We start from the raw sequence: 132,507 nt of genomic DNA on the forward strand, positions 1-132,507 counted from the left end.
TATATATATATATATATGTATATATATATGTATATGTATATGTATATATATACAGGGCCGTTTTTAGATATGTGGGTATATATTTTGTGGAGGCCCACTCTACCTTAAAAACACAAAAAGTTAGCATTCGCAACAAGCAAATAGTTAAACACAATTAACACGCAAAGTCGAAGATATCTGGAGAAGGGAAACTATAATTACAAACCCGGCACTTTACGAGACTTCATCTTTGCCCACAATGCCTACCCCTAATTCCGGCCCTGTATATATACATATATGTATATATATATATATATATATATATATATATATATATATATATATATATGTTCTTATCTATTGCACCCTAACTGCCAAAATTTACTAAGTATTTAAGAAGTATTGGGCCTGTTTCATGTCTCATTTTTCAATAATAAAGGAATATAGGAATTAAGGGTCTGCGTATCGCTTCATTTCCGTATCGTTATCTTTCCGATATGATAACAGAAAAAAAGCATCGTCGGATAGACGAGAGTTTCGGTATATAACGAGATTTAAACTAACTACAATACCGGATAAATTTTTTTTACCGATTTTCTGTCGTAATCATTCCGATGACACTTTTTTTCGCTATCATATAGGAATGATAGCAATTTCGTAAGATTTGTAGTCAAAATGGAACATTTTTCTAATGTATGTGTTACGCGTTCATTCCCATACAAATATTTTAAAAACCTTAACATAACAAGTCCAAAATATTGAAATAAAAATATTGCCAGATGGCTTTTAAAATCAATGCCATTTAATTTTAAATTCGTCATTTTTGTTAAATAAAATGTCACATTTTTTTTTTTAGTTCCTTCGACTGACATACTGAAATTTATTTGAACATTCAATGCACAAACCTACGTATTTTAAACCGCATAAAACTGAATTAATTTTCAGTGTAACATGCGCTATTTAAACAATCAAAGCAACTCTTTAAAATGTCATTACTCTAAATATTCTTCACAGTTGTGGCTTTTAATAGCTTCCTTTTCTTAAGTTTTTCTTGTGTTAACTTGTATCTACTTGCGTACACTTTATCTACTGGCGTTAACTTGTATCTACTTGTGTTACAGAAAAACATGTCGTAAAGATACTATCATCGTTGTTTATTAAAATATTTTAACAGACATTTAAACAGACAGCAAATATCTTCAATTGTAAAATTACCTAACTGACTAAATATGTATATATATGTATATATGTATATGTATATATATATATATATATATATATATATATATATGTAAATTGTGAAATCATTGTAAACTAGTGTTGACTCACATTCTAAAAAATCTCACTATAAAATAAATTGCTCCTGGTTTAGAAAATTATTCTTGTTATCATTACTATTATTCTGAAATATTAGAATGTTAATATAGTAAAAAGAATGATTCGGATCTAAATAGCTGATCACAATAACGCATTTCAATTTCCTTACAATTCAGTTACGCATAAATCAGTTGTAGGATCCTGAATTGTTGGCCAGGAGTTACTTAGTGCATCTTCATGAAAGTATGATTTCAGCGTTGGTGATGGTACAATTACATTAAGTTCGGGTTTAGATTGACAAAGTTGTCGATGGTCTCTATTTTTATAAGTTTCTTTTTTTTCAATATTTGTAATGTAGTTCCACTCAAAATTTCTAGAAAACTCAACGTCGGGTTTGTTTATATCCGATAACTTTTTCTTTCTATTAGCTAACCTTTCCACACATGTTTTGCCATCATAACGGTATTTGGAAGGTAAAGATTTTGCTCGAACAAGGGAGTTGCAGTTTGAAGTATCCTCTTGGAACGGTATTCCCTCTTCGAATGCGCTTGAAATATGTTTTACTTTTCCAGAAACATGCTCGTACGGGACGTCGTCTTCAATTTTGTCCCCCTTTTTTTTTTGTACAAATTTTTCTTGATTTTTGCTTAACAATTTTTTCCTGTCGTTGAGATCAAAATTCCTCACGCATTCTTCTAATTCTTCACTCGATGCAGGTAACGGCACAATAAATGATCGAGAATTGGAATCTGTATTATCTTTCGATATATGGTTTATATTTTCCTCCTGTTGATGAACTGATACACAAATTTTCTCCTTAGAATTACGCTTCAGAAGGACAGGAAAATATCGAGGTAAACTTCCTCTACGACCCAATGAAGGGGAAAATGTTTTAACCTCATTTGTTGTTTCTTTACTATCCCGCGAAGGACATGACGTATTTCTATTTGATTTAGGCGAGGGTAATTGCATCAATGTTTTTTCGCGGCTTCCTCGTCTTAAATGTAACACAGGAGAGCTTTGCTTTCGACCGAGTCTTGGGGAATCAGTTATACTTATTTTTTGTCCGGTTTCAAAATCATAGCCAGGAACAAATAAAGTTGTTGCTGGAAACATCGGCACATCATAACAGTTCATTGAAGCATCATTGAGTGTTAGTCGATTATTCTTTTTTGAATCACATAGTTTTTTACTTGGACTTTTAGCAGAGTTTGATCGACGAATTTTTAGCTCCTTGACGTCAGAGAACCCTAAGACAGAACCTACTGACTTTTTGCGTGCAGCATCAGACAGGGGAACGCTTTTTTGAATTGACTTGAGGCTTGAGCTGTCAGTTATATTGTTGTTGCAAACTTTAGCTGAGTCTTTTAGGGGTTCGTCAACACGTGATTTGATTGGTTCGTAAACACGAGATTTACTATTGCATTTGTTTTCTATTATTTCAATTGAAGCTGTAACCAGTTGATTAAAGCTGTTGTGAATATTCGGCGAACTTTTAGACCTTAATCTGTTCAAAAAACTGTTTGTATTTTTTTTCTTTTCTTCCTCTTCTGGTTGAACTTTTTTGTTTTGGGCTCTGTAACTATTGGGTCTTCTTAAACTTAACGATGGATTTAACAAACAATTTGAGGTAGGTTGTTGACGATTTTCCGATGGTTGCACTGGCTGCGAAAGTTTAACATTAAGCTGTGTGTTCGCAGGCATAATTATATTCATGCTAAAAATATAAAAATGATTTTAGTATAAACTGTTTCACTTTAAAATATATTAGTGTTTAAAACCTCCTATAACAATATGTTAATGAAACTAAAACACATGCCTGATTCTTATTTTAACTTTCAGTAATTTATTCGTAGCACAATCTCAATAGCTGGGCAGCACAAACTCGATATATGGACCCTCGATAGAAAAACACATTATAAAGCTCTATGAAATGTGACATCATATACTAGTCACTTATTTGTTGTTTTTTTCAACATAACGTTTTTTCTCAGTTTTATTTAAGACTAATTAACAAAAGAAAGAACTTCTCTCAAAATCCCGAAACACGGGGGGGCCACTTTTCTAATATGACTAAGTGCAAAAAAAGAAAACTTTTGTATCAAAATCCTGGAAGGAAATGACTTCTTATGTGAAAAAGATTTTTTTTCCTATAAAGCAAAAACGTCCTATCGAACACCAAACGTTAAAATTAACAAACGAAGTAAAGAGATAGTATACAAAGGTACTATACAATTTCATTTCAGATAAATTTTTTTTGGTTTGTTTTTTAGTGATACGTTCCCAATTTTTATTCTGCAATTACAACAAGTACGTACGAAAAATCATCCGTAATAAAACTCATGTTTGAGTAATCAAATATATCGCAGTGAAATGAAATTTGTTACAAGTAAAACACATTGTATAGTACATATTAGTAAAAAAAAATATTATGTTAGAATTATTTTCGTGTTCTCATACTAAAGTTGCAAAAGCATTAAATTCTTTTATAAGATTTATTTTTGTTAGTTTTGCATCCCCTACTTTTGCTCCTCGATTTTTTAATTTCATTTTTTAATTCTATGCACAGCAATGATCAGCGATTAAACTAAAAAAACAAAGAGTAAAGATCAAACAAAATAAAGCAAAATATTCTGGCATTACCACAGTGGTGATTGAGACATAACTAGGCGAGCTTTAACCATAACGTTAATAGCTAAATTATTTCAAAAATTGCTTTTTTTTTATTTTTAAAATGCACGAAAAGGAAGAGTTAAAAGGTGTAAAGCATGGGGTGATGCATGGAAGTAAGGCGTGAGATTTGACATGCAGTTTGTTGTGATGCAATTACATTTTTATAAATGAATGTGATGTAATTACATTTTTAGAAATTGAAAACCAGCTATTGCGAATATTATGATGTAATGTTGTCAAAATAATTTTATTTTTTAAATCAAATGAGCAGGAAATGTTCAAAGTACTCGTTAGTTCAATAAATGCTAGACTTCACGTGCTTAATAAATATAACATCCGAACAATTTATTAAAATCTTTTGGTACTTACAGAATTATTCAAAAAGCGCTGTACTTTTGACATACGCTGAACGTTTCTTCCAGTTTCCATTTATAAATATTTAACATTCATGGAAATATAGGGAAGTTTGTAACAAACTTTATTTCTAAAGAAAGCTACAAAACAAAGACAAGGTTAACAGATAACAGAGCCAAATAAGGGTTTTTTCATCCGAGGGATTAACTAAGAATAATATCTCGTTATATTATTGATGAGGAAATACCTTCCTCAAATTTACAGTTCTTCAAGTTTATTCGAGTAAAATGCATAAAAAATAACAGTTTCTTACCGAACCGAATATATTCTTTTTTATAATCTCTTTAGTAGCTAGTGCGTAAATTAAAAGTAGCGATCGGAAAAAAAAATTTTTTTTTCGGTTGTAACGGTTTTGTAATTTTGAGTTGTGGACAAATCGTAGGTAAAAAAACAAACATATCTAACAGCACTAATCGTTTAAAATCAACAACAACAACAAAAAAGAGCCAATAACAAAACAAAAAAAAGATTCGTGTCGTTTTATAAAAAATTTCTCAAGCCATATCTACTGATGCAAAATTTGCTCTCCGAAATGCTATTAATGAAATCTAAAAAAGAAGCCACTTCGTAACAGAATACTCAATTTACTAGCAACAAAAGTTAAAACCTTTTTTTACTCATTGTTAAATTTATAAAGAACTTCCGATTGAGGAGTACACTATTTCAACTCTATTTATTTTTAAAATCTCCTAAAATGCTTAAAAATACAGCAATACGTTAGCAAACGTGACTACTGCCAAACCATTTTAATTCTGGCATCCAAAGATTTTAGTGAACCTTTTTTTGAACTCGCTCTCGTTTTCTACTAAACAATCTGTGACAGAGTAAACATTAAGGCCTTGATGTTTACACTAGTATTTTTTGATCTCTTAGACTACACAAACTTGTCAGATCGGATTTAAAAAAAAAAAATGTTTTCAAATTTGATAAATTGAATTAAACTGAATCTCTCTCTTTTTTTTTTTTTTTAAAAAAAAGAAAGTGAAACCTGGTTGCTCACGGGGATGTTCTCCATTAGTGATTAAACCTCCGATTTATTTATATATTTTAAAGTTTTCAAAGGCCATCTTTTATTTTATTAAAGTATGATACTCCCCAAGTTCATCAATCACTCAAGTCAAAGTTTAGTTTAACGTAATTGTAAAATGGCAGCGCGCATTTTTTAACTTTTTAAATCATTTTTAATAAATGTGATTTACGAAATCAAAACTAAGTTGTGTTTAACATTAAAATATTAAAAAGATATTTCACTAAATATTTATGAAAAAATTAACATCTAAAACATTCACGTCTTAAAACAAAGTTCAACATGTTTACGAGGATTTTCTCACTTGAAAGTTTTGAAAGCCGGCTCATTTGAAAGTTTTGCCATAAAACTTGGGGTCAGATTACAACAGTAAGTTATTGTATTATGAGATGTCAATAACACTGTGATTAATTAGACGGTATGTACTGTTAGATATAAATCAATTGTTCCGGAATTAAAAATGCAACCGAAGGATTACGAAACTAGCTGTTAAACGTAAACCTTAGTTTTCAAACAAAGTTTGACATCAATCAAAGAAAAAAGGGTTCTTCTAACCCTTTTCGCAACAAATCACGAAAAATGATTCATGTACCATCTTATTTTTTTGGATTTTTATCTAATATCCAAAAAGATATACAAAAAAAAAAAAAACAAAATGTGGAAACTGGAAGAACAAAAGAATCTTCTTTCATTGAAAGACATGGAGTCTTTTAAAGGATCAAAACAGTGGTCTGCATTAACTTGACAAGCAGTAACTCTAACGTTTAAATAATATTATGTACAATATGAATATCTAAAAATCTATAAAAAAAAAACAAACAATAATACCTTGTAAGTATCCCTTTGCACATGTAAACCAAAGGAGCATGACATGTTATTATAGTTGGTTTATATAAGTGACCAAGAGAAACGCGACGTTTTACTATAAATATTTACTTTAAAGTTGTTGGTCTATCTTTCTTATATTTTATTGTATCTTAAAGTCCTTATCCTAAATATTAAGAACTTCAGGTAAAGCTACGATTTAATTTTGATGTATAGTATTATTCGGTTTTCGGCACAAAGTCGCTTAGATTCTTCCCTTAGCAACGTGCACCATGGTGCGTTTGTTATTTACTATAAGTATATTGTATAATCTCTGTATTGAATAGAAGAATTTTGTGTTAATTTCTTTTTAAAATTTATGACAAGATCAACCATTATTACATTAAAGGAATTGGTTGCGTGAACCTCGTAGTTATCAGTTTTATTTGGCTTTTTAAAATGTCAGCTTATTAAAAAATGCAAACCTAATACCAAAAATGTATTTATACCAATTTTTTTTTTTTTAAAGTTATTCAACCAGAGAACGATTTTTAAATTTACTTAGCAGGTTAGTCCCTTGCTTATGCTAATCAGTTCAGTAAACGAATCTTCTAAACTTTTTTTTTTTAAACAGCTATCTGAACAGAGAAAAATATTTGTTGGTACTAAAAAGTGTAAAATGAAAGTACATTTGGGTAATTCTTACAACGAATGACCCATCTACACTTGCTGATTTTGTATCTATGCATATTTGCGTTTAAAAATCCACATTTTTTAATGCTGCAGCCTTTTTATTCGCAATTTATTATTCTTCCATTAAAAAAAAACCTTGAAAACCAAAAAACTTCACAATTATTCATTGACTGTTCCAAAATTCCAATAAGTTATGCAACTTTGACTTTTGAGTTGAAGTTTACAACTTATTTTGAAGATAATAAAATACGATGTCCGTATAAAACATAATAAAATAGTTTTTCCGATGATGATTACACTGCGCGTGTAAAACAAAAGTAAATGACAATAAATAGCAGCCTGCGTTTGAAGAGCAGATCATAATTTCTGTTATTCAGAGTACTTTGAGAGCTAGGATTTTATTCCGTTTTCTTTGATGACCAAAGTTACAGTTTTACATTTTAATGGGGGCACATGACGTTTTAATGGGGGCACATGACGTTTTACGAAATAAAAGTAGAACTGTTATTACAAACCATCATTTCCAACGAAGTTTTTTAATAATGAGAACTGCCTTACATATCACATTTAAAAGGGTTCAGTAAAAGTCCTCTATTAAACTTGTTTTTCCCAATTGCATTATGAATCCTTCAAAATAAGCTTTCGAAATGTCTAAAAGGTTCAAACCAACCTCTATTTTTGTTACGTGTTATCAACTTAATAATATTTCATTGTCCACAGTTTTCACTACTTTATGTCTTAATTTTTGAACTCTGAAAAAGTTTTTCTTCAGGCCTTTTTTCAATAATTTGGTCAACAAGACAACAAGAACACACTGTAAACGTTAGACTAATTTTATCTCTGAAGAAGTTAAAACAAATAAATCAATTATGTAAATACAATTAAATGTTTTCTTTTTTTAAATTTGGACTCCATTTGGTGGCAATCCTTTTAAAATAACAAAGTTCGTGTTTATATTTGTATACGGATACGTCTGAATCTGAAATATGTAAACCTGGATATATACAATCAATTAAATGCTTTACAGAATATGTAATGTCAATTTTTGTCAGATCTAGTTACAAAGCAGTCTTTCAAATATTCTATGCTCTGCAGTAACAGGGTCGCACAGTGCGCCAGAATTCATTTTTACTCGACAAAATTAATAACTCATCACATACAGAAAATTTATGGACTATTTTTGCTCAATACACTCATATGAGGATTGTTGTTCCAACGGTGACATCAGTTTTGATTTCTGGTTGCTATGGATACTTATGATGCTTAGCAACCAGATATTTTCCTTAATTACATAGGGGGTAAATGAAATTTTTAATAGCTTTTAATCTGCTTTTTAAACCGCCTACTTTGAATAACAATCAGACATTTAAGTAACTTATGTTTATAGCAATAATAAAAAACAAAAAAATAGTGCAAGAAAAAATTTGAAATTACATCAACAGTTTGTAAAACAACAATATTTACCAGGTTCTGAAAAAACTTGTTTATAAATGCTTTAGCCAGTACCAAAGCCAGCCTTACACGTAAGATTCATTATTTTTATTGCTTTGTCTCTCATAATCATGTCCCTCAATACAGAATCTTGAACTGCGCAGATTCTTTGCAAAGAAAGAATCATTAAATCTTTCAAAGGAACTAAAGCTGAATAGTCCTCCAATTGTTATATTTGCAGATCTTCTTTTTTGAACCACTTATGATTTGATCCACTTTTGATGTAAACAAATTTCTTAACAGCATGCTTAACATCAGCATCTTCTTATTCAAAAACTTTTGGCGAAACAAATTTGAATACCTTTTCAATAATATTTTGCTTGAATATACCAAGATTGTTTTCTTTGAGAAAATTATGGATACCCAGGTTTAATAAAACCAAATCTAAAACAAAAATGTTATCTTAGTAACAAATATCTTTTGACAATTTGATACTATAATATATATGCTGCGCGGAATACTAATTCTTTGTATTAAACCATATAAAATCAAAATGGGGACTTATGGGAACAAGCAATCCATGGAAATTCAATTTAAACATCCTATTGCTAAATAAATATTAAACAGCACGTGTCAATGTATGTCATTCATTAATTATAGCCCAGCAAACAATTATTTTCCCATAACTTTTTTTCCTAATATGAGATCTTCAATGCATTACTAACATACTATGATTAATTCATTTAACAATATGCTTTGATTTACCTCTGAATACGCTAAAATAACAATGTAGAAATGTAGCAATTTCGTTTTATGACACCAAAGACCTAAATGAAGTATCATACAATGATTTCACTGAAATATTTATATAATTATAATTTTTTTTTAAATTGCTCCAAGTTTATTCAAATGCTCCGAGTCAACATAACTATGGGATTTACTATAAGTTAACTAACAATAAATATCGCTTGATATATATAGAAACAAAAATTAAGTGAGCTTTAGAAATTAGACTACTAAAATTTTTCCCATTTCCTCCACCTACAATGGAGGTCGGTGCCACCGAATAGGGGAAGGAATGTGGAGATAAATTGGACAAATCACCAACCTACCCCATTTTTTTGCAAACAAATTTTTTTTTTCAAAATCCTTTTTTTTAATACTAGAAAAAGCTTTATTCTTTTGCTTGTGCTCAGTAGAAGTTTTTAAAAATTCGTGAACAGTTGATTGGTTTTTAAAAATTCGTGAACAGTTGATTGGTTTTTAAAAATTCGTGAACAGTTGATTGGTTTTTAAAAATTCGTGAACAGTTGATTGGTTTTTACGACATTCAAAATCTTTAAAGCGATACAAGAGCTGGACTAAAAAAAAAAAAAAACCCTGCACAAGTACAATCATAATTGGAAATAGAGAGAGTGCAATGTTGACACAATCAACATGCTTGGTAAGCACTCTAATGTGGCGAAGCAAGTTTATAAAAATCAATCAAAGGGCCCCAACCAGAGCCTCTTTTCCTATTGCGAAATAATTTTCTTAAAGACTTACTTTTTTAGACCGTTAAGGAAGCCTTTTTTTCTTTCTTGGTTTACATCAAATGGAAAACGCTTTGCCAGTAAAAGTGATTGTTTTTAACTTGCTGCATCATACTTGTTTAAAGAAGGCGAAAGATTTTTCCCATTGTTTTAAAGTCTCTCTTATATCAAAACCGGCAAAAACCTACTAAAAACTACTTTTGTTAGTCAGAAGCTTCAAAGTATGAACTAGTTAAGAATGCTTCCTGATAGATTTACAGCCGATTCGAATTATCCATAAAGTAAGAACATTCTTGATCTAATTGAAGGGGTTAAAGAATTCATTTAATAATTATAATGATAATCGGAGAGTTTCATTAAAAAAATTTATAGAAAGGGATATTTTCTGCTCTATGGTTTTTAGCTTTTTTTCTGTTTTGGTAAATTGTGCTATTATTATTTGGTAAATTGTGTTATTAGTAGGGGCTAGAGGGGTTATGTAAGGGTGAACTAAGAAGTTTTGCCTTTAGCATTGGCTGCAAATCTTTTTCTTTATAAAATTGTTCTATTGTCCCTGCTGTGATAAGAATTTTATGTTCTCATTTAAAAAGTTTTCATCTAGAGGATATTTTGTACGATCTATTGGTATTGATAAAATAAACTGGTCAGTAAATTTGATTGCCCGATCAACGGAATTATTCCATCAAATTTGTCTGATTCGCGCGCTGTTTGAAAAACTTGTTAGCAACTAGTGGTAAACTTTAATTTAAAAAAAGGGTAATCGCAGTAGATTATATATGAAAATTTATATGTAAAAACAGAATAAATTGAAATTAGATATTAAAACTTGCTTAGAATGAAAGATTTTAATTAATAACGTAATTATAATTATATATTGTGTAATATATATATATATATATATATATATATATATATATATATATATATATATATATATATATATATATATATATATATATATATATATATATATATATATATATATATATATATATATATATATATATATATATATATATATATATATATATATATACATATATATACAGTGGTGGCCAAAAGTCTTGGAACAACATATTTTATGTTATGATAAATTTTTATACTAAAAATAATAAACGATAACAGTAAAATAAATAAAAAGATAAATAAGTTCTAAGTATTTTTTTAAACAACATTCTCTTTAAAAATATACCTCAAACCTTCAAAATTTATACTTTAGATCAAAAATAAATTTTTTTGGTATATATATATATATATATATATATATATATATATATATATATATATATATATATATATATATATATATATATATATATATATATATATATATATGTATATATATATATGTATATATATATATTTATATATATATATATATATATATGTATATATATATATATTTATATATATATATATATATATATATATGTATATATATATATATATATATATATATATATATATATATATATATATATATATATATATATATATATATACTCACACACATATTTTTATATATATGTATATGTGCATATGTATTTATATATAAATACATATATATAAAGTTAAAAACAATATATAGTTTGATAAAGTTTCTGAAAGATCAAGTAGATATGATACCGAGGTGAAATGTCAGATATACTTTGTAAATGGTTGAATGAAGATGTTAAGTTGAGTAGAAATGTCTGTAAGTTAAATTGTAAATTTTAATTCATTTGATATTTTTTATTTTAAATAATTACTTTTTTTTTTCTAGTTTTAAATGATTGTTTTGATATTTATAAAAACAGGTCTATATAGTTTAAGACAGCTTAAAATTTTGAGCGGTTTTAATCTGTAAAAATATATTTTGAAAGTTCAGCTCTATTCACAAAGAAGTTTTAAAGAAATCTGATTATAGCCAAATTTTTACAATTTCAAACTCTTTTTTATCAACAATCCTTATCAAAAAGTATAGTTTACCTAGCCAGTCATTTCCTATAACACTAAAATTAAAGAAAAAATTACCAATACAAATTAGGAAAATAATCTTTAAGCTAAGATATACCAGTTACAAAAATTATAGAAAAAATATATAATTATCAAAGAAGATGAAAAAAAAAATTAACCTAATACTAAGAGTTAAGCAGAAAATTGTCAAACGCTCTAAACCTTGCAAACCTGCCCACAAGATGTTGGAAATCATGTTTTTTTTTTAAAATATTTTATAGTAAGTGTTCAAAAAAATGTTTGTTAAATTAGAAAACATAGTAGTTTTATTTTAAAGTAAAGTTTGGTTGTGTATGCAGTGTAACATTTTTATTTTTAATATGTAAGCATATATATTTTTAATGCTTTTGTATATACATATGTATATACACATATATATACATATATATATATGTATACATATATATGTATATATATGTATATATATGTATATATATATATTTATACATACATACATATACATATTGTATATATGTATATATATGTATATATATTATATGTATATTCATATATGCTATAGATATGCATATATATGCATGTATATATATGAATATATATATATTTAAAATATATATAAATATACATACATATACATGTATACATACATATATATATGTATTAATATGTATATATACATACATATATGTGTACATATTTACATATACATATATGTACATATACAAATCCAGGGAGCTTGGTGGCCACTAAGTTTTCTCCCAAATATCTGGCATGTTTTTTCTGAGCCACTCCTAGGTTGTTCTGACTTTTGGTGTGGGAACCCCATCCTGTTGGTACAAAATGTTTTTATCAGGGTCAAAGTTAGAGATAATCCAAGATTTCAATGAACATATTTGATTTAGCCCTGTGAATTAATAAAAATGGGAGGCATCTTCAGGCCATTGGAGGCCACAACTTCAAAAATTATCATACATGCAGAATGAATTGAACTTGAACCTTATAGACTCTGAAACATTTTCTGGCTTTTAGGTGCTAATGTAGCTATCAGTCATGCTATTTGATTCCATTGTAAAATTTTTTTCATCTGAGGACAAAGTTGTTAATTGACATTTCCTAAGGAGAGACAAGAGTTTCTTAATTCTCTTCTCTCATTTGGTCTTGACTTCTTCAGTAATGAGGTTCCTTTTGGATCTAACTCTTGGCTTTAAGGCAATATTTAACAACATTTCTGATTGCGTGCTCACTCACAGAGTTCCTTAGTCATTTTCCTCATGACTAGATTGTGCTGAATTTGGCCTTTGACTGCTCTAATAAGTCTTGATTTCCTCACTGTCTTTATCTTACCACTCCCTGGTTCCGCTCTGCAACTATGCATTATATATATATGTATATGCATACATACACACACATGCTTGTGGTATATATGTATTACACACACACACACACAAACACATACGCACACACACACACATATATATATATTGCATACATTTGTATATATATTGTTTAAATATACATTATATATATATATATTAGACATGTCCAAAAAACAACTTTTTTAAAAAATGTCTGAGCACAGCTGCTAAATGTGTTCTATGTAATAAATTAATACTAAATTTAAAAAATTTTTGAATAAAAAAAATTTTTAGGGGTCGCTCAAGACCCTTAAACATCAGACGAGTCCCTAATATTTTGAAAAAAAAAGTTTTTTAAAACCATATCATGTTGGGTCTCAAAAGAAGTGAAATTTTATAAAAATTTCAAAAATAATAAAAAAAGTTTATAAAAAACACAAATTAAAAAGTTTATTAAAAAAAACTTTAAAAATATGCACTTTTTTATTTTTTGTTAAAAAACGATAGTTTTTAATTTATAAAATTTGAACTGGTAATTTTTATATAAAATAGTTAAATATATATATATATATATATATATATATATATATATATATATATATATATATATATATATATATATATATATATATATAATAGTTATATATATATATATATATATATATATATATATATATATATATATATATATATATATATTAGGGTACGTCACTTAAAAAAAAAATGAGCAAAGAAACTTCTAGCATCAATATTATAGTGCCAATATGTATAATAAATAAAAATTCGAAAAAAAAATTTGAAAAAATTTTTTTTTACCTACCGGGGAACTGGTTCTTTTGTCACCGTAAAATCGTAAATTATCCTTATATCAGAACGTAAAGTTTTCGAATTAAAAAAAATTATATCTCAGTGAACATCTGTGAACTTTTCATTTTATTTATGTATAACACATGAAAAAAACTAGGGAAATGATTGGCATCGAAAAACCAAGTTTAAACTAGGGCCGACGAGCTGGGAGCCCGGGGGGTTACCAGATCTTTTTTATTTTTTAGAAATATCAAGTAATATTAAGTAATAATAAAAAAATTAGAAAGAACAAAAAAATTATCTACCTACCAGGGAATTTGTTTATTTTTAAGATGTCAGATATGAAAAAGAAAAAAACAAATGACATTAATATTAACCATTTGTTTGGCATAGTGACATATTCATATTAAAACATATTTACTGTATATATAATCAAATTCAAGTGTCTGTTAAAAAAATGTTTCTTAGATCTTTTTTAGAGTGCAGCTTAGGCATTAATAGTCTATGAGCCAACCTAGCCCTGACAAATCCATCTCTTCTCTCGAATCCACAAACAGATGCAGATGCATCTGTCACCTCTTTTACCGCTCTTTCGCAAGATTGTGTGTGTAGGGGAAAGTAGGGTGCTTCAAAAGGTATCTCTAAGAAATTGTCAAGATCTTTTGTAGGTATTTGACATGTAAATACAGGTTCTGATTTATCTTCTTTGTCCCAGTTGATCAGTTCTTGTATGGATATAGCTCCCAGATTGAGTTGGACCTTCTTCCTTATCCTGAATCGAGTGTCTCCATACTCCGAACTTTTCCGTATCTCTTTGATGGTTTTAATGGCAAATCTCCTAGATTCTTTATCTGAGCTTGCTATAAGGGAAAGAATCAAAGATTCAGAATGAGCAAAATAAGCTCCATTTTTTATGTAGGGAGTAACAATTTCTTTTATCTCATCCTCCTGTTTTCTTAGCAGCCTTAACAGTGTTACTATGTGTTCCGGGGCCTCAACAATACTGTGTTTCACTTTGATTTTATACCACATGTGAAAATACACTTGAACTACCCATTTTAAAATTAAGTGAAATCTTCTTAGCACATCATCAGTAAAGCCATGGTTACTCATATGGAGAAAAATAATCGCTTCGCCAATAGTAAGCCATCTGCTATGAGACAAATTGCCACATTTAGCCATTTTAAGATTTGGGTCCATCTTGCCTGTAGTCAAACATGTAATCAGTTTATAGCAGAGAGCTGAATCTGTTGACATTGAACTTAGAATTTTTTCAGGGATCTGGATTAATGGTTCCAACTGCGCAATAGGTTCAAATGTATCAAGTCTTTCCATACTGTTTACTTTTAAAAGAGCTTTTCCAATTGGTCCAGTGAAACCAACATTTGAATTGGTAGGTCCATCCAGAGTGACAATAATGTGCCTCAAAGGAAGCTCATTGCAATGTAGCATACAAATAGACCAGAAACACTTTCTACCTAACAATTGTTCAAGATTTGTCAACAAACCTCCATCTTTCCCTGAACCAGTTACAGCGTTTGTTGAATCTCCTCCTATTACTTCTAGAGATTTATGTACTCCCCGAGGAACCATCCAGTTAAATAGTCCAATAGCTGCTTGTTTAGCAGGCTTATTAGGAGGTATTGCCTTCATGGGTGTAAAATGTGTAATATAGTGACCATCAGGTTCAGAAGTAACAGTAATGTGTTCTTCTTTTACAACCCTTTGATGAAATCGTTTTGTTACAGGATTGTGCTTTAAAACTCTGGTAAAATCTTTTCTGCTATCAGCAAATATACCTTTGATAGATTGTAATTGAAACTTCATTTCTTCAGATGTCTTTGCTTTAGTCATTACTGCTTTCCTAGCCCTAAAAACTTTCTTAGGATCTACAGCCAAATAGGACATTTCAGGTGTTAAAAAGTTACCAAGAATAAGGTCTTGAAGAAAAGCTGAAACTACTGCTGATGTTGCAGCTGGTGAAATATCAAATCTCAAAGAAGCTTCAGCAGTATTACTAATGGACAAAAAATTTAGTTTCCATTTATCTGTTGAAGCAGGTTCATCTTCCATTTCTATTCTATTTGAATTATCATCACGTATGAAAGACTCAACATAATCTTTACTTTTTGAAGTTTCTTCCTCTTCTTTTTTTCTAATTTGTTTTTCTAGACTTGACTTTCTTTTCAGCTTCCTCTTTTCTAAAGAAACCTGTCTAGTTGTTTCCTTAGTATCTTTACAAGTCATTTGATATTTTGATAGTGACCCCGTTTTTTCTCTTTCAGCTTTTAACCAAATAAGTTCACTTTTTGGAATCTTATTTTCCCTCGGACAAGTACACTGAATATGTGCAAAATCTAGACAACTATTTAATTTTGAGCATTTTTCATTACATAAAGTGATTTCACATTTACAAGATGTAATGTCAAGCAATTGATCTAATTTAATTTCCCATGTAGAAACAGTTTTTTGGGCTGCTTTTCCTCTAGAAATTTGACTAAACTTATTCCAGGCTAATTCTATTTTTTGTACCAAAGATATCTTGTTTATTACCACAGGAAACTTGAAAAGAGCATTCGATCTTGTCCACTGTTGAAGAACCAAGTCTGCTAATTGTACACTAAGTTCTCTTACAGACATAAGCCTCCTTAAAAATAAAACAAAGTGAATACAAGTAAATACAAACAATATTTCTGCAATCTTTAAATTTAACTTTTCATTACATACTTGTCAATATCTTTTTCAATGAGCATACTTTCTTGTATTAAAAGACCCTTTCTCAGGATATCTCTAATAGTAGGCACTTCTGAAGGATTAAGATCATTACTTCCACCCAAATACAGTGAAAATTTTGACTCTTTTTTATCCAAATTGAATCTAGTAATTTTAGGAGCACTCATTCTTCCTATTAATATTAAATAAATACTAGCAATTAACAAAACTGGAAATCAACCAAACCGGAAGTAAAGTACTTTTGTACCGCATTTTCTTGTATGAGGTACATAAATGCACTTACGGAAGTAATTTATTTCCAGTTTTATTGATTGCTAGTATGAATAAACAAAAACATATGGTTAAAAAAAAATATTTCAGAATGTGATGTATTGTACTTTTTCCAGAGTACATAAAGAATAGTACATTAGTACAGAAGTGTGTATTATGTACATTGTGCGCAAACTACACTTTTGTATTAATGTAATAAACGTAGAAAATAATGCGCACTTCTGTACAATGCAATAAATGTAGAGATAACTGGTGAATACAAGTAAATACAAACAATATTTCTGTACAATGTAATAAATGTAGAAATAAATATTTAAAAATAACCTACAACTTTTCCGAACTTTGCATTTCTAAATATACAGGGCAGACGACACGGTTCTCAAAGTTGGGGGAGTTGTGGGGAGCACAATCATCAACTACTAATAAAGGTCCTCCATATCTAAAAACTTCAAAACCTTTGTAAAAAAAAAAATTTTTATAGAAAAAGTGAGGGGGCTTTATAGAAAAAGTGAGGGGAGGGGGCAGTGACCCCTTGATCCTCTAGCGTCATCAGCCCTGGTATAATCTCAATTTTTCAACGCCAATCATGTTACCTTTTTTTTATTATTTGTTAGACACAGAGAACATCAAAATCGAACTAAACTCACTGAGATATGACTTTTTTAAATTTGTGATTTTTTACAATCTGACATCTTCCTAAAAGAACGAGTTCCCCGGTAGGTAAAAAAAAGTTTTTTCAAATTTTTTTTTCGAATTTTTATTTATTATACATATTGGCACTATAATATTGATGCTAGAAGTTTCTTTGCTCATTTTTTTTTTAAGTGACGTACCCTAATATATATATATATATATATGTTTATATATATACACATATGTGTTTGTATTTGCTATATGTGTGTATATTTAAATATTATTTGTTTAACGTAATTTTCTTTTTAATTTTAAGGTCCTTTGAATTTGGAAGAGTCTTTCGCTAATGGGTTTCTAATTGGCGAGTTACTTTCTCATTATGGGTTGCAGGTAAACTTTTCAAGTTACTATATTAATATTTTTTACTTCATAATTGCTGATTAGTTGATATCTTTGTTTCAAGAACTTAAGAAGAAAAATTTAAACATGTGTAAAAACAGGTCTGAGGGGAAATTACCCAACTTCATTTGCAATTTAGCTATTTAGCAATTGCTACTTACACTCTTAATTTAAAATAAATTTTTATTTAAAGATTATCTTGGGTGTTGTTTTAGCTTCTAAACCTGTGGTTCAATGTATTAAACTATTATATATATGAAATTTTGTGTCAAAAATGAAGTGTAAAATAGTCAAGTTTTTCTTTTCTAATTATACATCTTAAGTAAATTACCTTAAAGTATAGTTTGTCCAGAAAGTTTACATGAGGTTAAATTTTTTATGATATTGGTCTAGTTTTTTGATAATGAAATTGTCAAAACAAAAGGTTTTTTAAAGTTTTTTATTAGGTAATGTTTAGTTAGCTTTAATTAACAAAATAAAAAAGTTTATATATATATATATATATATATATATATATATATATATATATATATATATATATATATATATATATATATATATATATATATATATATATATATATATATATATATATATATAATATATATATATATATATATATATATTAGGGTGGTTCAAAAATAGGTCATGTCAAAAATTTGAAAAGAGCCCTAGCTTATGATCTGCCTTGACCCCAAAATAGTACTTAAAATTTTTTACAAAAATTTTTTTGATCATCGGAAAGGTCCCCACAAAGGGCAAAAAGGTCAATTTTTGCCCCGTTTTAAGAAAAACTTTACCCCGCTTGTGGGACCCTTAAATTTTAACCAATTTTAAAAAAAAATTATCCAATAACATGGTAATGAGTTATACAACTTAAGTTTAAGGGGCTCTTTTCATAAATATTTTTTTAAGTAACTTTCAGAAGAATGATAAAACATTGAAAATCATCAAAACATAAAATGTTTTTTTAAAAAAAATAAGTATTTGTTTGAATACAATAAAAAAAAAACTTTACCAATACAAAACAAAAACCAAACATTTACAAGTGTTTCAAAAATAAAATGGATCAAAAAGTAGATATTAAATAATACTATTGAGTGCAGCTTTGGCATGATCCAACTTTTTTCTACCATTTCGATTTCGCTTGTACACATGAGTAAAAAGAAACGTATCTTGCCTTTTCTCTTCTGAATGTGCTTTATTAACAAGTTGTTGAACTAATTTGACTGTTCTTTCTGAACAATCATTCACAACATCAAGATTCATGATGGCTGTTTCAAATTCTTGATAGAAATCATTTAAAATCCAATACTCTGCAGGAAGCTTCATCCATTGAACCTCAGCTTTTCCATGACCAAGCATGTCAAATATAAGCCAGGACTTCTCTGTAACTAGTGGAACTAAACTGGGAGGCTCATCCTGTGAAAAGTTTAAGTTCTTCAGAATGTCTTTATCCAACACCTGTCTTTCTAAGGAATACTCCTCTATAGAGGGTCGTTTTAGACCAAATAGTCTCTTAGCCATGTTGCTACGTTCTTTACATTTCTGATCTGCAATTGCTATAATGACTAAATATGGGTCAAGGTACCAAGTATGTCGCATTATGGATTCAGAAACAGCTTAAGCTCCAGCTTTATTCAATTCCTCAAACCTTTTCATCTGCCAGTATGCTTTCATATCCTAATAGTTAAGGGTTAGATTTTTCAATGTTTAATTTAAAAATAAATAATATACCTACTTTTTGTATTTATTCAAAATTATATCTTTATTTTAAAACAATTATTCAGACCGTGTACCTGCGTTGGAGCAGCTGAACTTAGCTCCGCTCTAAGAAACCATTCAGTGTAAAAAATGGAAAGAAACTTTGTCATTTCAGTGATTTCATCCTTGCTCTCTTTATTGATTTCAGGGATTTTTTCCATAAGTAGAAACAGTTTTAGGTAAAATAAACTTTTACCCATGAATCTGGCATGATGAACAGCTCCAGGATTGTGAAGTTTAAACCTGTCAGTGTGTGACAGTACCATCAATATAAGTTCAGCCAATTCTTGATAATCTTTACGAAACTTTCCATCCTAAACAAATTTTTTTTCCTAAGTTATAATAACTAAAATTACTTACTACAAATTTGTAAAACTGGAAAATTATATGTGAAGTACTACTTTACTATACTATTTTTTGGAAATAAGAAGAGATAATTAGATTTTAAATTAATTTATAAAGCTATTATTACTCACCTTCTTAAAAACTTTAGTGCTAATTATATATCTGCAAAATTGAATAGCACTCAACCTTTGTTCCTTAATCCAGGAATCAACAGGAGTTGATAATCTTTTTAAATCTTGATTTTCAGTATCTAGATCATTCCAATGGTTCTTAAGAAGTTTAAATAATTTATTTTCTGGTCCTGAAGTATGACTACTTGGATTAAGCTCCCAAAAATGGGTAACATGACGCTCAAAAATATGGTGTCGACATGCAGTTAATAACATAGGGCGCTGTAAGTGCACAATGATTCTGCTACAAGCTCCTTTTGCTTTACCTGTGTTGGCGCTAGTGGTATCAAAGCAAAGACACTGAACTTTATCCTCTAATCCAAAGTTAGAAATAAGTTCTTCTATAGCTTCTTTTTGGTGTTCTCCAGAACCTGAGTCGATTACTGGAATTCCAAGTAACTCGGTTTGTCCTTTAATCCTAGCAAGAACAGCTAACCTATCTTTTGAAAACTATTTTCCTTCAGTAAGTTCTTTCACAATTTTTCCATCAAAATGAATTGTTATCAGAGAATTTGAAGATTTAGAAATGCTTTTTATATGGTCTCTGATTTCATTTGCACCCATTACCACAGCATTCTCTGCTGCTCTGTATGATGAAGATTTAGAGCATACAAACTCAGACATGCATCCTCCAGAATTGACAATAATACTGCTAAGAATTGCTGTATGTTGATGTGGAGTTAAACCCTCTCCAACTGCTGTGTGAGCAGTACGGTGCAAGATATCCTTTGGTAGGTTGACAGAATTGGTAGGATCAATATATGACTCAATTTCAAATTCACTATCACTTGAATTGCTTTTATTGGTATTAAAAGAACTTAATGAATTTTCAGAATCAGTATCTGATACATTGTTTAATTTATTATAACTACATTTAGATTTATACTTTCTTTTTAATGAATATTGAAATCTCTTATCCAATCCCCCTAACTTTCCTTTCCATTCCTCTATTTTTTATTTTATTTAAAATCTTTTTTGTTCTTTATTCAAAACAAAAATTGTTCAGCAAAAAAAGTTATGTTTTCAAATATTAAGTTATACAAAAAAATTGAAATGTAAGATATTTTGAAAATACCCACTAAAAACCCGCTTTTTGCTGAAAAAATGAAATTCTTTGAATGTTTATTTTTGAAAAGAGCCCCTTAAACATAAGTTGTATAACTCATTACCATGTTATTGGATAGTTTTTTTTTTTTAATGGTTGAAGTTTAAGGGTCCCACAAGCGGGGTAAAGTTTTCCTTAAAACGGGGCAAAAATTGACCCTTTTGCGCTCTGTGGGAACCTTTCCAATGATCAAAAAAATTTTTGTAAAAAATTTTAAGTACTATTTTGGGGTCAAGGCAGATCATAAGCTAGGGCTCTTTTTAAATTTTTGACATGACCTATTTTTGAACCACCCTAATATATATATATATATATATATATATATATATATATATATATATATATATATATATATATATATATATATATATATATATATATATATATATATATATATATATATATGTATATATATATGTATATATATGTATATATATATATATATATATATATATATATATATATATATATATATATATATATATATATATATATATATATAGATGAATGAGCAAGATATAACTATTAGATTTGGTTTTACAAAAGGTGGTAATTAAATTTTATAAAATTGAATATACTTGAAAAAACTTTATAAAAGAACAATAAATTTGCATTTATGCATAATTAAACGTAGCAAGGAACAAATTTAATCAGAAGCATGCAACAACTTTTTGCAATTCTGCTTATATCTCTGATAATTGTTGTTTCAGATTTTCAACTGAAGTTGTTTTATATTTAGCAAGTTTTCCATCAATCCAGCTCCATACATGCTTAATAGGATTTAAATCAGTCAATTGAGCACACCAGGGAGTAAATTTTTAACCTTTCTCATTGAACCATTTGAATGCAAAGTATGAAGTGTGGCACTATTTTGCCAGCTGTTTTAAACACTTTTCTAGAGTATCTTTATAGCTATATTGATTGATTCTTCTGGTATATTTATTGGTTAGATATAGGTTTTTGTGAAAAATACATCCCTGTATTATGCCAAGTTCCACCTCCTTGTTTCCTTGGTATAAAGTGAGATGAATGCTTCTTTTTTTTATCTTTAAACATACAGCTTTACTTTGTGACTTAGTACCTCAAAATTAGCCTCATCACTAAAAGCTACCAGAGACCATTCTTCAACAGATCAGTTGATCCTTTTTGACACCATTTCAATTGTTTTAGGTTATCAAAAGTGGTTCTTTAATGACAATATATGATTCTATGCCTTTATTAAGTGCTACCTTTCTCACTGTTTCCTTACCAATTGTAACATTCTTTAAAGAAGCATTGAATTCTCTGATTAAACTACAAATGCTTATACTAGAATTTGATTGAACCTGCAAAAAATGACACTTTTATCTCTTTCAGTTAACTTTGAATACCTACCAGAATTTTTGACAGTCTCAATTTTTTTAAACTTTTTAAACCTATTTTGAATGCAGCCCTCTGAAACAATGACTAATTTTGATTAGTTTCCTTTATTAAAACCAACAATTTGCCATTTAATGCTCTCAGGAATACGTTTCTTGCCTATTTGGCCAAAGTTTTACCAGATCAGATTTGGCATTGATTATTTCAGAAATTATTTAATTCTTCATGAAAATTTTTTTGGTAAGTTTGTAAATAATTAATAAATAAAAAACATTATTTTCAGAGGAAACAGAAATGGTACAGATTATAATAAAAGTAACAAAATTCATTTAAACTTATTGGCCATTTATTCCCAGGAAATTAACTGGTAATTAACTGATTAGTTATCAATGGAAGAGAAGTAAGTTTTGAAAATGCACAAAAAAGGTGTCAATAAATAGAGAAACTCTTACTTTTTTTAACAAAAAAAAGGTATTAAAATTTTTAGGTTTGACAATTTTATCATCAAAAATCTAGACTAGTATCTAAAATTGCCCTCATATAAACTTTCTGGACACACCGTATATTTATTTCAGAGCATTTCAATACAATTAAGAGGTCCCCCAAAAGCTTTGAAGTTTTGAAGAAACAAACAGTTTCATTGAAAGATTGTTTTGATTGACCATTATTAAAAAATAACAATTTTCAAACCAATATTGATCATGTACAATGTGCAGATGTGTGTTCTGAGTTATTCCCATTTAAATGTTAGTAAAGTATTGCCTTAAATAATTTATTTGTAATAAAAATCTAATAAAAGTACCATAAAAATATGAAATTATAAGCAATTGCTAAATTTTACATTATATGAAATGTATATTGAAAGTTAGTGTTTATGTCTAAATATTTAAACAATATGTTATTATCACCAAGAAAATTTATTTCAAAAAATATTCCAGAGGCAAAAAATCTTATTTACTGCCTTAGCTGGATTTAATTGCTATTTTGTAACTGTTAGCAATCATGTGAAAAATGTTGGAGTTGTTAGCTCTGGACCCAAATAATATGAATATCAAAGTACCATCTTCAATCCTATTGTTCAACAAAATATTACTAACTCTGATATCTGATGTAATATAAAACTTTTTATCACTGCAATTTTGCAAAAACTCTATCTTTAATGTATAGGTAACTTTAGCAATCTCATATGCTCTGTGAGTGGCACTAGGCTTCCTGATTGCAGCTTGACTTTCCATTCCCACTATTAACACATTAAACTAAAGTTGGGTATTAGTAAAATCTTTAATAGCATCTAGAACCATAATCAATAGGATTAGTTACATTACTTGTACTTGACTCAATTCTAACCACTTTTCTTTAAATTGTTTTAAGATTAGTGTTTTCTAGTCCAGAAGATGGCCCAAAACAAACATCAAACACTTTTGTTATCTGAATTTCAAACATGGTGTCAGTATGCTACTTACAAAAGATTTTATCCAAGTGCTACTTATATACTAACTAATATATAATAATAATATATAATAACTAATATAGTACAAACACCATTAATATATCCACTATTGAATGCAATAGTTTTAAACCAAATTCCAGGAACTGAAGAATTGCAATTCCATGATTTAAGATGTTTGAAAACTATCAGCTGCTGCATGATACTGGTTGTAATCTTCTCTAGTGATATTTGGTAACAACTTCCCATCCCAATTATCTTTGTAAGCTCAGCAGCTTGTTAACAACAGAGTTTTCTGTGTCAATAAACAGTGCTTTTAGAAAGTATTATACTAGATGTTGGTTTCCCATTTCATTAAGTGATGTAGCTAGAATGATGGTGGATTTATGAATGCCTATGTTTATACTTTAAACACTGGTGCAGCCTTTAAAGATATAAAGTGCGTATGTCTGAATGCAGTAGAGTGATAGCAAATTCTTTATCAGATTTTTCATTTACACTTTCAATGAAATAGTCTTGAACTTCATCTTCTTGATAATTATCTACTGTTATTGTTGATAATGTAGAAAAAAGTGATGTTTCTCTTGACATGTGGCACTTTGTTAATGAATTGCTTAATCCATTTAAACTAATTGATCCAATTTTTGAGTGCCATTGAAACTTCAGAAACTCTGTCTTCATTTTTATCAAAATATCACTGTTTGCATGATTGATTGATTTAAAAAAGACATAGCTTCTCTTTGAATTGTTTTTTGACTTGGCCAAATAAGGGGTCCAGAAATAGATTCAAATCAATACCCTATTAGCTAAATGTTTTTTAGCTTCTAGTATTTTTTTGAATCAATCATCTAGAAAAATAAAAAGATAGAAGGAAGATTTGTATAACTATTCATGTTTAAATCAATATCTAAGCATAGTTATCAGTCTTATACAAATAATATAGTACTAAATTATCAACACTAGAAAATAATTGAATTCAAGCAAAAGATATAATATTAAACATTTTTTATTTATTTATCATAAGTAAATAAATATAAAATATAATAGCAATCTTGAAAGTAACTAAAGTTTTGTAAAAAATCAAATTTAAATATTTAAGAATTTTCATATTGTTGTATGTAATAATCTGAACATGAAAATGTCAACAATTTAAAGCATTTTGGAGACCTGTAGAGTTTTTCCTAATTGGCTACAACTTTGTAAATTTCCTAATTTTACCCCAAAGACACATTTTAGAAGGTGAGGACGAAACTTATAAAAACAAAGAATTTTTCATATTAGTACATTAGGTGATTTAGGGTAATTTAGTTTTAATAACATCTTACTTGTTTCATCTTTGCAGAGAAATTCCTTTTTATATATTTTTTATATATATTTCTAGTACTTTTTTTTTATTTCAAGCTTTGTTAAAAAAAAAAATGTTAAAATACTGATAATATAAAAAGGAAAAAAATAATTATTCAATATTTAATTATGCTTTTTACAAAATTTAAAACTTTTTTAGGAAAATTTTACAGAATTTTCAAAGTCATCGTAAGTTTTTAAATTAAAGTTCTTTTATGTTTGTAAAAATTCTTGATTTTTCAACTTTCATTAAATATTTTTTCTTATATCTCAAAAAAAGAAACATGTTTAATTGCTATAAAAGGAGTTACTATTTATACTGAAAAGTTATTTCTAATGAAATTGTGAAACAATGCTAGTTGTACAGTTTTTTATTGCATGATTTGTGGAGTTTGGCTGGTATTTTTAATTGCATCCAATGTTTAATGTTTCATTGGAGACATTAAGAAATATTTAAGTATTTCCTTCTATAAATATGTCTTCTTTTATATTGAAAATTTAGAGTCCAAATACTAAACACTATGTGAGTATATTCTGGTATAAATGTCTTCTTTTATATCAATTTGTTATTGTGTCAGTGACAAAATGGATCCATGACGCTACATTTTTTTACAATTTTTATAGTTTGAGTTTCAAAATAAAGGGCTATAAATTATATAAAAATAAATATAAAAATACATATAAAGTAATAAAATACAATAATATATTTGAATTATAAAAATCATTAAAAAGGGTAGTTATAAAAAGTAAAAATTATGGCAGTTGTATAGTTGTAGTTATAATATGTTTTTAAAGTTGAAGCAAAAAAAAAGAAGATATACACTTTGAACTGCAAAATTAATGCACCACTTATACATTCTGATTTATTTTACTTATTGTCATATTATCATATATTTTGAAAAACATATTTAGAATAGAACACATAAAGAGAATTATTTTGATATTATAATAAATTTGACTTTGTGCATGATGAAAAAAAACTAAAGCCAAAAGTATGGTTTGTTTAACAAAATAAAGTAAAATAATTATTATTGTTATGCACACAAATACAACTTCTTTTGAAAATTATCAATAACTAATGTTACCACCCCCAGATGTTATTACAGCCTAACAGTGCTGTGGCATACTTTCAATTAGAGATCTAATTGTTTCTTGAGCAATATCTTGCCATATGCAGATTTGACTTTGTTGCAGCTTGTCTAAGCTGTTAGGTGATTGACTTCTAACTTTACATCTCATTATGTCCTGAAGATGGTCTATTGTATTCATATCTGGACTTTAAGCTGGCCATTTCAAAACTTGAATATTAACATCATTTTAGATATTCAGTAACAATAAATGCTGTATGTGGTCTAGCATTATCATGCATAAGAAGGAATCCATCTCCAATGTAAGGTGCAAATGATAGCACAAAATATTCTAAAATGTCTGCTATGTATTGTTGAGAAGTCAGATCACCACCATCAGCAATAAAAAGCTTTGTGAGCTATAAAAAATATCCCGCCTCATACCATCACTGAGCCCCCCTCCATATAAAGTAGTTTCTTAAATGTTATAAGTGAAGTCTCTTTCATTTGGTCTTCTGTTTTTTTTGGTCTTCTTATTTGGTCTTCTTGGTCAGTGATCAAAACTTACAAGACAAAACCTTGTACTCCTGAATTTTTCTGACCTAACCCTAACTTTTTTGACCCAGAGAAATCCTCTTGGGTGGTGATAGTGGACACCTAGTATACTTCAAATATATAAAATTTGAAATGGAACTTTTGTGGCCGCGGAAGAAAGTTGCTCAATTCAGTATTTAATTAAACATCGCTCAAACAATGGTACATGGTTAAAATCAAGCATTTTATCCTGAATTTTATAATTACAAGTACAAATTTAGTAATGAAAATATCTTAATTATATATCAACAACACTGTTAGATTGTCTTTACATATTTTTTTAATTTCATATTATTTTAAAATATGTTTGTTGTTGTAATCAACCAAGCAATTTCTCAAGCATTCTCCATATTGAGGATAATCAACGGAGCATTTGAAGCATTGCCAGTGTAGACTAAAACCATGATGAAGAGCCTCTGTTGATTGTTCACCATAAATTCCAAATGAACAGTTTTTCTTTGAATAAATTGAGTCACATGATCAAAGACGGCGTGGACTTTTGGTGTGACTGTGACACCTTCCAAATCATGACATGAGTCTTTAAACTTTGATATCTTGTCTTCATAGATCCAGACATTTTCCAAAACAAGCTTTGACCACTAGGTCAAACTTTCTGAGTGTTTCAATAAATAATATGATTTGAACAGCTGATTGTTTCTCTGCAAACTGCTACAAAACATCCACATTGCTCAAGAGTTTTTTTACAAATGAAATGAACGGAAAATTTTCAAGCAATAAAGCTCACAAAATTAGACCTTATGCTTTGTATATGACTTTTAAGACTTGTCCATTAAGCTCCTGTATATCAAAATATAACAATAGTAATAATGATAACAAAATGGCTAAAAAAACATATTGAAAGTATTGATAACAATAATAATATTTCAATAATAAATGTAGCAATAAGCAATAATGATCATGTTTAATGAAATCATAAAAATCTTTATCAAAATAAATAGATATGATGCATCTCTAATAAAATAGAGTATTGGTTAATAATGTTAAAGTAATAATGCAGGAGCTCAGTTGCAAGACATGATTCAAGCAGCTATTTACAAAAGTAAGCAATAGATCATTCTTTACGTATTTTTATTCATTTCATACTTTACCATACTAACATACCACATTCTAAAAAGCCAATATTGTTCTTGGCATACATCAACTTTTTTCAAAAAGTTTTGCTTGTCTGAAGGTGTTAATTTATTTTCTCACTAGCCAAATATCAGGTATTTTGCATGAATGAAAGACATTTAATCATATAAGTGTTTGATAATTAATTTCATGCAAGGTATCATCATTATTAATCAATAAAAAGTCATTACCTGGAATGACTGGAAATGGCCTTCATTTGGGCATTACCTGGAATGACTGGAAGTGACCTTCATTTGGGCAATGTTGCAGATGAGGCAAATACAGTTTGATGAACAAAGTACTTTTTGTTGGTTTGGTAGTGGAAAAATCAGAGAGCTGTGGTCATCGAATCTTTTCTCCATTTTCACATCTTTGTATGGCTGTTCTACAGGTCTTAAAAATAACCCAAGGAATCTTTGAATCATCAAAATCAATGGATATTTGAAAAACAGCAATGACTTTTTCTATACTGTTTGTTGTAAGCTTTTTAGAAGCTTTTTCATGCACAGAAAACAAACATGTTTTCTACTTTATTCATGATCTCTTGGTTTATTAGGCATTTAAAATGAACTTGCTGTAAAGTATCATTATTAAAGTTTAAAAGAAATAAAAACAACATTGCAGTCAGATTAACTTGTTAGTTTACAACCAGCTAACATGATATTAGCTTTACTACTCTACCACTCTGGCACCATAAAGTGAAGGGTTTATTGTTAGAAAAAGTTATTTGCATAAATAATAAATTACCTGTTTAAAAAATATGTCATTTAAAATTTGTTATATAGAAATTAATTGTAAAATTTATGAAAATGAAGATAACTTAATTATTAATTTGTTATGACCAATAAACAATAATGATGCAGCAAGCACAAGAGTAGGTATTAAAATAATGATGCTAACAATAATCTGATAAAATTATATAGTAAGACATTTTGAAACCAATTTTCTCCCATGGATGCATTAGTTCCATTTCAAAGTTTATATATTTAAAGTCAAATAGGTGTCCACTATCACAACCCAGGAGGTTTTCTCTGGATCAAAAAGTTAGCATGAGAAAAATTCAGGAGTGCTTGACTCTACTGTAAATAAGGTCTATCCCCAGTAATGGTTTTCCAAATTCATATGCCTGCTTTAGAAAGCCAGTATGCTTATTTGGTGGTCTACAGACAATCTGGAACCAGTAGCTGATACCTAAAGGTGTAAATTTGAAGCACAAAGTCTTCTTCTAATGGTATTTTTACTAATAGCAGTTCCATGAATCTCAGCACGTTGTATTTGGAGATTTCATGCAGTAATGAACTGTTCTCTCAGTTTTCAAAACATTAAAAGTTGGTCCTCCACAACAGTGGTAGCTCATGGTCTGGTGTGATCATTAGTCTCTGCAAACCTTTGTAGAACCCTACCAACTATTGTATTAAAAACTCCAAATCTTCAACCAATTTTGTGATTTGTTAATTCTTCATTGACAAACCAACAATTGCAACACATTCATCATGATTAAAATTTTGTCTAGCACATTTCATTGCAAACAGATGTGTTGCTCAAATGACAGTTATCTTTTGAATTATTAAAAAAATTTAAAACCAAAACATACTTTTCTTTTAGAAGTGATGTTTAATTATAGCAAAAGCATACCACTTATGAAAAGTTGCTATAATTTTGAAATTAGATTAGGGAAATGGACTAAAAGCTACAAAAGGCATAACTATAAACATTATCATTTTTGTAATTGATAGATTGGGAAAAAAAAAAAAAGTTTTTCAAAAGAAATTGGAATGTATAAGTGTTTTACTAATTTTGTGAATAAGTGTATAAAGATTAAAGCAAAATCTTTAAACTTCCTAAATATGTCAAATACAAATCAACTAGCAACCATGATATGACTAAAGAATAAAGATTTACCAAACATGGCAAAACATAGATATTTGCATACTGTATAAACAGTCCACCATTTGGGGTAGTTGCTTAAATGACTGAAACCCTGCCAGTATTAGCTGCAGTATTAAAAGTCTACAGTATACTTAAGATTTACAGTTGCCTAAACAAAAGAAATTTGCATAGTTTTGATGGTATAAAAGCCATCATTTTTATTTTAATAATATTATCTTCAACTGCTTTAATTTGTTACATTTAATAAATTTATTCTTAATTTGAAAAAATGTTCAAGATCATTTTTAAATATTGCATTTCACTAATAGTTTAAGCATAAGATTTTTTTAATAATTTTTTTGATTACACACACAAAAAATTGACCATAAAGGTCTTTTTTTTATCTATGACTGTTGATTCAACAAGTGAAGACGAAGGTGTGTATAATTCATTTATTAGATGGACTTTCTTTAAATTGTAAATATGTAAAATGGAATATGTTGACAAAAAAATCTTATCAACAATTTTGTACAAATACTGAGGGTCATCATTTCAACAATGGATAAAATATATTTCAAGGGTTTAAAACATGCACCAATTGTTCTATATTTCAATTAACTCATGCATATTGCAATTTTATTGAGAGACAACCTGCTTGAATTTGATCCTCCACAACAACCTGTAATGCAAGAACTTTTATATACATCGGAAATGCAACTTTTTCTTTTAATGTATATTACAATTGTTATCTAAATATCTTTTTCCTCATGGACTTTTGCATCATAAATAATCACACAATGTATATGGAACATCTTTTATAATAACTATAGATATTTTTCTCTAATACAAATAACTTTTTTCATTTACAGAAATAAAATATATACTTGAATATATATTTCAAAGTATTACTATAATAGCGTAATATACATTAATTATTGGATCCGGTAACAGTTCAAAAGCTGTAATCTAAATTTCTAATCTAAAGAAAATTACTTCAAGAACGAGTGATCACACTCACTGAATGGAAAAAAGAGGTTTATTTGTTGAGAGCAGAACAAAAACCACAATCTGCGCTAAAGCCTAATCATATCCCTGTAAGAATGTTGATAAAGCAGATAGCAGCAGAATACACCTGAGAATATACCTGAGAATGCAGCACCTGAACCCTTGCTTGCTAAATTTGCAGCCATTAACAGTGAGGCAGTTACAAATGTTCAAAGCAATCAAATGATTGCCAAAAAAGAACTTATCAGTTCTCATAGATCCAGCTACTACAAATGAGCCTATAGAACTTGTTAGAATGAATAAAGCTAATTTTATTAAAGACTACAGTGTAGTTGTCCTACTCAATCTTGAGCTCAAAAAAGAGCCACAGATGTTTATAACTGCAATCATTACAAAAGCTGTTGATATAGTCTACTCATTGATGCAAAATGTAAAGGATGAAATAAAATTTAGTGTTGTTTTATTTAGTTTATCAAATTCGATAAATGAGTTTGTACATCAGTCAGATTAGAAACTTAATTGCTGTATATTGCTTGATCTGTCAACCAGGAAGTATCAACAATCCCAAGAAAGCTCATATATAAAAACACCATCACATCCCAAAAAGAATGTTTATAAATATTGAAAATTCTCTTTGCAATATTTTGTGTAGAACATGGGCAACATTCAGACTGCCCAGCAAATTATTGGGAACAATTAGGTTGACTTGATTTTGATAAATACAAGTTTCCAGTAAAAAATTTTTATATCCCCAAGTTTGGGAAACAAAATGGTTCTGTCTCAATCAAGCTATTTTGTTGGAATAAGGGTTTACACTTATTGTAGATCTCAAAGAAGATTGGTTTTGCAATATATATATATACTACTTATCACAGACAAAAATGATCCTGATAAGAACTATTATGTAGGATCAAAGATCTAGTATAAATCTTATACAAAATCAGTAGGTATGAACATAGAAAGCATCCTTACCACTAATGTCTGCATGTATTTCCTACTGAATGTTTACTCAAATCTCATGTGGAGGATTGTAAAGGTGTAACAAGAAAGTGCAATGCACTGAGATGCCAAAAGAGGGTGAAAATATATTTAAAGTTTGTTAATTGCAAGCAGATGTGCATTCTCTACAGTGTCTATACTGAATTTGAAACACTAAATCATCCAGTGAACAAAATTATTTTGAAACTCTACTTATCAGATCTCGAAGCAGCTATTACTATGCATTAATCTACAGTGATGGAGTGATCAATGCACCAGTATTGCACTATGGTGATAATGCTGTGCACCTCTTGACAGCATTTCTTTTAAGGTGCCCCACACAATGAATGCAAACTGAAGCTATATATCTATCTTTATAGAACTAAAGTGCCAAAGGTCTTCCACAACCTTCAAGGGTATGATGGTCATCTAATCATGTCAGTGCTGAGAAAATACAAGCTCTAAATGATGAAGTAAGCTGCATCCTGAATAACATGGAAAAATACACAAAAAAACTATTAATGAGCTAGAGCTGTCCAACACTATTGTGTAAACCCTTATTCTAACAAAATAGCTTGATTGAGACAGAACCATTTTGTTTCAGTTCTTAAACATCTTGCCAGACACGCTTGTAGCAAAATTACAGACAGAATTTAGAAATAACTAAAAAGGATTGCTGATGAATGGAATTGTTATACTGCAAAAGTATTGATGTGAGTACATTGATAGTTATGAAGACTTTAACAAGTCAGAATTCCCACCAAAAGGAACCTTTCAAATCACTATTGTATATTCAGCAATAGACACCGAAATGCACTTGTTTATGGAAAATGGTCAAAATGGTATTGAAAAGATTTTCCAAAGCCAACAACCCACTGTGCCCACAATATGACTGCTCAAAGCCTAATAATTGGATCATAAATCTCAATTCAAATAATCTATATGGCTAAGCTATCAATCAGTTGCTACAAGTATGAGGATTCCAGTGAAATAACCTGATTACCTAAGATTACCAATAATGAGGCTTTAGCTACTCCTGATGATGCAGAATATGGATATATTGTAAAGGCTGATATTGAATACCCTGAATACTTGCATGAAGTTTATAGTGACTATCCACTGGTGCCCAAAGCAATGGTTATGCCTAAGACCCTGATTAGTAAATATCAATATAGTTTACTGAATGAACTGGGGGGATAGATTCATCAGGTGTGTAAAATTGGTCCAGAATCTATGCAAAAAAAATGTATGAATGGTATGATGTACATGACTGTAACCTTACGCTTTATCAAACACCAGGTATATCACAAAAATCCATTGAACAATCAAGTTCAGGCAAGCAGCCTGGATAGCATCATATATTCAGCTGAATACTGATATATAGCAGCCTGGATAGCATCGTATATTCAGCTGAATACTGATATATAGCAGCCTGGATAGCATCATATATTCAGCTGAATACTGATATATAGCAGCCTGGATAGCATCATATATTCAGCTGAATACTGATATATAGCAGCCTGGATAGCATTGTATATTGAGCTGAATACTGATATATAGCAGCCTGGATAGCATCATATATTCAGCTGAATACTGATATATAGCAGCCTAGATAGCATCATATATTCAGCTGAATACTGATATATAGCAGCCTAGATAGCATCATGTATTCAGCTGAATACTGATATATAGCAGCCTAAATAGCATCATGTATTCAGCTGAATACTGATATATAGCAGCCTAGATAGCATCATATATTCAGCTGAATACTGATATATAGCAGCCTAGATAGCATCATGTATTCAGCTGAATACTGATATATAGCAGCCTGGATAGCATCATATATTCAGCTGAATACTGATATATAGCAGCCTAGATAGCATCATATATTCAGCTGAATACTGATATATAGCAGCCTAGATAGCATCATGTATTCAGCTGAATACTGATATATAGCAGCCTGGATAGCATCATATATTCAGCTGAATACTGATATATAGCAGCCTAGATAGCATCATATATTCAGCTGAATACTGATATATAGCAGCCTGGATAGCATCATATATTCAGCTGAATACTGATATATAGCAGCCTGGATAGCATCATATATTCAGCTGAATACTGATATATAGCAGCCTGGATAGCATCATATATTCAGCTGAATACTGATATATAGCAGCCTGGATAGCATCATATATTCAGCTGAATACTGATATATAGCAGTCTGGATAGCATCATATATTCAGCTGAATACTGATCTACAGGTAAGGGATACTCTGAAAATTTTGAAGAGGAGTTAAACTTATGTACAACACAATCTTTAAAAAATGATGGAAAAATTCTGCAAATGGTTTACTTAGTCTACAGTTGTAAAATAGATAGGATGCACTACCTGGTTGCAAACCTAGCTTGTAACAAAAAAAGATAAAGAACTTCTATCAATGCACAACACCAAAAATAAACTCAAACTGAATAAACCAATATATGTAAGGCAAGGTGTCCTTGACCTATCCAAACACTTAATGTATAACTTCTTTAACATACAACATTATTGCTAGATATGGTGACAAGGTTAATTTACAATGCACTTCCACCAATGGCTTGTTGTTCCCAGCTAAGGCTAAAGATGCCTACAAAGACGTGCAAGCACCCTCAAAAGTTAAGATTTCAGAGAACACTCCAAGAATAATCCATATTATAAAAAAAAACAGAAAGGTTGTTGGTTAGTTCAAAAATGACATTTTCACTATTTCAAAAGGAGGGGTTCCATTTTTTAAGCTTTGTAAATAAAGTTATTATTCCATTAACATAAATTATTATAGTGAAAGAGAATTTAAATCCACAAAGTTTTTCACCCTTTAATTTCTTGGGTCCTTGGTATTTACCCTAACAGTTCTGTGAACTGCTGATGAAGTATACCTTAAGAAAGCATACTTAGAAAATAGCTCTGTGAACCATTTATAAAGTATACTTTGAGGAAGCATACTTTAAGGATACTTAGAAAATACTTTATGGACACTTAGAAAATAAGCATACTTAGAAAATAGCTTTTTATATTTGGCTTTGATCTTAATTTTTAAGAAAAATTTTTTTTTAAACGTACATAGAAAATGTAAGCCTTTTTTTGTTTTTGCTTAATTTATTCCCTGTGTTCTCTGAAAAGTTTAAAAAAATTTTAGATGTCATTTATTTTTTTAATTTCTCTCTATTTTTTATTCATTATAGATAAACCTCCTAAATTTTAATTTTGAAATATTTCGTTGGTTTTATCTTGAAACTGTTTTATTTACGGATTTTATCATCAGGTCATCAGAATCAATAATTAACAACTTTTCAAAAGTGTACCCAACTTTATTATTGTTACAAATAAAATTTGATTCCAACTTGGTGAGTTAATTTTTGTTTTTGATTTTTTTAATTTTGTTTAATTTCAAATAGAATAACAGAATCTGAATAGCTGATGCTAAGTTAATGCCTGTTTTAAGTTTATCCTATGTAGCAGCTATTTATATTGCCATGCAAATAATTAAAAGGTTATCTTAAATCTATGCTGAAAAAAAATTTTTCTTTTCCAAATGTTAATTTATATTAGTATATATTAATTTGTATTAATATATGTTTTGTTATAATAAGTTTTCAATAAAATTTTAAGGCAAAAGAAATTATCAATGAAAGCCCAGGTATCGTCACACAACTCTTATATCAACTCTATATAAAACTTGCAAAGAAATGTAATAGCAACAAGATCACTGACACTATGGTAGCAATGAGAGCACATGGCTTACTCAAAATAGATTCTTCTAAGACAAAAATGTTCAAAGAAGTATTTGTGGATTAGTGATGAACCTTTTATAGTTACACTGTTGATTTGTGTGAATTTTGTAAAGAATCTTTTAAACAAAAAGAAAAAAATTAGTAAAAAAATATGTAAAGTGAAACTATGAGTTATATGATGATAAATTCAAAATGATTCATTTAAAATTTTGTAGCATCTAAAGAATCTTTTACCACGACAAATTGATAAAGATTTAAGACAGTTAACAGATACTTACAGAGAAAAAATAAAGTTAAAAGAAGAGGAAATTTTAGCATTACGGTATATCATTTATTTTGATTTTGCTAAACTTTCTTTAATATTTATTAAAGTTCCTTTGAGAAACAATATTTAGAATATTATTGGTATAGCTACTGCTTGGTTTAATACTATAAAAATGCTTTGTGATTGTTTTAAGATTTGAAGATGATCAAAAACAAAAGAGTTATAAACAAAATATTCGTCTGGAAAGCTTATGCAGGGTATTTTTATGTTTAAAGCAACAAAGCTGTATTTTCAATGATGGTTTCTTTTACTTAAGAAGTAGTAAAAGGCTTTTTACTGCAGTCTTACCAGATCCTTCTTATTTCACATATTATGACACCTATTATCATTTTATTAACATTATTTAAAAGTATAGTTTTATTTGAAAATTTTTTAAAGGTCAGAAGTTTAAAGATTTGAAAAATATATCAATAAATATATTTGTAATTATAATTACATTTATAAATGAATTTGTAATTAAAAATGCATCTATAATAAGGTAATAGTAAATAAGAAACTCTAAGTATTTAACTGCAATATCCAGATCAGTTTTACTGAGTAAGTTTTAACTATAATAAAAAAAATTTCTTTTTTATTTTTTAATCTCCGCGTAAAGTCTCGTCTGATGCGTGCCAAGCAAGATCAAATCATGTTAAAAGTAAGAGAGGTCACAAATAAAACATGTCACTTGTACACACCGATTCTCCAACAACAACTTGAAATGGGAGAAAAAGTTTGTTATTGATATTTTTATTGTAAGACATTTTTTACATTAAAGAAAAGTTTTTTTTTATTTGTCTATTTTTATAAATGAAAATCCTTTCAAATAAAATAATCCTACAAAACCTCTAAGAATATGTATTTTTATTTTCAGGTAAACCCTAAGTTCTTAAAACAACACCAAATTGAAAATGAATCCAAGGTAAAAGTTTGAATACAGTTGATAATATTTAAAATGATTGAAAAATATGTAAAAGAATGATTTTTAAAATTTCAAAAAAAAAAGATCTTTTGGATAATTTGTAAAGAAGTTTGTAAAATGCAGAAAGTTTATTTTTTTTTTACAACTTTATATTTTATTTCTTTTATTTATTTGATAAGTTTTATCGGTTAAATACATTTTCTTGCTTTTCAGAACATGTTTGAAAGTATTCAGAAATTTGAAAATGATAAAATATCTGACCAACCTGATCAATTGAAGTAAAATATTTTGCTTTCATATTAAACTGTTTTTAACACCAGTAATTAATGTTTCTGTATTGTTCGACAGGAAACAACCTCATTTATGCTACAATTATTCAACACCAATAAAGGGCTTTTATTTAGCTTTAATTTTTATTAGCTTTAAAAAAATATTGCATAGTAAAAGACAAGAATGGTTAAGCTCAACAGGGTAAGTCCAGGACTGATTGCCATTCTAGTAAGATTGCCATGTTTTAGAAGTTTGTGCTCATTCAACTAAATGAGATAAATGTCAAATATATTACTTTCTGTGCTAGTTTTAAATGTTACCATGGCTTGTTTTAAAATAAACACTTTGTAATAATGATTTGAATGTTGTTTTGAGATAAAAGTTAAATTTTTTTGCCACGGTTTGAAATCTCATGGAATTATTTGTAATTATTTAAACCATGCATCAATGACTTAGAAATTTTATCTCAAAATTCAAATCAAAATGTATCTTGATTTTCAAGAAAGAGAGATTTTGAGAAAAAACATATACATATTACAAATGTTATTGTGGTAAATCATTTCATGCAAGAAGGTTATGCAAGTGCTACTATTTACAATAATATCAAGAGATGCAAGGAAAGTAAAGATGTCAAACAACAACATTAAGGTTTATAATGGAAGGTGTGGAGCAATAAGAATCTGGGTATTTTGAAAAGAGCTTCAAAAAATAAGGTTGATGTAAGTTTGCATAAACTTACCTGAAAATTTTCATCAAGCCATGTAACCATATATCATCAATTAGCTCAAGTAGATGTTCATTATAAAACATGTGAAAAAAAACCTAAGTTCCTCAAAAGTAAAGAAGACTCAAGTCAAAAGATGGTCAATCATCTCTATGGTCATATAATATGATTGTTATGGATAATGAAAAGTATTTCAAATTTTATTGTGATAAAATACAGGGTGATGATGGATTTTACACAGATAGTATAGATACATGTCCAGATGAATTGTGATGCAAAGGTATAGAGAAATATCCAAAGCATATGTTTGTTGGATATGGGTATGTGAAAGGGGGTTTTCTGAGGTATTTGTGCAATCAGTTAATGCTCCAGAAATAAATCATGATATATATCTTGAAGAATGTTTAGTAAAAAGACTTAAGCCTTTTATTTATAAGTATCACAGCAATGGAAAATATCTATTTTGGCCAGTTTTGGCAAGCGCACATTAAGCTACGAATTTTTTATATTGGTTATATGATAATGTCAATTATGTATCCTGTAATATAAACATACCAAATCTTATTCAAGCAAGACCGATTGAAAACTTTTGGGGATGTTTTGCTCAGAAAGTGTATGGGGGAGGATAGATGCCTTGTACTGAAAAGCAGTTGATGTTGTGCATTAAAACAAAAGTAAATGAATTTGATAAATCTTTTTTATAAGACATTATGAAAGAGATCAATTGAAAATTGTGCAAAATTGCTGATAATGGTGTTTTTAGAAGGTTTTTTTTATAATGAATAAAAATAAAATGATTTTTTAAAAATAAATAAAAAAAGAGTATAAGTTCAAGTTTAAAAGCAATTCACATACATAAAATATTTCACATACAAGACAGTACAACTCATCAATGCATAAAATATTTAAATGGGAAGTGATTCTCCTCATATATGGCAATCTCTCCCAGACTTAACCTAACATCAGAACACTTTATATACAATTGTTCTTTTTTTTTTTTTTAGACTGATTGATAAAGATATTGAATTGTTCCTTAACTCTTTTTCTGAGAAACGGCTAAAAGATTTTATAAAGGTAAAAGCAAGATTATCCTCAGAAAAACAAACTAGAATAATTTAAGTAAAAAGAGAATAATTTTTTAACAGTGTCACCATTTTTTAAGACATTCTTATGAAGATGTATCCAAGTTTGCATGTGAAGAACCTCTTTTCATTCTTTTGCTACTGCATTCCCCCACCCCACCCCCTCCCCCATATGATTGAGTTCATTTTCTGCCATCTTAATATACAATAAATTATAAAAGTGATCTTTTTTTTTTCTTCATATTTTTAGCCAGAAGAAGGTATGAAATATTTATTGGACATTCGTCAACGAGTAAATGAAAATACAAAGGCAAGAAAAGTAAGTGACGTTTTAAAAAATTTCTAATGTCTTGTTTATAAGGTATTTCATGGTTTAAATGTATCTTAGACTGATATTTGAGAATGTATGGACTGATATCTTATGTTTGGACTTTTATGTATGGACTTTTTTGTATGGACTTTTATGTATGGACTTTTACGTATGGACTTTAATGTATGGACTAATGTCTGAGAATTTTTTAAAAAACAATTTGTATAAGTACCCTGTTGTTTTCTATTTTATCTTAGGAGCGTGAGAAACGAAGAAGGAATATTTTAATTGAACAGCTCAAAGAACATCAACATCAACAGGTTTGTTACTTAAATTTTAAAGTAAAGGTTGTAAAAATTTTCTATCAAACAAGTTATTTCCAACAAAAACTGTTTTTGTTCCCTTTTGGAAATTTTTAAATTCAATCAGTAACCCATAGTTTTTAATTCATGGGTCATGTTACAAACAATGGGTTTCATGTTTACCCAACGGATTTTCACAGTTACCCCATGCATCTTATTGGTTACCCTATAGATCTTAATTGTTACCTCATGAGTCCCAGTTATTGGTCCATGGGTTCCAATTGTTTTCACATGGGTCTGATTGTATCATAGGAGAAATAAATACATTTATAATACGTGTAATGAAAGTCAATATTTTTGGCTGCAGTTGTTCAATGATTTAACCAAAAGGCATCATACATGCATGCATAGATTTATAGTTAGTATATTATTTGTCATTTAATTTGGCATATGGTTTTACATCGATAAGAGCATGCTACCATGGTTTTAACAATTGAACCTTATGGTGTAACCATTTAGACCCATATTGAAACCATTGAGACCTTCTGGAAAACAATTGGAACCCATGGAGTCATAATAGGGGCCCATGAAATAATAATTGGTAACCTTGAGGTAACCATAAAGATGCATGGAGTAGCCATAAAGATGCATGGGATAACTATGAAAACTCATGGGTTTACCATGAAGACCCATGGGGTAACCATGAAAACCATGGTGTGCAATATGACTTATGAATTAAAAACCATGAGAACCACGGCTAAAGCATAGAAATCCTTGAAGTTTCAATGGAATTCTTTAGGTTACCCATTAAATTCCCATGGAATATTTCTGTAATGGTATTTACAATCATAAAGCTTTCAAATGTTCTATAATCACCTTTTTCCCCAGGAAATTGCAAGAGATGAAGCACTTTTTAAAAGATTGACAAAAGAAACAGAAATGGAGAAAAAGATAACTGTACAGTTAGCAAATATAAGAAAGGAAAAAGATATTATGAAAAATAACAGGTTTTTTTGGTCAAATAAAGACAAAATTAAAATATGTCTTTTTCAATTTTTATTTACTCTAAATTTTAAAAAGTAATTTTCAGAAAAAAAGAATTTGCTGCCTAAATCTTTAAAATTTTTAAAAATTTTTAATACTTAAGCTCCTAAAGTTTGTGATAATCTAATTGTCAATTCATAGTTTATTTATTTGTATTCAGATTAGAACTTGAAAAACAATTTACAGAGCGCAGACTGAAAGAGTTCCAAGATTTTTTAGATCAAGAAGCTGTAAGTGTAAAATATTTTATTTTCACATATAGTTATAAAAGCATAAAATGATTTATCGCTACATTAGTTTTTTTGCTTATTATTTATTAATTATTCTTTGTTTTTTTTTAACTAGTTACTAAAAAATAATTTTTAAATTTTGTTATTAGAGATTTATTTGTTCATTATCAAAAGAGTTCATTGATCAATTTGACTCAATAAGACTTTTTTTGCTTTTGGCCTAGGAGTTTTGTCGCCTTGACAAAATAAAGTATGCTGAAGATGTACGAAAACAGAAAGAGATTCATGATGAAGTTGCTAAAAAGCGAGCTTTGGAAAAATATGAAAAACACTGGAAAATATGCAAAGAAGTAAGTTTTAGACTGAAGGTAGATGAAGATTAAAGAAACTATTAAGTACTTGTCTATTGCCCAGTGAAAAACTCTACATGGGATAGTTGTGGGTTTTATGTGTTAAGAACCAACTGAAGATAGTTATGGGTTCATGGAGTACTATCCAACTTTTTTTAACTTTGTCAGCTGCAAATCTTAACAAATCTTGTTATTTTATGATATGTTAAAACTTAACAAAAAAGGCAACCAAAATAGGCAACCATAATTTGTGCATAAATAAATTTGTTTCCCTTTACAAAATTTGTTTATTTACAAAATTTTTAATAAAAAAATACTGTATATTAAAAATAATAGAATTATTCTTAGCATGTAATTTTTATACCTTTTTTTAAAACAGTTATTTTTATTAACTATTATTACATTTACATTTTAACAAATAATACTTATAATTATGTTTATTCCATTAATAATTTAATTTGATCTGCCACTGTAAGGAGTGGATATATTATTTTCATAGAACTCTTGTATTTCACCTGTTGCATTTTACCCCTCTTACATTTTAGTTCTATTACATTAAAAAGAAGTTTTCAATGTCTTTTGATTTACCACTTTATTAAATGCTTTCTAAAAATTATCAATCCAAAAGCATCAGTAAAAAAATTGGACTCTTTCACATTATCATGATTCCATTTGAAATTCATCTTCCAATTGAATTCCATCTCATGATGTTCATATGAAGTTGACATTCATATGACTTTCACTGAGACATTTGAAAACTTTCTTCTTTTAAAGAATATCTTTCTTGCTTTATTTTATAATATATTATTAGATTCTTCTGGATATTATTGATTTCACTTGTAAAGTGGCTGAATACAGACAGATTACAGAAAAGTAAATGTATATTTTTATAGTTTCTACAAAAAACTGGATAACTTTCTATTTCACTTTCTTTTCTTTTTTTTTTTTTGTAATTTTTTTTTTTTGCTTTTATATAATAGGGGAGAAACTCAATGAATGGGACAGTTTTAGCAATATGCTTTTTAAAAGGAGTTAAAATTGTTATATATATATATTAAATGTTTGACAACCATCTACTCTTGATCAATGATATAGTAAAACAACAAATTGTTTTTGCATTTTGCTATTTGTAAAAAGAGATTCATTAAGAATGACTCATTGAGTGAAACAAAAAAGTATTAAATGTGACAAAATCTAAAAGAGTTAAAAATGAACAGTGTTCAACTCCATAATTTTTGAAAGTAATTTGTTACTTGTAAAACTAGTTAAGTTTGAATACATAAATACTTACATACAAAACACACAAAATTTTACTTTTGTTTTTATTCTTAAAGATACATGGAAAATGGAATATTTTTAGATTCATAATAGATGCATAAAAATAATATACCTGCATTACCTTAAAAAAAAACAACAAAGTTAAAGCTCCAATACAAAGATTAAATGATTATCTTTCTTTTTAAATCTTAAAAATATTTTTTTGTTATTGCATCATAACTCTTATTAACTGTTCATTTTGTTTATTACTTCATCAATTGGTTTTTCAATTTTTTTTAGACTTGTCCCACCAAAAGTAATCAGAGATTGGAAAACTCTTTTTTGTCACAGTAAATCTCTATACGAAGTAAGTACAATTATAATCCCAATGATTTTTCATAATCTTTTAAGGCAATCAGAAAGGCAAAGAAAAAGAAATAACTATGGCATAAAAGAAACTATTCTGTCTAAGGAATAAACAGATTTATACTAAATTACAAATAAGTTGAAATGCATTTAAAAATGCATCATAATGGCAAGAAGAACCTATTTCAGTTTTTGAAAGAATAAATAAATTTATTGCTTAATATTCTGTACTCATTTTTTTTCATTAAACTCTTCTTTGTACTATTACTGCTTGTGTTTATTTTGCACAAAATTTTTGTCACTAGGGGTTATTTGACATTTTCTCCAGTATGTGTTACTTTTAATGATATTTTTCTCTAATAAACCCTTCATTTTTAGCAAATATAAATCCTTTTCAAGCAAATGTAAATAGTAAATGCATATTAGAATATTGATGTAATATCCAACTAACATTTTTATTAAGGCAAAAGATGAAGAAAAACACAATCCTGGTTTAGTAAGTTTTCTAAAACTTTTTAGTTAGAAAAAACTATATATGGTTGTTATGTTTTAATAAATAACAACAAAATTGTAAAACTTTTAATTTTTGTTTTTTTTAATCAAAATTTTAAAGAATGTTAAATTAAGCGAAACAGTGAAAGAAGATGAAAACCTGGCATTGTTGGATGAGAAGGATTTTGAGGAATATAAGGTAGAGTTTAACATACTAGAGTAGGATATTTTTTAAATTTAATTAGTAAAAAAACCAAATAGGAATTTGTAAAAATTTATAAAGTTTTTTTCTTTTGAACATTTTTAGTTATCAGATTTCTTTAAATTTGTTGTTTATATTCATTATTTTTATATATGTATTTTTTAATTGTTAGAATTGTACTGGAGAGTGGGAACTTCCAGTTGATACACTTTTAAAACCTGCTGATAATCAAATTCTGGGATTTATTTTAAAACGCATAAATCTCATTTTGTTTCCACCTATAGTAAGTTTGTTAGAATCTTTCCACTATTTTGGGTTTATTTTAATGAAAATCAGAGAAACTTCAAACGTTTTTTGGATGAATGGATTTTTGAGTGTGTCAAAGCTCTTGATTGACATGTGACTGTAAATTGAAGAACTGTTTTTGTTGTACTTTGTTATAATTTCATAAATATGGCAATTTATGATGGTATTTATGTGAAAAGTTTTGATATCATTATCAATAAAATGTAATTTATTTATTTAATAAAATATAAATTATCAATATTATAATAAAAATTTCATAATTAGCTTTTCTTAAATGTAAACTATGCTATATTTATTCAGTAGTTTTATATATTTATAGATTTTGATTCATCCTTGGTTAAATTTTTTTTTTGTAGCATGTTTTCTAAATATTTTAGTTGCCTCCTGCACTGCCAGAGTTTCCTGAGTTTCCGATCAAAGTATGTTTGTTGGGGAAGTCTTTATCAGGGAAATCATGTGCTGCCAAGTATTTTGCAGCTTGTAGGTTTAAAAAGTTTATCATTTTTTAAGTTACTGATTCCTGCATTTGTGTTATGATTAGTAACTAACATTTAATAACTTCTTTGGTATTGTTAACTTTATTGAATCTTTATCTTTGTACAATGTTTGCTTGTTTATTATTTAAAGCTCATCGAGTTGTTGTGCTTGATATAGAAAATATTGTTAATGAATTTTTGCAACTTTGGGTAAGAAATAAAGCAAATCTTGAAAGTGTAAGATTTATTTACTGGCCCTCCCCTTTTTTTATTATCTTTTATTATACAGTTTTTTTTTTTTTTTTATTTTCTTCAATTTTACACTTTTTTTTTACTGTTATTGTTTAGTAGTGAAACTAAATTAATTTATGAAATTTTTTCTCAAATAAGAAAAACTATGGGGCATCTTTTGGCATTCCTTATTCAGGTATTTATCAATTTATTATATAGTAATTTTATAATCAGGTATTTAATATAAATACCAATTCAGATATGAATTAATTTTATGTTATATTTAGGTTCTATAGATAACAATGTTGAAATTGAAGTTCACGAAGAACAACAGGTATAAAGCTTTTAAAAAAGAAAACTTATTGAAAGTTATGGTACTTATATTTCAATATATATATATATATATATATATATATGTATGTATATATATATATATGTATATATATATTTACAAAAAATAATTTATCAATTCCAATAATAGTATACAAACAAAGCCACTCACTTACAACATTTAGACTTTTAGTGATCAAAGTGCCTTTTATATTAGAATTATTCTTACTTTGAAATCTTTTTTATCTTTTTCTAATATATATATATATATATATACATGCATGCATGCATGCATGCATGCATGCATACATACATACATACATACATACATACATACATACATACATACATACATACATACATACATACATACATACATACATACATACATACACACACACATTCAGATGTCTTTAAATGATAAAACATGATATGTTTTACTGTTTGTGATTGGATTTTTATAAATTTTCTTATTTTAGAATTTTTTAACTACTGAGATTTATAGGATTTGTAAAGTTTTATAGCTTGTTTTTTTGTTTTTTTTGTATTTTTGATAGTTAACGACTGAGGCTAAATTAGGGAAGCAAATTGATGAATATTTACAAAGAGGTCAATCTCTTTCTGAAGAACTGATCGTTGAAGTTTTGCTTTGCAAGATACGGTATTAATTAGATGAATAAGCAAAACAAATATATTTTAGTTTATTGTAATAATTCATAATATGAGAAAAAAAGTTAGTTCTTATTTTTATAAACTTTTGTTTCTATCTTTTAAGTTTTTGTGAAGCAGTTAAAATCAAAAATAATCAGATTTACTGTTTAAAAAGTAAAAATGGTAAAACATTGCATAATATGAAACTGAAAAGATGAACTTAATTGTTGTTAAATATTGAATTAGTTTGATTAGGTTTAAATTTTGATGCAAACCATGTGTAGGCATATAAATGGCCCCACTCCCACCCCAGCATCACAAATCTTTTTTTTTGAATATCCAAAAAAAGATATTAGAGTTTTAAAAAAAACTTCCATATTTTCAATCATTTGCTGCAGTTATTAGAATTATTATTGTTAAATCAAATCTGTATAGGGTAAGCCTTAAAGAACTGCTGCATATGTGTATAGGTATTTTGTCTTTTGCAACCATGCATAGGCCTTGATAAGTTATAGATTGGAGCTTATTTAGTTGAAATTGGCATTGTGCATATCTAAAACTTGCAGATCTTCTTGCAGGATTTCAGTGTCATGTTTTTGTATATGCTTGCACATGGTGTTAAGGGCAACCCCTTTGCACACAAGTTCAGGGCAACCCCTTTGGAAGACTTCTAAGGGGTTCCTTTGGTAATAAGCCTTTACTTGTTGGAAATTCATTTGCAGCTTTTCTTGAACTCAAACCTCCTCCTGAGTTGTATTTGTTGTTAGGAGCTACAAATAAAGTCTTTGATGAGCTCAATGTAACTTTAAAATCAAATCCAATATTTTCATGTTATTGAGTTTTGCAAAACAGAAGATGATAGTCTTGCATGATTCTCATGTGCTGTGTTAAAATAAAAGTCACAAATATATATATATATATATATATATATATATATATATATATATATATATATATATATATATATATATATATAAATACATATATATATATATAACAATTTCTGATCATAACTTTAAGGATGAGAAGTTGGTTAATTGAACATTCTGATGACTGAAAACTCTTAGATATAACACTGTGATAATAAATCAAGGTTTTATTTTAGTGAGTTGCCTGAAAATACCGGATGGATCCTAGATGGTTTTCCTGTTACACTACAACAAGCTCAAGTAAGTGATTGTTTATTTCTTGATCCAATCCTTTTTTAATATTTGAAATATACTAATAACAGTTACTGGATTTTTAAAGTATCAATTCTAGAGATATAAATTTTTTAATCTTTTGATATCAGTTGTGAAATTACTACTGAGAGAAAAGATTGTCTTTTTTCCCAATGATGAAATTTTTTTAGTTACTTGAAAAGGGTTTAAGTGGATATGTTATTCCTTCTGAAAAAGTTGAAGGATCAAAGGAAGGAAGACCCAAAAAATCTAAATTGACATCTGACCCAACACCCCCACCTCAGGTAAAAAAAAATGGTTAAGTTCTCATAAATTTATGTTCTTTTAAATATTTTTTATTTTTTCTGCTGGGAAATTCACAATTACAAATCACAAGTAAGATGGTCAATTTATCTGATATCAGATATTAATACTATATATATATATATATATATATATATATATATATATATATATATTTGTATACATATTAGATATTAACTATTAAAAAAGTATTTATTACCTCGAGAAGCTGAGATTTGGTAATCTTATGTCTTGTTCATAATATGTTGAATATGTTGTTATAACTTTTTTCTTCACCTCTTTTAAGTATATGATTCCTCTATTGCTGTTTTTTCCTCAGCCTAAAGCTCCCATCAGTGGGTTTGATATTGTAATTCTTTTGGATGTATCTGATGAGATTATTTTAAAAAGAGCTCAAGGCAGAGTTAGTAAGTCATTTTATATCTTCAAATTACAGAATATTGCAAATGTGATTGCATTATTTCAAGTGAATGTTATTATATAAATACATATTAAAAATTTTTTTTTTTTTAATTTTATCCACTGCTTTAAAAACTGAAATATTTGTTGGTAATATAAGGTCATTTTTAAAATTTTCTGTTAGTGGATGTCACAGTAACAGTTACTAAATCTAAAAACTATAGAAAAAATGAATTTTTCGTTCAGTCAATCAAGTAACAGGAGAAGAATTCCATATTGAGTTCAAACCTCCTTCTGGGAGTTTATCTTCTAGTATAAAAGAAGTTCCAAAACTAATACCTGTTGTTGATCTTTCAAACAAAAATGAGCAAGTTTTAGCAAGGTATTAATAATAAAATCTTCCATATATTTTTTATCTTATGCATGTGTAATGTTCTTTAGACTAAGAAGATGCCTGTAAAGTTATTCAAAATATTATTCATGTTTAAATACGTACATGTATTAAAATTTTTTTTTAGACTTACTGGTTTTCAAGCTAATTGGAATAAACTTGAAAAGTGGTTTAGTCAGTTCAATAATATCTATACCATAGATGCCTCTGGTGAACAAGGTGATTTACTGCAATATAAAATAACTTATTTTTTTCAGTGTATAGAGCTGCATTTTTAGAATAAATTAACTTTTCGCTAATTCTCAAACAAATGATGCTTTACTTCAACAAACATTAAGCTTACTGAAGTAATTAATTTTATTACTCTGGCTAGTTGATATAAGTGTTATAATTATTTACATAATCATAATTTAGTATGATTGAAGTATCAGTCTTAAAAAGTGCGGGTTTTAAAATTACTCAACATTTTATCTAAACACATTTTGTAAACTCAAACTTCAAGTCAAAAAAATGCTGAAAATTTTTTTTGGGTTTAGCATATTAGTTGTAAAAAAAGTAAATAAAAACAAAGAAAAAAAGAAATATGATGCATCTACTTACATTTAATATTAAACTGTAATTATAGTTGATAATGATATTAATTTTGTTGTGTTTTAGCTGCTGTTGAATCAAATGTAGAGAAATTAATTGAAGAAACATTGAAGAAGGTTATTGGATTTTTTGTCAAATCATTGTTCTTGTTTCTTTGCATTTATTTATGTTTTTACTTATTTTTAGATTCAAGATTTGAAAAACAACACAGAGAATAAAGAAAATGGTGCATTTTTCATACTATACCAACAATTCCTTTTACATATCTGTTACTTAATCCTATATATTTCTACTACCTGACCTAAATCTCTTAGGTCAGGTAGTAGAAATATGTTATTTTAGTTAAATAAAAACAATTTTCTACTATTAAAATTGGAAATTTCATACTTAGTACATTCTTGTTTTTATATATTGTTACTTTTTAATTACTTTTATATTTGCAAATCAAGTATCAAAATCATCTTAAGTTATTTATCAAATAGTCTATGTATCTAAAGGTATAGCCAAAGGTATACTGAAATTGAAATAGAGTTTTTTCTAAAAGGATTACCATTTCCAACTTAAATTCTACTACAAATGATCTCTGGTTCAAAACCCCACACAAATGTTCTGGTGAAAATTCTTTTTTAAGTGACTTTTTACGGTTCAAATAGAAGCTTAAAATTTAGCTTCTTCTGAGTCATCTGAAGTGACTTTCATAGGTCTAAATGTGTATAACATACTTCTTATTGGAAAAAAAACAAAATAAAAGCCATGGATAAAATTCTTAGAGGTTGATGCATTACAAAGCGAAAACTTGAAGAAATAAAAAAGACTTTTTTTTTTTAACATCTTAAATTTTTTAAGCTCTTGATTGTTATATTTATTGCAAAACCAAATTTTTTTGATATGAAAAAAAATATTCATCACAATAAATTGTTTTCATTTTATTTTCCTTTTTTTTTCTGTATAAACGACAGTATCAGTAACAGTTTCAAAAAAAAAAAATTCATATTTCATTAAAATGGATTGTTATTATGAAGTTATACAAACTCATGTTCTTCTTTGTAATAAGAGATTTTTTTTTATATATACTTTTTATGTATAAAAAGACTTAACTATTATCCAATGAACAAGAAAATAAAAAAAATAAATTTTTTTTTTTTTTTGCTAGAAGCAGTTTCAGAAAAAATTGTTTCACCTAATGCTTGCAATTTGACATCCTCATCATCAGTAGATTCTTCAAGTAATCAGCAAGTTTTTGTTGATCAACCTATTGAGAAGGTTAATGTTTTTTAATTGCATTTTTTATTAAAATAATAAATTACAATAGTTATAATGAATAATTATATTAAATATAATATTTAACTATAATAAATAGTTATAATAAAAAGTTGTAACAATTGATTTTATTACCTAGTTATACAAAGCTTATGGGCAAACTTCATGTTTGCTATCCTAGTTCCTTACAAGAATGTTTAATAGTAATACGATGATCATTTGTTTTTGTATTGTTAGTTTTTACATGATCATCACTAGCTTTTTTTTTTGCATACAGGAAATTGCAGAAATTTTATTGAACAACTGGTCATTTATTGAAGAGACATACATTAAGTCAATAAAACACATTTTCAGGAAAATCCGATCTCAGTGTGTTATTATTGATAGGTATTTCTATGATAGGAGGTAAGAAAAAATATTTCAAATTTCTTAGTACAATACTAAGTTCTAAAATAATTATAAATATACATTATTTAACATATGCACATCAATTAATAAATATGAATTATTAAATATATATAAATTAGTAGTGTCAACGTTTAAACAACAAAGATGTTTTTTTTTTTTTGTATAAATGTTTCTTGTGTAATTGGTTATTTTACATACTTTATATTGTTTTATAGAGTTTATGTTTGATATATAAGTATTAAATTTTTTAAATAGAGAAAAAAGTAGGAGAGTCCTTTTTTTTCAAATGTTACATAACACTCTTCTCCTTTTGTTATATCTACCATTTCCTCCTTATCTTTTTAAACCCAAATTTTATAGATGTTAATTTTTTAGTGTTTTATTTCAGAGATTCATTCAAACATTTTCTAAAGAAACCTGATGTGAAGCAGATTTTTGTAACACAATGGCAACAGGTTGCTTTTTTTTTTTCCATTGCTCTTGTTTTGTTGTTGCAGAAAAAATTAGAACTAAGAAATTTGAATTTAAATTATTTTCATATAACTTGGAAAATTTTCTTCTGTAGGAGTACAATTTGTTTTCTGAGGATATGAGAAGTGATGATGAATGCAAAGCTGAGCTTCACCAACGAGTTGATGTAAGTTAATTTAAAATATTTAGTTTACTACAAATTTTAGTGATTCTACAATATAATCTTACTTATTACAGAAAAATAGATGATTGGTATTTTGAGTATATCTTATCTTGAGTTTATAGTTATTATAATTAAATGATTATTGACGTTGAAGATAACTTATGGGTCATACCATGCCAGGTGGATCCAAAGGGCCTCACACTGACCACCTCAGATTTTGATGAAATTTGTTGAGGTGGTATAAATAAATGAGATAAGCAAGGAAGTTTCAAATTGATATCTCGTAGTACTTGAAAAATAACTACGTAAAAAAAGGGCTATTTTACATGAATTTCACACTCGTCCCCTTGAGCAAAAACTGTTTTTGCTTTCTTTTTTTTTTAGAGGTTATTAACTTTTGAACAAATTGTTTACATGCTATAACTTTTACAAGCTAGGTATTCTGATTATCTGATAACTTTCAAATGAGCAATAAAATGAAAATCAGACTTTTGACATTTTTCCATAATTTCAGGCTAAACTTTAAATTTTGAAATGTAACAAATCAAATTGGATGTTAATCCATTTATTTTGGATAGATTCCCTTTAAGATTCTTTTCAAAAATCAGTCCCCTGTTACCTATAGTCATTTCAATTTTTATTTGTTTCTCAAGAACCACAGAATGTTGAGTAGAAATTTTCAGGATTTGGCTATCTCATTAATATAACCCACCCCAACAAGTTTCATCGAAATCTAGGTGGTCCATGTTTAATTTTATAAAATTTTTGTCCATATGATATGAAATGATTCTTATATTAGCATTAGTAAGTGGTTGCTACTTATTTTGATTTGAATTTATTGAAATTTAATTTTTAAATAAATGTAAATGAAAGTTGAGTGGGAGAAAAATGTTATTGGATGTAGGATCTTTGTGAGCGACTATGGGAAATTTCTGATGGCCGCAAGGAAGAAGCGGAAAAAGAACTTTCAGATATAATGGAGGAAGGTTGGTTACCAGATAACATTGGATTTTTAACAAATCACTATATTTCATTAATGCAATCAGAAGTTAACAGGTATCAGCATACTTGCTACATTTTACGAGAGTATTACAACGCCATGGAGAAGGATAAAAGCAAAGGTGAGTAATAAATTACCTGGAAGCCATTTTTTATGAAAAATTACTAAAAATTTACTAAAAAAAAATTTTGATTACTTGTTTTTAAAATGTTTGACATATTTTATTGGAGTCAAAATGTTATAAATATTCTAAACGACACACATGTGATATTGTACTTTTTAAGCTTCAGGTAAACATGGTGGTGTTAAATGAAGTTTTAAAAGTATTTGAAAAACCTTGAGTTCAAAGATCTTGCCAATATATAAAACTATAAGCAGTTTAAAAAAAAAACTTTTTAAAAATGACCTGTTTTTGTGACTTATTGTAATGAAAATTATTGTCTGTAATTGGAAGAAATTATTATCAATTTTTTAAAACTACTTTTAAAGTGAAACCATGTGGTTTTAAAGATTTTACAAGATTACCTTTGCTTGAAATTCCTGACTGTCTTAAGCAGCCAGGAATGCCAGATGTTGAAACTGAAAATAAATTATCTACAAACTCCTTTGAAATGAAAAAATCTCAAGTGAAAACGTAAGTAAATATTATCTATTATTGTAAATACTGTTTATTACAATATAAATATTATTTATTATGTTATTATTATAAGTAATGTTATGATAGGTAAAAACAAAATTTAATTTTTATTAATTACTATATTTATTGCTACTTCTCAAATATTTAAAATATTTCGATATTTTGTAATATTGTACATCACATTTTATTTTTGTAAGAATAATACCATTGATACCTCAGCAAGGGAGAACCATTCCACTGGGTTCAACTTTTAAAGAAAATGAAGATTCAGAAGAAGTCTTTGAAATAAAGGTCTTTTTTAGTTTAGAAATTCAAAGAATTTTAAATTTTCAGTTTTACAAATACGTAATTGAAAAAGGTGGCTGAATATATTGACAAAATGAGAAGCTTTTTTTTCACTCAAATTGGAATTATTCAAAAATTAAAGATTTAGTGATAACTATAACAGCAGTTACAAGAAAATGTTTTCCATGCTATTTTTTGTTTGTTTTTGATTCTTATGAATAGATTCTTCTTGAAACAGCACATAAAGCACTTAACACAATTGAGTTACAGGTGACATTTTTTTTTGAGCATGCTTTTCTATCATGTTTTTTCCCTTAATGTCATTTGGAGTAAACTGAATCTTTCTTCATTTAGAAAAATTTTGATTCTTCATTAGAAGAGATAGATAAAAAGAAGATACCTTCAGCTCCTAAAGAAAAAAATGAAAGTGCTGAGAAAAAAAAGTCGAAAAAAAAACAGCAACCAGCTCCAGGTTCAAATCATTTAAGTTTTTCAGAGATTCCTACTTGTTAACTTTTGTGTTCTTTTTTTTGTTTAGTAGAAAAATTATTCTTATTCCTTTAGAGGAAGTTTTTGTTCCAATCCAAAGTGAAGAAGAAATTAAAGAGAATCAGTTGCGCCAAGTAAGAAAAGAAGAATACCAAAAAGCTATTGCAATTGAAGGTACTTTTTATTTGTTGCTGAAACATTCTTAATTTTGTTTGTTTTTATTCAAATTTTAGGTAACATTTTTAAAAAATAAGCAATGAATTTTTTTAAGGGCAAAACTTCAAAGCACGTGTGGAGTTAATTTGTTCACATGGGGCTCTTGCATTCAAAAAAATTAAGGTATTTTCTTCTCATTAAACAGTTTTTTTTTTTTGATGTTTTAAAACAAAAATAAGATAAAGTTAATAACTTCAAGACCTGGGTGCTTATTCACAACTTTTCCGTAACTCTTGCGTAGCTGAGCAAAAGTTATGAAAAACTTACGCAAACTATTTTTTGCGTAACTATTTGGTATTCACAACTTTTTCGTAGCGTTTGCGTAAAGTTAAGGTTGCGCATGAGTTACGCAAAACTTACGCAAAAACTTACGCAAATATTTAAAAACTATTTGTATAGAATAAGTAGTTAGTATTACTAAATTCTTTTGTTTTGATAGGTATCTACTAAAAATATTATATATATATATATATATATATATATATATATATATATATATATATATATATATATATATGTATTTATATATATATATATATATAAATAAATACATATATATACATATATATTTATATATTAATATATATATACATACATATATATATATATATATATATATATATATATATATATGCATATATATATATATATATATATACATATATATATATATATAAATATATATATATATATATATATATATATATATATATATATATATATATATATATATATATATATATATTTATATATATTTATATCTGCATGTGTGTCTTATATATAATTATATAATAACTAAGTTATTATATAATTATTTATACCTAAGAACGTTATATATAAATTATATATAACTAAGAACGTATATTTTCCCAAAAAAGGAAGTGAAGATGAGATGGAGAATTAAGGAGAATGAACGATTGAGAGAGAGATGTTTCTAGTAATTTCTTCCTTATTTGGGGAAATACACGTACTTAATTTAAATTTTAAATGTTTCTTTAACTAATTTCTTGATTAATTAAATTAAAATAATATACTATTTACTCAGCAAATGATCTAATAAGGAAATAATTAAAAATTATAAATGTACATATTAATTTTTAATGCCTTTACTGATTACTATAAAATATCTGCAGACTTATTTATTATATTTTATTTATTATACTTATTTTTGTTAACAAAATAAAGTTCTTCAAAGTAGCATAAGTAATAAATAAATATTGCTGCTTAGAAGTAGGTTTTTATTTTTATTAACTCTTTTTTTCTACTAAATATTTTACTAATCATTTTTAATATTAATAGTAGTATAAATTTATATTAAATGGTACAAAAAAGTAGTTTAGTGCTTTAATTTATGTATGGCGTTTTATTTATTTATTTTATTATGGCATTATGATAAATATGTTGATGCTAAAATTTTTTGAGAAATTATTTACTCTAGTGTCAGAAATCACGAAAGATTCTAAAAAAAGAGCTGAAAATTGGACGCTTGAGCAGATAGGACTTTTGGTCAAGCTGTATAACGAGAATAGATGGTTCAATTTAGATAATAGATGGTTCAATTTAGAGTGAACCATCCATTATATAAAATGTTATGTATATATTTTTTTCACCTTAAAACAAGCTTATGTAGTACTTCTATATTTTTGGTAAATATAATAATATATTTTCCATATATTAACATACGTTAAGTTATTTCTTAAATAATACAACTATAACCTTTTTTTTTACAACAACAATAGCAATATATTATATTTCTATTGTTGTTGTTGTTGTTAAAAAAAAGGTTATAGCTGTATTTTTTAAGTAAATAACTTACGTATAGCAGTATAATATTAATATAAGTATATAATTTATTGGCAGTTACAAACAAAATCTGAAATCTTTTACAATAATTAAAACGCCATTTTTTAATATTAGATGATTTAAAGTTACGCCAAACGTAAGTCAGAAAATAGCAGACGTAACTTTTCTTGCGTAAACTTCGCTGAGCACTTTTTAGGAAAATGTTGTGAATACCGTTTTTTAGACTTTTTGCGTAAGTAAAAACTTACGCAAAAACTTAAGTTTTTGCTTAGGCAAAGTTTGTGAATATGACTTTGCGTAACTTTGAACTTACGCCAAAACTTACGCAAATTTTTGACTTACGAAAGAGTTGTGAATAAGCACCCTGATATACTTATGTCATGTCCTGATTTCTCGTTTACCCTTTTATTTACTTGTTTTTATGTAAGAGGTTTTTATGTGAGAACTTTAGTGAGAAGTTTTTTTGAGAAGTTTTTATGTCAGATGAAGTAAGTTACAAATAAGTAATTAAAAGTTGTTTTTCTAATTTTTGAAAATTATGTTTTGCTAAAAGGAAAAAGCAGCCGCTTGCTATAAAGATATGGATACCTGGTTAGGGAAACGCTTTTTGCAAGAGATGGAAAGGTCTTATATTTTAGTGTTAATAATATATGCATTTATAATAATTTACTAAAATTAATAGTTAGCTATAATATTTATAATAATTTATGGAAATGCACTTTTAAGTCAAATAGTTTAAGTCAAATATCTTCTAATTGTGTTTTATTGTGTTCTTTTGTGTTCTTTAGTACTCTATTATGTTCTTTAGCATTTTAAAGTGTTCTATTGTATTTAGCATAAATAAAATGTGTGAGTTGTTGAGAAGTGCAATTGAATGTGAGAAGCTATTGACGAATGCTATTGTTCTTGAAGGTGAAGATTTTTATGTTGAAGAAGTAAGTTTTTCGATGAAAAGTTTAATAAAGTTGTAGAATGCAGTTGTTATTATCATTACTATTGTTTTGCATATTATATGTGTATGTTTTATTTTTGTGTATTGGGATATAAATCAGTGCTCTTTTTTTTAAATCAAAATTAAAAACTAAGTAAAAAGTGCAAGCTTTATAAATTAAAGTTTTATTAATAAAGGTTTAAAAAGAAATCCATTGAAATCCTAAATCGATTGAAAATAATAAATCAGTTCCGTTTTTATAAGAAGTTGACTCTTTAAATACTTTTAATACAAACAGTATTAAATGAATTTAAAATGGACCCTGGCGCAGTTAATTAATTTGAGTCTTAGTTTTGCATAAAAAATAAAATAAAAGAGATAACTGAAGATGATTATGTTATACATTTTCTGTATTTTTCAAAAAGATTTCAAAAGTTCTTAAAATTAATAGAAGAATCGATTACATTATTGAAGTTAATGAATCTTAGGAAGTTAAAATCAATATTTATTATTTAATATATATTATTTATTATATATTATTTATTAGACTTAGTTGATTTAGCCACTCTTGTCCCATATTCGAGAGGATTGTCAAATTGATCTGCTTAAAGTGATTCAATGACCTTTCTTCTTTACTAGTGGAGGCTAGGTAGTAAAATAAATACATAAAATGCCGTAGGTGATGGAAAATAAAAAAGCTATGCTCTTTCGGAAATTTTTGTTTCCTTCATCTTAGCTTCTATTGTCTCTTTCTCTACTCATTGCATCAGGTTGGGCAGACAATCGAGTATTGTGAAATCATTTCGGACTTTGTGTTAATGTCATTTCACAGAGTATTCATTTTATTGAAAAGAAAATATCCAGCTTATACTTAATTGCAAAGTATGCTGCTGCTTTTACTCACGATTTGACAGATAAGTTTAAAAAATGTGCACAGAATCAAAACGGAACAAAATCTCCATTTGATTGCAGTATTTTTGTAACATAAAATAGATTACTTAAAAATAAAGATTGTTTGGGAGGACATTGTAAAAGCATTCCATGTACCCCCTGGTTATTAAATACTGAACATTTACATGAACACACACAAGCACACATATTTTTTACAACTGTTAGTTAAAAAAATATAGTTGTACTTTTTAAAGAATATCCAAGTGTTTGAGGTTCCCATTCAACCACGGTGCTGCGAATCGCCATCATCAAAAGAAGTTGTACCTCCGTCAATTTTTACATGCATTCAGCTTACAGAACTGAGTAAACAGGTGCATTTATAATTTAATAGTCAATCAGTAAGAATGTTTTTAATAATTTGTTATTCTTAAAAAAATCACTGAAAGAGCTTATACTCTTTTTCACTTAATTTTAGTTCAAAGATCTGTCAGCTGATGGATTGGTATCTTCCCAGTTGTTTGCTGATCTACTAAGCAGCATATCGTCATCTAATGTAATCATCAGTCTTGTTAGAATAAAATTCTTTATTTTTCAGCAGTTTTTTTTATTTCAATTTTTTTTTCTTTAGATCGGCGAAGATAAGGTTGCTGAAAAATGGAAGAATTTGAGTCCATCTTCGGTCAGCTCAAATAATTTTTCCACTTGAGAAATTTTTTTTTTAGCATTATTTAACGTTTACTAAAACAACTGTTGATGTTTTTTTAGATTGATAACATCATGGACGCAATTTCGGCAGATAAAGAATACGTTAACTGGAAATCGTTTATGCTTTCTATTTCTGAGCCATATCCTCTGCCAACAGCCGCAGATCTCAAGAATGCTTTAGACAACTTCAGGGAATTTGATCAAACGCAACTTGGCATTGTGGGTAGAAGCGATTATGATAAAGTAAGATTTATCAATTTACTTTTAAAATTCTTGTAAATTTTAAATAACTATTGGTTTCTTAATTCTTTTTCATATAGGTTTAAGTTAAAGTTTGGTCCTAAAATCCATCCCTTCGACTTAAAATTACTGACTTATTTAGATTTTTAATTGAACAGGGAAATTAAAATAACGGAATTATAAAACGTATTTTGCCAAGGTCACCGTTTTATCTAAGAAATGATGCTAATATTTCTCAAATCAATACTTTATATCTTCATAATACAGTATAATCTCCCAGTGCAATTCAAATCTCTTTCCTTTGAAAACCTCCATAATTCGAATCAATGTAAAGTCACCGCGAAATGCGCTTAAGAAAAGTCAACTTTCTATAATTCGATTATCTCTCTCATTTAAACTTTTATTTTTCCCCATAAAATCCGAATTAGAGAGATTATTTTTTCCCCTCTTTTTTGTTTTAGGTTGTTTTGTGGTTCGATAAATGCCAGTCTAATTCCGAAATCAGTCAGTTTCGACTGAATTCCTTAAAGGAGGTAAAGTCACTGAACATTTAAATGTGCTAATTTATTATTAATATCATTGTTAGTTCTCGTTTGTCGCACTAGTTAATTCCAAATACATAAGGCAAAGACAATTTATTTTACGGCTTACGAAGTTATTTATTTAGAGATCATCTGTGCTTTTTTTTTTTATTTACTTTTTTACTTTTTCAGCTTTTTTTTGAGATATTCAGCAATCGATCTTCAACTGGTGATATGTTAGATTACACAGATATGGTGATTTCAAAGTTTCTCGTTTCTTTAAAATTTCAAACCTTATTATGGGCTTTTTATTTTGTACTTTTGAAAAACTTGCCAATAAACAAGATTTAAAATGTACATTCTTTCAGCTTTTGCATTTTGCGGCATCCGCAGATCCATTTTATGGTCTTTCACTCGCTCTGTGTATTGTCAGCTGCCAAAATCCTCCTAAGGAGTCTTTTTTCACAAGCCAAGATAACGTAAGTAATATTTTATGAAGATAAAATATATTCGGAACGAAAAAGCACGTAATCAAATTAAACAGGTATTGGAAAGGAATGGCTTATTTTGTTAATTTGTTTCGAAGCTTCATAAATTTTAGAGGTTTTATTTTGTTTTTAGGAAGATGACATTCAAGTCTCCATTGATAATTTGTTAAAAGTAAGTTTTTCTTATTTTTAAATTTTTCTTTTTATCTCACTGTAATAAATAAGAAAAATAAGGTAAATATGAAAAATAAGTACAATGTTTGGATGATCCTACGGAGAAAATAGCGAGTGTACAAAATATCAATTTTAGCGTAGATATAACTCATCATATCTACTTTTCTAGAAAACTTTATAAACTCTCAGCTCTAATTTTATTTCTAAAAGCTCATTTATAATGGTGCGCAAATATTTCTTCTATTTATTAAAGGTGTTCCATTTCGGTGAGCCTCGCCTTGGATGTGGCCATCGGTTCGATCCGACAATCGACAAGTTAAAAGAATCGGAGGTAAATAAGTAAATCGGAGTGTATATAGTCACATTAAAATTCTTTTTTGATTTCCTTTAGTGACTTTATGCCGTTGCATGTTGCTCACCGTCATTCTATTTGTAACGTCATCAAATTATCGTGAGTTTTCGTGTCACGTAACTTTTTAAACTAAACTCGTTAAAAAATTCAATCTGACAATAAAATTCACGATTCACTCTGTTGCTCGGCAACAGAGTACTTCCGGGCCAAAATGACGCGCCACTCTGTTGCCGGGCACCAGAAATGTGCAATATTTTGGCCCAGCAATCGCACCAGTTTGTATCGTCATTTTTGATTTTTTTGTTCTTACCACAATCATAAATATATTTACAAAAATTTTTATTTTGAAAATGTTATGGTAGCTGCTGTGCTTTAATTTATTCAGCGTTTAAATTTAAAATTTGAGTATTACAGATTATAAATAATAAAAAAAATCTCTCTGAAATTAAAAGCAATATCTTACTTCATACTTTGTCGAACTAAAAACTGCATAATTTTGTACCAACTCGCTAGTAAATTTAAGATGTTGATGTTTCTGATTTAAAAGTGTCTGAGCTACGATTCCTAATCTCACCCTTAAAAATCCTCCACCTCTATCAATGCCCACTTTGGTAATGTGATTCAAAGGAATGCTCTTTTGCTCAGGATTTTCTCATAGACTTTTCTGATGAACAATTGTTTTGCAATGAACAATTTAATACCTTTCTCTGAGTCGCACATCATAGATGTTATTTGAAAATTATCAAGATAATTTTCGGTTAATTTTTGTAATTTTTCACGGAAATTTGTTTCAATTAGATTTTTGCCACTAAAGTTTTTGGATGCCAGCTTAAAAATTTGTTTGTTAGACAAACCTGTATTGACCTGAACATGCACCATATTTTCAGCTGTAATGCTTGAACTTGCTCAGCTACTTTCAGCTTGAAGCTTGAACTTGCTCAGCTACTTTCAGCTGTAATACTTGTACTTGCTCAGCTAATTTCAGCTTGAAGCTTGAACTTGCTCTGCTACTTTCAGCTGTTTTTGATGATCCTAAAAATCAAAAAATAATCAAAGAAGAAAAAATTAAAAACAATCTAAGATGATATAAAATGCTTGGTAATAAATTATATTTTTACCTAATTGGGCTGGAAAATGATTTCCACCAGAAGCTTGACGGAGATAAATTGTTCCCTTTGGAGATGCTGAAGCTGTACAGAGAACATGTTTAACAATAGTTTTGGAAGCGACCTGGTTTTTTCACGCTAATTCAAATAGATTTTGCTGAAGTGTTGATTTTTTACAGGAATAAGGCTTTCCCTTGCTGACACTAGTCAGACAGCTAAAACAACGTTTCTTTACCTTTGGTAGTTCTTTTATTTTTTGGCTGAAATGTTTGTTGCAATGATTGGATGAATGGCTTTCCCTTTAACTCTTGCAACGTCACAAATTAAGCACTCACAAATGGTAGTTGCCCGTGTTTCTTTGGATAGTTTTACAGACTCAAAATCAAAAAGCTGCGAGTAGCGGAGCAAAATTCTTTCATCAACTTGTTAATCGTCTAAAATTACTGCCAGATTGATTATACATTTTCTCTAATTCTGAAATGCAAATTACAACACAATCAGATTGAATCTACAGCACAATAAATTTCTAAAAAAGCGTGAACCGAAGGTGATCACAAATAATTTCGATTATGTATTATAACTGTATTTTGAAGATCAGAACGTTTACATTTGTTACGTGACTTTTAAGTCAACATATCACTAATAAATTATTTAGTTTACTTACACAAAAGTTAAATGCGTTAAAATAAATATAATTGGTTTTTAATAGTCGCCATAAGTGTGCCATATTTGGCATATAAAAAGACACCCAACCACGCATAATTCTTGGATCGGCATGTCCCTATTCAAAATTACCACAAAGTAATTTTGACCTAAATTTTATATCTCTTCTTATCAAAATGATTAATTTGAATATTGCACGGTGTAAAAATGCAAAACTGAGTTGTCATTTGGGCTACAAAAAAAACCTTTTTTTTGTTGAAATTTTAAATGCAATTTTCTAGGTTTACATTTTCGTAAACTACAAGTTGTACTCTTTCAACAACCCAAAGGACTTTCCCGGGTCATGAGTTTAAGGCTAAATGCAGTTTTGGGGAACCGTTTCTCACTCCTTCTCTCTTATTGCATATTCAAACTTAATCAGTTTGAACTTGAAGATTAGACGAGAATTTGCTTCGTTTCTAACTTTTGAATATGACTTTCTCATAGACGACTTTTAAAAAAATATTTCAAGAAATGGGTTTTGAAGTAAACGAAAGAGTTTCAATAAAACATTTGTATAATCATCCTGTGATGAAAACGATGACAGATTCATGTAAAAAATACCTGAAATTGGTGAGTTGTGTTAAATAGATAGATATAATCGCTATTAGTTAATATTTTTACAAATTAATATTTTTACAAATCATACTTTTAATTTTCTTTAGAACGTTCTTGAGGTGGTTTCGAAGGAGGAGGTGACGTCAGCGGTATTACTTTGAAAATACGACTATAGAATTATTTAGCGATTTATTTTAAAGAAGGTTAATTTTGTTGCAAATAATTTATTTTGTTGCAAATAATTTATTTAGATGTTGTTTTGTTGATGATATCATTTCTTTGTGGATATTTTTTAAAATCATCTCTTTTTGTATAGTTACTGTTAAACCTATTTTCACGCTTGTTGCTTTTTTTACGTGGTGTTGCTTTTTTTACGTGGTGTTGCTTTTTTTTACATGGTGTTGCTTTTTTGTCGCTTAACAATTTTTTGTGATCAAATTTTATTCCTTTCACTCAAGTTCAATACAAAAATAATTCGCAAAGCCGTCACAACTTTCTACATATTTTTACTTTTGCCGAAGCAAAATTGTCCGGTTTTACCACTGATCTCTACAGTAACTGGATAGCGCAACTCTGAGCAGAACTTCTTATTTTTTGACGCCAAAATCGCCATATTGGAAAGCCCCAAAAATTTTAATCCCGTAAGCTTTAAGTTCTGTTTTTTGGATTATCGCTTTATCACTTTATCGCACATATCAGATTTCAGCGTTCTGGGGCTTTCCAATATGGCGATTTTGGCGTCAGTTTTGATATTAGAGATGCGCTATCCAGTTACTATAGAGATCAGTGGGTTTTACTATTGTAAACGCGCTTTACGAACCTTACGAAACCTTGTGAATACTTCTTGAAACTATAAACAATAGGGATTACCCTTTTACATTCTGCCAAGTGCTTAAAATGTCCTCAGTCATATGATTAAGCATTTCGAAGTAAAAAAATAGTTTTTTTTTGAATAATTTTTATAATGCAAGTTTTTTAGGCTTTTTAATAAATAAGTATTTAAACATTTTCCATTTATTTCAACTAAAAATTTAAAACATTAAAAATGATATAGGGATGTTCTGCCCCCTCCGTCCATCTATGACCTCTACTCTTACGATATTGAGAACAACAAGGGAAATGGAAGTTTACTCCAATCAAATCTAGTATATTCTCTCTCATCCACCTCACTTCTTGATCGAGATATTTCCTAATAGCAAACAATCTTTAAAAAAATTGATCTTGATATAAAATATCAGTGAGATTTAGTATAAGATAAACAAGTTCTCGCTGGTATTTTTTTTGGCGAGAAATTGTAACTTGGTCAAGATCTATCGTAAACAGTTTTTTATGAGTGCCTTTATCTGTGAATTTCAAACGTATTTGGCATCTGTGAGTTTTTAAGGTACTTCATATCTGTGAGTTTTAAATTTCATAATTCTTCTTTAGGAAATATTTCACTTTCAAAATTTTTTAGGTGATCTTAAGAGTAATTGATTAGAAGCTAATTTTTTAAAAATTTTTTAGATAAAATTTTATACTATCAAAAATACTTGCAAAATATTTGACCAATCATTTTTCACATAATTATCTTTGTGCCAAAAATGAAGGACGCTGGCATTGAACCATTCAAATATAATTTAAAGATATACTTTAGAAATGTTAGTTTAGCTTTGATGCTTGCTTTTTATCTTAGTTCTTCACAATAAATTTATGTTGCAGTTTCGGTAACCTACGTGAAACATAAATTTTTTTCTTGTGGTCCAAAATTCAGTTCGCCATTTTCTAATTTCTCGCTATGCGTTGCGAGAAATTAAAAAATGGCAAACCGATAGTGAGAATATAAAAAATTAAAAATGTTTTTGCTTGTTAAGTAACTTAGTTTGAAAATATTAAAAATATTTTTCACGTAAATAAATTACTTACGTGAAAAAAAATATTTAAATATTTTTCTTACAACCCAGACAGCCTACGACACTGGGCCAGAATTCCGGCGAACCATCGCACGCCGTGACGACTAGATTAGTAACGGGCCAGTACTGGCCCGAGTCTGGCATGCTTCTGGCGAGTTGTCGTACGCCATTGCGATGGCATTTGTTATTGGGCCAACACTGGCCCGATTGTGGCGGCTATAGAGTTTTGGCCGAATGTCGTTTTGCCATAACCGTAATTATTTTAAATATTTTCTGCGTCATCCATTATGATTTTATAGACGCGAAGACAAATGCTTACAAGATATATTTCGCAAATTTCTTGCTTTTGCTGTTGTTTTTTTATTATGTTATTATTACAAAACGTATTGTAATAATAATAGCAAAATTACGTTTGCTATTAAAAAAAATGTTGCTTTTTTTTTAAAACGTATAATTATGTTGTAATTAGAATTGCAATTGCTACATCCTAACTCTTGCAGTAGTAAATACTACTGTAAAAAGTTTAGATGTCGTATGATGTAAATAATGTAAATTTCACTTATGTTAGCACAAATCATTACAATTTTTTTGTATAAAGGTTAGCTATGTTTTTATATTAAACAGTTTGAATAATATTCATGCAAGATATTGATTTAACAATAAAACAGAAATGGTTAAAGAAAAGGCTATTTAAAGGTTAGAAGATAAAGTTTTAATCACAATAACTGTAAGATAATGAAGTTTTTTAATAAACACCTTTTTTATATTATTTATATATATATGTTTGTGTGTGTGAATATATATATATATATATATATATATATATATATATATATATATATATATATATATATATATATATATATATATATATATATATATATATATATATATATATATATATATATATATATATATATATAAAGATGATAACAAAATAATGGCATAACAACAACAAAAAAAAGATAATAAAAATATATATATATTGTTATTATGTTTATTTTTGTTGTTGTTTTTGCTGTTATTAATTTATCTTTGTTTTTATTATTATATGCTCCTTTATTATTACTTGTCATTAAAATAATCTTATTTAATTTAAGTTAGTTTTAAACTCATTTTAAGTGACCTTGGTTGTAATCTATTGTCATTTACATTATAATCATGAAAGGACTTTGTCAATTGTCACTTTTCTCATTTTAGCAATTCAATATAAGAGTGAACCATCCAAATTAAATCTTTATATATTTTTCCATCTTAACTTCGGGATAATGTATTGTTCCTGTTACATATATAGTTAGAGTTATTTTAAAAAGCTTGCAACAAATATTTAATGCTATAAGTGAAAATGTTGTAGATATAAGTGCTATAAGTGCTATATGTAGATATAAGTGCTATAAGTGAAAATGTTGTAGATAATAATGATTCAGTTTTTGGAACTGTTGTTAATATATTTTCAGATAACAATGTTAATGTTGAAACTGAACTTGGTCATATTTAAATTTTAGTAATGATAATGATGATGAAATATTCTCATCAGATTTGACTACCCTATTAGCTGATTGGGCTGTTCAGTTTAGTGTTAATCTGACTGCTTTGTCATCTTTACTGTGTATTCTCTGTCTGTCTAATTCATCCTGATTTGTCTATTTAAAAAACTCAACACAATTTTATAGTTGCATATCAAGCAGGTGGTGATTATTTTTGGTGGTGGTGTTTAAAAGTAGCAAAATATCATTTTGGCCAGTTTTTTGTCTTTTGCAAGGTTTTAATTTTAAAAAACATGTGTGATTCAAGTCTGTTAAGAATCACATTTAGTATCACACTTAGATAAAGTTAAACACATTGCAATTTTAGATGACAGAATTCTCAAGTGTGTATTCGACAAGTTGATGATGGTTTTGTTGTTTCACCCTTACTTCACTTGTTATAATTTAATTTGTTGAAATCTGTACTAAGTCTATTTTCTTTCATTATTACTGACAAAATTAATATGCTTATTTCATACATAGTTTTATATGAGGTAGTAATTGAAATATTTAACTTATTTAGGTTAATTTTACTTGTGTCTTAAGTAATTTCCTTTCTTATAATAACAATTTTATAACAACGTTGACTATATTTATGCATTCAATAGCTGCTGAATGGAGAAATTACATTTGGTAAATGTAATTGGCATAGAAATGATTCCCATAAATGTTTAATAAATTGTTTTTGATTTCGTATTTTATTTGCATTAGATTTTTGAGATACTTTGGTATTTTTAGTATATATATGTACACTACAATGTAGTCATGAATTTAAGTTAAAGGTTGTAATTTGAAACTTTTAAGGTTGTAATTTATTGACACTTGTATTATATTCATTAAATTATTTTGTCAATGGTCACTCTCCTCATTTTTGGAATGCACTATAACTACATGTGTATATATATGTATGTATATGCAATAAAATGCACATTAACCTATTGTTAAAATAAACAGTTTCATTAATTTTTTCTTTTTAATTTTAGTTTTCAGGGTCTTCATTGACATTCAATCGATGTTCATCTGTCAGACGGATTCTTGCCAAAGTGAGTGAAGGAACACTTCATTGCACTGGTTAGTAGTAATATGCTTAGAATTTATACTTTCAGTTATTTTAAGTTACTTTTGTAAATGTTTATTTTTATTTTACTAGAATTTTAAGAATGAAATTTCTAAGAGATCCTGATTTTTACAGCTGTTAAAAAAGAGCTGGTTATTTCAGTGGAAAACTTGAAGAAGAAAAAGATTTTATTGGGTAAGAAGAAATCTTTATTTTTATTTAATATATATTTATTTGTATGTGTTCAATTGTTATATTTATAATTTTGTCAAGTTAAAGTTTGTATTTAGGTGCTGTAAAACTAAATCATTTAAACTCGGGAGCATCAAGCGAAGAGTTTGAGCGTTGGCTGAAGAGTATTTTCAGCTTTTAGGAGATCGAAATGGTGGACGAAAGGCTTGAGAAGAACGAAAAAACTCGTTGGATAAATAGCACTATTTCAAACTATCAATAATATCTGTACTATTTAAAATTATTTTTGTCAATTTGAACTGGAATAAATATCAAAAAATATTTACTTTTGTATTTGCTTTTTGTGCGATATCACATTAGAAATGGCTAATAATAGTGCGTTAGTGAATGTATATTGGTTAAAAGTAACGGGTCAGTGCTGGCATACGATCACGGACGAATGCTGGAAAATGATCCCGGGCCAGTGCTGGCTAGCAATGCTGGGCCATTGGCCGTTTTGACATTGGGCCGTGATCAATTGCCGGCATCGCGCCGCTATGGCAAGCGGAACTGGGCCAGCATTGGGCCTCTAACGGGAGGCTGTCTGGGAATTTAAGTTAAACCATATACTTATCTTGCATATTAAATTAAATCGAGCATTTTCAAAACAAAGATTTAGTTTTTTATTTGGTAATAAATTGGTTTGATAAAAGAATCTGAAACTTTTTCCTTCATTGAGACTTTATTTTTAAGGAGTTGAAATCGCACATGAATTTTTAGTGCAGGGAAAAAGACCTTCATCAGTAGTTAGCAAAATACAGTGGTTTTCAAAGAACAAAAAGTCACTTTTTTTTTTTTTTAGTTCAGTACTTTGCATGACTACCTCCTCTTGATAATTTCTTGTCCATCCATGACCAAATATTTTCGATGGGGTTCAAGTTTGGTGATTGTGCTGGCCAGGGTAGAAGAAAAATATGTTATCTTTGAAACCACTCTTTCACCGAGTTGGTAATATGTACTGCTGCGCCGTCCTGTTGGAAAATCAAATTTTTACATCTTACAAAATATGATCAAGCAGTAGGAAAAACCTTATTTTTCAAAATCTATTTGCAACTGGGAAATTCTCTCTGTATAAATACTTTGAAATCCAAGCCGCCACGGCCTTGTACACTAAGTCTTTTGGCACACAAAGTCTTTCTTTATGTTCCTTTAAATCTAATCGTTTAACGATAAATTTTGATATACGATTAACCACCCAAAAATTTGATTCACCATTAAAAATGACCTTAGATCAATCTTCTACTGGAAAATCAAATTTTTTTCACACCACTTTATATTTTTTAATACTATCTGTCACCCTTAAAAGCGGTTTTCTGGCAGCAACATAACAATAACACCTTATTGTTAAGACACCTAACTGTGCTGTAAATAACACTAAGGAAACAAGTCTTGTTACTAAATTCAGCAAACAGTTCTCAATAACTAATTTTAGGATGTCCCCTTACCCTTCAATGTAATAAGTTTTGATTCCTAGAAATAAGTTTTGACGGCCTGCCAGCTCTTGGTGAATCTTTTACGCCATTTAAAAGTTTTTAATTTTTTTGCGTTGTTTGGTCACAGCATAGTAAAACACCACATAAGCTTGCTACTTCTCGTTGACTTTTGATGTTATCTTTGGATAGACGGACTATCTGCTATTTAATCTCTTGTGATACTGAGTTTGTGCCCATTTTTCTGCTTCTGGTGTGCCAAGAATTTACCAATTGAAATATCTCTTGATAAAAGTAGCTGTTTTCATCAGGACATCAAAGTAATGAGTAAACGTTACAAGGAATAATGGGATGTCAATACAACGGGTGATTACTGTTGGTCAGACCAACAAAAACCTACATAAGAAGCTTGAATGAGAAGAGAGAAAAGAAATACAAAACAATAAACACTTAAAATATATTGAAGTGGTACATGGTGTGTTCAATAAAATCTATAATTATACAAAAGGACAACATCAGCTAAGTTTTTTTAAGTTTTTTCACATAGACTATTTGTCCTATCTTAAAATACAAACGAGGTCATACTGTGAGTGCCAGATACGGTTTCAGTTCTCAAAAATACATTCAATACATCTAATAGTGCAGCGTCAGCAATTTATACACCATATAAGAGAAAAGCATGCTGGACATTTTAAAATAAACAATATTTACTTAAAACCAATGTTTTAAAAGCTTTGTAATAATATATTTATCATATATTTAACAATATATGAACATATTTACAATTTAAAAATTCTTATAAATATTCATGAAATGGCAAAATTTTAATAGTTATTAAATTGTCTTTTACAATCCCAATTTTTATGCCTAAGTCGTAAAGAATAGGACCATGAAAGTCAATTTAATAATTAGTTAACTGTATTTGAGGGTAAAAAATCGATCCAGAGAATTTTTAGAATTATCAGAGCAATTTCGCAACTACACAAACATATTACAAAAAACATTTTTTTTTGAGTAAGAATAAAAGGTGAAATTTAAAATTTTTTAAAAATGATTTTTCTGATAATTCAAAAATAGTCGACGACACAAGAAAAATGCGCAGCCGAATATCAATACGAAGTTTTTACGAAAGTGACAGTTTGCAAAAAAATGGACAACTTAAACAAAAATGCAATAAGCTATAGACCTTAGTTAACAGCAAACATTATGTACAAAGGTACTCGGCTTTATTTACACCAACCTTTTAAACCACACAAATCCAACACAAAGATGGTCATACAAAAATGAGAGTAAGAAATAAACTCCATTAAGCGCCATAACTTTAAGCTTTAATTATAGTAAAGAACTCTTAATTGCTCGTATTTCTCGTAATTGCTCGTAACTGCTCGTAATTGCTCGTAATTGCTCGCAATATATTAGGTAAGGGAATATGTTTTTAGCGTTTTTATCAAAGACTGTTTAAACAAAAGTCAATAGTTTTAACAAATTATTTAACTATGAATTAGCAATTGCTGTTTACAGGCTCCTCCAACCTCTCTGCCAATTTGTCGATGTCGTTCCGCGAAAAATTGGCCGGTCTAGTATCGAAAAAGCAGCTGAACCATTTTTAAGGCCCTCTTTATTGTTTTAGGTGAAGCTCCTCATATGGTTTTAGAATGAGCGGAAAAGATTTCAATCTGTGGGTGCAAGGTCCGGAGAATACAGCGCATGCTGAAGGACCTCCCTTTGGAGATCTTGAAGTGCGGCTTTGACGACATGTGCAACATGGAACCTGGAGTTTTCTTGAAAGAGTATGCTTTGGTCAAGGGAGTCTTTTCAGTCGAATAGCCTCTTTCACGAGTGTAACTAAGGCAGAGTTTCTTTTTCACCGTGGCATTCGTTTTGAGCATTTCCCAATACAACATACTTCCCAGTCACAGTCCTGAAACCATTTACTCCTTTATTTGCTTCACATTAATGTATAGACACCATTTCTAACTCCTCTAACAATTCGGTACAAAAAGCGCTATTTATGACTGCGTATTTTTCGATAGCGGGAAAGATGTTGAGAAGCAATTTGAAGGCAATTTTCTTTGCTGTTTTCGTTAAGTTCGCAATGCACCAAGACTCCCAATTTTTTGGCATGTCCCATAGAATGATTGTTTTTTAATACAGTTCAATTTTTCGGCAAATGTCTTGTTTAGTGACCGACTTGTTTGGTGACCGTCCTCTTTTAAAAGTGCTTTGAGACGCTCTTCATCGAATTCAGAAGGTTTTCCGTTGAAGAGCGTGTCGTCGATATCAAAATCCCTATTTTTGAACTTTGCAAACGATTTTCGTGGTATAGAATTGCTCATGACAACTTCTTTGTATACGCTGCGAATCCCTCAAGCAGCTTCAGCAGCTTTTTGATCTTTATGAAAAGCGAAGGAGAGCAGGTGTCAAAATTATTGCTTTTCACCTCCTGAATATTCCATTTCTAACCTAAAAAGAAAAAAAAGTTAAACAACTTAAAATGACAATTAGCACAGTTTTGTTGAGCAGAAAGAGCTCTATCGAATGAATATTATACACTTTGTCAAAAGCTAAAAAAACCCTTGTAAAATAAATAAAAATATGAGAACACTACGAACTTATTCTCCAACCCAATAACTTCTAATAACTCTAGTAAAACCCCAACGGATGCACATATTAAGTATAGCGAGATTAATTTTTTATTCCCATTTGCCAGAACTAAATAAAAAACAACAACAACAAAAAACTGTTGATTCTCAACATAAAACTGATCCCAAAAGATAGCTTAATAAAAGTTTCACAGTGAAATACAGAGACGAAAAAGAATTCATCGCTGAAACTGCATCAAAATAGTTTACTTAAAGTCCATGGCTGAAATTATGTAAAAATAATTTACTTGAAAAGAGTGCTGGCACTAAATTCTCCTACAAAAAAAAGAAAAACTAGAATAATTAAAATCAAATTATGCCCTTTCCACTAAGGCAAACTTTATTTGCAAGATCATTGCCTTTTAATAGATAGTGGGACAGCCCGTTTTACCCCGACAGTCCATTCTCTTTCGATACTCGATAAATTTTTGTAACTTTTTTCATGGGTCATTTCGTTGATGAAATCATTTTCATTGTTTGACTTTAACCAATATAAACACCTTTCAGTGGTTTAACGACGCAGTAAATTTTTAAGAATAAAATTTGATTTTATCCAAAATTTTGGATCTGTAAAAAATAAAAATAATTCTTGTTTCTGTAATATTAAATTTAGTCACGTGTAATCAAGACCGAAATAAAAATTAGATTTAAAATACACTGCACCCGCTGTAAAAAAAAACAACTTAAAAATTCTAGCTCGTATTGGAATTCTAAATAGTGTTGGAACATTTTCTATTATTATATCATTTTACAATATAATATTATTAAGTTACTTATTACTTATTAAGTTAGCACGTTACAAAATAAATCAAAAAAGGAGTAACGAATCAAAAACCGCGTTTTCCCGATCATAAATATTTGCAAACTATTTCAAAAATCTTCATCATGATGTTTGCTAATTTTTTATTTATTAACAAATATCGATAAACTAAAATACAAAAAAAAAAAAAAAAATTCAAATTTTAAAAAATTCTTTCTTTATAGTGAAACAAAAAAGCCTCATAAAATATTCTTAAAATTCATTGTTGCTACATTTGCATATATAATAAATACTAAATTTCCTAAAACTCTATACAACATTAAAAAAAAAATTCTGCCGTAAAAAATATGTGCACTAATCAAAAGTTGCAATAAAAATCAAAGAAAATCATAAAAAAACGGAATACGAAAGGATTTACTAGAATTTGTAAAACCCCCCCAAAAAAAAGAGTAAGAATCCAGCGGGCACACGACGTTGAAACAACGTTGAAATAACGTTGATCGACGTTATTTCAACGCTGTTTCAACGTCGTGTGCCCACTGGGAAAGAAAAAAAAAGAAGCTTATTGGGCTTCACAACACCTTGCAACATAAATTTAAAAACATCCTCCAAAAGTATATGTTGATTTCACATAATAACTAATTTCTTAAACTATGCACAAAAAATGTTAAAAGCATATTCTTTTAATTTGTATAGAAAATCTAAAATCTACACTTATTCATAAATAAAATTTTTTCCAAAAACAATGGCATCCATTTTCAATTTAAATGCATTTCAAATTGTATATATTAACTGCATATATTAGTTGTGTTAAATATACACAATGTGAAAAAAAACAAAAAACAGTACAACAAATTGCTGATGTAAAACTAAATCTTGTAAGCATTCCGCATCATCAAATCAAAATATGCATCATTATCAATCGAAGCGCTCACTCCAGAGTAATAATTAATAAACTCTTCTAAGGTTATCTAAAACAAAACAAAAAATTTTATTCTTGCATCAAATGTGGAATTTTAAAAACAATTGTTAAAGCGAATTCATATTGAATCAGCAATTACTAAAATGCATAAGTGAAGCAATATTTACACAAACGCATATTGAAAAAAATATTATTTATAAGCACTGTACAAAAAAATTGTACCGATCCATCAGAATTATCAGGCGTATCAAAACTGTCGAGAAATTGACGAAAGCATTGGTCTTCAGTCCATTCCCCACTCATGTATTTTGGGTGTTTCCTTACATCATATGTGCTGCAAATAAGAAACATGTGAGCGTAGAACAGTAAAATATAAAATTGAACTGAACACATTAAGTCATTAAATCAAAATAGCTTACCCTTTTAAATCTGCAGCCGTGATAAATCCGTCTCCAGTTTTGTCAAGTTTATTGAAAGCTTTTGATATAATAGCTTTACGTGCATTACTCATCGGTGGCTTAAAAGAAAATAAGTGTGGAGCCTACATACTAAGTTACTGCAAAACATCAGAATAGTTTAAAGTATACATTCAATGAGATAAACCTCTGATATAAAAAAACTAGAAAGTTACTATTTTCCTAACCTTTTTTACTTATCAACAAAATTTAATTAATCCTATAAATTTTTTAAAAGTTGAAAAAATTATCTTTAACTTACAAATTAATTATTACTGGAAATTAATATTTTAAATTTATAGATTAATTAAATTTTGCGTCCTAATGTATACAGAAAAAAAGGGTCTTAAAGACTTACTCTTAATGCAATTAAGAACTCATCAAAATCTAATTGTTGACTTTTATCTTTATCAAATGCATCAAAGATCTCTTTTACCTCCTAAATGACACATTAGCATACAATAAGTTTATTTTTAGTAAAAATACAAAGCAATTAGACAGTCTTTGTCAATATGTTATTAGGCAAACAAACTTATAAATAAGTGAACATATTTAGTCCAAATTAAATTTGAAATCAAATAAACTAAAGGATTTTTAATACCTGGGGTTCAAGATGCAATCCATAATCTCGTAATCCTTTTTTAAATTCATTGAAGTCTAGAGTTCTGCTACCATCATCATCAAATATTTTAAAGGTCCTTTACAAAAATGTAAAAATAGACAAATTGCAAAATCAAAATTTATTATATGAAAATCATTTTATACTAATTATGATAAAAGGGATTGTTTGAAAAAAAACACCCAACTCACAATTAGTTTAAAAATGCTTTTAGGACATGCAATCTAAACTCTTTACCATTCAATAAGCAAACAAATCAATAGTAAAGAAATAAAAGAAATGAAAAGTTAAGCAGGATTTTTTATAAACTTAAGGTAGACTAGACATACAAGTTTACTTTTAGTGTAAAGATTGAAGAGGGCAACCTGTAATCCTTAAACTAGATAGGCAACCTGTAATCCTTAAACTAGATATATACTTCTCAATATCTTTGTTAATGGAAACTAACCCTATATAAGCTCATTTTTGACCACCTTGAGTGTAGTGATTCTGTTTCATAGATTGTGTATCTGTTTGCTTCCAGCATAATATTATTGATGGAGTCTCCTCTTCGGAGTTTTTCCATGATTGAACCAGAGCACACAATATGCCGATAAGAATTGCTTTGTATACTTCAAAGAATCATTTTTATCAACTAATTCACCAACCAATTTCCAGCAATAATTAATTTTCCAATCAATTTCTAGCAACAATTTTTAAGCAATATACTAATATACTGCATTATTTTTGACAGTCTCTTTTTACAAGCATTCTTATTTGCATATTCAGTAACAACATTAGTAAATTTCTAATGCCATATAACCTTTTTGTCTTGCACTAAAAAACCATTAAAGACACTTTTTTAAGATCAAATGTTTTTCTTCCTATTGTCATTAACATCACAATCAACATCAAAACATTAGTAAATGTTTGTTTAGGATGCAAAAATAGCTCTAACAAATAAATATTATCTATGCACAACAAATTATAAAATTTGTAGCACATGGCCAATAGTCAATATCCTCCTTAACAAAAAAGAAAAGCAAATCAGAACTTTTAGAATACTTAGATCCTGGAAAGGGTCACCCTTTAAATATTATATATTATATTTATGTATTATATATTATATTATATTATATTATATATATATATATATATATATATATATATATATATATATATATATATATATATATATATATATATATATATATATATATATATATATATATATATATACACACACACACACAAATATTGTATATTATATATTATATATATACATATTTTAGGGCAGGCCACACTGACATATATTTTTCAAAAATGATCTTGTGATGACGACTGCAATAAATATTATTCCTTTGATTATTAGAAATATTTTTTGATAAAAGATTTTTGAGGTATATCACTGAGTACTGCCAAATTTTCTCTTAATACTTTAAATATTGCAATAAAACAAAGATAAATTACCTCCAAGAAAATTATATTTTTAAATTTATTCCGCAACATACTTATTAAAAGATTGCAGAATTGTTATTTTTATCATAAAATAAGCTCATGTTAAGGAATAATAATTAAGAGATGAATAGAATGCTCATTTTGCTTTGAATTGCAATTTACATGCATTTCAAAGTAAAAAGACAATGAAAAGAATGTCATCTCTTAAACAAAAGAAAAAAGAGATCAAATCAGAAAAATTTAAAAAAGTCTGTTAAAAACATAACGTGAAAGCATTAAAGTCAACAAACAAAATTTGGTTGGATATCCATTAGAAGATTTAAAAACAAGTTCGCTGTCCACAACTAAAATTGTTAAAAATTTTTCCAGGTTAACACAGCTTGACTAACTTTTTATTTTAAATCTTAGATAGTATTTTATGATAGTATAGATATTTAAAGTATCAAAGTATATAAAGAAAACTTTTGATAGTTCCTAAGAAGAATTTTCTAAAACTAGAGAGGCATTACATGCTTAAAGCAACATTTTAAAATCGAACTCGGCTGCAATACTTACTATAAAGTCAGTCAAACTCTTCTGGGATAAAGCCAATATTCCCTAGAAGCAAGACAAGTATTGAGAATATTCTAAAACTACATGACAAATGGAAGTTGTTCGTAAAATCTAAAAGTAAACATTTCAATAAGACATAGTAACTTGAACAGATTTTCACTCAAACATTAAATGGAATTTTAGATATTAATTCTCCCAGTTGAAAAGATGACAAAATGGAAAAAAACTGGAGGAAATGGTGTAAAATATAAATGTGCTAGACTCCAGTATTAGGAAAAAAAAGTGAAAATGGAAAAGAAACGGATGACAAATTGATAAAGAAAAAAGAAAGATGTGTTGGTTTTCAGACTCTTTTTTAATAAACTTCCTGCAAATGAAAAAAACTTAAATTGCATTAAAGTTAAAGGATGTGGGAAAGCCATTTACTATCAACTCTGAATCTTATCTACTCTTCCTTCCATTCAAGAGAACTCAGAGCTTTTATCATATATTGCAATTTATATACAAAATGTTTAGTTAAATTTTAGAAATCGTTAAATATTGGAAATGGTTAAAACTTGTTGGTAATATAAATAAAAAGTAACTATTCTCTAATTTGGTTCAATAAAAAGACTTTATATCCAATAATTGATTAATATTTTAAAAGTAAAATATACTTTTAAAATATTAAAAAAAAAGATTTTGAACATTTAGATATTTTAGCATATAAAGCTAAATCTTTAAAGAAAATGTGGCAGTAATCAGAAAACTCTAAAACACTTTTTTTTATTTTTAAATAATACTTCAATGTTCAGGAACAAATTTTTATGCAGCCAGGGGTTTTTCAAGTATTTTTAAAAGACCCTTGTCTGGTTTATTTTTGGCAACCTCTAGAAAAACATAACACAAAATAAAAAATACAACATAGAAAGAGATAACAAGAAAAAAGGAGAATCAAAAAAATAATAAAATGAAAAGAACTTTATTTAGGAAAGAAGTAAAAAGCAAGTTTCATATTTGCTTTGGTGCTGATATCTATCTATTACTTTCATAATTAGTGCTTTTGTAATAGGTTCTTAGTTCTCCTTTTTATGTTTTGTTTTTAAATGTACATTTACATATGTGAATAAAAATATTATTTATCTTTCCATGCATAGTCAAAATCCACTACTACCTTTCTTTAGATCATACGCCTAAAGTAGATCTCCAACATATGTATTCATAATATACTATACATAATATAATATCAAATTGAAAATAAGTTAATGGGTCATTATATGTGAAATCTTTGCCCTCCATCATAGCTAATCACAGTTAAAAACATCCTAACTTATCCTAAATCTAAAATTCCATCATTTTACAAATGAAACAGTATTTGAACTAAGTTTAAAATCATTAAAAAAAAAATGAAGAGGATTAAAAACAAAGCATATTTTCTGTGAATAGACAATAGATTTTGATTTAAAGGCACATTATAGTCCATTAGTTTTTGAATGAGATATATAAACAAGACTTAAATAAACAAATAAAACTATAGCATTAAAAATTTTTACATTGGTTTTTAATAGCTAAGAAATTTTTTATAATGAGTTTAATCATAAGAGAACACAACCGTTTACGATTTTTTAGGATTTGGATAAAATTTAAATGAATTGTCATCAGTTTGTTTTAAAGATGGCTCAACAAAAAAAAAAAAATACCTTCCTAATCCTTTTATTCCAGAAGCACCTCTAGTTAAGCAAGCTAGTCTAAGCTTTTCAATGGGATCAGTCGTTTTGTTCAATGCAGCATTTGCATTTCTTTTTAATAGCTCATTTGTTCTATTTGTCGCCGCCATGTTTGTTTACTATGTGATCGTCAAGATGATAGCTGAAGTCAACATTTCGAAGTTAGAGATTTCAGTGGTGACGTCAAAAAAAGTACAGAGAGAACGGCTACTTTTTACCTTGATTTGAAATAAACGAAGAGACGAAGAAACGAACATTAAAAGATCAATTTATAATTTTCTTTTTATCTTTCTTTTGTGAGAAAAAAAAGTGAGGGATGGATGGGGGTAGAATGAGGGGTAGGGTTAGATTAGGGGCGAGTAAGCATCTGAATTCCTTTTTTTATCACAAGCAAAGATGCGGTCATCAGATTTTTGTGTTTGGAACAGTTCGTAGGTTTTCTTCTTTGAATGTTTTTGACGGAAAGCAGATTTAAATAAAGCCCATTTTCTTCTTGTTTGGTGGTTAGATGCATAGCTGTGAAACTTTTTTTATTTCCAAAATTTTCAATTTAATGGTTAAATGGATTTAACTGGAAAGCCGTCCATTTAATGCGTCAAATGTAAACTTTTAAGTTATTGATGATTCTTCGAAAAAGTAGATCTCATATGTTGTTACTATTTTCAAAAGACATTTCTTCTCATATATATTTTTAATATATGTTTCTTATACATTTTTCTTATTTATATTTCTTATACATTTTTTAAAATAAAAACTTTTTTTAAATATAGGGGAACATGGGGTAAGATGACGAATGGGGCAAGATAAAGACATTTTGTCATCTTCAAAACTCAACTAAATATGAAATCTGACTGTAGCTGAGAGGGAAGTAGATTACATCTACTAGATTTATTTATGCTTTCTTTATAAATACTATTTTCGTAATCAAAGATAATTATTAGAAAGATTTTTCCTATATTAAGGGAAAAAAAATTTATCCACTTGTTTTTGATTTATTTCACCATTACATCACCAGCCAAAGGTAAGCAAGAATTTCTTATTCAGTTTGTTCGATTTAGAAGCCACACAAGTAATATTAAGTTATGATGACTTATTTATGTAGAGTTCTGAGTCATTTTGAAGATTAAGTAGCCTAGGGGCAAGATGAATCGTTTGTCGTTTCGCCATCTTGCCCCATGTTCCCCCTACATTTCTAAATGTTTTCTTTCCAGAAACAAAAAAGATTCTGAGCAGAATTTTTAATAACTAGATTATTAAGTAAGCTTCAAGATCAAAGATTCTAAGATGCTAAGATGCTAAGATCAAAATTTTAGACATAACCGGTAAATTAGTCATCTATAACCGGCCGGTTGTTGGCCAGCTCGGCTCTTTCGGGGTATACTTTAAAGCTTTCTCCATGTGGTTTCTCTAACATATTTAGGATAACTCACTATCGAATTTGTTGTGGTTATATATATATAATCAGATATTCGAGAAGAAGTCTGGAGAGAATGCAAATATACAAAGGGTGAGTATTTTAAACGTTTAGTTAAATGAAATTTATCAATATCTTACTCTTGTTCTTTTAATTCATTATATCATTCTGGATACCCTTGATTAATTTTAAAATTAAACTCAACACTTTTTATTTAAATAATATAGTTAAAATTATTATTTAATTCATTATTTAATTGTTAAAATTTAAGATTTTTATTTAAATCTAAACTTTAAAAATACCGATTATTTTTTTGTTGTTAAGCCTCTTTTTTTTTTTCTTACCTCTGACCATTGCTTTACTTTCCTATTTTGTTTTGTAACAATTTATAATATGATTATTTGTTTTAATATGACCATTGCTTTACTTTCCTATTTTGTTTTGTAACAATTTATAATATGATTATTTGTTTTAATATGACCATTGCTTTACTTTCCTATTTTGTTTTGTAACAATTTATAATATGATTATTTGTTTTAATATGAAATGGAGTGAATTATTTGTTTAATAGCAATTAATTTATAGAAAAAAACAAATTTTTTTTAAGAATAAAATTTCTTATTTGTTTTCATTAATTACTAAGATGCTCTAAATAAACAACAAAATCAGCTGATTTTCTGAGTTGCTTTCTCATTTCTCTGCGAAGTTTTACTATTTGAGACGTTGCTTGTTTAACTGTTAACTAAAAACATTGAAAATCTTGTATAGAGATCAATTTAAATCGAAGAAAAGCACAGATCTTGACCAAAACTTCTACTACGTTTTTCTTCTATTGAGCTTTAATTAAAATGAAAAGAAAAATCTAGAGAAAGATTTGGGCAAGCAAGGTAATAGGAAACTGTTAAACAACATTTTTAGAGAAAACAAAGTTATACGCGCGTTAGAAATGCACTCTCATGCGTTTTCCTAATCTTCATCAAGTAACTAGTATAAATATATATCAATGCAACTTATAACTGTATTTATTCGAGCATATACAAATACAATAACTACTATTGTATATACAACTACCATTACACTATGACATTGAAAACTGTATATACATTATTTTCTATCTTCTTTTTATGTGAATTTTAATTGCTTTCTTAAAATTATGAATGCTAAAAATTTCCAGATTATATTTTCGATCAATTATTCATTACTATTGTTAAATACAATTTCAAATAAGATTAGTTACCTGCTGTTACGCGACTTGACTAAGAAGAGGTCATATTGCGTAACGAAAAATTTTATTAAAAAAACTTCAAAAAAATTTCAAAATAGGCAAATTATTCTTTTATATCATTACAATATTTCTATTTTTATAAAATAATAAGTTCTATTAAATTCAATTTTAAATTTGATTACTCTAAATCGTCAGATTTAGGCAAAGAGTCAGAGAGGGCAGAGGGGCTTAATGTTTCTCACCTTATTTTGAAAGCGTTTTATTCTACAAGTCAGGTGAACAGAAACATTGCATAAAAACTGATAGATCTTCTATGGAGTTGTGCAGAGTGCTCTAAAAAATACAGAGAAACTAACAAGTGCAAAAAGAAACAATCGCTGAAAGACCTCGCATAGCCACATTTAAGTTTAAAATACTTGGCTCGAAGCCAAATATCTTAAAATTGATCATCCAAGAACCTATTTTAAACAAGTGTATTGTTCCAACGGAACTGAATGAATCAAGCTTTGGGGATTTTTTGAATATATCTAAAATGGTGAGTAAATTAAAATCCAGGGAGCTCTAAGGAAATATTGGGATATTGTGACATATTTTTAGGGAAAAATTTAATTGGATAAAGATTTGCATTTTAGTAAAATATTGAGCCAAAGAACTTTTCAAGTTGTGAGGACGGTGTTTTTTAATAACTAAAAAAAAAAAAATTATTAACATTTGTTTGTAAGTTGTTTGTGGTATATAGCTCTAGTAAGGTTAGGATTTATGGAGGTTTGGGTACAAACCGTTATGTGGAAGATGGTCTTGGGGAGGTTGGGATCGAGGTTAATGGTGTGGGGATTGTTTGGTTTGGAAAGAGCAAGGTTTGGGGAATAGTTTGATTAGGGCTGGGTTAGGTATATAACTTAACTATGTTTATAACGTCTTACTTTTCCCATTTTTTGCGCAACAAATTTTTCAAACTGAAAACAGATCTGAGAATTAATTAATTAAATTATAGCAACAAATGTTGGAAGCAGGGGAGTCAAACGGAAGAGACTCAACGAGAAAATCTTGCAATAAGCGAGTCTATTAGAGTCCTTAAAACACATGATATAAGTCTATAATAAAAAACGATCTAACTTCTAGCCTAACATTGAAAGTGATATTTCAAAGAAAGAGTTTTCAAAATCAACGTCATTATTCTTGTCTCAATCGTCTCGGTGAGGCACTCGCTTTAAACATTTCCCACCCGCAAAAGGTGCATTTACAGGAGGAAGAACAGTTCCAATAAACAAAACTACACGATAGGCTGACGTTTTACAGCTGATGGTTATTATGGCCTAAATCCGTATCCATTCTGGGGCTCTCCTTAGATCTTCCTTCTACGCTAATCTTGTTTTTTGCTTGTACCCATATTCTTTTTCTTTCTCAATTGTTATCTGGTGTATAACTAAAAGCGCATTAATTCAGATATCTAATTAAAACCCTTTACAGCCAAACTATATTGTGCAATTAAAAAGAGCTACATTGAAATGACTAACTTTTGTGACAACAATTGTTAAAAGATTTAAGCCTGGATGGTTTGAAGGTTTTAAATTTCGTCTTAGTTTGAACGAGTTTGAACTTTGAAGCGAAAATTCAATTTAAAGAGGCACATTGCACAGTGAATCATCTAATACAAGCAGGTGGACAAAAGTCATTTCAAGGAATCAATTAGTAGATAATCCCATGATATTTCTGAACACTCCCTAGAGAAAAATTCCAAGCATTAATTAGTGCACGTGTTTTTAAGTATTAAATTGTTAGAACTTCAGGGACACTTAAAGAAAAATATATTTTTGTTGTCAAATTTGTTGCAATTTTGCAGTGTAGGAATAGTTTATATAAAAGTTGTTGTAAATAATAATTACGACTGTTGCGATGAATTTTACTTTAGAGGGTATGTACTTTGTATTTTATCGAAAATTTAATTCAAATAAGTGGAATAACTAGTGTTCTGTAGATTTTAAAAACACTACATAAAAATTGTAATTTATTTTTCGCTTTTTAATTTTCAAAGCATGTAACTAAATTTATCCACATTTATCCAGGGTAACTTTTTTACATAGAATTACCACAGCCCCAAGGTGTTTAGATATAAAAATTTGGCTGCCCAGGTCTGCCCGTTTAAATTTTGTAGAATTTCTTTTAGAGCGAGTGTATTCTATTACAAAATTGGAATTATTTGAAAAATGGCGAAAACATACAAAGGAAGAATGAAATTCTCTTCTGTGTGACTTTATTCTGAAAGAATATAGTACAGAAAATGTGACTAGTGATTCGCAAAAAAAAATACAATAAAAAATTACAAGCATATTCGCTAAATTTGCAGAAAAGTGGAATGCAGCCAATAGAACTATGGATAACTTTTTAAACAAAAATAAAAGTTGGTTAGAGGGCAATCCTTTATAATTTAAAATAAGTTTGCATTGGTCCAGTGTTTCCACAACATCTGAAGGAAGTCGGCCTCAAGATCGGCCCAAAATAAACTTTGAAGACTCGTCAATAAAAACCAAAAGACGTAGAGTTGTAGATTTAGTGCAATCGCGGAGTGCCAGTGAACTAACCGCAGCTGCTGAAATAGCTCATCGTTTATCGGGTCAAAGAAGCGTAGCTACTTCTATTAGAAAAAGTACAGAAACACTAAAACAAAGAAAATCTACTGATGTGATTTGTGGCGGCAGACAATTGAGTGGCGATGAGGCATTAGTTTATTATGTAGATTCCAAGTGTACTAGTCACTCTTATAAACAAACAAGAAAGTGGTCTCTGAAAGCGGGGCATAAAGTATTTCCGTCTTACCATAATTTATGTAAATCCAAAAGGTTATGCTATCCTCCAGAAGACTTTATTTCTGTCTTAGAAACTCGGGCTGAAATTAAACTTCTCGCCATATTGAATAAAATAACTGAACGATTAATAACAACACAAAGTCAATTTCTCAAAAATGAACTTTCTAAACCGTCATTTACATTAATAAAGAAATGGGGATGTGACGGAAGTTCCGGCAATAATAGGGGAAAATCTCAATGAATGGGACAGTTTTTGCAAAATGCTTTTTAAACGTAGATAAAATTGTTTAATATATAGGGGAAAGGTGCCTTTGATGGCATAGTGCCTATGATGGCATACTGCTCATATTTCCAAAAATATTAGTTTTGGTGCATAAGTGATTAGACCAACATGTTTATATTAGTAATTCATTACTTCTGGTAAAAATTCGTCCCTCAGTCATTAATAATGCTTTTGTTATCAACAAACATAAATTTTCACATGTGGTGTTGTAGTTTTAATGCTCTCATATATTTACGTTTACGATTTTATTATACATCATACAGAAGTGAAATTTTCATACATTTCATCTTTTAATGCTATGTGTAGAATAAGGTAGACACAGCTTGTTTTAATAAATATGGTGACTCTTTCCTATGATGGCATACCGAGGAGTTGCCATCATAGGAAAGTCTGCAAAATGAATTGAAAAAAATGCCTGAAATAAATTTTAATGCGCAGAAAAAGGTGATCAGGCTAAGAACAAAGATGAAATACAAAAGTTTGAGAAACCAACACATTTGGAAATGAGATCTCCCCCATCAGAAGCTTCCATATGCATTGGATCTTCTGTTTTAACGAAAGGATAAGATCTAGTATACAAAAGTTGTGTCCGATGCCTTTAGCAACCCCTAAAATTGAGCTGAAAAGGGCACAAAAACGTGGAAAAAATGGACCTCTAAATACCACACCAGATATCCAAGAATTAAAAGATAAGGCAAAAGATAAATATAACAAAGAAAAAGAAAAATTTGTTAGAAAAACAAAAAGAAAGACGACTGTTGAAGAAAAATACTGCAGTTAGGAGATTAAAGAAAGTAATAAAAAAATGGATTTCGAATCTGATACAACATTTTTGAATTGTTATGAACTTTATTAGCTGTCTTGCTCTAAAGAATCATGGATTTTGTCAAAAATGCAGATCTTGATGTCATTGTTTATATGTAAGCATAAAGAGAAGTAGAAAAAAATTTATATGTGAACTATGCTTATAGACCAAATATTTATTTTTAATTTTGTTTTTTTGATAAGTTGTGTTTCCATTAATAAAAAACAAAAAAAATTCTTGTTTGTCTAATTTCTTTAAAGTGTGCCATCATAGGAGCAGTTAGTTGCCTATGATGGCATACTTGTATTTTTTTTTTTAATGGTATATTCTTAGAAAAAAGAAAATTAGTAAAAGTTCTGAGGTTCATTATCATTCTGCATGCTAGAAGAATACATCCATGTCAAAAAATATTTTTTAAGTTTTCAGGTAATGATTCAGAGAAACGTTAAAGTTAAGTATGCCATCATAGGCACCTTTCCCCTATATTTAAATATGGTTGATAACCACCGACTCTTGCTCAATGATATCGTAAAACAAAAAAATTGGATTTGCATTTGGCTATTAGAAAAAAGAGAGTTTTATTGGAGCATGACATTTGTCCCATTCATTTGTCCCATGTCTCATTGAATGGGGCAAACATAAAAGAATTAAAAATAAACGTATTTAATTCAATCATTTTTCAAATTAGTTTATTAATTGTAAATGTAGTTAAATATATAGATACATACATAAAGACCACACAAAAAATATTTTTAACTTTAAACATTTTAATTCTAATTAAATTTCAATCAAAGCAGAACTTTCTCATTTTAGAATATTATATTTATTTATTTTTATTTAAGTAAAATATTGCAGTATAAAAGTGTGTAAATAATACCCATTACCCATGGGGATAAAAGTAAGGGACTGCAGCATCCCTCTGCTGAGCTGTAAATAATACTTTGTTAAATTCATTCAATAGGTAGTATTTTGTCCCATTCAATATGCCCATCACTTTATCCAAAAATGATTAGTCACACCAAAAACACCATTAATTAAGCTTGAATGTTTTACTCACTGTAGTACTAGAGACTGCTATCTATAAAAGCATGGAATTTTATTTTCCATAGCTTCAAAAATTGTTGCAAAATCAGAAAAAAAAAAAAAACGCTTTTAAAAATTACTTTTTACGTTCGAAAACACAATAACATCCATTGTCATTACGGTCATAAAGCAATAGGATGAATGAGTCGGTCAGTTGAGTTCTTGTTTCTATCACTCTTTGTTACAAGAGTTTGAATATCCTTATATCGATGCTTCTATAAGAATCTGAGTTTGCCCCATTCAATAATAGTCTCATTCATTAAGGTTCTCCCCTATTTACAAACAAAAGTTTGAGAACTTCGATGCTAATAATGAGTTTCTGTTTGTATTTGCATTTGTACCATTGAGATTGAGTGATGGTTGTCATAATATTATTTGGCGAAATCCCCGGCCATCATCGACACATTTTAAATTCCAATTAAAACCAATTAAATTCATCTTTTCAAAAGAAACACATGAATTTACTGTAATTAAAAACAAACAAAGTTTTAAAAGAAATATTTGAACTTTTTCCAACACTGTGTACTGTTGGTGAATTTAAATTTGTTGTGAAACACAATCTGTTGCTTACGATAACGGACGGAAAAGTATCCAATGCTTTAACTGACACGCACTTAATACAAAAATGTTATGTCTGTGGTGCTACTCCTAAAATGATGAATGGTGAATTAAAAGACATGGTTGATAAAAAAGAAAGTTACAGTTTTGGTTTGTCTACCTTGCATGCTTGGATCCGTACCTTTGAATGCTTGCTACACATTAGCTACCGCTTGGACATAAAAAAGGGGCAAGCTAGAAGCAATGAGGAAAAGTATCGTATCAAACAACGTTCGGAAGAAATCAAACAAAACTTTAAAAAACAAATGGGACTTATTGTAGAAAAATCAAAACCTCGTTATGGCAATACAAATGATGGCAACACAGCTCGCAGGTTTTTTCTTAGCTTTCTTTTACCTTGAAAAATTTCTTTTTCGCCGCATTTGCTGATAAAAAACTTTCCCAACCTAGTTTGCACAGATTGTTTTGCAATTGTAATAAGCAAAAATGATAAAAATCTATTTGAAAATATTATAATAATTACCGGTGTGTGAAACTACAGCGGTAAAATTATACTAATTTAACAACTGTATTGCTAATTCTAAGCGTATGTATATACCAATGTATGTATGTACCTACTTGCATGCATGCATGCATACTTAGCACTTAAAGTTAATCAACAAGACATTACTAATGAGTCGGTTCTTTGTTTAACCTGTATTTTAAAAATCTCCTCTGCTTGAGAGGGTAATTTCATACATAATCGGCATTGACCAATACCTTCTTGGGCTCTAACTATTAATTTACAGTTTTTATCTATACCACCATTTGTTTTTTTTACTTCTTCGAAAATATTTTTTGCTTCTGAAAAACATCCTAATGCGAAATTAGATTCCCCGATATAGAATTTTGTCATTAACACTGATGAGTGATGGCTTACATAAATCTCAATCTTAATTAATATTTCAATTAATCTCTTCCTAATATCAATGTATTATTTTAACAAGAGTTAATGCAAATGAGCTTTTTTGGCTCCGGATGCTGAATACCAAAAATTTTTATGAACTTTTTTTATAAGTTCACAGAACGTTTCCTTTGCTTCAGAATATAAACCCAATCGTGATTGGCATTCTGCAATGCAATACTGAGTTGTTAATACTGGTGGTTGATTGCATCCTAGAACTCTTCACATTATAATTTTGCTTTGCAGAAGAAACTCATTTCAAACTGACACATAGCCAGGCTATGTTGAGTTCCTAAAGTTAAAGAATGGTTGCAGCCTAGTATATTTACTTGCATCTGAACTATTTCTTTAAACCTTTCTGCTTCAAAGATAAAACCTTCTTTTAAGAAGCATGCTGCAATATGTTCTTGAACTTTTAAAACGATTGGGTAATCACGACCTAAAAATCCAATTAGAATTATCTCTATCTCCTCAAATTTATTATTTGCATCTTGAACAGATAAGACGCAATTTCTAGTCGAATACTTAAAAGTGATGGGTAAAGTCTTAAATCATTTAAAACTTTTCCTTCAACTGCAAATAACTGTTTGTTTGATTCTGACATCAATTCTTCTTCAAGTTTATAAGAAGCTTTGCTATTACAAACCGATAATGTGATTCGGCTACTATAGACAATAAAATAGATTCAAGTCTTTCTAAAATTTCTTTGGCATTTAAAAGCATTCCTAAGTTTTTGAATGTAAAAATTTGTTTCTGTTTGCATATGGCAATAATTATAACTAACTTGAATTAACTTGATTCTTTAAATCTAACTCATGCGTTTTTCCAAAATTTGTAAGGGTCACATTCTCTATAGAATTTAGCAAACATTCAGCATCTTTATACCTCCCCTGTTCTAGTAAATTCTGCCATGTTACACTGTGTTTCCAATTGTATCTTCATGATTATGACCTTTAGTAATTGTCTAGTGATCATACATTTTTTCTAAAATGTTAAAAAGGTCATCAACAAGACCTTTGTTAGCTAGCCACTCAAATATGACATTTTGAAGATTTTGAAGCATTTGAGACATTGCTGAGCTTTTTTTTTCCAGAACACATGGATTAAATGCTTACACCAATAATCATCATAGCTCACATGATTATTTTGACATTGAAATTGATTAATCAGTGAAGGTATTAAGTCATTTTTATCTTTTTCTTCTTTCTCTGCACTCCAATCAAACCCAACTTTAAATGCATGTTGTGTAAGTTCATGCATAACTAACAAATCGTCGATTGAATTTTTGATTGACTAACTTTCAATGTTAAACAAGGAGTAATTAATTTACCAGCATTTTGATGGCGCAGTTTACTTTCAGTTGATTGTAGTCACCAATAAATTGAACCAAATCGTGCAAAAAACCTCATTTTAAGTTCCTACCATCACAAAACATCAAACAACCCAATACTTTTAACGCCAAAACTTCTTTGTTGATTTTCAACCTGTTCAACATTATGCTAATCGACTTTATAACAGATTTGTTTTCAACTTCGTTGTACGGCGGGCTCAGCAGATATTCTGTATCAGCTTGTAAAAGTGACAAATAATCATCAAATGAAAGCCAGTTTTTTAAACGTATTCTATTAAATAATTAAGAGATAACGGATGAAAACCGAGTACTCTTGCAACTTCCATTAATTTATCATCATTACTTTGAACTATATTTTTGTTTAAGAAATCTAATACCTCTTGAGGAGAAAAAGAGTCAACTTTTATAACAGAAACCTGCAAACTCGAGTTATTCTATGTGATGTTACAAATGTAAACGAGTGGTTTTCATGCGAAATTTCGCTTTCAAAGTTGCTTACATTTCTATCATCGATGTTATCGTAAACTTTCATCGATGTTATCGTAAACTTTCATCGATGTTATCGTAAACTTTCATCGATGTTATCGTAAACTTTCATCGATGTTATTGTAAACTTTCTGGTTTCGGTAAAAGTTAAAAATTTTTTTGCGAAATAATTTTGTCAAAGTAGTAACCTTTTGAATCTTTTATTTCTAATCCTTGTTTATGATAGAGATCTTTTTTTTGATTGGTTTAATTCAGTGCACGATGCATTAAACCATACAATGTTATCATAAAGCTGAGAGAAATATTTAACATGTTTTAGTGCAAGCTGAGTTTTTTTCCCACACCTGGCATGCTTGTCAATACTACAATTGAAAACTTAAACTGATTAATACACTCATGAATATGATTTAAACACTCATTTTGGCCGAAGAACAAAATTGTTGGGGGTGGGACACCAAATGTAGCGCCCTTAGGAATAATTCCTAAAAAATAATCTAGCATCTTCATCTCATCTCTATAACAATTTATACATCAAAAACCAGAAAATATAATTAAGATTTATTGGTGTTTGCCATTTCTCAATTTACTGCTCAAAGTTTATTTGTTTTGTAATTTCTGATTTTGGCGTCACCACAAAATTTTTTGTCTTAACTCATTTGCTTTGTGATTTCTTGTCACCGTAAAATTTTATAAGTTTTATAAATTAAGTTTTTACAATAACTAAAAAAACAACAATTTAATTTTAACAAATTCAACAAATCAAACAAATTAAATTTTACATGTAAATTAACAATTCCTTTTTTAAAATTATTCATGGCTGCTGTTTTTATTCATGAATGTGGATCATGTCTCCAACTGCACGACAATTAAAATAGTTAAATAAGAAATTTAACGTTTTATTTTTTACCGAACCTCATTGTAGCAACTTCTAGTATACTGAATATTTTATTTATAGTTGTTATTTCTTTCTTAAAAAAAGTTTAAAATTTCCTTAAAAAAGAAATCAATCGGATACAAAGTTATAGCTTATGCTAACTTCAGTCATAAAACTTGTTTAAGAATTCATCTCATATCCAGAAGATTTTATCAATAATTTACGGCGTTGATTATAGTATGTTAAAGCATCAATTATAGAACCACTAAAGTCGTTAATAGGGAAATTTGCTGAAGTAAAAGTTGAAATTAAGTTTACCCCAACTAAAAATAAAGCGTAACATCACAACAGCCCATTTCTTAGTATGCAACCCGTATCTTTACATGTAACCAGATACAATTTCTGTTATTCAGGGCTTTTTATGTCATAACTTTTTATATTGTATTAAATTGTTTGTGGAACTTAAATTAAAAAAAATGCTTACATAAATTTATGAATCCTAGATTAAGTTTTAAACTTATTTAGACTTAAGTACCCTAAATCCCTTGTTTAATTATTCTCTGGTACTGGTAACAAAATTGAAAAAAGGGCGGTTTTATTCTGTTTTATTTCTATTCGATTTAATCAACGCTCCATTGTATAGCAATTTTAAATAAAACTTAGTTCTGAATATTTTTGAGAAGTGTTTTTTTTTTTTTGAAGTTTTATTTTTCAAAAATAACGGAGATATTTATTTTGTTTTCTTTTAAATTATTTTTAAACGTTTCATCGAACAGAAATATTGTACGTCATGTACTCTTGCCTAAAAATCTTGCAAACTGCTTTCAGCAGAAACAAATTGAGTTCTTGCAGCTAAGTCAGTAAACACCGATGTTAGAACGTCTTTCTATGATTTGATGAAAACGACAAGAAACTATATCTTTGAATTAATGAAAACGACTGGTAGACTGCAGCCAATAACAATAAAACCATTTATATCCCAAAATTATTATGCCTACTTTGAGTTTCAATCCGATTCCAGTATTATTGGATGATAGGAACCGACATTAAAAATTGCACCAAAAGCAGTCGCTCACTTATGAGCAAAAGCTTTTGCTCATTAGCAATCGCAAAAAGAGTTGAGCAATTACTCAAAAATGAGACCAGTGGGTGAATGAAAAAGCTTTTACTCAAGTAACGTTGAACATGTGCTTTTAATTTCGTGAGCATCTCAAACAGTTGCTTTAAACTAAATAAAAAAAAAACTTTGCATATGGAAAAAATATTGCTGCGATTTTATTTTGGTATATTTTTGCCAATAATGTAAACAAATTATATTTATAGTATTAAAAATAAATATTCTGTATTTTATTCATGTTTTAAACTTTAAAATTTGAATGTTGATTGATTCGTGTGTTTAACCAGGCGGTAATTGTGATTGAATTCGTTAAATAACGAAATAAATATACTTATTGTCAATGAAAATTTATTAACGAGTATGAAAATTAATATATTTATCAATATCTTTATTTAATGATTAAAACAAACTTTTTGTTTTGAAATCTATATTTTTGTATTTTTCTGTATGCGTTTACTTATTACATACATTTATATATTAATTGCAATAATTTTCTATTATAAATTCTGCAGTCAGGGCTATATTTCTGACATAAATGGCTCAAATGATTTTTACGTAACGAATAAATAATTATTATAAAACAAAAAACTAAAACTTATAATATCCGAAAGTCATCATTAGCACCTACTAATGAATATCATAAGTTATATCAATCTACTAATGATCATGTTTCTTGGATGGCAGATCATTTTTTAGGTAAAAGTACTGAGACTCGTGGGGGATCTCTAACAAACAAGCAGAGAATGGAATAATCGTTACAATATCTCGCAAACACTGGTTTCCATATTAAGAGATCTACAGTAACTTTAATGTTTAATGATCAAGACATACCTTTAATGACAGTTTGTTACTTTTAAACTACTCATTTACTTTGACTCATTTAATCAAACGTTTTCTTTGACTAATTTCTGGTTACATATCTAAAATATTTTTAAACTATTTTCACTTACCTTCTTACTGAACTAAGATAAAATCTTTTGATGGTTCAGTTTTTAGAAACAATTTAGCTCTTTTTAACAATATTTTCCACGAACTCCATGGCAAGGGTTTATTACTTAACACCTCTGAGAAGTATGTAGTTGTTTACCTTTTAACATCAATTTTAATTTTTATAAGATCTGGCAACTTAAGGGGTATGCAATCAACTTTAATAAGCTTAAGGAATAAGGTATAGTATTTAGGAAAAGTTACAGCAATAATAGAAATAATATTTTTTCAACTTGGTGCATCCCAAAAGTTCAAAGTTTTTCTTAGTCGCTTTATATGGGTCGCTTTCTGTCTGATAATCTCTAAATCAAAAATATTCAGGTTTTGTGACGTAATGGTTAAAAGTGTCAAAAACTTTTCAGAGATCAATAAAAACTTTTCAATGTAAAACTATCCCCTTAGGGAAACGTTTCATAGGTATCCAATGGGTAAACCCGAGAACTCTATTATAATCCCATGAAGTTCTATGGGTTCCTATGGTTTTTAATTCCTAGATTATGTTGCACATTATGGGTCTTCATGGATATCCCATGCTTTTTAAATTGCTTTGTGGTTATTTCATGGTCCAAAGTATTAATCCATTGTTTTATCAATTGCACGATGGGGTTCAATTACAAAAACCATGGTAGCATATTCTAAGCCATGTAACACAATGTGCCTAATTAAATAAATAGTAATGAACTAAATATAGATCAATGCACGCATGCCTAAAGTCTTTTGGTTAAGTCATTTAGCGGCAGGAACCATAATATTACAGCCATTAATGCTAATCACATGTATAATAAATGTATTCGTTTTTTTTTAAGTGTATATGTATATGATATGCATGTACATTTCTGCTTATGAAATATTGTAAGAAAGTTAATGTAAATTTTAAATAAATACATTTTCCCTTTAATTTATGTGTAAAAATTAAAATTGTTGTCCCAGATTTTTTTTTAAAATTAGCAGCAGTAAATTGACAGAATTTGAAACAAATATAATAAAATAGAAAAAATCTATATCATGATTTATTGCGTAAAACTTGAGTTAACAAATAATATAAGTAATAAAACATAGAAATAAAGATATTACCCTCTATTTTGTAACAAGGAAAAACATAATCACAAGCGCATATTAAAGACGTAATTGCAAAAATAAAAAACTAAACTTTAAACGAAATCCCAAGGCCTTCACTAAGTTTAATTGGGTTTAATTGGGTTTCATCAAAGATAAATGTTATTTATGGTGTGCTGTTTTTATCTGCATATTGTCATACGCAAGTCAAGTGTTGATTTTTATGCAGTATTGTTATTATCATTACAGAACAGTATTATTATTACATATTTATTACAGCATTGCTGATAGTCTGATACTTGCAAATGATGTATTTTTTTTTTTTAATGACTTGTAATGTTGCTTTTCTGTGCAGAATGCATAAAACATATATATCCATTAAATGTTATGCTGAAGTCAAATTCTATTGTTATATGTGCATTATAGCTATCGTTTTTTTAAAGATTTGTAGGGTTTGACAACATTTTGATTGGATTTTATTTATTAATCTCATTCCAAGATGGCATTCGAAGATCAAAAATATTTCATTTGTATGTTGGCTGATAAATCTCATACTTTATGGTATTGGATGTTGTTTACATGTCAATAAAACTACCATTATATATAAAAAAAAAAACAACAAAAAACAAACAAATAAAAGATTTAATAAATCTCCCATGAAAAAAAAAAAACCATGGTATTTGTTAGTTAACCAATTTGGTTGTTATACAGAATGTAATTTTTTTTTACTCTGTTATCCAAAAAAATAGTTCTGATTCTGCGTTTTTTCAATCCATAACCAATTTTAAAGTTAATTCAGTTATGAACTTAAATTACCATCTATTTTTTTCTAAGGATTAGAATTTAAAACTTTAAGACACCTGTAAGAAATTGGAAAAGTTTTACCACCTCTTGATGTTTTTACAGCCTGACAGCGCCGTGGCATACTTTCAATAAGAGATCTACTTTTTCCTTGAGGGGTATCTTCCCACACGCAAATAAAATTTTGTCGCAGCTCGTCTAGACTGTTAGGTGGTGGATGATGGCTTCTAACACGGCGTACCATTACTTCCCAAAGATTCTCTATTGGGTTCATATCTAGACTGCAAACAACCCACTCCAAAACTTGAATATTAACATTATTTAAGTATTCAGTAACAACATGTGCAGTATGTGGTCTAGCATTATCCTGCATAAGAAGGAATGTATCTGCAATGTACGGTACAAAAGGTTCCAAGACACCACAAAAGGTTCTAAAATGTCTACTATGTATTGTTGAGAAGTCAGACATCCACCATCAACACTAAAAAGCTCTGTGCGAGCTGTTAAAGATATTCCACCCCATGGTATCAATTAGCCGCCTCCATATAAAGTAGTTTCTCTAATGTTACAAGCGAAATTACTTTTACTTGGTCTTCTATGGACTCTTGGACAGTGATAAGAGCTTACAAGGCAAAACCTTAACTCATCTGTATATAAGACCTGTTCCCAATCATGTATTTCCCAATTTAAATGCGCCCTTGCAAAAACCAGTGTGTTTTTTTGGTGGTCTACTGACAATCTGGGAACAATAGCTGCTGCCCGAGGTCGTAAATTTAGAGCACGAAGTCTTCTTCTTATCGTATCTTGAGTAAGAGCAGTTCCATGAAACTCAGCAAGTTGTATTTGGAAGCTTCGTGCAGCAGTGAACCGTTCTCTCAGTGTTCGAAGCATTAAAAATCGGTCCTCCACAGCATTAGTAGCTCGTAGTCTGCCTTGGCCAAGTTGTCTAGCGTGGTCATTGTTCTCTACAAACCTTTGTAGAACCCTACCAACTGTAGTATGAGACACTCCAAATCTTCTACCAAGTTCGCGATTTGTTAATCTTTAATTGGACAAAGTAACAATTCCAACACATTCATCATGACTTAAATTTCGTCTAGAACGCTGCATTGCGTACAGATGTGTTGCTAAAATGACACTTATCTTTTCTACTTTATAAACAAATTAAAACCAATACATACTTTGCTTTTAGAAGTGAGGTTTAGTTTCAGCAAAATATTCTACTCATGGAAAGCTGCTATAATTTCGAAATTAAATAAAGGAAACGGAATAAAACATACAAAAAGCATAGCAATAAACATTATTATCATATTTGTAATTTATAAATCTGGGAAATACAAAGTATTTTTCAAAATAAGTTGTAATTTATCAGTGGTGCATTAATTTTGCGGTTAAGTATGTATATATATATATATATATATATATATATATATATATATATATATATATATATATATATATATATATATATATATATATATATATATATATATATATATATATATATATATATGTATGTATTATATATGTATTATATATGTAAATGGCTCAACTTATGGGGTGTGAAAATGATTAAATATAAAAATTTGCACACATAATTTGTTCGCATTCTTTGACTAAATCATTTATATCAATTTTGATCAACAAGTGCATTAATTCAGTCCACATTTTCTCATTGTTTTTATTTTTCCATGATTTTAACATTTGAAAGGTTCTTTCGTACAATGTTGAATATTGTTTATTAAGTTGATCAAGATGGTCTTCACCGATCAAAAGATACCTTGCAAACATTTTCTAGTCTTTACCCAGGCTTAAAGCCAAATAGTTAAAAGCATCAGCGTGTAATCTCATCACTAAAATAAATTTGAAAACAATTACTGTGCCAAGTTTTTTCAAACGTAAATGTTGGATATGAACCTGGATATAATAAAGTAGAAAAATAATAATATTGTGACATAGTACTCATATGAAATGACGGCTATTGGACAACCAGAGTAAGTAAGTTAAAATAAAATAACTTCATAGTAACCTGTTAATTCTAAAGTATTTGATTTAAAATTGAAGATTAAGAACAACATTTGTTCAAACATTAAATCTTACCTTCAATATCAATGTCAATATTTCCTTTTGCAATTTCCATTTATATGCTGTTTTGTATATATAACATATATATATATATATATAACATATATATATATATAGCATAAATGTATATATATAGCATAAATGTATATATAACATATATATATATATATAACACATATATATATATATATATATAGCATAAATATATATATATAACATATATATATATATGTAATAATAATAATAATAATAATAATAATAATAATAATAATAACAATAATAATAATAACAATAATAATAACAATAATAATAATAATAATAATAATAATAATAATAATAATAATAATAATAATAATAATAACAATAATAATAATAATAATAATAATAATAATAATAATAATAATAATAATAATAATAATAATAATAATAACAATAATAATAATAATAATAATAATAATAATAATAATAATAATAATAATAATAACAATAATAATAACAATAATAATAATAATAAAATTACTAGTTTTAAATGCAAACTAATTTCAACATTGCCATATAGGATAAGTTTCCTGCAACGCAAACAAATTATACTGAATTAAAAATATTTTTTTAAAAAATCATTGAATATTTAATCTTTAAATCATTAAATATTACAATCGGCACCAGAAGTTTTTTCAACCTTATGGCATTAAAGCATAAAACAATAGTTTTTGATGCAAGCTTAATATAATTGTTTTGATACATTGATGATTCTGTTTTGAATACTTTTGTGAATTTTTCAACGTATAAAACTTAAAAGGTTACTTGAAACTAGATTGAAGAACCTATGAAAGTCTTGTGATAGGTACGATAGGTGTGTGTTAAACTGGCCTTTTTTTTTTCTTAGTGTATGATTTAATTATAATAATTCTAAATTCAGCTTATTAAATATTTATTAAAATTTATTAAATATTTATTTATTAAAAGTAAGGATCAATTTTAGTACAATATTTTGCTCATTAAAAAATTCAACAACCTTTTTAATTAATCTATAATAAAATTTTTTAAATAATCAAAGAAATAAAAAAACTTTTAGCTAAAAAATTACAATTAGTTACACACAGTTCATCGAATTAAAAGTACAATTCCCAAGTTTTGCATGTTATTTTTAGGAGGGAAGGGGGAGTGAAAAGAGAGGAGGAGAAGGAAAAAGAGGTGAAACAGGGATGACTCTAACCCTTAACGGAATGTGAAACAGAACATCATTTCATTCAAACAATCTTTTTTTATTTTTATTTTAGATCATATGTTTTTCGAGCTTTCATCATTAATTTTACATATTGTTGATATTTGTCCGGGAAAAAGTCTTTATTTATAAGTAGAGGCTACAAATTTCTTTCTTCTTTTTATACAGATATCCAACTTTTTATACAGATATTCAATTAGAACGCTCTGCAACATCTTTAACAAAAGAAAGATTACACACATAATCTTTTGTAACCTTTGAGTTTAGTCACTTACGGGATTTTAATAGCAAACATGACTTTTTGCTGATGAAAGGCAATAAAAAAGACTTTTCTTCATCGCCACAATTACTACTCGGTGGTTTTTGTTTTACATATTTTACAGTCATAACCAGAACGTCAGGTTAGTAACCATTCAATGGATTTGATGGTTTCTTTTGCACCATAACGATCGATCGAATAAGCCTTCCTCATCAAATTAAAAAAAGAAAATTGTTTGCTGGGCCTGCAGCGCTAACATCAACAGCTTGAAGAAAGTACTTTAAAAAAACGCAGATACACTCGGACATCCTCTCAAACTTTCTTAATTTTTCGTCAGAAGGAGTAAAAAAGGTTGAGAACTAAAAATAGCGATAGAGTAGGAATATTTTTTGGCAATGACTTTTGGCATCACGCAAGATAAAAAGAACCGGCATACCGAATGCAGAAACCCTTTTTAATATGTCCCACCGATAAAAAGTAGAGTTTTGTAACAACTGTATTTAAGGGGAAATTTTTTTTATTCTAAGCATTCCATAACCCATTTCTATACTTTAAGTATTTCGCGAGGTTAGAATTATTTTGTTCTATCTCCAATTTTAAAAGTTGGGAGAAAATGAGTTATTAATTTTAGTTAGTAATAATAACTTTTAAAATACGCATTATTTTATAAATTTTTTTCTAAATAATTTGCTTAAACATAAATTGTTTAAAGCATAAAATATTATTTCTTTAAAAATAAAAACTAAAACTTTCAACAATTTTTACTTTTAGAAAAAATCAAAAACGTTCTCCCAACGTTTAAACTTGGAGATAGAACAAAATAATTCTAACCTCGCGATTTGTTGAAATAAAAAAAACTATTTAAATCATAAAGCCCGTCCCATTCTTAAAGTTCGTTAACATATTGGTTAAGGTTATGTAATTCTTCCTTGAACCTTTAAAACAGCTGAACTCTTGGTGAAACATAAAATCTTCTAAATATCCTTTTATTTGTTTTATTAATTGTAGAGAAAATATTATGTTCGTCAGACATGAAGTTGATGATCGACCTCATAAATTACCAAATCTCATAATGAACAAAACTGGTCTTAAAGAGCAAGTAGCAGTGAAATTCTTAGGAGTGCTACTAAAAAAACTCTTTGAAATCTTATTTTGAAACTATTAAAAGAGAAATCTTTAAAAATATTGCAATATTATAGAACTAGCAATTCATCAAAAAAAAGGTTATGCTTTTCAAACGAAAAGCATAACCTACTTAATGTGTTGCTATATGGCGTTAGCACTAAATCCCACAAAATTAAATAAAAACTCTATTGTAAACAAAAAATGTGCTTTCAGAATAATATTTGAAGTGAAGCCACACCTTGCGAGCCTCGGTTTCGAGTACTTAGGGCCTAAACTGTATGTAAGCTTAACATACACTGTATTTTATTGTTGGTTTCTAAAATAAAACAAAGATTTATTAACCTTTTTTTTTCTTAAGTCTGCCATAAACATTCAGAGAGCAACATTGTTAATCCAAAATGCAATTTTCAAATAAGTTCATACTCAATTCAATGCCAAGGATCAATTTTTGTAGAAACAATTTCTTATTACTGAGAGCAAAGGTGAGAGTAAATTTAGAAACTGAATTTAAATGTTTGTTGACTTTTGTTTCTGTTTCGTGTACTTGGGGCCTTAACAAACTATTGTTGTTGATAAATTGAAACACAAAATGTTTTATAATATTTTCTCATTTTCTCAAAACAAAGATTTTAACTTTATAAAATTCTTTATAATTTTTTTTCTCTTTTGTAAAATTTTTATTGCATAAACCTATTGCTTATAATGCTAAACATGAAGTACATAATATTATTATATATATTATTATATTATTTTATTATTATACATCATATTTATTAATTTTTTATTTGTTAAATAAGTTATTATTTATTTAATTTATTATTTGTTACCTTTTATTACATATATTAAATATATTATTATATATATTATTAAACATGCAGTATATATTATTGTATATTAGCGTAGCGCACTAAAAAACTGTCTAAAGTAATATGAGGTGGCAGGTGAGCAATGAAATTTGATAAGTTGGTCGCAGTAATTTAGTTTTCTATATTAATATATTGTAAATATTATGGGAAATGAAATTTTTCCAGGTGTAATGGGAATATGGAGAGCATTAAAGAAATCACATTTTAATGAAAAGCTCCAATAAAAGTCAGTGTTCATAAAACCATAAAAAATCCCTCTTAAAATTTAACAAACATGATTTAACAAACAAACGGCCTTAAAAATGGTCAGCTCTTTCTTAATCTGTATTACACCAGTGCTACGTCAGTGCTATGCTAACAACTAACCTTTGAAATTTATAAAAAAATTATTCGGTGAATTTGGAAAGTATGGTGGGCAATGTAATAAAGAAATTACTTGAAGGAGGTATAATCTTAGAGTGATAATAATAAAAGACAACCCAAAAAATAACCTTCAAACACCATGCTAATCTTCGATTTGATCAGAAATTTCATCCAACAGCTTTGTAATTTCATTAACAGCAACGTTAATATTGTGTATTTCGTTGGTATTTTGCTTTTCTTTGAAGTTTATATCGTTTCTAGTGTTATCTGTCAATTCCGATGTTGCTACTAAAGCTTCAGAGTTCATTTCAAGCATGCGATTAAATACCACGGTGAAATCTTTTATCCATTGACTATTATTTTGAGCGTATTCTTCTGCAAATGTCCTACCGACAGATGGATTGCATGTTGTTGATGAAGGTGGAAATTGAGGGCGCGGAAGTGTGCAACTTGAGGTTCCTATACTATCTGTTGATTCAAGATTGTAAAAAATAGCCATATCAGAATTTAACAGAATTGGAACTGCATTCGGTTTTGATGGATCGTTAACAGTTTTTGACGAAGGTTCTTGCCATTGCATTTTGTTTGCTGTGGTTTTAAATTGCTTCCAAGGTACTTTTACAATCATATTGTAATAAGAATTATCTAGCACACTTGTTGGAGCTAAAGAATTTGCCGTCAGCGGTTTCACCTTCGAAAAACGGCTGTCTACCCAAGGTCCATGGTAACCTGAGTTACTTAGAGTTGTTCTTCCAAGAGTGTGCGCTCCAAGCAATACTACTGCCTCACGTTCGCTAAAACCAAAGTCTTTAAAAAATTGGAATGTTTTAGTTTTACCGTCTGTTCCCTTTGGAAAATTGGCATCACTGTCTTCCGCTGGGGATGTGCTGCAATCTTTTCTGCCTAACCTAAAGAGATCAAACCCGGTATACTTGTCGTGTGTATCAAATGTGGATCTAAATAAAGCCTGAACTGCAGCCAATGCATATAAATCAGCTCTTGATATCCTTCCGACATACGATTGATCATACAAGAGATCAAGAGGATCCGTGTATCTTTTTAAACCTGCATTATCTGGATTTGAATGATCAATGCAGCCATCACAGCCACCACTCCCAATGCAATCATGAAATGCAAGTCGAACAAATCCTGCGATGAAAGGTAAATCGTTTCCAATTCGATTATTTTCAATTAACTTAGCGAGATCTGTCTTTGCTTTCTCATAATCTGACTTAGACGGAATTATGCACAGAATTTCAGCAGTTAAAAGCAATACTATTGCAAACCAAAGTAAAATTTTCGTCATGCTTCTATAAAAGTTATGAAATAATCGTTAAACAGTTTAATATCCATTAATTTTTTAGAAGAAAAGGTTTAAGTGCAACGAGATCATCTGAATCATCAATTACGATTTAAACTCTCATTTGACTAAATCTCTAAAATATTACTTTTGAAGTGGTTATCAAGCTTCTCTCAAAAACAAAAAATCATTCGTTTTTTTTTTCTTTCGAGATAAATTTGTTTGCTCATCAGTCTAAACTCATCGAGCTCACAAAACATTGAGATTACAAAACAAGTAGCAGATCGAAAATTCCATGAATACAACCAATCAAAAACATCAAATGACAAGAAACAAAAAAGTAAACAATTAACAACCTGAAGAGTTTGAGCTTGGACGTCTTCTTGTTGCTCTAAGCCAAATTTTAAAAACAAAACATTTATAGCAAAGCCTTTAAGATGTCACGGTGAAAAATTTTATAATCCTTTTAAAACCTTTGAGATCTTTTTATCATTTTTAATTCAATAGATCTTTTGAATAAGTTTGATAAATGAAAAGGTATGAATAGCTGCAGCGAAGTAAAAGTTTTAATATTTTTCTTTACTTTAAAAGGAAAAAATTGAACAATCTTTACTTTAACTCACTTCCTTTCTTTTTGCGTGTTGTGCAATATCTTAGCAACTTCTTTTTGCGTGTTGTGCAATATCTCAGCAGCTTCTTTGATACAAAACAATTTTATTTTACGGTGAAAAAAAATGTTGAAGTGGGAGTTAATTAGCTTACAATTTATTCAATGCTTTTCAGATAATTTTTATCGATAATAAAAAAATTGCAATCAAATTTTTAATAAAAACAGAAGTCGTCGTAGAGAACATTTCTTTCGGTTTTTTTAGATAACCAAACTTTACAGTAAAACCAACTAAAAAAGACATTTTTATAGCAACATCGGAAATATCACAGTATTATAACAATCATAAAGGTTAAAAACCATTAATAGAATTAATTTTCATACAAGCAAATTCCGATTGAAACCAATCCAAATTAGATTTATGAACTATTATTTTCTACATATTTCTCTCTGGCATTTTAATTTCAACAGACCTAACAGTTATTTATTTAGCTGCAAACTCCACACTTTTCTATTTAACTTTTTTTTCGTTTAGAAAATTTTCAAAAAATAATACAAAAAATTTAAAATGATATAACAATCTTAAAGTTAAAAATAATGTAATAACCATAAATAACATTAATTCTAATGTAAGCATTTCCTATTGAAATAAATCCACATTAGAAAGAGTCAAATCACTAAGACCTTTGAAAGTGTGATTTAAATTTTTTTTAAGATCATGTAAAATAAACACGAATGATTTTTTACTATACTCACAAAAATCTTATCTTCAAGTGAAAACCATTTGAACATTCACTCAATCTTTTACAGCCTTTTAATTCAAAATTTAAAATTCATTTAGATTTTTTTTTATTCATTTTATTTTGACTTTAATAAAAGGTTTTCTTTTTGAACTTTTATCAAAATTAAAATTTTTTTTTTAATTTTGTTTTTTTAATTTTGTATTAGTTCTAGCCAAACGAGTTATCACGAGAATACACTGTGAGATTTTCACTTGGTTGGTGTAATCAAGGCAAAAGTTTTTCAAACGAGTTAACACGAGAATACTCTGTGAGATTATCACTTGGTTGGTGTAATCAAGACATATGTTTTCCAAACGAGCTATCACGAGATTACTCTGTGAGATTATCACTTAGTTGGTGTAATAAAGGCAAAGTTTTTCAAACGAGTTAACACGAGAATACTCTGTGAGATTATCACTTGGTTGGTGTAATCAAGGCATATGTTTTTTAAACAGCATAAAATATCCATTTCATGCCTGACGTGAGATTATTATTAAATACTAACACATTACAGTATATGCATTTAATTATAAATTATATTATTTAGCTTAGATATCAATAACGTTAGACAATACTTTCATATTGTTCAATTATTGATTTACAATGACAAGTCAAATTGGCTCCAAAATGTTGTGAAACATTATTTTATTCTGCAAATATATAAAACTTCAATAACTAGAGAGCAATTCCGACAAAATGGTAGCCTAAAAGCATAATGCTTAGGTAAATTAAATATATTTACTCATCTATTGTGAGTTACTAATAGTAATGTGCTGTTACTATCTGATGGTCTGTTAATGGTATCCTGTATCGGGTATCGTCAGGGGCGATTCTAGGAAAAATACGAGGGGGGGTGAAATATGTTAAAAATACCGACTCAAAAATCCTATCCTAAAAATAGATATCGCCACTGTAAAAGGTAATTATATCGCAACTATCGTATATAAGCAGATTTTAAAAATACTCAAAAAACTTGTTGTTTTTAAATTCTATAAAAGTCATGTTGAAAAATAATCCATGAAATTTACCGACTATAACTTTTTTTCAAAAAAATACCGACTTTAAGTTTGATTTTACAATTGCTAGGGGGGTGTAACACCCCCCCACACCCCCCCGTAAAATCGCCCCTGGGTATCGTGTCGTTTTTAGCTAACAACGACCCAATATAAATAAATAACAAAAAATTAATATCTACGGAATGTATTATCGCGATGTTATTACTATTTATTTGATTATTTATTTAATTAATTTATTATACACTATTATTTTATTATATATATTGTTTCATTAATCAATATAACATAATACCTGATGATTTGTAGTTAATATTAGTTAACTTTGCAAAATTTTTTTTCACAAAGTTAACTGATGTCAATTTAATAATAACATTCTTAATAGCTCACATTTCTTTGATCTAATTTAGTTTCTGTCGTCAAACGTATAAAAATTCACACTGCCACACAATTGCAATAATAATCGCACTGTTACCATCATCATTCTTATTACTATGTCGGCTGCCGCGGCCTCACTCTCATTAAGCGGACTTTGATCAAACTCTTGTTTGTTAGTGCGACTGTGAGTCCATCTGAGTTATTTTCTTGAATGATTGACAAGTAGCGCATGAAGTTAGTTGTTCTCTCATTTAAATAGATTTCCTGAGAATATCGGATTAAATGGTTTTAAATTAAAATGTTTACTTTTCTTTTTGATTGAATTTATATCTAGTAAACCGTAATTCTCCTCAATAATAAGCTCAAAAGAAGTTCTGCCTTTGACTGTAACAATGACCACTGTATCAAGTTGTTAGCGATCTAGGCGCGGTATTGTGCGTAATGATAAGTTATGATTCGATAATTATACTATCAGCATCAACCATCATGGCTCAGATAATTTCAAGGATTTCCTGCACAGCACCACGCTTTTTATAAGCAGGTGGAAGAATATGTAATTGTTTATCTCAAACAATCGCAGCATATCGGTAAACTATTTTAAACTCTACTGTTGGACAGAGTAGCAATATTTGTACCGTGGGATGGTTCTCTTGGAACTTCAACTGTTCAGCTCTGTTTTTCTTGATCTCTTACAACCCACATATAGGAGGTGACCTTCAAACTGTACTTTCACAAATGCTAGTGCAGCGTTCGATAAAACCATCAAAAAAAACTGTTTTCATTTAAAGTTAACACATCACAATCATCTAACATATACATCACAAGGGTTACAACACCCGCACCCCATCAATACAGCCTATCACCTACAATCGTAGAGACTATGCAAGTGCAAGCCCAAAGACATACATCCAAGATACAATGTTCTTTATAAACAAGGTAAGTTGCGGGAAAAAAAATGAAGCTTAGAGCTTTGTAAAAAATTCATTGTGAATAAAAAAAGTTGAATGAAAGAGATTTCTTCAAACTAGTGTATAATATATATCGAGATATTGAGAAAGCGTACGATATATCGAGAAATCAGTATGATATGGTTGTCACTATCTCTGGACATTCTTCATTTGGAGAGAATTTAATAATCTGTTATCCACGGTACAACGCATTTGTTTTCAAAGATGTCTAACTCTAAATATAAAGATATCTTTGTTGGTGCTATTGTAATGTGTATCAACTATTGCTAATAAACTCTACGATAGCACCGTTGTTGACACTGGTACAATTGTTGTTAGCTATGCAGTTGACAATGGATAACTCGTTGGAAAGGCTGAGCTCAAAAAACATCCGAATATGTTTGTCACAGGTGGTGCCATTTGTACTTTAGTTAATAATGTCTCTGTAAGCGCAATACGCGTCTCTCCAGATTTTACTAACAAAGAAAAAATAATGTGACCGCTTATGGTCTTTCTTTATCTGCGGTGACGATAAGTGAACAGTAAACTCGCATATATCCGATGCTTTGGATAAAAGTATACATATTCTCGAGAGCGCCCCACTCGATTCTTTCGATTTATTTATTAGAAAGATTTCTTTAAATTGCAATAAAAAGGAGCAAATGTATGTCAGACTTTAGATTTTAATAATAAAAAAAGTTTTATGTTGATTTGATTCAGCGATTTGCGTCAGTGGTTTGTATTTGTACACTCTCTGCAAGACGGCCATTGTCTTGACGGTACTCGCATGTGTTCTTGAGCGATAGTTTACTCAAATCATCATGTGGAGGACTGTAGAGGTTTAAGGGAGAAAGCAAAACGCACTGAAATGCCATGAAGCAATAAGTTTGTGAACGGGACTTTTCGGCCGGAGCCGAAACCGAAAGTTTTGTTTCGACATTGTTCTACTTGTTCGATTTTTGTCATAACTTTGGTTCAAGCTATTACCGTAATTAACCGAATTTACCGTAATTAACCGAATTTACCGTAATTAACCGATTCTTATATATTACGAAAGAAACTTAAGAAAGTATGTTATTTCCAAGTAACATAGAAATATAGACCTTATGACATATTTAAGCAATCAAGCAGATAGGAATATTACTGAAGATGAACGAAGAGTGTTTGATTATGCTATACACATAATCAAACACTCTTCGTTCATAATCAAAAAACGGCAAAAACTCAATAAAGCTTGATAAAAATTGTAAATAAACATACTATAAGTGAAAATAATAATTTTTTGGGTCTAAGAATTCAAATTTGTTAACAAAATTATTTTCTACGCGCACCTTAGACGCGTACATTGCGTGCATACGCGTAAATACGCGTAAATACGCGCGTAAGGTTCGGCTGCACGTGTAAAAAATAACTTTACTTAAAATTTTAGAATTTTCAAGCCAATAAAATCATCTTGGTACATCACTCTACTTTGATACTTGCATGTTTCAGGCAGAATTAACATCATTTTTTTCAGCTGTTACTATTGGTATTGTTATATCATCAACATAAACACAGCTTTAGCAATATTAATGGCAACAACTGAAATCAGAGAAAAAAAAAATTTTTAGGATATTTTTTAACTTTTTCCACTCAAATATCGTCCAAGAAAGGGATAAATATGTGTCCAAGGGCTAAGTTTTTGATCATTTTATATCGCTGAGATCTTCATTCACTTTTAAATTTAGAGCTTGCTTTACACTCATATTTAAAGGAGAGGTTTTATCCAAAGTGCCTTTTTCAAATTTCCTCTTTTGTTTCGCTCTCCATGGACCACGCATTGTTTATGGGGTTTTCCGGAACCAAAATGGATACTTTTATTGCTCATTAGATTTTCTTGAAACCATTGATATTCTTTTTTTATAAACGAATCATAGTTTCATATGATTCATAGTCACCAACAAAGGTAATTAAGTTACGAAAAACAAAAGTACCGTTGACCTTCGTAAGTATTAGGAACCTTGATCATGAACTACCAGAAATAGGTAGAGATGTGGAAAAAAAAATCCTTATTGTTAAATCGTGTAGACTGAAACTGTTCATTTCTCCCATAATGCAATGCGCTTATCTTAATCTCAGTAGAGTTTTTCTAATTGAATTTTTAATTAAGCAAGATTTAAATCATTAACGTCTGCTACATTCGCTAACATCCATTATGCACAATAGGGAACGGTGAATGTAAATTGTAAGAATGCCATTAGTCATTCTTTTAGAATCTGGCATAATTTAGGAGCGAAATTGTTCATTAAAATTAATAAGTACTGTCTATTTTGTTCATGTAAAGTATAAAGCTGAGCTATTTACATTCACCTGAACTAAATATCTGTAAGGTCTTCTTTAGAAAAATCAAAAATGAAAATTATGGCTTAGAAGATAAGAAATACTAATTCCTCTAAAATTTCAAAAATTCTTTTTTGGAAATCAGAGGTTTCCAAACCACTGCTTTTTTTTTTTTTTTTCTATTTTAAGTGTTAAAAGTAGACACTGATAATTGTAACTTATTGTACATTTCTTTATCTTTATGTTGTATAGAAGTTTATAAAATGATGTTAACCAAGAAAGTATAAGACCACAATGTAAAAAGAGTGAGTGAAAATTTCTTGACTCAACTTGCACTTGAATCAATACTCTCCACTCTCAGATCAGATAAAATTGTTATTATGTTTCTCAGTTCATATTCTCTTTTTTGCATTAAGCTATGATGTTACTTTAGGTGCATAAATAATTTTTAATTCTAAATAAAAAATGTCTGGTCATTTTCGAATGTCTGAAGGCGATTGGGTATGTGACAATACTGAGTAAGTAATGATGTTTAAAATGTTAAAGTATCTTTAAAATCACCTATGATTTTCTCTCTTTCTTTCTCTCTCTGATATATATATATATATATATATATATATATATATATATATATATATATATATATATATATATATATATATATATATATATATATATATATATATATATATATATATATATGTATATAGTTTAGTAAGTTTTATGATGCATATTATAGTGTACTATTGCTGCAATTAATAAAATGTTTCTTATATTTGCAATATTTTTTTTCAATATATTTGTCCTCCTTTTTATTTTAAATAAGCTGGTACCTTATATCATTAAAGAATATAAAATAATAAATATTGCATATTTATTATATAATATATATATATATATATATATATATATATATATATATATATATATATATATATATATATATATATATATATATATATATATATATATATATATATATATATATATATATATATATATAGACACACACACAAACACATACACATATACATACATAAATACATATATTTTTATATACGATCTCTATCTGGGAAGATGGTGGTGCAAAAGAATCTCTTCATTGGGTCTCTCATAACCAAATATCTTAAGCAAATCTTGTCATCATATAATGGCCTTAAAAATGTTACTTTCCGTACATTTATGTATGTGTATGTTTTGTAGCAGAACTTCAGCAATTTGATAGTAAAGTTAAACCTATTATTAAAACCCTCAAAAATATTAAACATAAAAAATAATAAACATCTAAAAAAAACATCTCAAAAATAAAATATACTAAGATTTCTTTTGTTTTTTTTTTTATAAACAATTTCTTTCACACAAATTTCCAATGATTTAGGTAGCTAGCTTTTTTTCCCTTTTGTTTGTCACAATAGGTTGTACTGTATTTTATCAATCAACTCTGCTCTAATTTGATCTTTTATAGTTTAATTTTTTTTAAAAATTTGAAAAAAAAGTTTTTTTAAATGCTTAAGTATACTAAAAAAGTTAGGTAAAAATTTCAATTTTATGACAAACGTAACTTCTATTAAATGCTGCAAAAAGTTGTAAAATACTACGATAATAAAGATAAAAGCAATTAAAATCAACAATTAGTACAAACAACTAACTATAAAAAAGCCATGTTTAAGAGCAAATCCACGTTTGATTATGTTGTAGTTATGTTAGGATATGATATCTATCATGTATGATAATACTTCCCTGTATTACATGTGATAATACATTTATGTTATTTGTCTTAACTATTTTTCAGTTGTCAAAATGTGAATTTTGCTAGACGTACAAAGTGTAACAAATGCGGTAAAGGTAAAACATTGGTATATTAGTATTTAAAATTTCTTACATTTATATCTTTTAGTTGTTTTAAAAATGTTTTTAAAAAAAATCTAGATTCAATATATAAGTTGTCTAGCAAATCAACATTAACTTTTTTATCTCTTCTAAATGGCTGTAAGTTTTATGTGCTGGTATGTAGGAGAGTCATTTATTCACATTTCTCATTTATTCACACTTCACATTTATTCACATGTAGGAGTCGTTTATTCACACATCTTATGAAAGTTAAATACCAATATTTCAACATAATGCTACAGTTAAAGGTTGCAAGTATAAAAAGCTGTTCATACATAATTCTTGAGATGCTAAAAAAAAAAAAAAAATAACATTTATAAAATATATATTGGCCCTAGTTTCCATGATATAAGCTATCACCTAATGAATTAAAAACATGAAATGCAAAATGTATAGAATAGATAACCAGGATTAGTGAAAAATCAATATAAATATGCCAAGTCTACCAAGATGAAGCAATATTAGCTAAAAATAATATCATCTGGTTGTATAAAAGTCCCAGTATCTGCTGCTCTCTTTTATTCTTGCATGTTTAGTTAAGGATGTATGATGCCTCCAAAGTTTTTATTGTTGTATCATTAAACAAATACTCAGACTCTCTAACACAAATATATTCTCCTTGTTAACATCACCTTTCTGTATATACATAAAAAATGCATATAAACATAGCTCCTCTTCATCTGCCTAATGTTTCCTTTATGGCATCACAAACTAGAAATGTATTGGCTTTTGCCCTCATGTTTATTGAGTACATTTAATTAAGAATGTATAATGTCTCCAAAGGTTTTGTTAATTAAAAAAAAATTGGTTTTCTTGTGTCCAAATATTCCTATCAGCATTATATCCAGCACATCATGGAGAAAGATAATCGATTCCTAAAGCACCTAAATCATTTTTAGTTGAGTCCAGTTAAGAAGAACCTTAAGGTGCTTATAGTCATGAACCAACAGCCTTAGATTTCTCAGATTATCTGCCATCAACATCTGTCAAGTTACCTTAAAAAGATCTTTTTCCATTCTTTGAACAAAAAGATGATATTGCTGCTTGTGACTAACTGTGGTTTAATTTTGGCCATCAACAAATTATAAATCAAATAAGTGTAGGTTGTTCATTGATACTTGTAAGATAAATCTTAAAGCTGTATTTCTGCATAATGGCAATCAACTACCATCAGTTTCATTTGTTTAGAAAAGCACTTGTGTGTTAACTATGATTAACAGCAATGACCAATCTGTGGTGACCTGAAAGTAGTTGCCATCTTACTGGATCTTCAGGGGGTATACTTAATGTTTCTTCCTGTATGAATGGAGCAGACCTATGAAGATTTTGGTTGCTGGTCTGCCTCAAATCAAAAAATATTAGCAGCTATGTACACATTGCAGCTAGTGAGTAAAAATATAGAGTATCTAGCAATAGTAGACAATAATAGTTAGCAGTACTACTTCCAATACACTTCAAGTTGAAGTAATGAAAAAGTTTTTAAAAGCAGTTATAATGATTTATTGATAAACTTATTGATAATGAGTTTCTTTCTCTGTTACATGACAGAGAGATGGCGGATAACAATTATATCAGTGACATTAAATTTTCTCGAAAAACAAAACAGCTAACTAAAAAGAACTGGTTGAAAAATCTAAAACTAAAAACATTTTGATTTTATCATGTCTTTAAGAATTCATTTTTCACATTCTCATCTAAATTTCTTTCCAACAAATTGTAAAGCTGTGAGTAATGAGCATGGGGAGAACTTCCATCAAGATATTGCTGCTATGTAAAAAAGTTATCAAGGTAAATGGTGCCTATCGGTGCTTGCAGACTGCTACTGGACAATTACAAGAGATAATCCATTCCTTGAATATAACAGAAAATCAAGAGAAGCAGTACATATTCACATGTAATTATCTATACATTTATATATACATATGTTTGTATACAGACAATACAGAAATTAATATATGCTCACAGAAATCATTTATCTCATTAAACTTGTAATTTATACAAATCTAGTAATTATAGATGATTACAAATGAAGTACCTAATGCCTGTTTGACATCCCCTTTGCTTTTTTAATGCAAGGACCCTTCTAGAAATGCCAGTGATGAGTTGACAAATATGATATTGAAGAATTTCTTCTCTTGTTTGAAGTAATAATCCTAAAGTTTGGCCTTAAAAGATGGCTTCCTGATCTTTTTTTAGAGGTTTCAGTTTAACATGCCCCAAAGGTTTTAATAGGGTTTATATCTAGAGACTGACTTTGCCATGGAAGTTTAGTGATTCCATTTTTGTCTAAACCAATCTTGAAATGCTGAGCGGTGTGACATGGAGCTCCGTCTTCCATAGATAGTAGTTAACTTTGCTCATTCTATTACTTGCGAATATTTGAAAGAGCCCTTTCTGTGATAAAGAAACATATTTGGCTGAATTTGTGTTTCTTTCACACTTTACAAGCTCTGAACAACCATTACTCCAAGTTGCACCCTATAGCATTACCAAAAATCCCAATATTTCACTTTTAGCTGCAGTCTTTTTAAATCAAATTCTTGGTTACAGAGTCCTCATACCCATACTCTTCCGCTGTCAGAAAATAATGCTAATCTTGACTCATCATAGAAAATGAAAATATCCCAAAAGGTAACTGGTCTCTTCACCATCTCATAAGCCCAATCTTTTCTGAGCTTAATATTATCAGTGTGAAGAAAAGGTTTCTTTCTAGCAGCTCTACCATAGTAGCCCAGCTTGTTAAGATATCTGATAGTTGTTCTTTGACTGGCATCAGCTTGTGCTGCTATGTCAAAAGCAGCACAACTTTCAGAGGGTCCAGGATGACCTGTATGAGGTTTTATGCACTCCTTGCCCTCTCAGGTTCTTGGCATGTTGCAATATTGTCATATGCAATTTTAGTCAAATAATCCAAAATAATTTAACACTTTTATTACCTGTAATTAATGTAAATCATAAGTGAAAGCAGGAGTAATATTTATCTTAGTGTCTATTAATTTCTGTCATCTCTGTGTATATACACATGTAAATATGTCTGTTTATATACACATGTAATATGTATGCATATATAACTATATACATTAAGTATTGAAAAATTATTTATCAATTTTAGTAGGAAATTCTAGTAGAAAATGTAAGCTTTTGATTTGCATATTACTAGAATTAACAAATTTTATTGTTATATTTGAAATCAGGATGAGATATTTGTTAAGAAATAGTACATTTCATTTGTGAAACTTAAAAAAATTTTTCAAGATTTTTAAAAAATCTTCAGCTATAATATATCTTTACAAGATAATAATTTTAACTTGATTTTAAAGAGTATATTAAGCATTTTTACTAGCAAAATCTATAACTGTATTTTAGACAAACCATTTACTTCAGCTGGTGGTGCCTTTGTTAGGAGAGCTCATGAGGTTGGAGAAAGGTTTGCTGAAAAAAGTCATGGTCTATTTAGTGCTGATGACTGGCAATGTAGCAAGTATAATTAAATCTTTAGCTTTTTTTGTTTATGATTTTTCTTTGTTTGCACCCATTCTTGAAAAATTAGTCAGCATGATCAAAGTTTTATAGAAGAATAAACAGTTTTTAACATTTTATATTGTGTAAGTACCTGCATTGTCAATTAATCTTAACTTTTTGAAAGTAAAAAGTCATTTTGCCAAATAAACTTTGTATAACTTTATAGTACTTTAAGCAGAAAAGGTCCCAAAAAGTAATGAAAAAACCTTCACAGTTTTAAAAAGAAAAACTAGTTTTAAAGAGAGGAACTTTGTTTATTCTATGATTTTTTTTTACATGCAGCATTACATTCATTTAGAGAACATATTGATCTCCTGCATTTTTTTTTTTTGTTTCTTAATTATTAACTAGTGAAATAGTAAAAAGTACTTCTTGAATGTTTTTTTTTTTTTTATAACATTTCATCAAAATGGTTTCTTTTTTTGTAATATTAAGTGCATTAGTAATTTTTGCTACAAGTTAGACACCACTTTGTTTTCGTTTTCTGTTTCTTTTTTTTTTTATTATTATTATTATTTAAAAGAAGAGCACAGACAATCAAATAATAACTTTCAAAAAATGTGCAAAAAGCTATGAGAAATATGTTTTTAAAATCAAGCTACCTGTCCAAAAATTGTCTCTAACAATAACAGAAAAAACTCTTGGTAGTATATTAAAAAACTAAATTGCTATATTCTACCACTTAACTTTAAATAAAACAAGAAAACGTCATTTGATGTTTGAAGTTGTCTAACTTAAATTGGGGATAAGAAAAAAGGTAAATTTTTTAATAAATCGTTATTGCTACGTAACATTTTTTATGTTATTTTGTGTTGTCTTAGTAAGAATTAATGTGATGCAAAAAGAATAAAAATCAGAGCTAAGCTCCTGAACAAACTAAAATTGTTGATTCATAACAAGGATTATACAATTATCTAACAATTTTTGTCTGAAACAAAAGTCCAAAAAAAGGTTCTTAAAGATGGTATTAAATTTGCTGGTTTGTAGTTATAGCAATTTATATATTCAAAACCATAACTAAAAGCAACATGATTCTATTAATAATATATCAATTCGAGTTAATTATGCTTATGTACAAAGTTAATGCTATATGCTATATTTGCTGATTTTAATCCTTTATTTAACACTGATTTGCTATTTTAGTGCTATGTGTGCACAATTTCAAATCTTAAAAATTTTTAAAAATATTTCTTGGTTTTTTCTTCCATAGGGAATGCTATGGTTGCTAGCAAGATATTCTCTGGCTGACAAAAGTAGATTTGTTCTAAGTAACTGAATAGACAACCCCAAATTTTTTTCACATGTTAGTAGTGCCTTTTTTGAGAGAACTTTTAAGAAACTGATTTTTAAATGTCATTAAAAAATTATTAAAAGAAATAAATCATTATATGGATTTGTTTCATATAAAAGTGTTTGCTTCATAGCAGTTCGCAATAAAAGTGTGACCTGCAAAAGAATCTCATAGATAAAAAAAGCATATAAATTGTTTGTGCTCAGCAAAAAAATATTGACTCTAAATTTAATTTATGAATTATTATTGAATAAATGAGTTAATATTTTTTTAGATATACATAGACGTTTTATGTAAAAGTTATATACGTGAGATGTGTTTCATTTGTGGTTGTGAGCGCCACAAATTCATATTTTGAGAAAAACGTTTTACAATAATTATTGTAAAATATTTTATTAAAATAAGAATTTTAGTTAAATGAGGATTTTAAAGAAAGTAGAGTTTACATTTAGCACAAATTAGATATAGAAACAATTTAGGTAGAGTGTTTAGTGTTAGTTGGGGCCCCTTGACATCATCCACAGTAAATATGATATAAATTTGTTATTATCAGCTAGAACAAACAAATTTTCTTTGGCCTAATTTTTGTTTCTACTACTATTCAATTTATATTTATAATTCATCTATCATGTGCTGTTTAACATAGGTGTGGAAATGTAAATTGGGCTCGTAGATCAACTTGTAATGTTTGTAATGCACCAAAAATTGGGCCTGAAGAAATACGAACTGGTAAGTAAGTGCATAAAAAATTAAAACTGTGTTAACTATAATATCAGTTATATGTCCCACTTTATTAAGATCGACCTGTCCTACTTTAACAAAGCTGTAATAAAACTGGTAGGGACTATTACAGCTGGACTACCAAAATATAGAAGCACATTAATATAGATAAAAACAATTCTAACAACACAAACTGACCATGTTGATTTGATAAAATTATTTACTAAAGTACTAACTGATTTTGGTCTTTTAGCTTATGAACTTGAAAAAATATTAAAAATACTAGAAATAATAAAAACAATAGTAACAATAATAAAAAAAATAGTAATAATAAAAATGATGATGATGATGATGATGATTTTGTTTTTGTCATTTTATACATTGTTGTGCTAGGTTAAGGACCTAGTAAATAAAATTGCTTTGTCACAAGCTACTGTCCCTGTTTAATCAACTGTCCCACTTTAGCTCTCTAGTAAAGTTGAAATTAATCGCTAAATTGCAGTTATGATTGTAGAAATAAAAAACTAGAATATTCCCAAATATGTAGCTAAGTAGAGTAATTTCATAATATTATTTTTTAAATAATAAGTGCTTTTTGGAGATTCATTCTTACTTTCTTGAATATTCAGGAGTATTAAAAAAACAACAAAAATTAAATCAATGTTTTAAGATAAAATTTTAAGATAAAAGAACAAATTAACAACAAAATTTTCTTAACCTCCTAAAGAATTTTTCTTATTCAAATGTCTGAAACATTTATTTTTTTTATGAGATTCACTCTCTCTCTCTGGTCCACATGTGGTCTGTTAGTTTCTGAAGAACTAATATTTTTAAAAATTATTTTTAGTTTTTTGAATTTCTTAAAATATAACTTTGCTATTTGAAAATGAAAGTTAAATCTAAGAACCTCACCCAGCGGCTCTATTTTGATTAAGATTAGGTAGGAATTTTTTTCTTTTGCATTCTTATTATGCATACATATAATTTTAAGCATCAGAACAGTAGTTACTAATTGAGTTTAGTCTAGTATAAATATTTTGTAAAAAAGCTTTTTTTTTTCTTAATTTTTTTCTTTTTAAGGTTATGGTGGAGGTTTTAAAGAAAATGATAACATTTCCTATAAAGAAAAAGAAGATTCAGACGGGGAATATGATGAGGTTTACTAGATTTTTTTTTTGATGTTAATATTTTTTAATAGTAATGCTTAAGAATTATTTCTAGAAATTGTGATCTATTATTGTTTTTATTTTTCATTTCGTTCACAGTTCGGAAGAAAAAAAAAACATCTAAGAGGTGTAATGCCAGTTGTAAAGGTAATAAATTTTATCTAGTGTGATTTATCAGTTATGATGTAAAAAATGTTTATAGTCTTTTTTAAATCTTTCAGAATTTATTGAGCTGAATGTTATAGTTTTGGTGCCCCCCCCCCCTTCCACTCCAAAGACATGCTCTGGAAAAGAAAACTTTTGATAGAAATAGAAGAGTTTTTTTAAGGCGTCTCAATTAGTTATTGTTAAGATTTGAAAGTATTTTATGTTACTTCTTTTGCATGTCTTTTGTACTAAGCTATTCATATTTATTTATCTTTCTAATTCTTGCCTTAACTTTTGGATTAATTTTTGTATTATTTAAATTCGTGTCTTATTTACAAAAATTAGTTGTTTTATGAGTTCTCATCCTACTATTAATTCAATTAATCATGTTTAGATATCTAATTATGTTTCTCTAATATATGTTTGTTACATGAAAACCTTTATATTTATCAATTAGTATTTATTTAGTTCATGTAACCATAAGAAAGCTTCTAGTTTAGCTACAAACCTTGAGATTAACTGTAGAATAATCTGAAAATATCATAAAATAAAAATTATGCTATTATATGCAGTGCAAAAGCAGGGGTTTTGTTAAAAAAGTCCTACCTTTTTAGACAGCACAGAAAAATATGAAGCAAGGCTCTCCACTAATCAATGCTAACAGCACATTAAGAAATCAGGAAAATAAAATTAGGTCATTTAAATTAAAAAAAGTCAGTGAATTTAATTTTTTTTAGTTAAAAATATAATCAAGGAATTTACTTTAGCAAGAGAGATGTTTAAAATCTTATTAAATAATAGGTGATAAATAATAGGTACTAATGAAAACAAATATAGCACACTATTTGCTATTGTCTTTTGCATGTTAAAATATTTTAATTTCATTGAAAAGTCAGGGAATTTTAAATTATTAGTGGTCATCCTGCAGTAGGGTATGCTATGGCCAACTTGATTTTATCACTTCCAAAAATTACTCTTCTCATAGTAATCCAATGTATTGTCAAGTTGTGTGTTGTTGTTGCTTTTTTGAATAAAACCTGCAATGCAAACAAGAATGTTTCTTTTGCTTATTTTTTTTACAAATTCTGCTTTTTAATGATTGATTTTGTTCATCAATTTATTCTAACTTTTTTTTGACTTCAGAGTCTTGCCACAACTTACTGAATGATTTTTTGTAAAAGATCAGTGCTAAACCATCCTTAAAATATAGTTTTTAACTTTTAAGGTCATTTTAAGACCTTGAAAACTAATGACAAGAGACTTTCCAGTCTTTTATCAATGGTTTTTAATATTTTATTAAAAATTCTTTTAAAGTTTGTACATTTTTATGGTTTGTATTTCTGGATGGCTACAGCTGGAAAAGTTAAGTAAACCAAATATATTTTTGATTTTTCAGAGCGTCATTGATTCTCCTAACAAACAAAAAGTATGCAGTTTGTTTGTTTTCTATTAAAAACTTTTTTGAATAATCTTTAAGATAAAGGAACTCTAACAGCTATAAAAAACCAATATTTACTTCATGACTGATAATGACTTCATAACTTCATGATAATGAAATCAATCTTTTTTTATGTAATGCTTTGTTAGGAAGACATTGAAAAACAATCAAAAAAACGTGGTAATAATGAAGATGATGATGATGACAACAATGATGGTGGTGAAGATGATGATGACGATGATGACAATGATGACGATGATGATGATGGAGGTGTTGATGTTTCAGCATATGATCTTAGTGAGTCAGATGGTGAAGAAAATGACAAAAGGTTTTAAATAATTTTTTTTTTTTAATTAGTTGTTATAAATGTTGTATTTATTATATATATTAAAGTTAGAAGGAAAAAGTTTTAATGTTAAAAAAACTTTTTATCAATCATTTTTCTTCTTCACATTTCAGTGAATCTAGGAAGCCTTTGAAAAGGTAGAAACAAAATTTTCCTTTTATGTAAATTTATCTTATTTCTAATTTATCAAATTGCCTGGTTGTTATTCATTAATAAGTCAATTTAATTTGAATTTTTAGGCCGGCAGAATCATTTAAAGATGAGAGCAAGAAGTTGAGGTATGTCAAGAAAAATGCTGCTTTTCTTATTATTATTGATATTGAGTTGCTGTTTATGAATGCTTCATTGTGACTCTCTGTATTTAGGAAACACTCTGAAGATGACGAATAGTTTTCAATAGCTTAATGGATTGGTACAGTAAGAAAAATATAATGGCCTCCTATTTCTCTACCAGTTAAAAAGTTTTCAATTTTAGGGAAAGGGGCTAGAATTATATTACAGGATTTTACACATTTTTTTGAAAAAGGACCATTAATACACCACCATTTATGTCTATTTTTTAGTAAATGTTATATTCTAGTATAAAATGATATATTTTTTAACACTGAAATATGTTTCTAGTACCTATCCTTTATCCCTAATAGCTCGTAGGCAGGAACATAAACTTTAACAGCACTATATTTATTTTTTAAGCATATTTTTCTTAAAATAGTAAATTAGAAAATCGGTAAAGGTAATTCAAGGTATGTATCTGAGCATCATTTGTATGGTGATTAAGTTAACTGCAAATTTTATTCAACAGGTTTTTGTTATTTTTTCCTTGTGTATTTGTAAATATTTATTTTCTATATAATATATGCAGTGCAAATTAATTCCATGTGTAAGTTAACTGTAATAAGTCCTGTAAACTTATTCTTGTGTGTTTATTTTGTGTTTATTGACTTCTGTTCAGGAAAAAACACACTTTTCTTCTTTTTCTTTTTAGATGAAGAGTGATGTTCAAAAAAAAGTGCTGTATGATATATTATTTTAATTAGAAAAATTATCCAAACTTTTCTTCAATAGTTTTTTTTTTTTTTTTCTTTTTTCCCATTTCTTAAATAGGAGAAGAAAGAATAAAATGTGATAAATAATAGAAAAGCTGGGGTGGGGGATGAGGGTTAATCTTTCTTAACAAAAATAACAAAAAACTCTGCCAGGTGTATTTGATGGCTAATGAAAATATTAAGTCAATCTTTTTGATTTAAAACGTTCTAGTAGATTACAAAGTAGTAAAATATGATTTATACTTTTGTAAGATAGCTGTTATTCAATTTTCAGTTGGACTAATTCAGTGCTTTATAATTTAGTTTGTTTAAAAATTCTACTTATGTTCAATTTTTGGAAATATTTCTCTTGGTTTTTATTTGCAAGTTGGTTTTATAGTCAAAATGTCAGTCCACAAGTAGTTTAAAAGGTGGTTCACCTAACTTTATTAAAGTAAGATGTTATTTTATTTAATTTTTATTGTGTATACATTATAAAATTCAAGAAGTAGAAAATGCAAGAATATTTGGAAAATCATTATGAGGTTATTAAATTCATCCATGAAGCAGCTGATCATTTAGAACTTTCTTCACAGCCAAAAATTTTGGCGTGTGTTTTGTATCATCAATCTGTTGTTTTACAGAAAAAGCTTAAAGAAAAATGCATTGAGAAATTTGTAAGTTTTGAAAAGTTGCAATAAATTATGTTTTGTTTTAAAAATGATCATTTAATTTTATTGATTTGTTAAAAAACATTTGAAAGGCAAATTTTATTTGCATTTATAAGTCCATGTAACAATATCCATTCTAAAAAGACATTATACATATTTTGGTAGTTAGTTGGTGCAACCTGCCTATATTTATCTGCAAAAATTGAAGAAGAACCCCTGAAAATTCGTGATGTAGTTAATATATGCTATAGGTAAACTATGTTTTTTATGTTAATTGAAGTAAAAAGTCATCTTTTTTTCTTTCATTTTTGTTTTTTATTTTTTATCTTGTTTTTAGGTAGCATAAATTGAATTTTTATAGTAAAAATGTTTTCTAAAGGACAGCTCCATTATCGCTTTACTATTGTATCAAATATTGGCATCCATCAAAAATAAAATTTTGAAGTTATATTTTTTATATTATGTGTATATTTTTCATTTTCATTAAAAAAAAACATTTTCAGTCAGATTATGTTTAATGAAAACACATCTGGATGTTGTAATAGTATGTTTTTATATGCATATACATTTTATATTACAAATGAGGGCCTAAAAAATGAGGGCCTAAAAAATGATTTTGAAAGGGTTTTTTTTTATTAATTATTTGTTAATTAGAGATAATAAATGACAAATATTCAATGCACTTATGATCATTTAAAGAATAGATAAATCAGTATGCAAAACTCAAACCAAGTAATTTTTTTTTTTAGAATTCATCACAGTAATAAAGAACCATTAGAAATTGGTAAAATGTATTGGAATTTAAGAGACAGTATCACCACTTGTGAGCTTATGCTGCTTCGTCTGTTTAAGTTTAGCACATCTCTTGAAACACCATTAAAAGTAAGGCTTTTGTATTGTTTTCTTAAGCTTTAATATCTGAAATAAATGTTTGTTATTAGCTTTTTTTTTGCATGTAAGTTTAAATCTTAACAAGTTGAGCGTGTTGTGGCTTTTCTTTGTGTGTGTGTGTTTTATTTTTTGTTCATTTTTTCTCTCTTTTAGTATTCAGTTCATTTTATCAAACTGTTGCATGACTGGTGCGATAAACAGCTTTTAAATAAAACCAACGTCTATCAGATTTGTTATAATATAATGAATGATTCTAGTTACCTACCGTTAGTCTGTTATTATTCACCAGAACTTATAGCAACAGCTGTTATATATATTGCTTTCCAAGTAGTAGCTGTAGAAGTCCCACGTGATAGCAATTCTAAAGACTGGTTTGAAGTACAAACAAATACATGTTTTAGAATTTTTTTGTCTTAGTTGTCTGTAAATATAACTCATCTGTTTATTTATTTTGATGTGATTGTTTTTACTATTGGTATTTTAGGTTTTTTGTCCAGGAACTAATGAAGAAAATCTGCAAACAATATGCTACGAAATCTTAATGCTTTACGAATATGATAGGATTCACTATTCAGGAAATGTTACACAAACAGTAGGGTCAACTACACGCTTAAACCTCCCATCTTTAAATACGACTCAAAAAGAGAGCAAATGAGCTAACGAAAGACCAGTGAACAGGTTCATTTTTAAAGCATTTAACTAAGTAGGTGAGTTTTATATAAAATCATCTTCTCCGGCTGTCTTCTAATGTTGATGTAATATATGCTTTCATATTAAAATTAACTTATTTATATTTATCTTTCTCCGTGAATCTTTAGGCAGAATTTTTTTTTTTAATTGTTGATTTTGTTGTATTTTACTGCTATAATTTATGTTATGATTTAAAGGTTTTTTTTTATTGTTATTTTTTATATGAAAGTTAAAGAAATTCACATAAAGCTTGAACTGTTTAAGAGACGTTTAATCTTTATTTTTCAGTAAAAGAGCTTGAGAACTAATTCTTTTTGATTTTAGCAAAAAAAGAGCATGGTAATGAAATTGCTTTTGATTTAACACCTTTTTCATTGTTTATTTTTTTAAATTGCACATTTTTTAAAATCTATTAAGGGTCTGCGTATCTTTATCTTCTCGCATATGTGCAAACTTTGTAATTTTATTTATTCTCGGTTGAAATGAAGTTTTTACGCAGCCGTCTCTATGATGACGCTGTTGTTTTCGTAGTAAAAGTTTTACGCGTGTTTTTTATTTTTAATGTTGAAAAAAGTTTGAAATTTAGCGTTCATATCAGTGGCTGACATCTCGTTGGTTATAAAAACCTTTTCGAGGAATAAAAAAAAAAGTTACAAGCAAAGAATTGATCTAAAACGTCAACTTTATAAAACTATACACAATTTAAATGTGAAATAAAATCAAGTTTTAGTTTTTTTTGCGAATAAATGAATTTTTAAATTTAATTACTTACAAGCTATTAGACCTTTATTTTTGGTTTGTTGGTCTGGGTTTTATTTCTAAACATTTGTCAGAGTAACAGTGGGAAATTATCATAAAACAGTTATGAAAAGTATTCTTGGGTATACTCGCAATATACTTGCTGTTGTAATGCTATCAAAGATATGTTTTATTGTTTGCTTTTTTGTTTTAAATTTTCATATTTTAGTTTTTAATGCCAACTCTACAACTCTAACTTAACACCAATTATTCTTTTGCATTTCTATTGGATTTGTTGCTGTTAGTTACTTCAATATTGTTTTTTTTTTTTAAAAACTCTTAATTCTTTCAACAGTTACCGCTTATAGAAGCAACGTGAATTCAAATTTTTAAATGTTTTTTTTTTTAATGACTGATTTATATTTGATTAGTAAAAATGTCTACCGTACACATTCTTCTGTACGTCTTCATTGCGATTATCATTCTCCTGTGTTTAATGTCTGCGGCAGCTTATTTATTCTATGAATGTAAAGATATTTGCCCGCGATATACTTTGGTTAACAAAAGGAATTTATTAGTCATCAACGAAAATCAACAGCTTCTTGAGAGCAGAGTTTTAGAAGTTCGTAATGATGATTTACACCACACAGGTGGCACTGCTCGATTAATACATGTACAGCCTACAACTAATCAAGACACACCTTTTGAATTAGCGCTCAACCGTGATGAGCAAGACAATCAAGCTATTGTAAAAGAAGAAAACTTACAGGCTGCACACACAACTCCAATAGATTCTCAAAGAAATGAAACCAATGCTAAAAATCCCCATGTACAGCCGCAGATCGTCTGCAGTTATGATATAAAAGTACAGAATTCCACTTCTGCTTTTAACACTGAGGAGAACATTCAAGAAATCTTAGATAACCCAGATCAAGAACAAAATTTATCTACTCGACAGAAACCGCCGATTGCTGCGAAACCTTTAATTCATTCGTTGCCACCATCGCAGCGTAATTCTTATATACGAGAAACAGATATTTCTCCAATGAAAATTACAGCTAGTCAGCCAGAGTCGAGATTTAATTCGTTACACAAATCATTAAAGCCTAAGGCACCCCCACCTCCACCACCGCCGACTTACTGCGATAATCTTACTGATTTCCCGCCTCCGCCGCTTCACTTAAGTACAATATCACCTGTTAGTGATTCACCTGCGGAAAACTATTTGAGCGATGACTGAACTTATAGCTTACATTTAAAGTTTTGTTTTAAATAGCATCAATTTTAAAGAATAACCGGATCATTTTTCTTAATGATCGGAGCGTCTGTTGAGTCGAACTCATCATATATCACAAATGTATTTTTTTTGATTGTAAATATACTGTTAGCGGGAGCTCTTCTTCTTTACGGTTTGTAGCATTAAATTGTTATACGAGAATACTTGTTGAATTTTTTTTGTACTTCGCTTTTATATTTTTTATCAAACGTTTGTAAAAGTTTTTCTTTTATTTCCAACATTTTCCTCTTTTTTTTTTTTTTTATTTTAAAAAGAAAAACCAAAAACTACGAGATATCAATTTGCGAGAGCATTTTCGATGAAGCTGGTAATGTTGTGTTTTAAAAAGCATAAAAGTATATTTTAAGTGTTTTAATTACGGAGCAAGTAGTAACGCAATTCAAAGCTCTGATGAAGAAGTCATTTAAAACCGCCCTCTGGCGCACAGTGCGTCGAAACTTTTTTTAAAAAAAAGCAAAATGTTATATTGCTTAATTTCTTTAATAACAACCGGGTTTTTAGTATGGTTTTTGTAGAGCTTATCAAATTCGGTGAAAACATCAAAGTTTTGACTTATACCTCGTGCTTTAAAATTCTAAGGAGTTTTTTTTTTTTTTTTTTTTTTTTGCATGTAAAAAAAAATAAATAAAATATTTGCGAATGTTTCACTTTTTTTTTTCATAAAAAGATTTCTTATATTCACACACAACTTTTTAACGGGTAAAAATTTGTAATTAGAGAAAAAAATTTTTATTACTTTTTTTGTGGTTTTAATCAAATCTTAAAATCTTTACTTTAGTCCATCCTAAAACTCATTTTCCAACCATAGGTATGTAATTGATCCAGCTGCTCCAATTTGCTGCACTTTTATTTATGGAAAATTGTTTCGAAAATTAAACTGAAAATTGAGAAGCGAGCGGAGTTAAATTTTAAAATAGAGGATGCTTCTTTTAGTGAAACTCTGAAAAAAGTGGCCAAAACTGTATTTCTTATTTAAAGTGTGAATTTTATGGATTTTTTTCATTTCAAACTGATAGTTATTTTTATTTCAAACTGATATTGCTTACAAATTTTGGATAGACTAATTTTCTACAGACTTTAATTCCAAAGTCAATATTTTGGTTTTCTCGACTGCAATTAAGACGTATAGGCTGACTTTTTATTTAAAAGATATTTTAAAAGAATGCCTATTTTTCATCACTGTAAACATCGGCGTCTGGTTTTTCGTATTTTAATGGATAAAGTGCAAAATTCTATATCAGATGTCTCAAATAGGTTTAACAAAATTCATGTAGACATGCAAAGCTATAAGATTCCAGAATAAAAACCTTGGGTTTAATCAAAATAACATAAAGTATGTCATACCTCGCATACTTTATATTGTTTTGTTTCAAGATAGAATTTTGTTGTGTTCTAAGTATGTGTAAGCCGCTACTCTTCTTCTGTTATATTTTTTGTGTGTAACGTAACACGGAGCCGTGTTCGTGTGCTTGCTTATGTGCAAGAATAATATTGGTCTTAGGGAAAAAAAAAGCGTTTTTATTATTGTTGATGAGTTTTCCTTTTATTATCTCTGCCATCACTATACATACATTAACATAACATAGGATTGCTACTTGATTAAAGTAATTAAACTTATTCTTACAACAAATTTACGATTGATTGTAAAAAACTTGTTTCACCAAAAACTTCACGGTTTTAAACGCATGAACAGCGATTCCACGCTTGTCACAGCATGACAGTTATCTTATTATTTGTCTTCAGCCTTCAATATGATAATGTTAAGTAGATGTAAAAAGCTAATTTTTGGTATTCAGTAGGCTTATAATAGATACTGCAAAAAACAGACACAAAAACTATATTGGACTATAAGTCTTTCATTCGTGCAAGAAAATTCAAAGAGTCAAAGCGTGAAAAGAGTTTTTCTATGGCTTTCTAATTCTTAGTTCAACAACGTAATTCAGCTGATGTAGATTATGTGAACCAACCATTTGGAATTAAACAAAGCGTTTTCACAATGCTCTTAGTAGTTTTATAGCTAAAAAATATTTTTGAAAATATATTTCCGTTAGCCAAGCACTTATTGAGCTACTAATAAATATCACAGCGTGACCAGATGTCTTTTGTTATCTAAAGACCAAGTTATTTGGACTTTTAAATAAATTGAGAACAAGAGAAATAATGAAAAACATTTTTGTAATAATATTTTATTATACAGTTATAATAGGTTCTCCCTCTGGAACTGTAAGTTATTTCACCAAATGCTTTGCACTCGAATAGGATCTTATCTTTGTTGTATTTTGATGTGCAGAAAATATACCTGGTTTTTTTGCATACTTATTGTATTAATAAAATCTTGGATTGAAATTTACTTAATGAAATTGTCAATTTTTTTGATGAATTTTCAAATTTACTTTTTATTTTTTATTGTACCAAATTTGTTTTTTATTTTGATGTGCAGAAAATATACCTGGTTTTGTTGGTTAAATTAAAACCAAATAGGATAAGCTCTACAAAAACCTTACTAAAAACCCCGGTTGTTATTAAAGAAATTATGCAATATATATTTTGCTTTTTTTTGAAGTTTCGACGCACTGTGCGTCGGAGGGCGGTTTCAAATGACTTCTTCCTCAGAACAACTTTGAATTGCGTTACTCCTTTCTCCGTAGTTAAACCAACGTAATAGTTTCGTTTTTTTGAATAAGTCATCAATTCCAAAATTACTTATTGTATTAATAAAATCTTTGACTGAAACAAAATAGACATTGACCAGAGTCTCATTTTTAACAGCTTCATAAAACGTTAAAACATCAGTTATTAAAGCCTTTCTCTGAATTACTTTTTCGTTGCTCTTAATGGTACAGCCAATAGCATCTACTGGTTCTTTTTCATGAGAAGCAGCAAAAAAGTTCCAGCATAATTTTAACCCTCCAACCAGGATACTGCTGATGCAATAAACCAATTTTTAGATTAATTACTTAGCCCATCAGTAGCATTTTCACACTTGCCACAAAGTTGAAAAGTTTTCAGCAAAATCCATTTGAAGAATTGCGGTGTCTGGATCGCTATGGAATTAGGCTTTATGATCATAGAATGATTTTGACTGTTTCTGTTTATTTAAATAATTCATAAGAAAGGAAGGTAGAAATTTTGATAGAGTGCTGTAAAGGTCATCAACTCTTCCTTTTATTTCAACTTTTTCATTACCACCAACAACTTTCTCCCATTAATTCCAAGTACAGCATTAATTCTTTTCAGCTTTTTTTAAAACATAAAGATCACGAAACTTTGTAGCATCTTTGCATTTACTGCACATTATTCCAACAAATGTCATTTGCACCATCACATATAATGCCCACCGGAAATTCATGTAAATACAATGCAAAGACAGAATCAAATTTATGCAGCGCTACAAGAATTAGTATAAAGTTTTGGTGTTGTTGGTAAGTACAAATGTTTCTCAGGATTAAGCTTGACAAAAGCACATGTGGTGGATGCAAATTTGCAAGCTTTGATTTTCAAACTGATTCTTTGAGATGCTTTTCTCTAAAAAGTGCATAAGCTTTACTAACATTCATAGACAAAAGGCGCTTTTTTATAGACTGTTACTTCTTTTTTGATTTCACCACAATAGTGTCTCATTTTCCAGGTGCTTGACGGGATATATTATTATGCTGGTAAAAATCTTTAACTAATTGTACAGTTGATCTATTTAATGATGGATGACCTGGCTTTTTTTTTGCGAGATCATTAATTTTCCTTGAAAGATTTTTTACAACCCTAGCTCTCTTTCTTGATGATTTTGGTAGTACTGACTCCGATCTTTTAACAGCTTTTCCAACAGTGCTTGCAGATTTTTAACTTGCATGTTGAACCTTAAACTACAAAAGATAAACAAGATTGAAAAAATAAACAAGACTTAAAAGTAAATATATCACTACAAAAATACGTCAAGCATTGGCTAGCACACCTGTTACATTTCATGTTTAACATGTAGTATAATACATATTATAGAGATACACCAAGTAAGCTACTCATCTAGTACTCAGTAGAGTTAAAATATCCCTTAGAGAGTTTCAATGCTTCCCAAAAGGATAGCCTCAAGGATAGCTGAGCATTCTTCCTCCAAATCTTGTCCATGTGACAACATTTGGAGGATGAATGCTCAGTGTGGCATAAGCTAAAAATAACGAAGAAACTTTTGTTTTCAAAACTTGTGAATCTTGTTTTAGATCACCTACATGGAGTTCTTACTGCTCTGATAATTCGGATTCTTACATTTTGCTAGTTGTCTTTGAAAAAATTTATTGGTACCATATTTGTCACAGCGTGACATATCACAGTTTGACCTTAGTGACAACATCGATTCGCTATAATTTTTATTTTCTGCTTTCTTGTGACAATGGGCATTTTTTTTATCCTAAATACCAATAATCAGTGAAGCCAAAAAGCTGATTATGGAGCTCATCACATTTTCTTTATTTTTCACAGGTCATATTGAACTTTGGCAATTTAAAAAAAAAAATGGTAGGAAAAATGCATTTTTTTACCTTCTGTTTCAGCACAAATAGTTATTAGTCAATGCTGCTGACTATAAAACTATACATTTTCTGAAAGAGAGAATTAAAGCTTTCTTTTGATAAATAGCATGCTGTATATTGGTTTGATTTAACTTCTTCATTTTCTTTAAGACTAGCGTGGAATTGATATAAAGAGATCTGTTTGATAAACTTTAGAAAATTTGTCTTATAATGCGGATATAGAAACGGATATTTGTTAAAAACCAAACGCTGACGACTACCCATTAGAGTACACTACTTGAGATTTTAAAGTAGCAGCATCAAGAGGTTTATCTTTTCGAAAAAACGCTATGGAAAACTATCATTATCTGCTGATCTGTTCGTTCAGCAGATAAAGATAATAGTTTACAATAAAAAGGGTTTTTCATTTTTCACCTTTTAAAGACGATAACCAATTCCTTTTATCTTCACCTGAAATGTAAAAGAAAAGTGGCGTGATGTTTTGCCACTTAAAATATAAATAAAAAGAGACATCGCAAAAAATTTTTTTTTAAAAAAAAAACTTTCATTTTCAAAAGCAGTTAATAAGAGCTTATTATAAAAGGTTTTATACACCTTTGCTTGTTGTTATTCCAGCTCACACTAAAGTATGAATATTTTGCTTCACAACACAGTTCTTTACAAAAATTATTTCAGTTTTCAAATAATTTTGCTTCTGATCACTGTGTAAATCTTTTCTAAGTTCATAAACTTAACAGCTATCCACATAGCGAGCTGAATTTAAGTTCTAATTTTATAGAAACTTGAAACAGAATTAGTGCATCAAAATTAAGCATGAACGAATTTAAGGTGGAGCGAAAAACACATTTTTCCAAAACATATGCGTAATTGTCTGGTGCTCTGTCGGTTAGTATTAGCAGCACTAAAATATTTTTGAGAAAATATATTTTTCTCATCCAAAGGTTTGCAATTAAAAGTTGAAAATCAAATGCTATTAGAGAAACAGACTTTCGAGTTTCAAACAAAAATGCGCAACAGAAAGAAAATAGAATCAAGTTTCAAAATTATAAGATGAAACAAAATCTTTAAAGCATTAGTTTCTTAGATAATCAAATACTAATGTTAACTCATCTGAGTCATCTCCTGAAATTGAAAGCGATTGACAAAAGGATCCAGATTTTAAAGAACCATCACGAGTGAAAAAAAGAAGAGTTAGAGAACAAAGCCCAAAACACCATACAAAACACAAATGTTTTAAATTAGCTGCGACTTGTAAAAGAACTGGAATTTCAGAGAGAGCTATTACTATTATTGCTAGTCTGTGTAATATGATAAAGCTGGATGCTCTAAAACAAATCCAGAGCTAGAAGGAGTTTTCAAAAACAGAGAGAATATCTTCAAAAGTCATATACAACAGCTAAAAAAGGTATTGCTGGTCTTTACTTTGATAGCAGGAAAGATGAAACACTTAAACTAATCACTCCTGCCTTAAAACATAAAAGTCATGCTCAAAAAATAAAATCATTTGGGTTGGTAGCCCATACATCCATGTTTCAAAAAATAAAAAAATTGAAATCATCTGCCTACGTCCAAGAGAGAACCTCAAACCTCAAAAGACACACTAAAAAATAAGAATTAAGTAATAAAACTGATATTACTATTATTGATATGCGTAGTCTATACATAGAGGCTTTAAAAATAAAAAATTAAGCCATCAGTCAATGTGTAGGAAATCATTGTTACTTTGAACTTGTCAGTCATTTTGACCTTACTTCTCATGGAAAATATTTCTTTAACCACCATTTTTTTCTTTGATTTTAATCATTTCTAAACTTTAAGCACTGTCGCAAAATAAAAAACTATTAAAGTAGTGTCCGTAAAAAACTTTGGTAAAGGCTGTTTTAAAATTCTAAATAGTATAGGTTTTATTTACTGTGGTTTTTTTTTACAAATTACAATTACACACAGTTCAAACAAATAAATATTTAAATATATTTAATATCACAAATAAATTTTTGAATAAGTTTAAACAAATCCATAAGTATTTTCTCAGTTGATTTTTTTTGTCACAAACACTTATTCTAAAGTAGCAAGGTTTGAATGTTCATTAAAGATGCAACAGACACATTTCACTTAAATATGCTTACTTTTGTATTCAACCACACATCTTTCAAGCCAATTTCTATATCGTGGATGTAGTTTTGAATGTTTGTATCTTTGCCACTGAACAGAAAAATTGTGATGAAAAGCTTCCAAAGATTGTTCACTGAAAGGACCAAGGGATTTTTTTTTCATTCTGATAAAATCATCAATATGAAAAAAAAAGATGCGCACTTTTGGGATCACACTTAAAAATTGTAGACTTAAAAAAGATGTACAAAATTCTCAAATTTTTTTTCTTATTCCTTGTCAAGGACGTTTCCAAAACAGGCTCTATGTCTTTGCAAACCACATAAAAAGTTAGCAAATTTCAAGTTGCAAGAGACCACAAAGTCTGCATCTCAAAGTTGAATTTAGTTGTTGCTGCAATTCTCATGCAACAGCAATTAGAAATTACTTTTTAACTCCAGTCTTTTAGAGCTGAGAGGTGACGATTTTTTTTTAAGATGGACTGAATCATCTTCATCATTCATTCTTTAAAGATTTACTATAAGTTTTAGGAATCCTCAACTTCCATCAATTCCAACCTTAATAAGATGACCTGCTTGAAGTTGTCTCTTAAGTGAAACTTCTGCTAGAAAGTCAGAGAGATTTTTGCAGTGAACAACTGTGTACTCTTTATGTGGCATTTTTTCGCCTGATGATGCAATTGTAGCTTTTGCAAAAAAATTTGCAAGTTGCAACCTTGCTTCATGAAAATTTGAATGATAGTTTGGCTCAAAAAGAGGCGATTTGAAAACCAAACTTAATATTTTTGAAAGTTTTTTGACTCTAATATTAGACATGCCTGTAGTTTGCTGAATTTGCACCAGGTCTTGGGCACTTAACTCATACTTTTCTGCAGTTTTGGATTTTGAACATAATGCTCCTAATGACAAATTTTAAAAAACCTTGTTATGAAATGAAATCTTAGAGCAGACAAAATAGGACCGTTAAAAACAAGTATTGTACAAAATTTACGTTACCTAGGGTAAGAGGTAATGGACAACCTTCCTCAGTCACTGATAGCCTGGTTGTCCCTCCTGGTGATGATTATTGACCTTTGATAGTTGCAGAGGCTATTTGTTCAAAAACTTTTCTATTTTGTGTTGAAACTCAAAGATCTAGAGTTGCATTTATGAGGTAAGCCTTTCCTAGTGGTAACAAACAATCTGAACATCTTTTCAGGAGATTTGTGGGATTTGAAGGTGAAGATGTTTTTCAGTCAGTTTTAGCTTACCAACTTGGCAAATTAGGCAGTTACAGTTGAAACCTCTTGTCACAGTCTTGACATTGATAGTTTGAAAATAATAAAGAGTAGGCAAATTGACAGATACTCCTCTTTCAACTCTTATAAGTTGGTTTCTGCACGTTCCACAAATTCCAGTTGGAACTCTAGAGTCCAAAAATTCTTTGTCTGTTGCAAAAATGTTTTTGAGTATCTCATAGGCAACACCAAAAATCGGTGAATTTTTCATACATGCAACACACACAAATCTCCTACACTCTTTAAGAGATTCGGCACTATTGGGCATTTTGAAAGAGTCCAAGTAAAGTTAAAATTTCAAAAAGTATTTCTTTGTGTTTTCATTTGATATAGCACTTATTTGATTGTCAGCAACTAATAAAAAAATTTATGTTTTTAGAGCTTCTTCATATCACAATTAGATGAAATAAATATGTAACACTTTAACATTAAGAACTAAGCAATAAAATGGACCTAGCTATTAAAAAAATGTGGGCTTAAAAAAACGTTTAAAACACTTTACTTTTAAAAGAAAGCAAATTAGCAGGTAAAGATACCCCTAGGGTTATGCAATTTAAAATGGACTAACAAAAAAAGCAATCTAGTTTCATTTTGTTTATTTTATATTTTATTTTTCATCAAACTTTATTTTCTCTGGTGATTATCTATCAAATTTTATAGTTATTCATAAATAAGTATCATATTTTTTTCCTTATGCCTTTAGGATAGGAGTCAGTAACATAAAAAAATTCAAAGTTATTTTTATCCTTGGGCGAAGACTTTTATGTTTTAAGGTTCTCCAGGCAGAAGTTCAATTGTGGTCAGAGAAAAGTTGAAAGCAAATTGTGCAAGAGGAGCATTTATTAACTGTTGCAGAACCTAAGTTCAAGCATTTCGGTCCAAACAGGTTCTGCTCGGGCAATATTTAAAAGACTGTTTGACTTTATGATAGAAAAGAGCGTAACTGTGGATGATGTTGAAGCTGATGATGATGATGTGAAGATGATGTGACGGAGTTGCAGTTAATACTGTTACGACGAGAGGAGTTTTGATAGAAGATAGAACTAAAGTGAAACAAATCAATGCACTGGTTTATATATCTCCACTGAATGCAAATTAATGACCACTTCGCCATCTAATTCAAACTTCAGATTGTAAAACTGGTTTTACAATCTGAATATTGCCAAAAGGTTATCCAGGTAAAACTGGTTAGAAGACTTGATGGTTGTGAGAAATTAGAAATTATTGACCTCGAACCAATAACAAACAATCTGCCAACCATGAAATATTTTATTATAATGTTGAATCTAGTTCAAATAAAAATGTTAGTCAAGAACTGCAGCATAAGTATCTTTTAAAGTTAGCACATTTCCGGCTCTCTATTGTAAAACTAAAATCTTACGGTTATGTATTGCGACGAATACTCGAATTTGATCTGAGATTAAATTTGCGTCTTCTTTGTAAAAGGGACCCTATCATTTATTTAACACAATATATTTAACACGTTCCTTATAGAGTTAACACGTTCCAATAGAGTTAACACGTTTAATGTCAGTAATTACACAGACATGATTTCATTACAGCATGAAAATATAACAGAGCCTCCATTGACTCAAAACATTATTTTTGAGAAAACTAATCTCAGATTGTAAAAATTTTTCAAAGAAGAAAAAATTTCAAAACTTTCTTGACCACATACAATCAGTCGAACGGATGCATTGAATTAGTCACTGAAGCTTGTACTTTAGTTTGCGGCCAAAAATCGAGAGTTAAATTAATAATCTTAAGAATGAATTCACGTCAGAAAATGCCTAATTTCGATACTAAACGCTAATATTTAGCCTAACGTAAGTTGTCATTAACCCAATTAAAAGGAAACATAACTTGAGTTAGGGTGGGGCTCGAAACACAGATACCTTCATGTGGTAGGTACAGGATAGATTTCAAATTAATTAAATGGAAGTTGAACAGAGAGTTGAACAGAACAAAACTGATTTATCTGCATTAATGTATGAATAATACACGTTTTTGAATGTAGTTGTTGGAACCTTGGAATGATCAGGAAACATGAGTCCATGCCAGCAAAGAAATGTTTATGATAAACTGAATGAACTTGGACTAAATTTAGACGGAGCAGCTAACATGAAATAACTTGAAAGCATCGTTAAACCAACCATCATCTCCGTCTAGCACACACAACACAATTGGCTGATTGTGCTTTTCTATAAAGGTAATCTAGGAAAGAAGATATTGTCACACTAAAATTAGCCAAAATTCTAGAGGACTAAGAAGATGAAAAGTTATGAAGAAGGAGGATTAAAGGCTTTAGTAAAAGCAGGTATCTAAGCTCTTCCAATGGTCAGAGAATGTAATAAAACTCATCAACAAGATCAAAAAATGTGTCAGATTGTTTGGAA

At 28.6% G+C, this 132,507-nt stretch overlaps 6 protein-coding genes, 1 long non-coding RNA gene and 2 pseudogenes across 37 annotated transcripts; 4 read left to right on the top strand and 5 right to left on the bottom strand.

Annotated features, from left to right (window-relative positions):
* Positions 1 to 1,289: 1,289 nt before the first annotated feature.
* LOC149894856 (uncharacterized) lies at positions 1,290 to 6,449 on the bottom strand. Of its 6 annotated transcripts, none has more exons than XM_090085111.1 (3): positions 6,239 to 6,449; positions 3,116 to 3,195; positions 1,290 to 3,013 (listed from the first exon to the last, which is right to left on the bottom strand). In XM_090085111.1, the coding sequence occupies exon 3, from the start codon at positions 3,010 to 3,012 to the stop codon at positions 1,462 to 1,464; it is 1,551 nt and encodes a 516-aa protein (XP_089941237.1). In that variant the 5' UTR covers position 3,013; positions 3,116 to 3,195; positions 6,239 to 6,449; the 3' UTR covers positions 1,290 to 1,461. The 6 variants fall into 6 exon arrangements, with proteins under 6 accessions (XP_089941237.1, XP_089941240.1, XP_089941249.1 ...); XM_090085114.1 differs by lacking the exon at positions 6,239 to 6,449 and adding an exon at positions 4,339 to 5,190; XM_090085123.1 differs by lacking the exon at positions 6,239 to 6,449 and adding an exon at positions 3,940 to 3,986.
* A 4,976-nt stretch (positions 6,450 to 11,425) lies between these two features.
* On the top strand, positions 11,426 to 62,568 carry LOC145192227 (sperm flagella and cilia-associated protein 2-like). 10 transcript variants are annotated; one of them, XM_090085373.1, is made up of 57 exons: positions 11,426 to 11,563; positions 17,938 to 18,011; positions 25,715 to 25,743; positions 35,504 to 35,585; positions 35,851 to 36,052; positions 36,188 to 36,294; positions 36,431 to 36,494; positions 36,893 to 37,031; positions 37,151 to 37,198; positions 37,412 to 37,476; positions 39,197 to 39,266; positions 39,525 to 39,593; positions 39,842 to 39,904; positions 40,775 to 40,893; positions 41,091 to 41,160; positions 41,385 to 41,510; positions 42,322 to 42,383; positions 43,068 to 43,134; positions 43,597 to 43,629; positions 43,747 to 43,824; positions 44,000 to 44,110; positions 44,511 to 44,613; positions 44,761 to 44,846; positions 45,000 to 45,036; positions 45,128 to 45,174; positions 45,728 to 45,831; positions 46,927 to 46,990; positions 47,173 to 47,286; positions 47,625 to 47,712; positions 47,951 to 48,086; positions 48,223 to 48,314; positions 48,753 to 48,802; positions 48,873 to 48,912; positions 49,840 to 49,949; positions 50,224 to 50,351; positions 50,743 to 50,809; positions 50,920 to 50,991; positions 51,893 to 52,109; positions 52,478 to 52,622; positions 52,823 to 52,916; positions 53,133 to 53,180; positions 53,265 to 53,382; positions 53,475 to 53,573; positions 53,671 to 53,738; positions 55,972 to 56,042; positions 56,254 to 56,353; positions 57,495 to 57,611; positions 57,716 to 57,793; positions 57,869 to 57,919; positions 58,006 to 58,188; positions 58,647 to 58,718; positions 58,899 to 58,961; positions 59,075 to 59,185; positions 59,328 to 59,366; positions 59,622 to 59,699; positions 61,976 to 62,101; positions 62,194 to 62,568. In XM_090085373.1, exons 10-57 carry the CDS (start codon positions 37,415 to 37,417, stop codon positions 62,245 to 62,247), a joined length of 4,200 nt encoding a protein of 1,399 aa, XP_089941499.1. In that variant the 5' UTR covers positions 11,426 to 11,563; positions 17,938 to 18,011; positions 25,715 to 25,743; positions 35,504 to 35,585; positions 35,851 to 36,052; positions 36,188 to 36,294; positions 36,431 to 36,494; positions 36,893 to 37,031; positions 37,151 to 37,198; positions 37,412 to 37,414; the 3' UTR covers positions 62,248 to 62,568. The 10 variants fall into 10 exon arrangements, 9 of the variants coding, with proteins under 9 accessions (XP_089941499.1, XP_089941480.1, XP_089941496.1 ...); XM_090085354.1 differs by having other exon boundaries at positions 11,435 to 11,563; positions 36,893 to 37,009; XM_090085370.1 differs by having other exon boundaries at positions 11,435 to 11,563; positions 35,851 to 36,021.
* Positions 14,300 to 17,014, bottom strand: LOC149894857 (uncharacterized). Its single transcript, XM_090085399.1, has 2 exons — positions 16,713 to 17,014; positions 14,300 to 16,632 (listed from the first exon to the last, which is right to left on the bottom strand). The coding sequence occupies exons 1-2, from the start codon at positions 16,883 to 16,885 to the stop codon at positions 14,424 to 14,426; spliced, it is 2,382 nt and encodes a 793-aa protein (XP_089941525.1). The 5' UTR covers positions 16,886 to 17,014; the 3' UTR covers positions 14,300 to 14,423.
* LOC149894858 (uncharacterized) lies at positions 18,970 to 21,246 on the bottom strand (annotated as a pseudogene). The gene is made up of 3 exons (XR_016449226.1): positions 20,261 to 21,246; positions 19,820 to 20,098; positions 18,970 to 19,703 (listed from the first exon to the last, which is right to left on the bottom strand). The product of XR_016449226.1 is annotated as an uncharacterized LOC149894858 (transcript).
* A 1,810-nt stretch (positions 62,569 to 64,378) lies between the features above and the next one.
* LOC149894859 (uncharacterized) lies at positions 64,379 to 67,074 on the top strand. 10 transcript variants are annotated; one of them, XR_016444978.1, is made up of 4 exons: positions 64,379 to 64,705; positions 66,488 to 66,575; positions 66,655 to 66,756; positions 66,835 to 67,074. It is a non-coding gene; the product is annotated as an uncharacterized LOC149894859 (long non-coding RNA). The 10 variants fall into 10 exon arrangements; XR_016444979.1 differs by having other exon boundaries at positions 66,697 to 66,756; positions 66,852 to 67,074; XR_016444971.1 differs by having other exon boundaries at positions 64,386 to 64,705; positions 66,852 to 67,074.
* Positions 67,075 to 71,750: 4,676 nt separating this feature from the next.
* LOC145192290 (calcyphosin-like protein) lies at positions 71,751 to 77,471 on the bottom strand. Its single transcript, XM_090076964.1, has 6 exons — positions 77,289 to 77,471; positions 73,603 to 73,699; positions 73,360 to 73,440; positions 72,966 to 73,063; positions 72,769 to 72,880; positions 71,751 to 72,595 (listed from the first exon to the last, which is right to left on the bottom strand). The coding sequence occupies exons 1-6, from the start codon at positions 77,423 to 77,425 to the stop codon at positions 72,494 to 72,496; spliced, it is 627 nt and encodes a 208-aa protein (XP_089933090.1). The 5' UTR covers positions 77,426 to 77,471; the 3' UTR covers positions 71,751 to 72,493.
* Positions 77,472 to 97,928: 20,457 nt separating this feature from the next.
* On the bottom strand, positions 97,929 to 103,155 carry LOC145192441 (putative ascorbate peroxidase pseudogene; annotated as a pseudogene). 5 transcript variants are annotated; one of them, XR_016451794.1, is made up of 4 exons: positions 103,026 to 103,155; positions 100,952 to 101,024; positions 100,685 to 100,719; positions 98,868 to 100,338 (listed from the first exon to the last, which is right to left on the bottom strand). The product of XR_016451794.1 is annotated as a putative ascorbate peroxidase pseudogene, transcript variant X2 (transcript). The 5 variants fall into 5 exon arrangements; XR_016451797.1 differs by having other exon boundaries at positions 100,942 to 101,024; XR_016451795.1 differs by lacking the exon at positions 103,026 to 103,155 and adding an exon at positions 101,320 to 101,340.
* A 3,600-nt stretch (positions 103,156 to 106,755) lies between these two features.
* On the top strand, positions 106,756 to 117,956 carry LOC145192546 (zinc finger Ran-binding domain-containing protein 2-like). Of its 2 annotated transcripts, XM_090093734.1 has the most exons (12): positions 106,756 to 106,892; positions 108,167 to 108,219; positions 111,631 to 111,745; positions 113,724 to 113,806; positions 114,878 to 114,954; positions 115,063 to 115,110; positions 116,507 to 116,536; positions 116,698 to 116,876; positions 117,008 to 117,031; positions 117,134 to 117,172; positions 117,260 to 117,311; positions 117,880 to 117,956. In XM_090093734.1, exons 1-11 carry the CDS (start codon positions 106,840 to 106,842, stop codon positions 117,282 to 117,284), a joined length of 726 nt encoding a protein of 241 aa, XP_089949860.1. In that variant the 5' UTR covers positions 106,756 to 106,839; the 3' UTR covers positions 117,285 to 117,311; positions 117,880 to 117,956. The 2 variants fall into 2 exon arrangements, with proteins under 2 accessions (XP_089949860.1, XP_089949853.1); XM_090093727.1 differs by having other exon boundaries at positions 117,260 to 117,956.
* Positions 117,957 to 118,105: 149 nt separating this feature from the next.
* Positions 118,106 to 121,108, top strand: LOC145192175 (cyclin-Q-like). Its single transcript, XM_080069364.2, has 5 exons — positions 118,106 to 118,596; positions 118,756 to 118,841; positions 119,340 to 119,472; positions 119,635 to 119,859; positions 119,966 to 121,108. The coding sequence occupies exons 1-5, from the start codon at positions 118,435 to 118,437 to the stop codon at positions 120,134 to 120,136; spliced, it is 777 nt and encodes a 258-aa protein (XP_079925490.2). The 5' UTR covers positions 118,106 to 118,434; the 3' UTR covers positions 120,137 to 121,108.
* Positions 121,109 to 132,507: the final 11,399 nt, after the last annotated feature.

The sequence above is a fragment of the Hydra viridissima genome, unplaced genomic scaffold, assembly GCF_058129835.1.
Source record: "Hydra viridissima isolate aposymbiotic clone 2 unplaced genomic scaffold, HvirCarnegie_v1 scaffold_1, whole genome shotgun sequence".
Lineage (NCBI taxonomy): Eukaryota > Metazoa > Cnidaria > Hydrozoa > Anthoathecata > Hydridae > Hydra > Hydra viridissima.

Excerpts from the sequence above, each read along its gene's own strand:
- LOC145192546 (XM_090093727.1), top strand. The coding sequence starts at position 106,840 with ATGTCTGGTCATTTTCGAATGTCTGAAGGCGATTGGGTATGTGACAAT. Across the intron at positions 111,746-113,723 it reads GATGACTGGCAATGTAGCAA|GTGTGGAAATGTAAATTGGG; the intron begins GTATAATTAAAT and ends TGTTTAACATAG. Across the intron at positions 117,173-117,259 it reads GATGAGAGCAAGAAGTTGAG|GAAACACTCTGAAGATGACG; the intron begins GTATGTCAAGAA and ends CTCTGTATTTAG.
- LOC149894857 (XM_090085399.1), bottom strand. The coding sequence starts at position 16,885 with ATGAGTGCTCCTAAAATTACTAGATTCAATTTGGATAAAAAAGAGTCA. Across the intron at positions 16,633-16,712 it reads ATTGAAAAAGATATTGACAA|GAGGCTTATGTCTGTAAGAG; the intron begins GTATGTAATGAA and ends TTTATTTTTAAG.
- LOC145192290 (XM_090076964.1), bottom strand. The coding sequence starts at position 77,425 with ATGGCGGCGACAAATAGAACAAATGAGCTATTAAAAAGAAATGCAAAT. Across the intron at positions 73,064-73,359 it reads AGTTCTTAATTGCATTAAGA|CCACCGATGAGTAATGCACG; the intron begins GTAAGTCTTTAA and ends TTTTCTTTTAAG. Across the intron at positions 72,881-72,965 it reads ACGGCTGCAGATTTAAAAGG|CACATATGATGTAAGGAAAC; the intron begins GTAAGCTATTTT and ends TCTTATTTGCAG.
- LOC149894856 (XM_090085105.1), bottom strand. The coding sequence starts at position 6,261 with ATGTGCAAAGGGATACTTACAAG. Across the intron at positions 3,014-6,238 it reads TGCAAAGGGATACTTACAAG|CATGAATATAATTATGCCTG; the intron begins GTATTATTGTTT and ends TTATATTTTTAG.
- LOC145192227 (XM_090085338.1), top strand. The coding sequence starts at position 11,506 with ATGTCAGATATACTTTGTAAATGGTTGAATGAAGATGTTAAGTTGAGT. Across the intron at positions 41,511-42,321 it reads ACTGGAAAATATGCAAAGAA|ATTCTTCTGGATATTATTGA; the intron begins GTAAGTTTTAGA and ends ATATATTATTAG. Across the intron at positions 59,367-59,621 it reads CCATTGATAATTTGTTAAAA|GTGTTCCATTTCGGTGAGCC; the intron begins GTAAGTTTTTCT and ends TATTTATTAAAG.
- LOC145192175 (XM_080069364.2), top strand. The coding sequence starts at position 118,435 with ATGCAAGAATATTTGGAAAATCATTATGAGGTTATTAAATTCATCCAT. Across the intron at positions 118,597-118,755 it reads AAAAATGCATTGAGAAATTT|TTAGTTGGTGCAACCTGCCT; the intron begins GTAAGTTTTGAA and ends ATATTTTGGTAG. Across the intron at positions 119,860-119,965 it reads ATTCTAAAGACTGGTTTGAA|GTTTTTTGTCCAGGAACTAA; the intron begins GTACAAACAAAT and ends TTGGTATTTTAG.